At 41.5% G+C, this 144,179-nt stretch overlaps 1 protein-coding gene and 1 pseudogene across 7 annotated transcripts; both read right to left on the minus strand.

Annotated features, from left to right (window-relative positions):
• Positions 1 to 13,565: 13,565 nt before the first annotated feature.
• On the minus strand, positions 13,566 to 120,468 carry ENPP2 (ectonucleotide pyrophosphatase/phosphodiesterase 2). 7 transcript variants are annotated; one of them, XM_032316066.1, is made up of 27 exons: positions 120,197 to 120,468; positions 92,676 to 92,778; positions 82,582 to 82,737; positions 78,057 to 78,182; positions 75,782 to 75,842; positions 73,705 to 73,802; positions 73,406 to 73,485; positions 72,267 to 72,386; positions 64,058 to 64,113; positions 58,361 to 58,426; positions 57,601 to 57,673; positions 52,943 to 53,098; positions 50,848 to 50,956; positions 47,969 to 48,094; positions 44,356 to 44,387; positions 43,512 to 43,639; positions 41,301 to 41,388; positions 41,047 to 41,134; positions 39,748 to 39,920; positions 36,938 to 36,989; positions 27,661 to 27,735; positions 26,231 to 26,367; positions 25,038 to 25,173; positions 24,107 to 24,184; positions 20,910 to 21,042; positions 18,948 to 19,104; positions 13,566 to 14,176 (listed from the first exon to the last, which is right to left on the minus strand). In XM_032316066.1, exons 1-27 carry the CDS (start codon positions 120,443 to 120,445, stop codon positions 14,006 to 14,008), a joined length of 3,027 nt encoding a protein of 1,008 aa, XP_032171957.1. In that variant the 5' UTR covers positions 120,446 to 120,468; the 3' UTR covers positions 13,566 to 14,005. The 7 variants fall into 7 exon arrangements, with proteins under 7 accessions (XP_032171957.1, XP_032171956.1, XP_032171961.1 ...); XM_032316065.1 differs by having other exon boundaries at positions 39,736 to 39,920; positions 120,197 to 120,467; XM_032316070.1 differs by lacking the exon at positions 120,197 to 120,468 and adding an exon at positions 92,991 to 93,214 and having other exon boundaries at positions 39,736 to 39,920.
• On the minus strand, positions 64,127 to 66,216 carry LOC116575490 (annotated as a pseudogene).
• Positions 120,469 to 144,179: the final 23,711 nt, after the last annotated feature.

Consider the following 144,179-nt stretch of genomic DNA (forward strand, 5'->3'; position numbering starts at 1 on the left):
CTTTTCATCTTTGTACTACAAGACACCATGTAATATCTGGCACAAAACAGGTATTAAAAATATTTGTTGAATAAATCATTCCCCAATCCAATTACTCCCAAGTCACCAAACATTTATTTCTACCTCAAGGTGGTTCTGATTTCCAAGTCCTTTTTCTTTACTGCTGTTAGTGCCCAGCTTTGGCCCTCTATCACCTCTTACTGTGTCTGTTTCAAGTACATTTCTCATATACTCTTCTTACACACCTCAGATCCATGTCTGTCCTACAGAATTATTGAAAGTTGTGTTTCATCTTACTTCATTCAATAAATAGTCTCTTCTAATTAGATAATCTAAAAAAATGGTCTAATTTACAATCTCCAACCTATTTCTGCCCTCTCCTACCAAGTTCCTTGTGATCTAAATAATTTATGCATGTTTGATATCTCTCTGGCCCTGCTCATGTCCCTAAAGTTTAGTGGGCCCTCCTACCCATGTTGAAAACCCAACCTACCTTTAATAATTTAGCCAGAAGATCCCACAAAAATCACCAAGTTCAAGCTAGTAAGAACCTCATCTTTCAAACTTACTAAAGTAACTCACCACCATCAAATCTAAAAGCAGAGCTGGAACTACTACTGAAGGCTCCTAACTCTAACCCTCTTTACACTGGCCCTGTTGCCTTGCCTATAAACAGTATGTCCAAATCACGTGTGGTTCAATGTCAAAGAGAGTTAAAGAGGGCATGATGAACAATCACACTGTTAACAATTACACTCAGACAACAAGTGTAAATCAGGACCTATGGTCAACTTACATCTAAGCCTCCTTAAGCTATGACAAAATTTCATGGTCCCTGTTTAACAATAAACACACACACACACACAGGGCATTGTGAATAAGCTGCTTCACTGGTCACTGCACAAGTCATTGTATATCAGGCATTTCTTGGGTTCTAGAGTCTGATATACCCATGTTAGTGTACACAATGCTATCACTTATTCTGTAAGTCACACAATGAAGACAATGGAGCCTAACAGGACTTTTGGTTCACTCATTCTACGAATATTTGTTGTGTGCTTAACAAGTTTGAGGTAGTATTCTGAATACTGGGACAACAATGCTGAGCAAATCACTGCTCTCCATTATGGTCTAGTCAGACAGACAGATATGAAGCCCAGATGAATGCGCTATCCCATGTAAAGATGAATGCTGCAATACTATTCTACCACATAAGAAAAGACTCTGATCGATATTGTGAGGTCATGAAATGCTTGAGGACATGATGCTTATCTGGCAAGCTAAAGAGTAAATGTTACTGAACTAGACAGAAGAAGGAAGGAAGTTTATTCCAGGGAACAGCATGTGCAAAAGCCCTGTGTCCAGGTAGAACCCAACCTAAACAAGAAACAAAAGAAGGGCCCATGTGACAGAAGCGCACAAAGTGAAGAAGGAAGTGATGGCTGATGGAGCTGGAGAGGGTATCAGGGACCAGTACAAAAGAATGATTCTGTTGGTCATATTAAAGTTCTCTGTTTTTTGCCAAAGAGCAATGAAATATTAAAGACTTTTAAGTAGATAGTTGACATGGGGAAGAGGAAAGAGAAGACTGGTACCCACAATTGGTTTGTATGTGGAAAGATCATTCTGTTGCATGAATTGTGGATTGGAAAACGACCACAACGTATGCAGGAAGTCCAAATAGAAAGCAGTTACCGTAACTCTGGGAAGCAGTAAGGGTTAAACAAGCAAAGGATGAAGCAGACAAAGTGCCAAAAGGAAAAAGAAAAGGGGGTAAAATGGACAAGTTTAGTGATGGTGGAATAGATCAAAGATAATGGCAAAATTGACTCAACTTTTTGCCATTCTTTGAAATAGCAAATAATACCAAAAAAGTGAGTTTAGGGAAAGTTTATACATTGTCTTGGATATCGTGTGTCTAAGGTGGCCTTGAAACATGTGGGGGTGATACGCAATAGAAATCTGGACATGGGGATGCCTGGCTGTCTCAGTTGTTTAAGTGTCTGCTTTCACCTTAGGTCATGATCCCAAGGTCGTGGGATCAAGCCTTACATCAGACTTTGTGCTCAGTGGAGAGTCTGCTTCTCCTTCTCCCTCTTCCTCTGCCTGCCTCACCCCAGCTTCTATGCACTCTCACTCTCTCTCAAATAAATAAATAAAGTCTATTTTTAAAAAAGAAGTTTTGATACACAAGTGTAAGGATCTGAAGTAAGATCTGGATTAGAGACTAAGTGAGAGGTTGTCCCTGATTAAATGCTAATGGCAGTCACATAATCAGAGAGATTCCAGAGAGAAAAGATACACAGGAAAAAAAAAAAAGGAAGAGACGGGTACTTCAGATCAAGCCTTGAGAAACTTTAATACTTAAAGGCAGGTTAGAAAAGCAACATGCAGAGCACCTGGGTGGCTCAGTCGGTTAAGTGTCTGCCTTTGGCTCAGGTCATGATCCTAGGGTCTTGGGATTGAGCCCCACATTGGACTCCCTGCTCAGTGGGGACTCTACTTCTCCTTCTCCGTCTGCCTGCTCCTCTGCCCACCCCACTCATGCTCTCTCTCTCTCAAATAAATAAGTAAAATCTTTAAAAAAAAAAAAAAAAAAAAAAAGCAACATGCTACAAAGAGAAAGAAGACTCAGCCAAAGATGAAGGAGGCAGTTCAAAAAAGTGTGGCATTTCAGAATGATGGTGAAGGAGAGAGGCCGTGGTATCAAATACTGCTGAGAGGTCAAGAAAATGTGAACTAACAAGCTTCCATTGGAGTAAATAGCATGAAGAGCATTAGTAGACTTAGCGAGCTCTGTCGGAGCCGTGAGAGGACAGAAGCCAGGTGCAGAGTACAGAGGAAATGGAGGCCCCAAGTGTAGACAGGTTTTTTTTTTTTTGAGAAGTTTGGCTCTGAAAATTGGAAAGGATTAGACCATTGGAAGAAAAATAGTAAGAAGAAGCTGTAAGAGAAGAGATGTATAATAAAAAAGAAATTTTAATTTAATTTAATTTTTTTGCAGGCTGGAGAGAGTTAAGCATGTTTAACTATTTATGAAAAGATTTCATTGCGGGGACTCATTGATAGTGTAAGTTCTCTAGGAAGATGGAAGAATGCAGAACTTAAGCATAATGGGAGGGATTGACCTTAGGAGGAGAGATACCTCAATAATATAACTGGAAGTAAAGATGGGTTCTGCTATTGGGCAGGTACAGACAGGTACAGAGTTTAAAGAAATTTCTAATCTGATGGTTCCAATGGCCACTGAAAGAAAGAGAAGAAATCAAAAGCTCAGAGCAAAGAGGCTTGAAACATGGTCAACTGTTGGGGCAGAGTGATGGTGGGTATTCTAGAAAGTCATTAAGAGAGCTGATGGACCAGATGAAAAGCCCATTTGAGGGATGATCATGAATGCTGTGACTCCACTATGTCCCTCCCAGGTGGCTTTCTCCAGGATCGCCACACTGCTCGGGCACAGACCTGGAAAGCAGATGTAAGTTAGCATTTTGCCATAGCAATGTGAGACAACGGCGGTGATCAAGAAAGTAGGAAAGGGAGAAGAGCAAGTATGAGGACTGTCACTGAAGCTCTCTTTTTACATGTAGGTGTTACAGGCTGCTGAGTAGCCCTTTTCCCAGCATCCCAGAGTTGCAATGAAGGCCAAAAGCTATGGACCTAATTACCATTTGTAAGCCACATTCTAAAGGGAGTGTCCACCACAGGCTGCCAGCAACTGGGGCCAGGTTCTTGTCTCCCTCCCTTTCCCTACTTCTACCACCAGGACTTATTAAGAGGAGATGGAACAGGCCCAATGACTTCCCAATGGGACTTCCTTCCTAACTTTTATCACGACCACCAACCTACACAAGGATCTACACACACCTCATCATTTTAAAAAAGAAAAGACTGAACAGGAGAGGCATACACTTTCTGGAACATGTAGAAATGGTCAGGAAGTTACAGTCTTTGCTCAAGGCCATTAAAAAGAGAAGAAGAAGAAGTAGTGTCATAGAACATGACTGCTCTGCCCCCCCACATGAGTTATCTCCACTTCAGCACATCAGTCACATCAGCACTACATATGACCTGTAACACACGGGTAGCATGAGTTCACATGAAGCAAGAGTTATGTAAGGAACTGGGGGTTTTGCTGAATAGTCCCGTCCATTGTTGTTGTTTTTCCCTTTCTTGGGCTTGTGTCTCTCTCTCATGCTTCTGAGTCAATAGTTGTGCTTTCTCACTTACCAGACTCAGCAAGGGGAGCAGACATATGGGCCAAGGGTGGAAATGTCTAGCAAGATTCTCTCTTACAGCTGCGTTTCATCTGCAGCTCACATTTGCCTAGATGAACCAAGTGACAGATGCCCTCCCCATCTTCCTCTTGGCCAGTGTGGTGGGACAGAAGGTGAGGCTGGTCCCCTTTCTATCTTAAGAGAATTGAAGCTTCCCTTTGCAGACAGCAGCTTGGTCCTTGGAGGCACAGGAGGTGTTACCTTTGGAAGGCTTACGCTCAATATTTTCTGATGGCCAGTACGTCACCCCACTCCTGGATCTGGGGGACATGGCACCTCTCCCAGGCTCAGAAAAGAGCAAGGGATTACTGCCAATATTTCAGTCCCACTGGTGTGATGAGATCGCACCTTAGTGCAAATCCATCATTGAGCTCCAAAGCAGTGACTTCCTCTGCCTTTTCCAAAACCAACACTCGACTATTTGATGAGTCATCGGTTCCCTGACATTTGTAAAATACGCTTGAACTTCTCCCAGAGGGAGGAAAATTATACTGTGATCACACCACATTCTGGCTCTCCTTTGCCTCCCCTTCTTCTCCAGCCTCTACAAGCAAGGAGTCTGTGAGCTTCACAGTGGAAGCCTCTGGAGCTCCTCTGATCTAATTCAACTGAATGAGCTGAGCTGGTCCGTGCGTTTGCAAGAAAGAAAGGAACTAAGGCTCTCACCAGCCTCATGCAAGATCTGGACACTCAGGTTTATCCTTATAACTGAGAAATCTCAGGAGGAACGTGATGGGACCAGTTGCTAGGTTAGTATCAGTTATGTGTTTGTTCACTGTTGCCCTGGAAGGGTGTGGGAGGCCAGGTTAGAGTCAGTCAAAGACCAGTAGTTACTGATGGCACTGGGAGGGAGCTCATAGGAGGATATGACTGTGCCCAGGAAGGTCATAGACAAGATGAATTAATGGAGGTGGTAGTGTGGCAAAAAGAAGTTGAAGCAAGAGCTTTGAGATGAAGCAGTTAATGATGGTAGAGGTGAAAGGGGGCTGTGTCACTACGACTGCTTTCTCAGTCTAGGATTGATTCTTATACCTTAATCTGCAGAAGGACAAATGGAAAAAATGACCAGCTCCTGTGTGAGTCTGAACTCTTTCAATTATGTGTCAAATTCAAGCCCAAACCAGCTGAAGTAAAAAAGACATTTGTTGGCTCATGAAAGGGTTAGTGGTAATGCTTGGCTTAGGCAGGGAACCAGGTTGTTTCTCTTTACCTTGTTCTATGCCCACTATAATACACCATACCTGGAGTGGTCATTTCTCCAGGAAGAAGAATATCTCATTCCAGCTTTACATCCTCCTGGGTTCAAGTCTAGTGGGAAAGAGAATCTCTCTGGATGTTCGAGCCAAAGTCCCACTGTGTCTCTGGTCCTGATTAGGTCCCATGCCATTCAGAACCACTCACTGTGCCCAGGGAGAAACAAATCAAAATTGGTCAGGTCTGAGTAACATGCCCATAAAACTGGAGTGGATCCTTATCACTCAAATTGTGTGAATTCAGAGTGATAAGGGAAGGTGGTATCTTAGGAGGAGATTGGAGTTCTTCTACCCAAAGGGGTAAAGGTGGATCCCAGCAGCCAAAGACACTGTAAATTCCCCTCACAGTTTACTGAGTCTTTTTTATAATCTATATATTCTGATAGCTTCAATGAAGATAAACAAGAGTCAACTAAATAGTCTGGCTTATGTGACAGTTTAATTGTGTGTGTGTGTGTCTGTGTGTGTGTGTGTGTGTTGGCCAATCTTCATGCCAGCTTTATCGCAATTATCTAATAGAATTCTCATAATGCTCCCTTGAGGTAGGTGCTTTATTAACCCCATTTTACAGATAGGAAAGTGAGCTCTGGTGAAGTTAAGCTACTGTTGCAACTTTTCATTGCTAATAAGTGAATGAGTCAATATTCTCAACCAGCCCAACCTAAGCTAGAGATCGTGTTTGAAAATTAAGAATCATAAAATCTGGTCCAGAGTTTTCACAAGGATTTTCTCTTCATAACCCCTGGGGGACAAGATGTCTTGCCCATAGTCAGGTAGGGAATATGTGTAAAAGAACCTATATAATTTAAAATCACATAAAAGAGCTAGAGTGCCCAGATCACTGCTAAGAATTCCTTGAATTTATTTTGTCTCAAAGTTAAAGGAAGGCAAAAACTTGACTACAAAGACAAAATGTCACTGGGTTCTAGAATTCAGTCCATCTTGCTGGATGAGTCAAGTCTCTCCAAGCAGCTGACTAGGGAAGAAGAAATACAAAAGGAATAAAGATTAAGAGGGAAGTGTGAGAAGAGAGGGGTATTGAAATGCCCAGCCATTGTCAATGTCTCTAGGCAGCGAAAATCTAAAAGCAATTTATGTTATACATATTTTGTTAAGTAAGGTAATTTGATGTTCTTTTCTCCCTATGAAAATCACTTTAAACTCCTTGTTCTTAGGCATTCATCCATTCCTGGGACATTTATCAAGTTCTTATTGGATAGCAAGAATACACTGATGCATAATGGAGACTTTTTTTAAATTTAAATTCAAATAGCCAACCGATAGTACATCACTAGTAATGGAGATTATGATCCAAATAGCCCCAGCCAGGGAGGAAGCAGTGGCAAACACTTACCAAAAAGTGTCAAGATAAATATCATCTCTTTGATAGATTGTGATGGAAACACAAAGATGGTAGTAAATAATCTTGACTTTGGAACAAACTATTGGTGAAAGTTATATAAAGAATTCTACATGTAAACTGAGTAGACAAAAAAGTTTAAAAAAAAATAAATTGAGTAGATGAAGATCCAGAGATTGGGGTGGAGTGGGATGTAAAATTACACAATTCTAATCATTGACTTCAGCTAGAGAGATTCTCCAACTTGCTCTCCTTTTATGTTTGAGACAAGGCACATAATTCCAAAAATTAGTGGCAGCTTAAGATGAGAACCCTGGTTTTTAAATTCATGATTTAACCTGGGCCTTATCTTACTGCTAATTCATTGAATAGCTGATGAGTCATTGAATCAGACATAATACTAGGTGCTGAATATTCATTATCTCTACTTTTCACAATATCCAAAGATGTACCTATGACCATCCCTATGTTACAGGATGAGCTGGTCATAATGTGAGAAACATGTCTGAGAACCAGCACATGGTGGAATCCAGACTGGAACCCACATCTGATTTCAAAGCCATAGAGTCTTTCCTCATGTCCCTGATTCAGGCTGTTTATGTGAAAGGGGACAGTGGAGAGGCCAGACTCATTTGACCAAGTCTGAAACTGGGTTTCAGCAAAGGAGGGGAACAGGACAAAAAAACTTCAGGTTTCTGGCTGGGGTATTTTCAAGGCCCAGAGAGGATGTCACCAACACAAAGAAGAAACAGAGTTCTCATTTCAGGAAGATGGAAATTGTAAGTAAGATGGGGGCCTCTAGATTACCATTAGATCTTCATCTCAGCCCAGTTTTTCACCCATAATGACATTAACTGTCTCAGAAGGTGAAGAGAGAATGAGGTTCATCAGTCACCATCTATCACTTGATGATAAGAGACCCTTCGGAGGCACTATGCAAAGGGCTCTGAATAGATAATGAATGAGACAAGATCTGCCACTTTGGGGATGAGGGAGATAAAGAGATTAAAGTACAACACTGGCTAAAGTTACTAAGAGATGGCAAACAAAGCCCTATGCAAGGAAAGAGATGAAAGATGATTGAAGATTATTACATGAGCTATTTAGGGGACTCCTGGGTGGCTCAGTGGGTTAAAGCCTCTGCCTTCGGCACAGGTCATAATCCCAGGGGCCTGGGATTGAGCCCCGAATCGGGCTCTCTGCTTGGCAGGGAGCCTGCTTCCTCCTCTCCCTCCGCCTGCCTCTCTGCCTACGTGTAATCTCTGTCTGTCAAATAAATAAATAAAATATTTTAAAAAATGAGCTATTTAAGATGCAATGCCTTTCCAAAGGCAAAGTACTAACAGAAATGTAAAATAATGTAAACTAGCTCCTCATGGTTTGCCCAAAACTTTCCTGGTTTTAGTACTGACAGTCCTTCAATCCAAGGCATCTGGTAACCCTACATGGGGATCAAAGTCAAATGCCTAAAGACAAGCAAAGTAAATTGGGTAAGTAGTAGGGCAAGTTGGAGAAAAACAAATTGAAACAAAATTAAAATGCAAAACACAATTAAAAATGGAATTGTACACTATCTAGAGTAGAAAGAACAATGGGACAGGTGGTGATCCAAAGCAGCAGTTAGGAACTATCCAGCCAACCACCTGTTTCTATCTGGCTACAACACTTAGAACAGTGAAAAATTTGTCATGGTTGGGAAAAAAGCCAAAGAGCAATATTTCCTGATGCATGAAAATGAAATGAAATTGAAATTTCAGTGTCCACAATAAAGTTTAGTGGGACAAAGCAAAGATCCTTCTTCATTGACGTGGTGCCCATGGCTCCTTTTGCACCTACAATGGCAGAAATGAGTAATTAGAAACTAGATGGCAAAACCTTTTATGGAAAATATTTATGGCCAACCGCTGTTCTAGAGAATGATGGTCTTAAGAGCAGCCAAATGGGCTTCCACTGATTGACAGAAACAATAGCTTTCAGGGACTAACCAAAAAACTCTTAATGTTTTAAGAGAAGTCAAAAAGCTGGATTTTTATGTGAAATCTGTTGATTTTCAAATTTGGCATCTAACTCCTTTTTTTAAAATACCCCATGGGCACAACAGAGCAATCTGTGCTTTGTAGCCAGACTTCAGGCTATTATTTTGCAAAGTGTGATGTACACAATGTGTGCTATGCTAACACTTACCCCAAGAGGTAATTCTATGAGTTCCTTAATTTGAAGGCAGATCTATTACCACTGCCTTCATCAATTGCTTTCAATTTCAAATGTGTTTGCCATGCAACTGCCTTACCCAGTAGTGCTTTTGCAGGGTTGTCAAATCTCAACAGCCTGTACAAGCTTTTTCCCATCCTAGATAGAATCAAATCCTCCCTCAACTCTACCCTCAGCCTGCATTTTTGTCTATTTATCCTATTTCTTATGTCTTATTTCTTCAAAGAGTTGTGTCTACTTACTGCCTCCAGTGTACTCTCCCATTTTCTCCTCAACCCAGTGCAATTTGACCATTCTTCAGGCCACTTCACTGAATGTCCTTTCAGGATGGTCAAAGATGACCACCTTATTGCAAAATTCAACAGATGCTTTCAAATTCTCATCTAACTTCTCTCCGGCATTTGATGGCACTGACCACCACCTCCATGTCGAAAGTGTCTTTATCCTTGAATTCCATAATACCCACTGTTTCCTAACTCTCAGGCTGCTCTTTCCATGCCTTTTTCTTTTATTTTCTGAGCTTGATTTTGTCCCAGTAATATTTATTAAACACCTGGCATGTAGCAAGCATGGTGCTAAGCATTTTCCAAATGTAGCTGGTAGATATCTCACTCCACAGGAAGTAAAACTTTATTTACCTTAAATAAATTTCATTTCTAATCTATGTGTCCAGCTTACATGGCTTACATCATGTTTTCATTTAGTCTTTCTTCAGGTTCCCTTCATCCCCCCCAGGGTGATGCCAGAATCTAGTAAAGGAAAAATGATAGGAGAAGTTCAATTGATGTGCATATCTTCACTGTGCATGTGTCTAGGTCCCTTGAGGTTTGTTGATTTCCTGTTTTCAAGCTCTGGCCAGGACCCCCAGGGCCTAAGATTCCAGCTCCCCAAAAGGATCACAAAGCACATCCTGGAGTGTAACCATAAGCTCAGATCCACAGACTGCTCTCCAGTTCTGAATCCAAGGAAAGGACCCTCCTAAAAGCTATTTCTTTTCACCTATTCAGTGGATTTCTGTTTCACAAAAGACAAGAAATCTATTCATTTCAGACTACTTCAGCTCCTTGTCCCTATTCTGCAAAAAGACCCAAAGCCAAAAAAATACTTCAAGAGGGTATATCTTCCTTGGTGGGAAATAGAGATAAAAGTGAAGGAGCAAATTTACAAATCAGGTTTCAATGAGATATCCTACCATAATTCTTACACCAACTCTGAGAAATAGGTATTATTATCAGTGTTTTACAGATGAAAAAATTTGAATTGGAATTTATTTTGCCCAATATCATGTAATTGCAAATTTATTTGAGAGAAAGAGTGCAAGTAGGGGAAAGGACAGAGGGAGAAGGAGAAAAATCTCAAGCAGACTCCGCAATCAGAGCTGAGAGCCCACTCGGGGCTCAACCTCTCGACCCTCAGATCATGACCTAAACCGAAATCAAGAGTCAGACTCAACTGACTACACCACCCAGGGGCCCTGGCAAATCTTCAGCTTTTAACAGTGGCCTGATACGGCCTGTCCCCTTGCCTCTAGCCTGAAATGTTGGTGCTCTTCCTTTTCCAGAATGCTGCAGAAGGTCTTTAACATTCAATCGCTCAATGGCACACTGATCACCACTTGAGGTTTTCTGGGAGGAACTATCTAAATGCAGGGAAGGAATTAGAGGGAAGAGGGCCCAGTGTCACACAAGAACTGGAGTTTTGCCTGCTTCCAATAGCCAGAGTGCAAAATTTCAAAGGGCAGGGTCATCGTTTCCATTTTTATATTCCAGCCAAAATGAAACATCCCTGCCAAGAGGGGTCAAGGACATGTGCTTCCTAAAAATGCAGCCCAAACAGGAACTCCTGCCACTCTTGGTGGGACCTCCAGCAATGTTCTATTTATCCCCAACCTACAAACTCAAACATCTAACACTGGTTCCTCACTGTCCCATACTGTCCCTCTGCTCAAGTCATGGGAGAATTCCCATTGCTTTAACCACTTCCCACCCACAAGGCAGCCTGGTCCTGACTCAGCAGAGACACAGTGAGAGACAGTTGAAGTGAGAGAAATCCAAACAGAAGGAGTCATCGGGACCTACTGCACCCACCCTCTTCCCAACCACCACGAGGAATCATGGGCACTGGATTTGGGGGCAGTGGCTCTTGGGGCAGTTCTACAAACCCAACTGGCCCCAAACCTTACTTTTGTTCAGAGCTTTTTTTTTTTTTTTAAGTTAACTCTCCTAAAAACAATTCCGAATGTTTTTCCTCTTGGGAAACTATGTGGCTGCTTTCCTGGTTTACACTATTTACAATGAGCTCATTTTAGAGGCAGTTTCTGAATCCATCCCCATGCACAGGACCACCATGCTAGCGAGCCGCTGGCAACTTGCTCAATGAAAGCATGAATGGACTAAGGTCTCAATATAAAAAAATAACAAATACCCCAACTTAAAATAGTCTTTCAGGCCTCATTTTAATAGAGGCCCTGTCCATTCAGGGACTTTTGTAAATAGCCCCACAATTAATGACATGTGTTTATCGGCAAAGCCACTCACCTGAAATACAGAGTGGTTGATGTTCTCTCTGGGGATAAAGTTTATTTATGAGAAAGAAAGATTTGACCTCCGGATAAAAATAGAGCAGTGGTACTCAACTAAATTTGCCACCACTCACCCCAAAAGCCTCGCATATAACCTATTTTGAGAAGAGTTCAACTTGAGGTGATACAGAAAGCCAGCTAAGCAAGGAGGTTGCAATGGTTGCCGCTATTAACAAAAAACAGAATTGACCCCTCTCTTGTAATGTTACTGTTGGGAAACAGCATCATAGCACTTAATAGGTATCAGGTGTATTTTACATGGAATTACAGTTAGAACATACCATGTCATTGTTGCAGATGTATGTCAATAATACTGAAACACTAAATCAGATTCTGTCTCACCTTTGCTTGATATTTCTTCTTTTTCCATCCAAATGCCTCAGTGGACCTCTAAGGATCTAGTCGCCTGGTCACTATCCACCTCGCCGCTGTGCTCAGGTACATCTGTCTCCTTTTGGGTCCTAACACATTCCAAGATCTTTCCCACCCCCAGTCCTCAGCCACACTCTGCTTTCCAGTCCCTGCCCCTCTCACCCTCCAAGTCTTGGCTGTCATGTTATCTACAAGGCTCTTCTCTTCCTACCCCTTGTCCCCCTGCACCTGTCTAATTTCTTCACAGCATATACCACAAGCACAACATCAGGAACCACATCTATATTTTACAATGTTGTCCCCAACAGAAAGTACCAGCATGTAGCAAGTGATCAGTACATCGTTATTGCCTATCTGATGAAGACTGGGTCATATTCCAATTCATTTCTTTCATACTTTCACCCTCACACAAACTAAAAAGCCCAATGCAAGCATTCTTCCCCATTGCCATCCTCATTTTTCTCCTTTCTGTAAAATCTCCCCTGAACTCCTCATTTTTCAGTGTTTAGAAACAAGGCATATGAAGGGCTAGAGACATGCGTGGAACATAGTGGGTGCTCGGTAATTACAACAGTCTTTAGTATCTTCGTGTTCACTTATTCCCAGGGATTCCAACAGCTGGTTTCCAATTATGGCTTTTTTCCCTTACTACTGTTGTCATGGTTCCCATATCCCAGTCAAACCTCTCCTACTTCTGCTGTAATGGGTTTTTTATTTGACACAATGTTCTCCTTCTTAATTTTTAAAGGAAACAAACTTTATAAAAATTAAAACCCCATTTCACTGACCATAAAAGGGACAACTATAAAAATTCACATAATCAAAACAAAGCCATATGTTTTCCTCTTCTCTTTTTTAAAGGGTGATTAGCAACTATTAGAGATATGAGGACACTAATGTGATCCTTTCTCCAAGACACAATCAGAAGGACTGAAAATCTCTCAATGACTTTCTCACTCTGTGTTTCATTACTTAAAGCTCTGTCCATCTACAATCACCCCATCTACCATTACGACCCTTGTCCTATTCTATTATTACTAACACTTTTCACTTGGCATTTATTCTTTTCTACCTAAATGGGTTAGTTACACTTTTATAACTATCCTCCATCCCACTATCTTATTTCTCTTTATATCCTCCATAGCTCATAGGTTGACCTTAAGCAAAATATATCCTTAAGAGAGTCTCAGTTGAGTTTAATACTTAGAGCTTTGGAACCAACTTATCAAAAGAAACTACTCCTCCAAAAGTCAAAATATTTTTGAAAGAGATTGGTGAGAGAGGGTATTCAGAAGGTCTTCTGGTTCCCCTCCCCCTCTGCTCTCCTGATTTCTCAGAGATGCGTACCTAAACTATTTCATCCAGGCCCCTGTAACTGAATACCATGGATGTCTCTTTGACTATTTGCATTCTATTCAGCGAGGTAGAGGACTCAATACAAAAAAAAAAGATGTTTTTATGCATGAATATACCCAAAGCAAACCCTCTAAGTTATAAGTGAAACAAAGGCCAAATAAACCAGAAAAAAACTGAATGTGTGATTTATTATATTTAAGATTGGTCTATAAGGCTTAAATATGTCTGTCATAATTAACAGTAAATGAATGCAACTTTACAAAATCAGTATTTTGATACAGTACAGGACTACATGTGGCAATTGTGCATTGGAAAATTAATATTTCCTCAATGCAAATATCAAATTTGCAGCACCATTTAGAAGCTTCCACTAAAAATGCAAGCTGCAGTATTTATTACAAGCTCTACTCAGAACACAAGACTACCTAAATCAAGCGTTAGAGAAAAACAGTGGAGTCATTCAGGCGTAACATGTCAGATTTGGTACAGGATTAAAATACTAACATTTTTTTTAATGTCCTGGTTTCAAATTAATAAATACAAAACAATATAAAAATATACACCAGTTGATAAGACTGCACTGCAGGTGATCAGATAGTTAGATCTCACTCTCATATGTATGCAGGTATGTCTTTAGTGCCAGAATTTCTGGATAGCTGCGGCTTGTCTTTCGGAAGAAATCCAGACTGGTGAGCTGTTCTATGTCCCGCACCCGAGCGGTATGCATCTTCATGAGTTCTTCTACCCACTGTGACTCGTCCTCCGAGCTCTGCAGTGGAAACAGAGGACAATCAGAGCCAGACTTTTCCAGAGCAGGTTCTCCAAACAGTCAATTTCCTGCGAGTCCACAAATGAGCCCTCCATCCTCCTGAACCCAGAACCGGTGTGTCTTGTTCCTTCCTGGCCTTCGCAGCTACTCTACCACATTCCTGCTGGGAATGTACCACAAATACATGCCCTTGGCTATGAATGTTTTCAACAGCAATTAGCTGTACCAGATAAATGAGATATGTGGTGTGAAAGGGCATTTGACTCAATAGGTTTTCAGAACATAAAATTACAAAAACAAAAGGCCCTGGAGGATTCAGCAATGCGTTTCTTTCCCCGCTACTGATAAACCACACAGGTGAGCACAGAGCAAGGGTAATCTGGAATGCTCTTCTGGCTCCTGAGGAAATCAAAGAGCTGATGCACCATGCACAAAATCTCACACGTGCTTTCTTAGTCTTTCAGAAGAGCCCACAATCGAGTACATACATGGTCTATCAAATGACAAGGAATTGATATTTTAATAATGAGTTCAACTTAAAGGAGCTCAGTAGCTACATCTGGTGCATTAAAGTCCAAGAAACCAAGGTTGGAATTGTGGCTTTATGACTCCCTAAAGAGGAGACCTTGGCCAAACTACTTAACCTCTCTAGGCTTTCTTCATTGGTTCCCATGGTAAATAATGCTTACTTCATCAGCTTTTTTGGATAGTGGGAAGAAGAAGAAAAAGGAAGGTGGGGGGGGGGCAAAGATAAAGTAAGGAAACAGCGTCATAGAAAAAAGGAAGGAAATCTCTTTCTGTCTTAGCAGTTTGCCAATATGGCCTCCTTGGCACAAATTCCAATGATGGATGTTCAGATGTCCCACACCAAATAATTTATTCATATCTATGATGAAACTAAAAAGTAATTCAGGAGGAGTAGTACTTTGCACATTATAAATATCTTCTTTCACTTTTGTGAGAAGTCAAGAGAAAGAATGAGATCTGAGAGCCCTGAGAATTCTGGGGGATAAGCCTACCTTCATCAGTAGACCTGAGCAAATAATTTCATTCCCAAATGCCGCCCAGGATTGCAATAGCTCCCAAGAGCCATTCTACAAGTTGGAAGGGTGGCTGTGTGTCCCAAGGCTGAGCATGTTCAAAAATGCCCTCGCCCAACTCCTTCACCGCACGTGTTCTCAATGAATTCGCCACCAAAGCCCAAGAACCTGCAATGGGTTTTCTCGGAAAGCTCCAACCCACACAGACCTGGACACAGAGCTCTAGCAGCTTTTGCCAGTGCTAAAAATGTACCACGAGGGTGTTGGTTCAGGAAGCTGATGGCCTGGCCATCCCAGGCAAAATGAAGAAATAGGAAGAAATTGCTTTTCAGGCTGGGGAAGTAAGGATTTTAACCCTCCGTGCCCCACCCTCCTAACCCAAGCTAACCAAGTTCTCTACGATTCACAGGAAGAGACAAGCCTAAATATAACTCTGCCCACAACGGTACTGACCAATCCTCACTGTGACCATATAATTAACGAAGTAGGAGGTCTCCAAATGGATCAGGACCCCCTCAGAGTAAGCAGAGTAAGCATGAAGCTATATTTTGGGAGAATTTTCATATTCAACTCTTTATTTGATTTTTCAGTGGTCTAATTTCTCTTTTGTAAATGCAGTCACTCAAATGTACAAAGGGGTGGAAAGGTTTTTCCTAATTTAAATAGTGGCCTGCTGGGATTATAAGGATTCAAAGAAGAAAAAAAACTGTCTTTTTCTATTTCTTTCCTTGGGAAGTAATTTGCCAATTTCACTTGAAGGGCATTTTCTTCTGGTTCTCTCACATGCAGAAATCTCGCCTGCCACTAGTGGTTAGGAAATACTGGCCATACAACACAGGAAGAAAATATCTTCTGCCTGATGCAAGCCGGCAATCCACAGAAATATTTGCTAGGGGAGACTCAAATTAAAGTTCATGTGCACCAAGGGAAAGGAAGGAAATGCTTTCAAAATAAATAATTAAGAAGATAAATGCAAACAAAAAGCCCACCCATCAACTTGCTTATTGTCTTTCTTGCTACAGACATTTACGCTTCACCTACCTTTTCTCCCTGACTTTCTCCTAAATAAGTTTGTGATTTCAACCCCCAGCAGTTGTAAGATGACCTTCAAAGCAAGGACAGGCATCTGTGCAGGCAGAATAAGCATAAGACACAGGCTCATCACGAACTCTACAAGAAATATCTTTAAGTTCTACGCAGAGTCCAGAGCCAGAAAGGGTCGGAAGACCTGGGAGGATGTCTGTGGATTCCATTTGGCAGTTGTGCAATTTGGGGTGACTGAAGATGCCATTGAACTGAGTGTCCCATCACCAAATTCTCCTAATGACAGAGAGACCAGAACATATACTCCCCAGGAATCTGCGTGTACCTTAAGTGGCCCACTATCAGTCTGGAATGTCTTTGTAGTCTTCTGTCTTAAAAATGCATGGCAATTTAGAATTTCACCCCATAATATATGGGTTTTTGTGGGTTTTTTGCAGAAATTTTCACCTCCCCATAAGTTTGTAGTAAAACTCAAGTCCAAAGACAGTATATCACGTTTTGCCGAGGCATTACATCACGCTGGTACACTGCTGGCTACACTTGTGGTTATGAGTAATCAAAATGGAGGACATTGAGCTAATAAATTGACAACCGCCTTTCACTTTCAGTTCCCCCACTTCTCCACCTCCCATCAAATTACTGATAAGATCTTACCGATCCTTCAGTATTATACTGCTGCCTTCTACCCTCTTTTTGAAATTCCCAAGACCATAGCCTCACTTCCTGTTCTATGACCTTAATCCCATGAATCTTGCCAAAGCACTTTGAGCACCATGCTTGACCCATTCCAACTTCAATTTATCTCCCTAAAGCCTAAAATGTTTCTGTTATTTGTCAGCATTTTCTATAGCTATGTAATGCCTGTGCGACTAGAAGTTTCTAAGGCCCCAAGGTTCTGCTACGAAAATCTGATAAACTTGAAAGAGGATGGGCTTTTGAAGTCAGAAGACTTGAATCTGAAGTTCTGCTCTCCTACTGACTGGCCAGGTAACATTGGATCATACTTTTCCTTTATTACCTAGAGCTTTCAAAACAGTGAATAAAATGGGAGTGGAGGGAAGACCATATATGCCTGCCTGGTAGAGTAAAGAGATGATTAGAAATAATTTATGAGGAGGAACGGCACAGTTCTTGGCTGGCAACTCAGACTCAGAAAATGGCGGCAGTGATTACCTCTGCTACTATGGCTACTATGGCTACTATTTTTATTTCAAGTTTGATTCCAAACAACTTTTCAAACCTTATGTCCCACCATTACCCTCATTTTCAATATTCTGGTCAAGCTTCATTAGCTTTCTTGGCCATATTCAAATTTCCATTTTTTCCTGTATTGCTTACTTGGCTTTGGATATATCCACAGCCGCCATCTTTACCCACAGCTGAAGCCATAGTCCAATAGCTACCTTTCCCATGAAGCTGATAATCTGTGAAGCTATTTTTTTTAATTCAATTAGTCAATATATAGTACCTCATTAATTTTTGATGTGGTTTTCAATGATTCATTAGTTGTGTATAACACCCAGTGCTCATTCTTACAGCTCTTTGCCTTTTGTAGCCGTTTCTGCCCCTGTTTTATTTGCTCTGGCCCACAACAGACCCCTAGAGCAATAAGAATGTTTAGCAGACTGCTGCTTTTCCCACCACAACTTACACAATTTAGGAACTGAGTAGGATTTGTGACTAAAACCCTCTTCCCTAGATTACATTCCTGCTCCTTCTAGTCTATAAAGCAAAATCATAGGGACTATTCTAAAATCAATCTTGGACTGCAGCTGTTCTGTCACATTAAAGAGATCTGGGGAAGAGATGTGGTCCGTCCCCAGTGTAGGCAGAATGAGCCCAGAGCCAGGAGCCCACAGCACGACTCCATCCCCTGCCAAGGTGTTCCTCAAGATGCCTTCCTGCCTCTGTGGACAAGTCCTCTGTGCTATTTGAGAATGGGGTCAGGGTCACCTGTTACAACTGTTCTCATAACTAGCAGTAGGTAAAAAATCTGATTTGTAATGTCTTTATGCCTCTGTGTATGTATCTTTAAAAAAAGTTCTTATTAGGGTGCCTGGGTGGCTCAGTGGGTTAAGCCGCTGCCTTCGGCTCAGGTCATGATCTCAGGGTCCTGGGATCGAGTCCCGCATCGGGCTCTCTGCTCAGCAGGGAGCCTGCTTCCCTCTCTCTCTCTCTCTGCCTGCCTCTCCATCTACTTGTGATTTCTCTCTGTCAAATAAATAAATAAAATCTTTAAAAAAAAAAAAAGTTCTTATTAGAGACACTTTCAAACATCCACAAAAGTAGAGACTAATATAAAGAACCCCTGTGAATTCTTACCTAGTTTCCACAAGTATCACAATGTTGTTCCTGTCCTCCTACCTTTACAAAGTATGTCTCTTGCAAAAGCAAAGACATTTGGGTACTTTGATCAGTGGACAAAATCGAACACATAATTAGAGCCACAGGAAATAACACCCTCACACTCTTCCTCCCCACACCCTTACAGGGAAGGTGACAAAGCTATTCAAACACCAAGTTCCCAGGTGATAAGTCGGGTTTTGTTTGGATCCTTTCTTCGTTCTACTTGGTTACCCTGTATAGTCCAAAAGGCTCATAGTAAGTGTGTAAGTTTCCCTGGTGGGAATCTACATTAAGAAACAAAGGTGACTTGTTTTTTAAAGGACTTGGTCTTTTGAACTCACATTGCAGCTCTCGTCATTGTCAGGTCGGTGAGGGAGGATGAAGGAGGAGACGGAGAGGGGGCCGTCGCACTTGTCGGCCGGCTGAGTGAAATCCAGGCAGCTGCTGATGACGCTGTAGTAGTGAGTGGGCACGGGAATGGAACTGCCCTCCACGTACCTGGAGGGAGAAGGAAAAATAAAATGACCACTGATGTAGTTTGTCGTAGTAGCTTTCTTCTTTAAATGGTGACCAATGAATATTGCCTAAGTCGTTAAAATTAACTCCCATTCAACAGAATCATTTTTCACTTCGAAGAACTAGCCTTCTTCTGTGTTTTGAACCTAATGCTTTTGCTGCCTGAATCCCCTCTTTCTGTAGACTTGGCAGAGTGAAAGTGATGGTCCAGGCAAAGAGAACAACGCGAGCCAAGACTTAGAAGCTAGACAGGATGAACATATCAAGAGAGTAGAAATATGAGGCTGGAAGAGTCAATAAAAAGCCATAATTTGGGGTGCCTGGGAGCTCAATCTGTTAAACATCTGCCTTCAGCTCAAGGCATGATCCGAGGGTCCTGGGATCGAGCCCCACATTGGGCTCCACGCTCTGCCTCTCCTCCCAACTTGTGCGTTCTCTCACTACCTCTCTCTCTCTCTCAAATAAATAAATAAAATCTAAAAAAAAAAAAAAAAGAGCCATAATTTGGTGACTTCTGAGGGCTAAGTTGTGGGATTTGGGCATTATGTTTAGGGAGTAAGACCTCATTGAAGGTTTTTGTGCCAGGAAGAGTCATCACGAGATCCCATGTTTCAGGAAGATAGCTTGCACAAAATTGTGTAAAGTGGACCTGAGGGAGGAGATACTGGAGAAAGGGGAATAACAAGTCCTTTCAAACCACAATGAGATGCTGAACTTGGTACAGAGACCTCATTTACTCAAGGAAATACTAAGGACTGATGAGCTAGTGACGAGCCAAGAAATTAAAAAAAAAAAATCTTTTCCAGTAAACTGAAGTACAGAAACTCACAATTCCTTACCTGGCTTTTATTACCTTAATTTCAATCATTTTCAAAATATATGATTGAAATATGATAACTTAATTTTGGCTAAAAACTGTTACAATGATTAGCAAGAAAATAAATGTATAAGTAAGATGAAATTTCTCTTATGGATGATGAGAAAAAGAGTAGGATACTTGTTTTATTAATTATATATATTTATTTTATTAATTATATTAATTAATTAATTATAATTAATTATAATTTTTTTATTAATTATATATATGAAAAACAGCTTTTATTCCTAAGTATCTGTAAAGCACAATTAAACCCTCCCATATTTTGTGCCACTCTCTGTTTCATGCATGTATAAAGTTAAATGACTTCTAAAGAGGGGAGGCTGGGTGGCTCAGTTGGTTAAGCAGCGGACTCTTGATTTCCACTCAGGTCATATCTGAGGATCCTGGAACTGGGCCCGGTGGCGGGCTCCCTGCTCAGTGGAGAGTCTACAACCCCCCTCCTTCTGCCTCTCTCCCTCCACTCATTCTCCATCTCTCACTTTCTCTCTCTCAAATAAATAAATAAAATCTTAAAAAAGAAAAAAAAAAGACATACTGAACCAGAAAATCTAAGGGATTCCAAAAGTCTCCCCCCCCCCACAAAAAAATAGAGATAAGGGAAAATGATCATCTTTCCACTGAAGAGTTGTTAAAGAATAAATGACAAATTGAAAAAAAAAATCTTTTGGTGCATTTCTCTCATGGAATGGAAAAGTCTATGTTTTCACCACAAAACTCCATTCCATTCCAACCACCATTACCATGCTTCATCAAAGGTCCAAAAGCACCAAAGAAATCATAAGGAGATTCAAAGAGCAAAGAATTTCAGGGGTATCAGCTCTTCTTGAGTGTGTGAATATTTGAAAAAGAGCCCTAAGTGAGCTCTTAGAATTTAAAACCACACCCGGAACAGAAATGACAAACTTACTGTTTGATTTTATCCTGTGTGTCATGTAAGCCATCGTAGTCATAGTCAAAAATTGGTCCACTTATCACATTAACTCCATTTCTTTCTGAAGCATATTTCTTCACCAATACCCTTTGGAAATAATTCCAAATTCCTGTGGGGGGGAAAAGTTCTGTAATTTATGAACAAAAACTCCTTGCTGTGGTTGAATGCTCTTTAGGATGCATTCTACAAGCCAAAGGTCACAAGCCAAGAGACAGTAGAGCTGTTGCGATTCTTGAAAAGAATTCGCCCTGAAGTATCAGCTGTGTGTGTGTCATTTATGAGCCAGCAAAGGGAAAGGTATGGAGACATTGGTAGGGGAGTTTAGCTCACCTAGCCCAGTGAGTCAGGGAAGGGTTTCTCACTGAAATTGCTCCTGAGTTCTGAAGGATAAGTGGGTGTTTTCTAGGCAAAGGGGTGGAAACACACCAGGCAAGGGGAACCGTGTGTACAAAAGAGGAAGTACAGTGTTTGTGAGAAACTGAAAAAAAGGCCTTCCTCTACCTTTTCTTCCTTCCTTCCTTCTACAAGCTTATTTCCAAGTTTGTGTCTCTAGCCCTGACCTTTCAAAGGAGCTCCAGATGTGTTATTCAAGCACGCATTTCATGGTCCTCTTGAATACCTAATAATCATGGCTAGCAAAAATTTATCAGAACAGAATTCTTGGTCTTCATTCCCAATCCTGCTTGAACTTCTGGCATCTCCATCAGTTAATTTCACTCACTCACTCACGTGATCAGGTCCAAATCCAAGGAGTCATTGTCAAGTGGCTCCTTTCACATACATGTGAACAAGCCCTTCCAGGTTTACCTCTGTAATACTCTCCCATCATCCAAACCTGACCACCTCTCACCATCTTCACAGCATCCAACCCATCTCAGCTACTACCTTCTTAGCAAAGAACTACCGCAGAAGACAGCTTCCCAGTTAGAAACCCTTACTTTTGCACATCCCGTTACATAACAGCCATTGGGATTATTTTGCACTGTAATCAGATTGTTTCACGGTCTTCCCAACTTCCTGTTCTAACATTCCAGGTGGTATGTTACTGTAATTAGAATAAAGTCCCAACTTTCCACTGTGGCCCCGGCCTATCTGCATAACTTTACTTCCTACTTCTTTCCCCCTCGGGTACATGGCTTTCTTCCTGCCTTCCTATTTGCCGAACTTGCTTCAGACTAAGCTTTTGCATTTGCTCTTCCTTTTGCTGGGAAACCTCCCTGATCTGTGCACGTCTGCTTTGTCCTCCTTCTTCATTTCTCATTTTCAACATCACCCCTGGAAAGGACTTCCCTGCTCGCCTTAGCTCCAGTTTATAGTATGGCCAGTCAGAAAGATGGAAAGAAGCAGAGTGGGGGAAAAGGAAAAGTGAAAGAAGGGAATGACAAGAGAACAGGAAAGGCACGTAATGAGTTGGTTCTAAGATGTTAGGTATAACTTAACTGCACTCTGCTCTACATGCGGATGGGGATGGCGAGGTTCCAATGATTATCACTTCTTATCTCCCCTTATTAAAAAGCACTTGGCTATTTTTCTCATGGTGCTTCTACTGTTCTTTATACCTCCTGATACTCTACTCTGAATGAGAAAGACAGAGCAGCCCACCAGAGCCCAAATGCCCCAGATATTTGTAAGAGAGAAAGGAGGCCAGGGGGAGAGTATTTCAAACGTTAAGCAGAAAAACTGGAAAGGCAGAGAGGGAAAGAAATAACAATGAGAACAGTCAAAAGACCAAACCCACAGACATGTGGCATGTGAAAAAACCATTCCCCTAGGGAAGAACAGGGAGCCCTCTGTGAAAGGCCTCTTGCCATGCCAGCCTCAGGGTGGTACCGTGTGTTTCTTTTATTACACTTGGTCAAAAGAGCATCAGCAAAGAATAAAGAAATCCAGGAAACCCTGATTTGTGGAAATTAAATGAAGATGCATTCCATGTAATATGATGGCAAATGTATCTATGTGGATTTCTGAAACATTTCTCAGTGGGGCCTAAGAAAAAAACCCAGGAAATCTCCTTTTAAAAGCTTACTTTAATTTTCACTCATAAGCCATGGATTCTAAACCCTTGAATAAACCTTCACTTACTAGCTAGGACATCAAATAAACATTTTTTTTTTTTTCTCTAAATGATGTTGGCCATTTCACTGATGTCAGATTGGTGGAGATTGGTACTTTTGATGGCACTCTACAGTCACATGTTTGGATTCTGAAACTTTATTTCAGCCCCAAGGGTCCTGTAACACAGTCAGTGCTTCTTTGCCAAGTGGAAGCTGGTAGAGGTGCTTCCCTTTCCTATATTTTCTATAAGCATATAAGTCTCTTCACTGGAAAGGGAGGTAAATGTTATTCCAGAATGTTTTCTCTATCTCTGAATACATGGATGGATGGATGGATGGATGGATGGTTGGATGGACGGATGGATGGGCAATTGAGTGGATTCTTTATAATCAGAAATAGGAAATGGATTATTCTGGCCATTGGGCAATTAAGTCATAAACCCATATAAGCCATAGAGATCATGCAATCAAATCTCATAATTTTATAAATGAGAAGTTAAATGACATTTTTATGATTACATAGCTAAGTGGTCTACTCGGGGGACTAGAACTTGGCTTTGGGGGCAGGACTTGCTATGCCATTCATAGCATCACTATCATCCACCATCATGTCATATATAAAGAAATTACAAGTGTTCAATGAAACTAGAATAATTTGCAAAGCTCTTTCTGAATTTCACAGTCAACAGTCCAAATACATCATCATCATCAATCCTAAAAGAGAGAAGTGCTAGTAGCTTTTAACAGTCAGTAAATAAATGTAGGTGTTGTTAAATGTCAAGTGGCCTCCATAACAGTTGATTAAGCTTCTGTCTTTAGCTCAGGTTATGATCTCAGGGTCCTGTGATTGAGCCCTGCATCTGGCACCCCCCGCTCAGTGGGGAGTCTGCTTCTTCCTCTCCCTCTGCCCCTCCCCCCAACTCCTGCTCTCCCTCTCTTGCTCTCAGATAAATAAACAAAATCTTAAAAAAAAAGAAAGTTTTTTAAAAAATAGAAAATATAAACACATGAAAGATACTATTATTATCAAAATTAATATAGAGGTAGAAAATGTAAGCAGTAAATTTAGAAATATTTCTTTTCATAAGTAGTAGTTTACTAGGTAAATATCAGACTTACGTTTGAAAGCAGGGTACATCGGAACCATATTGGTTACAAGGAATGCATCATATTTAGCTTCTGGTGAAGAGCTCAGATCTAAACATTAGGCAAACAAACAGTGTCCATCATTTACCAAAATCTACATCAATAAAAAATCAATTTTCTAAAATGGTCCAAACAGCATGAAGTAAATGGCAAATGCATCTACTCCTTTATTTCTACTCATTCCCTAGTTGACACAGCATTCCCTGCTTCCCCTCCGACCCAATCTCTTTTCTTCACCAAGAGCTCTCTCCCCAAAATTTTTAAAATGTTTCTTCTTCCTACAGAGTTTTGGGTCAACTAAGTATTATGTAAAAGAATTGCTTGATTTCACTAGTCTAATTTGGACTTAAAAATGTCATCAAGCTATTGAGAAATAATAAAAACACTTCCCATATTCTTAAGCGACCACCTGTATAGAATTTAAAACATTAAAGTCTTAATGATATACTATTTCACTTTCAGGTTCCCACTTAATGATGTGAAGGCTCATTATTATTTCTTTCCCTCTCTGCCTTTCCAGTTTTTCTGCTTAACATTTGAACTACTCTCCCCCTGGCCTCCTTTCTCTCTTACAAATATCTGGGGTATTTGGGCTCTGGGGGGCTGCTCTGTCTTTCTCATTCAGAGTAGAGTATCAGGAGGTATAAATAACTCACATGTAAATAAATATATATATATACAATGTATATTCCCTTGTACTTCAAAATCCTCCTAGAGAACAGGATTTGTGAAAGGTGGTCTCTCTTCTGACTGATTTTTGGAAAGATCCCACAGAAGTTCACCTCTTCAATCTCTTCAGTGTTTCTCCAGAAGAAAACATGAAGACCACTGAAATCTTAACAGTCCAAATTCCAGAAAATAACATCCCTCAAGAATGGTCAGATCCTGATGTTCTATAACTTACAAGGAGGGAAGAGGAATCCATAGGACATTTGTTTATCATTTTTGTAGGCCAAACAGCTTTGGCTGAAACTTGGAGACACACGGACATCAGGCCGAACGCAGCTGGTCAGATACTCAGGGACGCCCGAGACCTCTGCCTGCATGGTGAGTCAGAGGTAGTTAGGAATGTCATCACAAAGACTTTGCTGAAGCAATGGGGAACTACAGATGTCATGTCACCACCAGCCAGAACCAAAACCCCTCTAGCTTTCCCTAGAGCTCATACTCTGATATCCTGACTCCAAAACAAAAGCCTCAGTTTCAAATACAATAAGCCAGGAATTTTCAAACTCCTGCATTATTTAGTGACAGAACTCTTTTATCAAAATCCCAAGTAAAACAACAATATAAAAATCAGAAATTGCACTGTTGAAAATAATGGGTAGGATTCCACTGAAGATAGCTTAAAAAATAAGAATAATAATATAGACATATCATCTATACAAAGAGATACTGCACATACAGCTGTACCAGGGGCACAAATGAACAGGAAGTTGGGTTTGCAGCACCGGAAGTATTCACTTTCTAATCAAAAATCAAAAACATGCCTCAACTGCCAAATACATTTTTTTTATTCCAGATATAAATTTACCTATCTCATCTTCACCAAAACTGAGACGCCCAACATCTTTATTAAATTAAATCTTTATTAAATATTTTAAATCTTTATTAATTAATCTTATTAATCTTTAATTAAATTAAATATTTATTAAAAAAGAAGATGTTGGCAGTCAAGGACGCCATGCAGGGGTAAGGCCAGGGGTATATGGGAACTCTGTGTCCTGATGCAATTTTGCCGTGAGCTTAAAACTGCTATAATAAATAAATAAATAAATAAATAAAGGCTATTAAAACAAACAGCCAAATCTGGGTGTCTTCAGTAACTACTGGGCAACAGCAAGCAGAGTTAAAGCGATGACAAGCATTAGAATCCTCCCTTCGATGTGTCGATAATTGAACATATTCCCGTGAAGTTGTTAGAACATTAAATAGAGCCTAATGCAAAATATCTTGCAATAGATTCGATGTCAGATTTCTTTCATCAAGAAAAATTAAAATCTTTTCCAAGACAGATTTCTGTTAAGCAAGCAATCATTACGTGAGTGCAAGGCACGTAATCGCAAGACGAATATAAAACCCAACTTTTTCAATGACCTGTTTGGAAATAGTGTATGATGTCCAGAGTGGCATTAGGAATATTTCACTATAACCACTTTCAAAGTCAGTGTGATATAAGATATCATATCTCGTCCGATAAAGCACTGCGGGCCGACCGTAGAGGAGGTGTCTCTCTAGGAAAAAGAAAGTAGACTGTGTTAAACACACATTAAACTTTACAACAAATGTGAAAGAAATATTGGAAGAGTCAAGTTGTCCAAAATTTGCTTGCTTACTTATTAATAGTGTGGTTCCTTCTTCTTAATTTAATCAAGTTAGTTTTCCTAACACTTTGTGGTTTATCTGACCACCTAAGCATGGGTCAAAGCTCACTGTTACTAAACGTATTATGTAAATGCCATATTTGTTTTGAATGCTTTTTTTTTTAGTTGTAAAGAATTTTAATCTGTAGAGGAAGGAAACATGATAGTAAATATTGAAATGATTCAGCTGAATGCAAAGTCGATAGGATTATTATAGAATTCATTCATTTGACCCCTGAAAAGGCTCATCAAATTAACCAATGATTTAATTAAGAGGAAGGCACTCTTTGATCATTATTTGCAAACTGCAACTCAAATGATGCATTATTTCAGCATAAACGGTGAGTAGTAATGAGCATTTAAAGTAAGCAGCTTTGTCACATGGAGGAGAACTCTTTAGGTAAGAACTTAAAGGAACATGTATAGATAAATTAAGTGGGCATTCAGGAGGGTCCTTTAAATACCGAAGAGGGAACATCTTTACGGACCAAAGAAATCAGTTAAGACCCAAGAATGGGGACCTCCAAGAGAAAGCTCTCCTCTTGGGGGGGAGGGGGCGTCTAAAACCTTACTCTCTTAAGAAGAAGAGAAGGGACTTTATTGTGCAAACCTTTATTCCACACCCACGATAAATGCCTGGAGTGTGAGCTGCCCGTTTTGGATAGGCTAAAGTCAGAACTTCCATAGATTCTTGGAAATTGAACGGACCAAAATGATTAGAGATTGAGGCTTAGGCAATTCACAATTCCCTAAGTGATCATCAAAAAAATTTTTATGATTATTTTTATTACAGGAAATCAGTTCCGGCAATCACTTATTAAATTATGTATACATGTTGCTTTAATTAAAGTATTACCATTCTATGCAAGTAACAGAGAAAACTCTTTGTAGAATGTTTTGCAAGACTTTCCCAAGTAGAACTGCTGATTTGAGGCAAAATGACCCACACTGCTATCGCAAAAGCCTGGCTTCTTCAGCATTGCAGTAAATGGAGAAGCCTTGTTCAAGCTGCCAAATTTGGGGACCCACCCTAAGAATTAGGATATAATAGGATAACCTTATATAAATGAAATATAATGAAGAAATAAGAAGCCAGCAAATCATAACAGTAGTACTTGGGGACAGTTAACCAAGTCAGACTTTCCTTCAAAACTCAAACCAAACCTTTTCTAGGTTCAAAATTTCCATTAACGTTTTCCTTGTTTTCATTTTTGCTGCCTCTGAACTTCCTGGTTTCAGCTGGAAGCAGAAGTATCAAAATTCTTTGAGAAGCTATTCTCTTTTTATCATTCAAGTTTTAATGCTTACCAAACACATTCCTCCAAATTCAAATGCAGGGCTAGCATTCAATCTATCCCATTAAGAGACAACAAAACAGCAGCCATGTTTTTCCTTGCAACACCCCTCCTAAGATCAGCCACCAACAATAGTCTTGGGCAGTCAAGGTTCCACCAAATCTGGCTTCCTCTCCAGTCCTCATTTACTTCTGCGAAGCCTGGTTTATTTATAATACTCTGGTCATTATCATCCTTAGCAATTCTATGCTGATTTGTTTTCTTTCTACCAGGAATGGCTTCTCCAGCAGTCCTGTCACCGATCTCCCTTCAAATTTTTCATTAATGTATTCTCTCTCATCAAACATTTACTGAGCACCTTTTTTGTGCCAGCCCTTGGGCTATAGTAGAGAGATACTGGGCCAAGATAATGATGAGAGAGTTCTTACTGATGTAGGAAAGATGTTAGGGTTCAGAGTTGAAGGCCAAGAAAAGATTCTTGAAACATCTTTGGTGCAAAAAGGTGGTTTTATTAAAGCACAGGGGCAGGACCCGTAGGCAGAAAGAGCTGCCCTGGGGTTGTGAAGAGTAGCCCCGATTATCTACTTTCAAGTTGGGAGAGCTGTTAGGGATAGCATAAGTCTCTAAGGAATTTGAAAGCAAGGTTTCCAGGACCTTGAGGGGGCTAGCTGTTGTTAGGAAAAAGCCATTTATCTAATAAAACCTTAGTCATGAAACCCTTCAGATGTGTATCAGTGGGTCATATGCTTGGGGGATGATTGCCAACATGTATCTTGGGGGGTAGAGATAAAGGAAATTTCCAAAGGAATTTTTACATGTTAAAGTAGACTTGCAGGATCCTGGGGGATCAGGCTAAGATTGCCTTTTGCCTTTAGCAAAGTATCAACTTCGAAGCAGCTGTGTTCCTAGAGGAATGTCACTCTGCCTGTTTCAAGGACTTGTCAATGGGCTTGTCAGGAAATTTAATTTTTCTTTTGCCTCTGTTTCCCACAACATTACCTTTGAAAAGCTCACAGTTCAATGGGAGAGACAAACATAGCACAAATAACTCAAGTGCAATAATGTATGAACTTCATCAGAGATATTTACAGAGTGCGATGGGAACCCAGAGCATCATGACTGCCATGGATGGGGGTGACATGGCATCAGTACAGTCCTTACAGAAGGTAGAAAGCTAAGCCTGCTTCCCTAGCATAATTGTTAACAATGCCCCTTTCCATACTCAAATGTGGATGACAAATAACACGCTCACATAGTCCAGCGCCCCATGGAAGAGAAAAAAGGAGCCAGGGAGAGAGGAAAGGAAAAGTGATACGTTAAGATTCACTTTCTTCTGAAAGATTTCCCCAGTTGAGCGTCTCCATCTCTATTCACTCTTCTGCTCTGAATTTAGAGAAATGTGCACTTCAGTTGTGCCTGGGTGGCTCAGTTGGTTAATGGTCTGCCTTTCGCTCAGGTCACGATCTCAGGGTCCTGGGATCCAGCCCTATGTCAGCTCACTGTTGAGTGCCTCTCCCTCTGCCACTGCCCCTCCCCCAACTTGTGTGCGCGCTCTCTCTCTCTCTCAGATAATTAAATAAAATCTTGAAAAAAATTTAAAAAAGAAATGTGCACTTCATCATAGCTCCCAAGCTAAGCACAACTGCTGTTTTGAGCACATAGCTGATCACAAACATATCATTATGTGACTAATTTCTTAACTATTAACTGGTATATACAGCATGAAGGAAAAACAATACAGTGGTTTTGACGGTTTCCTAAAATCTAACCAATTTCCCTGATTATCCCAAAGAATTTACCCGGGTCTTCCTAAAGCAGAATTGTTTCATCTAAGAAAGAGGTGAAATAATCTTTGCAGAAAGAAACAAAAGTTTTATGGTCCAGAGTCAAAATTTAGATTTTCCTTTTTCAGTTTGTCAGAGTAGAAAAGAACCACTGATTCTTGGTCACAGCCTGACTCTGCTACTCTTTGTAACATCTTGGACAAGCCATCCATTGCATTTCTGTTTAGCAAAGAGTTCCTGCTTGAGCCATAAAACTGTACTTGAGTCTCAGTCTCTGGACACATAAGCTCTTCATCTTGAGGCCGGTCATCCCAGAGAGGAAACTGCAAGTCTCCACTTGTGAAATACGTTCCTCTTCATTTCTTGATATGGGTCTAGACTCCATGTCTTCTCAGCCTGGGTTCCTGTTCCATGGGATTCCAGACAGTCTTCATTCCATACCCCAGTTCCCTGTTTACAGTAATCTCTGGCATTTTGGGTACATGCTAAGGTTCTCCTCCAGATACCACATTTGGCAAAATACTGTGAGGCAAATCTTTTTAAGTGGTGTGGACTCCTCAGGGCTCATTCTTTTGTCTTCCAAAATTTGGTCATCCAGACGTTGAGTTTGTATTTCTTTTCCCTCCTCAGCTTCCTGATTCATATTCCCACAGATTAGGAGGCTGACTTGAGAACCACATGAAAATCTCTCTTTTTTAGTCTTTTAAAAAAAAAAAAAAAACATTCACTCCTACGTAATATGCTGTTGGATTTTACCACATAATCTCTATCCAAGGTCTTTCCTTTTCCTTCATCCTTTCTCCTCCTTTCCCTTGAAGGGCCTGCTATCATTTATCACCATGTCAACCTCCTCTGAGATTTGATTCAATGCCTGTCAATGTCCTGTTCTTTCTTATCTTAACCCTTAATATACTATGCTGTAATTCATCAACTGGCTAAATCTCATGATAAAATAATAACTTAATGAGATAAAGATTTTCTCTGTTTTGTTCATCATTGTATCTCTACCTCTAACAATACCAAATGCATAATATCTACCTGGTAAATACTTGTTGAATACATGCATGATTGTATTATTCTTTTTTAAAACACGGTTCTTTATGACTCTCAAGAACTAACTTTTTATATATGACCTGCTTAATAAAACCCTGAAAGATACACTAGCCAGATCAATATCATCTTCATTTTACTAATGAAGGAACTGGAGGCTCATGATTTGTACAGGATAATTCAGCCACAAAGCAGTACCCAGAATGTAGGCCTCTATCCTGCTGGGCCATTATTCCTCTTTAGCATTTTGGGCGGCCTCCAAATCGATGCTAACTCCTGGGTTATCTAAGGAGGGCATACTGGAATGAAGATCTGGCCACTCCCAGTCATGAGTTCTGCCTGACTCATGCTTGGCAAGAAGCTAATAAGAACAGCAATGTGCCTTGAGAAAGAAAAACAAACATGGAGGCATCACAATTCTGGACTTCAAGTTATACTACAAAGCTGCAGTAATTAAAGCAGTATGGTACTGCCACAAAAACAGACCCACAGAACAAAGGACCAGAATAGAAAACCCAGAAATGAACCCACAACTATATTGTCAATTAATCTTCAACAAAGATGAGAAGAACGTCCAATGGAAAAAGACAGTCTCTTTAACAAATGGTGTTGGGAAAACTGGACAGCAACTCACAAAAGAATGAAACTGGACCACGTTTTGTCACCATACACAAAAATAAATTTGAAATGGATTAAAGACTAAATATGAGATAAGAAACCATTAAAATCCTAGAAGAGAACACAGGCAGTAACCTCTTTGACATCTGCTATTGCAACATTTTTCTAGATATGTCTCCTGAGGCAAGGGAAACAAAAGCAAAAATAAATTATTGGGACTTCATCAAAATAAAAAGCTCTGCACAACAAAGGAAATAATCAACAAAACTAAAAGGAATGGGAGAAGATATCTGCAAATGATATATCTGATAAAGGGCTAGTATGCAAAATATATAAAGAACTTAAACAACTCCATACCCAAAAAACAAATAATTCCATTTAAAAATGGGAACAAGACATGAATAGACATTTTTCCAAAGAAGACATACAGATAAGAGACACATGAAAAGATATTCAACGTCACTGATCATCAGGGAAATGCAAATCAAAACTACAACGATATATCACCTCATACCTATCAAAGTGGCTAAAATCAACAACACAAGAAACAGGTGTTGGTGAGAAGGTACAGAAAAAGGAACCCTCATGCATTTTTGGTAGGAATGCAAACTGGTACAGCAACTCTGGAAAACATTACTGAGTTTCCTCAACAAGTTAAAAATAGAACTACCTTAAGACCCAACAATTGCACTACTAGGTATTTACCCAAAGAATAGAAAAATACCAATTCAAAGGGATACATGCACCCAATGTTTATAGCAGCATATCTACAATAGCTAAATTATGGACAGAGTCCAAGATACATATATATTATATATATATATGTATCTATATATATAAAATGAAATATATATATAATAATACATATAAAATGAAACATCACTCAGTCATGAAAAATAATGAAATCTTGCCATTTGCAGCCACATGGATGGAGCTAAAGAGTATTATGCTAAACAAAATAAGTCACCAGAGAAAGATAAATGCCATATGATTTCATTCATATGTGGCATTTGAGGATCCAAACAATGGATCATAGGCAAAAAAAGAGAAAGGCAAACCAAGAAATAGACTCTTAACTATAGAGAACAGATTGATGGTTACCAGAGGGGAGGTGTGTGGGAGATGGGCTGAGTAGGTGATGGGAATTAAGGAGAGAATTTGTGATAAGCACCGGGTGTTGTATGGGCGTACTGAATCACTAAACTTTATACCTGAAACTAATATACTATCTGTTCATTAACTGGAATGTAAGTAAATCTATTAATTTTCAAAGAAAGATCAATTTGTATCAAAGCATCTAGTACTTCAGAAACCACTTCCAGACCCTGAGAAGCACTGAGATTCTCTTGATGTTTTTTCTCTTCATATCAGCCCTTAGAATGGGAAGCATTTACAGAGAAAAGCACAAGGGCTTTAGTGCCACGTAGAACTGAAGTCAAATCTCATCTCACCTCTTGAAAGCTCTGCGATTCCGTTAACTTAACCTCCCAAAGCTTCCTATCTCCCTGGGACATCGCACTGTTTAGAGACGAAGTAGGTAAAGCACCTAGCTCACTCTTGATCCAAAAGTGGTTGTAGTTGTAACTGCAGCGATTTTGTAAAAGGCATATCCTTAACTTCAACAGCACCATGAATACTGGTAGGCAGAGGCTATTAAATTTCAGTGTCTGTTCCATCTAATTCATCTTGAATCTTGCTATAAATCATAAAGAATTACACTATTTATTGATTTCTTCCAAATCTTCCACAACCCACACAGAAGGATAAACACACAGAGAACACAAGTGTATCTCCTTTCTCTAGATAGCTAACATCTCCAGAAATAACAAAAATTAAAAGATCTCAACATCAAAAAGAGTGACACAGAAGATTCCCTGCTAGTCTAGTCCCTTTCTGCTTTAAAATTCATAAGAGTTGTTAGTGTTTCAGTCATTTTTCTATCTAAACTACCTTCTTATTGTATGTGATAAAGGGTCCAATATATTTGGTGTTAAAATGATTTTTAATTCCTTTCTTCATGAAGATGATAGTGAATGTTAATCTAACAAATTATAAAACATTTTTAAACCAATGTAAATAGAGGAAAGACTAAGGTAATAATAAATAGAATAATTATTCTGAAAGTGAAAATTATACCTGGCTATGGTGCCCAAACTGCTTGCTGTAAGAAATTTAAAATTTTCCATTTTATTCATTCATTCATTCATCCATCTATTGACTCGATGGCTCAAACAAAGAAGTTTTCATTGCACAGAAAATTTGTTAAGACATGACATACATGTGATTTGGAAACAACAGTAGTCATGCAATTAAAATCCAGAAATCTCCACAAATCTAAAAATATTAAGGCTTTAGCAAGCAGTTTAGATCACTGCCTTTGAAGGTTATCTATGTTTTTTCCTCTACATTTTAGTGAAAGACTAGATCCTGTAACAGTTTAAATATTTACAACAAAATACTGCCTGAGATTAATTTAATAGACCTCAAGTATCCCCTGGGTTGTTTCACTGCTGTGATGTACAGCTTGTACACATGTATTATGTGTGAGGAAGTTTGTAGCATATGACATTAAAATGGCCACATATGAAGGTTACGAATGGAATGTGCAAAGTACATGATTTCTTATGGAAAAAAAAATTAGCTACCTATAGGTGTATTAAGGAAAAAAACTAGGAAAAAGATAATACAACTTTATATTTGTATGGGACTTTAGGTCTGCGAAATCCTTTAAAAGTCTCAACATATATTCAAAGATATCCAGAAGGGAGAGGTGATATTCTGAACATGACATTGGCATGTGCTCACACACACAGGGATTCAGCCTCATGAAGATCTCCTCTAGCGGAGGACACATCCAAGATTTCAAGTGGGAGACTTGATTTATGACCCCAGAAACACCATAAAGACTGGAGGGAATTCTGACAAAGAAAATGTCACCTTGTAGCTTCATAAATGACTGAGACAGGACCCGTCAGGAGACAGCCAATGACCAAGAGGCAGAGATACAGGAACACAAGGGAGAGACTACAGAGACTTACACATTATCCAGAGTCTAAAGAAGGAAATGCTTTGCACATAATAAGATAATGGTATATAATTATTTTTATTCCATGTCATAGTGCTAAAGTCTCTCTTGTACCATTAAAGACTATCCAGCTAGGTCAGAAGCAGACCAAAGAGAAAGGCTACCATGATTCTCCCTTAAAATTTTCTGTCACCAGTGTGATGTCCATATGCACGAAACTATCAGTGTCATAGCTGACAGAACCAAATTTTCTCAGAGAAATCAGTTTCCAGTTCCAGGCTGGCACTCAACTCACACCTGGGAAGGTCTAGATCCATGAAAGCATATCAGCTTTAAGCTTCAGGGATGTGAAATTATCTTGAAATAAGATACTTACATTGACTTCTGAGTGGAGCCATGAGGAGGAAAAGTCACTAACTATAGCTCCTTTCAGCCCTGAAAGTCTGTGCTTCACCTAGAAGGTATTTATTTTCATGTTCAGAAATTTGAGATTGCTGTTTATGCTGAGTCGTGAGACTGGTTCTGTCACATGAGCACACTGCCACCAAGATAAATGCAGGATTTTTTTTCCCCCTAAATTCAGGACTTAGTATCCTGAATAGCCAGAGCCTGAACCAGCAAAAACACAAGAGTCCATTAAGTTATCATATTTAACTATTTTATGAGTGCCTTCTAGAGGAGAAACATCTAGTATTATTTCTCTGCCTTAGTGACTGAATATTTGAAAAACTCTGATCATAAGACTCTGTACCCTTTGACCCTGGCAACGTTTCCATTTTTCTAAGTATAATGACAGTGTCGTTCACTAGCAGCTAGGTGTCAAACATTTCAAATCATTTTTAGAGTTTGTGAGAGATGTGCAGACCTTCTACCAACTGAATCCTATTTTCAAAGCTGTTTATCCAATTACATACCCAAGAGTCTGTGGGCTCCGTGAGGCAGAAAGGGAAGGAGGAAGAAGATGAAAATCTTCCTCAAAAGGGCAAATAAAGGCGGGGGGGGGGGGTTCCTGGGGGCTCAGTCTGCTAAGTGTCTGACTTCAGCTCAGGTCGTAATCTCAGGGTCCTGGGATGGAGCCTGAGGTGAGCCCCATCTTGGGCTCCCTGCCTTGCCAGAGAGTTTGCCCATCTCTCTCCCTCTGCCCCTCTCCTTGCTTGTGTTTTCTCTGTGCCTCTTTCTCTCAAATAAATAAAATCTTTTTTAAAAAAAAAAAGGGGAAAGTAAGGGGCACCTGGGTGGCTCAGTCGGATTAGTGTCCAACTCTTCATTTCCGCTCAGATCATGATCTCAGGGTTCTGAGGTCAAGCCCAGAGTGAGGCTCTGTGTTGGGCGTGGAGTCTGCATAAGATTCTCTCTCTCCCTCTGCCCTCTCCCCCAAGCTCCCTCACACTCTCTTTAAAAAAAGAAAAAAGAAAAGTGAGTCAAGTAAATAAAATCTACTGGTTTCCTTGTCCTTGAAAACAACACATATGATAAACAAGGCCCCACCTAAGCTAATAACCCACATAATGCTCTCAGGAGAATTCCACAATGTGTCTCTCTTCACTGCCTGACTTGGAGCCACTGTGTTTGAGTTCTGTCTGCTTTGTAATACACTTCTTGTCATTCCTTTGCTGTTATAAGAAGCTACGCCATCTCCTGTAGTAACCTACACTGAAGCCTTTCCCTCCCTTTCTATGTTCTTCTCATTTTCTGGAATTTCGAAACCAGAAGGAAGAGCCTGCGAGGCAGCCTGCATTATTGTTCCTTCTTATTGACTGCCTTTCTGGAAAGGACTACATATGACCACCCATTGGCACATGTCTTACTGGACAGCATCCCTGTGGAAAGAAGACTTCCCTGCTCCCTTGGTCTCAAGTGCCCTGGTTTTACCAGTCCACCAGGAACCGTCATCACAAATGCCTCATAAAAGCAGAAGTACTGAGGATCACTTCACGGGCCTGCTCTTCCTCTCTTCCCTCTTCCAGAAGAAGGGCGTGCCCCAGTGGGGGGGCTGTTCCCTCAGCCTGGATTCCAGAATAAAGCGTACCCACAGCCACACCAGGCCTATGGTCAGCCTTCCGAAGTGCGAGCAAGAAACGCAACTTTCTTGGTACAAACCACTGAGACTCTCTTCTTTAGTCATAAGCTTGCAAAAGTTGACTAATACACACATGTTATCATTGTATATTGCATTTTTGTACATAAAATAAGAGGAGAACGAGTTAGAGGGCTCAAGAGGATCCTTTTAGAGAGGGGGAGTTCTGATTTGGTTCGTTCTGCATGTCTCTCTCCATGACATATTATTGCCTCTCTGGTACCTCAGCTCCCTCATAGGTACCAGCTGCAATTAGGTATTACTGTGACTTCCAGTCCCTTCACAGACGTCCCCATCAGCACCTTCACTTACAGCCCACCAGATCACAGTCCTATGCCTGTTTGTTCAGAGAGCCTAAAAGCGACTGAGAAAAAAGCTAACGGCATTTTCCTGGCTATTAAAAACTGGCATCTTGCATACGCAGAATAAACCAATACCCTTTGCCAGATGGATATGAAAATCACGTCACAACCCAAACTTTAATTTTCAAACATACTGTGCTTACACTATGAAATAAATAAGAAGTCTCTTCAATCTCTGAAAACTAAAACGGAAAACTTATCTGATTGTTTCTCCCCCATCAACTCCTCACCTTCTGTAGACCCTTTTATATGAAGGCGTCTGTTGAGTTCATCCAATTTGTTCTTCATGTGTGAAAACCAGAAAAGGAAAGGAGAAAAAAAAAAAAAAGCAAATCAGAAATGTCCTATCTTTTCTGCAGGCTTCTTTCTACTTAGCATCTTGCTAAGTTCAAAAGAAGACCCTAAATTCCGTGGATTCTGTGGAGGAATTACTATGGGCATCTCAAACTGACATTTCAGGTTCTACCTCCGAGATCTATGGTCACGATCACCTTCTTTAATCTCTCCATGACTTTGTTTCCTTTCCCTAAAGCTGTGGATAATCATGGAAGCAAGTTCCAAACTACCTGATAAGAATGGTTATCTGGGCAGATATGTAAACTAATTAGAATATTACCTCAATATTTCAGATTAATCCTAGGTACACTAAGGTGATTCCTAAACTAATGAACCAAATCACTTTTTCTAAGATTGGAAAGTAATAGCTCAGCAACTCTATCCTTCGTTATACGTCCTAGAGACACTCTCGCATACGTGTATGAGAACATGGGCCATAATGTCTACTGTGGCCTTGTTTGGAGGATTACCAACTGGAAATTACCAAATGTTCTCAAATAGGAAAATGAATAAAATCATTATGGTATATTTACACAATTAAATATTAACAATTAGAAGTAAAAATCAATGAGCTAAAATTATGTATTAATGTGCATAAATCTCAAAACACGATGAACAAAATAATTGCAGGACACATTTAATATAGTAGTGTTTACATACAAATGCATAATATACAAAACTACACTATAAATTATTTTAGGGAACTATGTTAGAGATTAACTAATATATTATTTAATATATACTTAAATATATATTTAAGTATATATTTAATATATTAATATTAATATATTATTTAATATATACGTATGGAGTAGAAGTACAGAGACCTGCCTGGCAGTTATATATATTCAAGTTACTATATTCAAGATGCTAATTACCTTTAGGGCAGGAACAAAGTGGGATTGGCGGGAAGGATATACACATAGAGCTTCCCCAGAATCTGTGACATTTTCTTTCTCATGAATTGTGTATTGTGGAATTTATTTTATTAATCAGTATACCTTCTCAGGATGTCTGCATTTTTTTTTTAAAGAAAAGGAATGAAGTCTCTTGGGAAAACCCAGGGACCAAATAAAGACAATCCCGAATTCGTCTAAAATGGTTTCCGATAACAAAAGCAAAATATCTCTTGTTTTCCAGAAGAAAGGTAATTCAGAAAGCAAGATACAACTACGAGATTCCTCTGAAGTTATATTTGGAATCCAACTCAAAGGCTACTTCCTATTGCCTTTGGCAATGCAACACCTGCAGCTCAGGTCTAAGAAATTACCTGCCTTACAGTAATTAGCTTTGTTGGTTCTTGTCAGGAGCAAAAGTAGGAAGGAGAGATAAAAGGGGATGGGGGAAGAAGAGAAAACTGAATTCCTCCAGTGGTGAGCTTTTCCCATCCTGTGGCTCCCAGGTCCCTAGGAATCCTGGAAGGTAGGAAATAGTAGGAGGGAATAGGGCAGGCAGGAGAACTATGTTCCATTTTTCCAAGGTCTAATAGACGGTTCACACATTTATCCATAATAAAACCACACATGCAAAAATAACAGATCTTTTTCTTTTTTTTTTTTTCTTTTTTTTTGCTTTGCGTTGGAATCACATCAACTCAGTGTGGTAACACTGATTATTTCTTGCTGTCAAAGCACGGATTGGTAACTATAAAGGTCTTTGATCAATATAAAATTCAATAAGCAAATTGTTGCTTAACACTTGCAGTGTGGCGTTCAAAAACTATCCAAACACAATGTGCTGGGTGGTTTTCTATTTGCACCATCCTCCTCCCCAGCCATGCTACACCCACCTCTACCCTGCTCTGCACCCCGGGAGACTGACCTTGCACCAAAAAGCCAGCTTGCCCTCCAGCTCCCTGTCAGCCTCCACCCACGCAAGGCACCAGCGGGGCATTAGAGGAGGAACTACAGAGAAACAATTTCCTACCTAAACGGAAATCAGGTACCCTCCTCTTATCTCATGCTTGCACTGAGCAAAGCATTTGTCACAGGTCATGTTCTGTCTTCCTCTGTGCTTCGCTAGCTCCAAAACTGTAAGATTTTCCACTCTGGAGCCATATTTGTTCCTCACAGTAGGGATATAGGAGTGAATAATGCCAGGTACCCCCCACCGGGTTGCGGTGTACTAAAAGCACCCATCTATCCCGTAACTCCTCCCTATATAGTCCTCTCTCCATGTTCAAGGTCAGGATTGACACCCCGCTAGCCCCCAGGTGCTATACCATCCCTCACTACCTTGCCTCCACCCAGCCCAGCTTGTGTAAATAACCCTTTCAGTAAACATAATTCACATAATCCCTTTAAATGCTCTTTTTAAAAAACCTTTGTGAATAGGCCATCTGTTTCCTATTGGGACCATGACAGATAGACACACGATCCAGGTTGAAAAAAAGAAAGCATCTTTGGTTGGGAATTGTGACTACAGAACAGCATCATGAATTCTACTTCTCTGCCTTTGTTCTCTCTACACCTATGAGCCCAAAATCGTGGCCACAGGCCATATACGGCTCTTTCAATTTAAAGTAATTAAACAAAATGTAAATTTTTGTTCCAAGATCTTAAAAACCATATCTGCCCAGTGGCCAGCACAGATACAGACACAGACTATTTACATCATTACAGAAAGTTCTAGTGGACAACACTGCTCTACACCCAGCAAGTTCTTCCATGATAAACATAAAGATGATTTCTACCTTTGGCTCTACCTTATCGTCACAGTTACAGCCCAGGTCAAAATCAGATTGAAGGTACATAATCCCTGGGTAGTTAGGCCTGGTAACTTCCTCTGGCATGGTTGGCCTAAAGGTGTTAGTGCGCAGGAGATGATTCAAACTTCCGTGGGTCCCATTATTAGGAGCTGGCTTCAAGCCCAGGAGATCTGGTGAGAAGAAAGAAATAAAGCCAGGTGCTTTACAAAACATTTTTTGATGAGATTCAGTAAGTATAGAAAACACTTATATTCCAAGGGTCTGAAAACTCTGAACACAAATCCCAATTAGATAAAGCCAAAATTAGTTGTAGGCACTCTCTTCTTAGTTTCCAAACCATGCTAGCCTGACCATGTCTTGCCACAGCTTTCTGAAATAGCCACGGTCATTGCCCGACCATAGAGAGAGACATTCCCAAAAAGAAAAAGGGAAGGAACGGGGCCCTGCCTAGTTATGGCTATGTCTGTGACCTCTTCAGGGACTACCAGCATCAGGGTCAATGCCTTTCTACGGCACTGAGACTTTTTATCCCAGCTTTTGAAATGAGACCTATAATCAATAAGTAATCTCGAGCCTGCCCTCTAATGCACTCCACAGAAGTATGGGGAGAAGAGGAGGCTTTGGCCCGGTGCCTTGAAAGGCTGCTGTGAAATGAACAGGCTGATTTCATAGCAAGTGAACAGTTGCCAAGCGGGCACACAGTGACTTGCCTAAGCTGAGAGGCAGGACAGGGGAGTGCTAGCAGCCAAGATGGGAAAAGAACCCAGGAGACCCGACTTTCAGACTCCCCCTCTAACCACTAGACTGGCACTCCCTTACTAAATAGGAAAAGTTGTCCTCACTCAGTGACTAGAAGCTCAAGGAAGAAAAATAATTAGCATCACATAAATAGCTGGCCAGGATGCGAGCTGGCAACAGTTTAACTGGGCTGCAGCACGAGAGATGGAGGCGGGGAAGCTCTGTGAGGAACTCTTCTTGCTTCACCAGGTCTCTGACCAGTGGTGTCAAATTGTAATGTGATGTGAGATCAACCAGAGGCTGCCAACAGCAACACCATGAAAACTCCCCATTAGTCAACTGTTAAAGGAAGACAAAGGAGCCTTAGAAGGGGATGAGATTCTGTCCTTTGAACCAATGGGCATGTTACCACCATTTTTTTTTCTTTTTTTTTTTTTTTTCTGGCAGGGAGGTGAAGTGGTCCTAGAAAACAGACACCTCAGTTCTTTCTCTGACCTTGAAGAAGTTCATACGATAACTCAGATCGCTTCATTGGCCTTGATTAGATAAGTGACTTACCACACATAACATTGTAAAGTTCAATGTTTTCAAATGGAGGCACTTTAGTCTTGTACTTAAATGTTGGGCCATAGCCTACAAAAACAGTCTTCCAAAAGAAAAGAAAATGAACAAAAACAATTAGACATTGCTACTATCTAGTAGCCACCCCTCCCCTGTTCATGATCACTATATAACTTCATTCATGCCCCTCTTCTCCAGCCCGCCTGAGAATCACCAAAATACATTTTCAATGCATAGGTCTGTGGTCATACCTGCATGCTGTTAACCTTATTATCAAATCCATGGTCTCCCTGGAAAAAGCATTTTCCTGATGGTTTCTTATATACATCCAAAGGTTTCCTACATTGAAATAATTGTAGGATTAGCCAGGATTTCTCATGAAAGCCCTCATAAAAAGGCCATTTAGGCACACAAAATATCCCTCGGAAGCAGATTTTACAGGCATATATGTCTCTATTTTAATTGTATCATTCTTGCAGTGTTGAAAAGATGATGCTATTTATTTTCCCTAAGTGGCTTTATTTTGACAATTGGCCCCCAACAAATGGGAACCCTGAACAGAAATCAGGTACCCTCCTCTTACCTCATGCTTGCACCAAGCAAAGTTTTTGTCAAAGGTCATGTTCTGTCTGCCTATATGCTTCTCTAGCTCCAAAACTGTAAGATTCTCCACTCTGGAGCCATGTTTGTCCCTCATGATAGAGATATAGGAGTGAACAATGCCAAGGCCATAATAGGCTTGCTATTACAACATGGGATGTTTCATCAATGAATGGAGGTCAGTATTTTATAAAAATATTTGCACACAAATTTACCTATCAGTAGACTACAACTAGAGAGTATAGCTGAGTATAACTGAGTGGTAAACCTAACATATAATAGTAACATGTTTCACCAAAGCCCAGACTCACCTAGAAAACATCTCTATCTAGAAAGAGCAAATGAAAACATTGCTCTCTAGGCATCAAAACCACTTGACCTTCCTCCCTGACAGGAAGATGCCTTTTGCTTTGTGTCACAAAGCACTTTTCCAAGAACACTTTAATGTTTATTAATACCAATTTTCTCATGGGTCCCATTATGGATCCTTGTAAGCATTTACTGGGTCTATTGCATGGACTAAAGTGCTTGGTGGGAAACAAATTGAACATTTGGGACCCCACTCTTAGGAAAAGAACTTTCCACTTGGGATAATGAGATATGTGCATATGATAACACAACAATGCAAAAATTTGAAATGCAAGAATTAAAAAGATTTACTGATGATTAAAATATCTGGCTTCGGTCTCCTCTAATTTGGTCAATTGCTATCATCTCTTACTTCTGCTCAACTCCCAGTTTTCCATCATTATCAACCTACCAATTGCACGGAAGTTGCTCTTTTTTCCAAGCCCCCCATATGTAAAAGGCCCTGCAGAGGACACACTCAGCCAAGCCCATGTTTTCCACATCTTCCTAACTATTCCATGAAGATGCTCTATATCCATTATAAATGATTTCAATAATCTCTGGTCTTCGGATATCTCTCCTCATAACCCTACTATTTAATTCTGTGTAGCCCCCTGACAATTGCCGTAGGATATTTATGTATTTGTCACGTGTGTCCCACCAGGTGTTTCATACTGATGTCATTTTCTAGAGGACCACCATCTTCTCATCATCTTTGCTCCCTTATAAACTCATTGACGTTCCTAACGAGAGTGTATATAGTACTTCAATTATTACCACAGACCAGCTCACAAAGCTTTTCTTAAGGAGAAAGTCAGAGCAGGACTGAGCGGAAAAGGGCTTCTGCCCTTTTGAGAATGGATAAACTTTTAATGATTAATTCTGCGGAAGTGAGAATGGATAAACTTTTAATGATTAATTCTGCGGAAGTGCTTAGAATTTCCAGATACATCCTATACCAGATTCAAGGGCAAAAAATAGTCTCTTAAATATTGGAAAGTCTTTTATAGTTCAAAAGAAGGCGGATATCTGAAATATTTAAGGCAATATAAAACATGCCCGCAGTAACAGAAGTTTTAAGATGAACAACATTTTCTAAACTCTTCTACAAATGCTGCTATGGGGTAAGTCTTGTCAACCCAGACCAAATCAGTTGTGGTAAGTTAATGTCCCAGGCACACTTTTGACCTGATAGGTAATAAGAATAGAGACTAGGTTGTAAATTTAAAAAATAAAAGGAGAGAGAAAGAGAGAGAGAGACCACACAGAGATGCACTGAGAGACTTCAAAGAGACACCAAGAGGCTGGGATCCAGAAAACAGAGATGCGTTGGCTCAGCACTTAAGTGTTTATCTAGCATAAAAAGTCTTTGCAAATGGTGGGATTTCCAACAGAGATTTTTTTTTCTTTTTCTTTTATTTTTTCTTCTGAATGGCTAAGGACCTTATAGCACTCCAGTTACTAAAGAGGTGGTTACGAAGATCAAAAACAGTCCCTGCCAATCCCCAAGTTACCTTGCGACGTGCCATCTGCGGTCCACCAGTAAATGGATGTCCTCAATTCTTCTGTTGTTGGCATAGTGTAAGCGTTTGGGAAGGTGTTGTTTCATGTAAGGCTTAAAGTGCTGATCTGGTTTCTTACACTGAAACAGAAATGCAAATTGGACTTTATATGGAGTATTTTCTAGGAAAAGTCCTAGATAGTCTGGCTCTCTCTAGAAAGTCAAAGGAGGTTTTTTAAGTCAAACAAAAGGTTCGTTAGTGAATAAATGGAATTTGTTAAACCCCATCAAATAACACAAGCTGGAAACAATTAGGTTTAAAGGGGATTTGACAGCTTGGTAGATGACACGGAAGGTTATCAGAGGGAGTTAGGAATTTTTTAAGATACATTCTTGACTTGTGAGACTGTCACTAAAAGCAACTCAAACTCTAAAGCCTTTTCCAACTACTTTAAGTCAAGGGATGGGAGGTTGGGTGGAGGAGGACGCTGACCTGGGCCTGTGTGATGACATCCTGCATGGGGCACGGGGGGGGGGGGGGGGGGGGGGGGGGCGGGGATGGAAGGGGTGGTGGGCAGATCTGGTTCAGAGAGAGTAAGGATTTGTTTACTCGTGAATGAGTATTTTTCAGTTCTAATGGAAAGATCAAATATTCTGTTTGTATCACTGCCAAGACCATTAGGGAGCCTGCAGCTGTCCACAGTTTTGAAGTTTTGAAAACTCTTAGAGAAACAAATATATGAGATCGCCGGGCAGTAAGGGAAATGTTCCTCCTGCCCCACAGGGTAAGGGATCCTAGGAAGTGAGCGTGTGGAAGCTACTCTGAGGGCAGAGGCCGGGTGACCTTCAATACTTACCGTGAGGTTAGCAATAATGGCTTTGGGGTCATCTGTTCAAAGACAGAAGGAGAACAATTTCAAAAGAGATGACAATAATCACTAAGAGAAATAATTTTTACCGCAAGACTAAATTCTTTCTCTTTCTCCCTGCCCCAAAGAGTTATCAATTTAAGATTTGTTTAAAAAATATATATAATTGGGGCACCTGGGTGGCTGAGTCAGTTAAGAATCCGACTCTTGGTTTCAGTTCAGGTCGTGATCTCAGGGTCCTGGGACCCAGCCCTGCATCAGGCCCCCCCCCACTAAGCAGGGAATCTACTTGTCTCCCTCTCCCTCCCCCTGCTCTCTCTCTCTCTTAAGTAAAGAAATGAATCTCTAAAACACACACACACACATACGTAAAATTGCATGTTGGTATTTTAAAATTTTGGCCAGTGAAGTGGAGCGGAAATACTCCAGGGGTAAATTTCCCTGCTAGATCTGGTTCTCCTCTTCTGGAAGGGAATTCCTCCTCCCAGAGCACAAGGATAATGGAAGATAAACGTCATTAAGTTATCCCCAAATGGTCCCTCCAGATCTTGGCTTTAGTTTATTTGCAATTTGACATCAGGAACCCAACTGGGCATTTGGGGCTTTTAGCATAACTTCCTATTTATCTGCATATCTAGGAAACAAGTTATCAACTTTAAGATGAAACTTTAATCCATTGAGTTATTTTTCGCCACAGAGAGTTTGGTTTCCTCAGTAACACCATGGGTCTAATTCCACAGGTAGTTGTCCCTCTCCAGACACACACACACACATGAACCTCCTTTATTTTCACTACCAGTGGACAAAAGATATTTTAGTCAGTACCCTGGAAGAGCTAAAAGCAAAACTATGTAAATGATGGCTATGTATAAACTGTGGACAGGATTATATTATTTGAAGGCCCCTTTTCGGGGGGAGTGGTGTGGAGAGAAGCAGCAGATTGTAGGTTGGTTGGATTTCATTTTGTTTTCAAAAAATCTGCTTTAGTGTGTCATTATAGAATCAGCATAAAAGGAAAGCAGCATACAGAAGAGATAGCAACTCTCAAGAAGCAGTCCTCCCTGAAATTTACATGTCAGTAGAGTAGGTCATGTCTATACCCCAGGGCCTCATTCATACTAGGCGCTCAATAAACACGTTAATAAATACAAATAAATATTTGTATTTTTTTGAAAATGCATGTCTAAACTTGCCTTGCAGTGTAAGTACACACTTGTCAAAGACAGTTTTCAGAATCTTGGTTCTAAAGCTATGAAATCTGAAGCTAAAATGTGTATCCCATTCTTCTTAAATTTCTACTTAAATTGGGGTTCGATTTTAGGTGCACCTTTTTTAAAAAAGATTTTATTTATTTATTCGAGAGAGAACCCAAGTGGGTGCTGGGTGGGCAGAGGAAAGGGAGGAAGCAGACTTCTCACCGAGCAGGGACCCTGATGTGGGATGGGCTCCATCCCAGGACCCCGGATCAGGACCTGAGCTGAAGGCAGACGTTTAACTGACTGAGCCACCCAGGCATTTCTTAGTTGCGTCTTTTAATGGAAAGCAAGTAAGGAATCATGGTAGCAAAATGATTAGCCCAAATTGTGTCCCAATCATGTGCAAGCTTTGCAGACACCTTCTCTCTGGTCTCCCAGCTACTCTGGGAGGCAGTTGCTATTAGAATCTTCACAAAGCCAATGGGCATTTAGAAGAGAGGGGCTTGCCCACAGGGACTCTAGCAAACTGAGAATACTATGCTTCAAAGCTCTGCACTCTGTGAGCTCATAAACCACAGTCCTCAAAGGGACCACAGTGGGCAAGTTCACGTTCTTTGATAATGAAGAAAAATAAATAGCATGAGGCAATCTTGTGCTGAGATAAATCCCAGAGAATGACTGGAAAATAACAAATGCCCAAGCCCATGCTTAAGACACCAACCCTTCAGTCCTAAAGTTCTCAGGCCTCTCTTGCTGACAGCTCCCACTTTGCCTGCAGAGAAGAGGTCCCCCAGCACAGGTGCTTGAAGACCAGGAGTCTGGTTTCACATCCCAGCTCTGCCACTTCCTAGCTCTCATCCTCGTAGTCAGTGACATCACCTCTCTCTGGGCCTTGATTTCTACTCTGCAAAATGGGACAGTAACACTTGGCCCACAAGGTTGTTAGAAGGATTAAAGAAGACTGCATGTTTAGCTGAAATAGTGATATGACCAAGACGTCATCACTGTAGCGAACATTTATACAACTCTATGTGCTAAACACTAATTCATGTGACATGCAGATAATCTCTCATTAATCTTTCCAAAAATCCTTACTTTGTAGATGAGAAAACCAAGGCATGGAGATTATAAGTAGCTCATCCAAGGTCATGGAGGGACCACCTGGCAGAGTTAGGATTTGAACCCAGACATCCCAGCACCAATGTCTATACTGTTCACCACCCCCTCGACTGACCCTCACCAAAAGAAATCACATATCTGCAAGTGTTTGTATGGTATGAAATATTTAATTATTGGTGCTTATTATTTCATTGGCCCCAAGAAAATTTTCCTTTTCCCCTATAATGGCTTTCCCATTACATTTACTGATGTGTGAAGGACCTTTCAAAATAGACAAAGCCTTTCTTGCCTAAGCTCTAATATAGAAGTACTAAATCAAGAGGTACTCTAGTGACTTGTGTCCTGTCGCTGGCCGGGGCCGGCCTGTCTCAAGTAAGCAGAGAACTGGGGAGGACACGGAGGACAGAAAGGGCATGGAGAGAAGCAGCAGAAACACTGATCATTTGTTTATTTTACAACGTTGCCTGGAGCTGACCTTGGAATAGTTCCCTTTCGTGTTGACTCAGGAACGCAGTTCGGGAAAAACTTAATTTTCCAAAGCTTTGCACTTGTGCCAATGGTTTCTTATTCCCAAGGCTAAAACCTCTAAAAGATTTTCTTCCCCCCAAAATGCAGCATGTCTCCAACAAAACTGTGGACTTTTCAGAAGCTACATGGGCACCACCTAAAACACCTTAGTCTATAAATAAAAGTTCTCGTCAGTAGCATATGTAACCTGAACGTGTACAACATAAGGGACCAGATTGTTCCTGTTCATATCTTGTAGAACAGCCACGATTTCCCGAGGGCGTCATCATTCTCCTGTGTTCTGTCAATCACTTTCATAAAGGTGAAGAGTCCCCTTCAACTGGGCTCCTAGGGGCATCCAGGGTCTGAGTGTGGTTCTGCCAACCCTGTCCTAGACTCCCCAGCTTCAGCGAGAGAGCAAGCCTGCACCTCTTGTTGAAACAGTCCTCTCCTGTAAAAGCTTATGGTTGTATGCATGTCTCAAATTAAATGTATTTTCCACATAAAGAAAACAAGAGCATATATTTACATAATGCTACCATGTGCCAGGACGCACTCTAAGGGATGTGCACAGATTCACTTTCACAATAACTCAAAGCTTCCGATTTTTCAGATGAAAAAAATGAGGCTTAGACTTTACATGACTTATTCAAGGCCACCTAGCTAAGAAGTAGCAAAATTACGATTTTTACGCAAGTAGTCCAGCTTCAGAGAAAAAGCCCTTACATACTCTACTATATTACCATTCTGACAACTTAGTACTTTAAGACTCAACTTACATTTTGCATTATTGTTAAATTTGGGCCGAATTCTTCCTAGAGTTCCGGGCACTAACGTAATGTCATCCACATTAGTCAGATAATTGCTCAAGAACTCCGTTCTGTCGCATGTGACATCTTCCATTCCTAAGGGAGAAAAAGAAGTGTTTTCAGGCCACGGTAAACTTAAAATCCTAACACAGACACTAAAAATATCACCCAGGCATCTCCTTAGTTCGTTTGTCACAACTTAATGTGAGGACCCCTCTTGATTTTAAATTTTTTAATGCTTCTTTGTATCACTTTTCACCAGGTTTTGATTTAGTCACATCATCTCGCAGTGCTAGAAGACTGAAAATGCATCATCTCAACGATCATCTTAAGTCATTCAGCAAAAACAGCAAGACAAAGGAAGTAACTATGATCTTTCTTTTAAGCTACTTACATAGCCATTACGAAAAAGATCTACTCTAAAAAACAAAACAAAACGAAACAAAACACAAAGAATCCTAGATTTCCTCAAACTCTTCCCACTGGGGGTGGTGTAAACGACCAGAATATATAGTCCTGTGTCTCTTTTATAAAATGTAATTTTTCAATTCTCTTTCTCTCCAATATATCTCCTGACTTGAGTACATAATCACCAGTCCTCACTCTGTCTCCACTGGTGACCTTGGATGTTACTGACAAAACAATACTGACAAGAAGAGATGAGAAAAAAAAAAAAAAAATGTCAGCCCCAATGACCACCCAAACTGAAAAACAAAATATTGCTGAAAACAAGTTGTAAACAATATAATCAGTCAAAACTAAAGGCTAGCGACTAGAACACAAAAGGGTCTAGGGAATTTTTTTAACCAAAAAGTATTCCTCCTTCATACAAGATTTGTTTCCTGCCCCCTTACAAAAAAATGTCTTGATCAATGTTAAAAATAAATAAATAAATAACAACACAAACTCAAATCTCAGAATAACAGACTAGGGAGGCTGGTCATTTTGAAATTTCGGAGATGACATGGAACTGTGAAGATTTAATATCCTTCTTGGCACAATCCAATAGATAGATATTCTCTAAGAGCAGGGAAATAAGGGATTCTGTAAAGGACATCCTAAGGTTTAGAAATAAAGAAATATAACCCAGAGTGGCACAGACCTGATAAAATCCAAATTATTCCCTCTTGAGAGTCCCAGATCAAGACACCCCCACCTCTTTCTTCAATACAAATTGGAATGAAAAAAGACAAAACCATATTCCAACATAGCATAAAGGGTATAGAACTTGTCTTTTAACATTTAAACTCCCAGAAAGAAAAAGTAAAACAATGAACAGCTACTGTTTTAGTACACTGTTAATTCAGGAAAAGGATGTCTCCAAATCCATATTAGTGGAAGACTGGAAAGATCTTCCACTGGTTATATGTCTAGGAAGTCACTTCTGCTGCCCCGGGGTGAACCATCCCTCTTGCTCTCAAAGACCATATGCGAAGGGCTTCTCAAGCATCATCCCCTCCCATCCTTCTGACTAACTCTGTGTAGAAAGTGTTAAGTGTTCTCTTTCTGCATAGGAGAAGGCCACATCTCATGGCTCTTGAGTGGCACAGTGCAATTTGAACTCCATTGAAATCCACTCTTACTCCAAATCCCAGGCTCCAAAACACTAAACCACACTACCTTTCAAGAAAGGGATGCTATGGCTTTCCAAAGCCAACGCGATCTACTCAACTCAGAAGCCTGCTCCTGGTAAGACAAGTTTTAATCTAAGACCTTTAAATGCTCTAATATATGATGGGGACCCATCCACTTCTTAGACATCAAGCTTCAGCCTGTGAGCAAAGGCTCTTGACACGTCTGGACAACTTAAATTGAATCATCTGTGTTCCATGTTCCAGATTCTCTGTCTTATCTGTAGCTCTCCACCAAGTCAAATTCATGGAGCATGATTTCACAGAGGGTTGCATTTAGCCCCTGCCAAAGAGCAAGTTAGTCCCACAACTTTTTAAAAAATTTCTCCTAAATGTTCTAGAATATTCTGGGAAGAAAATTACATACCCAAAGCAGACCTTTGACTAGGGAGACTTGTCTGCCTTTCTTAATATCAAAGAGTCTGACAATTTTTTCCTCCAAATGCTCTCCTAGAAGGAAACATGAGACCACATTCCAGGGTCACTCTTTCAAACTGAGAATTCTAGAATGCAGAAGGTACTCTCTAGAACTCAAGATGCACAGCTAGGAGATACAAATGCTCTCTGAGGACTCCCTTCCAGCTCTCTAATATCTAATGTTTAGGATGTTCAAAAAAGTGGTCATGAATTTTTCTCCTTTATACAGTGCTTTAGAAAAAATCTGCTTCTTCCTCTCTAACAGTTTCTGTAACTGAAGTAGGGCCCTCTGGTTTGGGTTTCAAATTCCTTCAGTGAATACGGGGTTATCATTTGATTTAAACACCTCTTCTTTGCTAAGAACCCTATGTCTCTTCTTCCTTATATTTAGATTCTTTTTTTTTTTTTTTTTTTTTTTTTTGGCCACATAAACGGATAGGATCCTTTGGGGAGAGGTGACTAACAGAGATGACGTAGTAGGACTCGATATGTCACATTCATGGAGGAAGTGATTAACACTACAAGCAAATCTTTAGTAAGACACACACTTTAGTAAGAGACAGAATTTTGTAGAAAGGCTTCCTTTCCTGCAAAGAAAAGGAAGACACAGGTTTTGATCAAAACGGTTGGATCATCTCATACCTTGAGTCATGGCCTGATTTCTTTCCCTACCCTGAAGAAAGGGGGAAGGTGGTGAAGAAAGCAATCTGGGATTCTGAGGGCAAGTGTTCCTCCCCCAAACACCATCAGAAACATGATCTATGTGGGTGCCCTATTAGCAAAGAGAAAACAAAGCTTTACCATGGTCTCCAACAAAGATGACATTGACACAGCGATGCAGCTTCAGCTGTTTCAGTCCATCCATTAATTGCCCCACTGTTTTGTCAATTTCCCTCAGAGGATTTGTCATCTGGAAAAAGGAGCAAATTAGTCCCTGCAGGTATTTTTTTATCCTTCCAGTTTCTCATAGTTCTTCTATCCCTAGAACATTCTGGAAAGAAAACTTTGGGCCCAGAGGCAGAGCTTTGCCTGCCACTCTTAATGGAAGCCTGTTCTGAGCACTTTTATTTGTATTATTTCAGGAACATAAAACCTCTCCTCATCCAATCCCTTTCAAAATTCTGATACAAAAATATCAGAAATATGAAGGATAATTCTTTTCTTTATCAGAGATAAAATGACCTTTCTAAAATGTAAAAATGTTATTTAAATCCAAGAATTTTGAGAGTGAGAAGAAAGTCAGATGGATAGTTAAAGCCTCTTGTTCATTAGGTTAAATCACATCAGATTTTGAACCACCGCAGAAGATGGAGGCTAAGTGAATCAAAAGCAGTTCTGAGGTAAAATGGTACCCTTCCACTGGATGCTAAAACAGAACCTTATTACTACAACAGAATCCATCTAATATTTCAAAGAATTGAACTGTCAATGTCTGAGAGCAATTGATTCTTGATAGAAGAACCTCTTCCAAGAAATAAGTTGCTATTTCTCAATTTAGTCCCTTTCAAGCTGATTTTGAGTTAAAAAAAAAAAGAAGATTCTATAAAGGTCCTAACTTCACAAGAAGGGAACCACTGAGCTTGTTCTAGATTTCTCATTCAGCCTGAGGAAACACAAGAACTCAGTTCCCTGAGGAACATTTATTTCCAAAGCTGAAGAAACATAATCGGTCTCTCATATTCTTGCTTCCAGTGGAAGCATCTAAGAGAATGAATGCTCCCTTACAATAAAGGCTTCCCCTCTCATGGCATCTCTGTGCAATGGAAAGGTTTCCAGGAAACACCTCATCAGACAAACACTTGACAGTACTCTGGATGAATGTTACAACTTAGCTTCAGCCAAACACATACACACAGGAAGACTGGTCAGAACAGCGGAGACTGCATATCATTTTCTTAAATTTCAGACATACAATATTATCTTCCATTAGCATCTTCTCAGATGACCCAAGACCTTTCTTCATATCATGTCCTCAGTAAAAATTAGGTGTAAACTTGTTTTTCTTCATGACAGGGGTCAGTGTTTCAAACTCTGTCCCAAAGAGTAAGCCACAAGTGCAAGTCTCAGGATAATACGTGCAAGGAGCATCTGAAGCATTAATACATGTGGGACTAACTGGTATTTGCTTCTGAGAAAAGCAAGCTCTCCTCTAAGACCTTCACCTCGACAAAAAAAATGTGCCATATATATTAGTCCTTGGCGATGACTTGTTCTCACCAGACAACTCAGCTGAAATCCAGGACCTCCTTCCAGTGATTAGCTCAGATAGTCATAAGCAAGACAGTGCCTTGGAGATATCGGAAGGTTTCAAGAGAAGTGACAACCTATAGCCTGTTCTGAATGTACTGAAAAGAGCAAATATCACTCATGTATCCATGAGAAAATACACACAATGCCAACTTTCCATTGTTTTCTCTTTCCTTCTGTCTCAGCTGTTCTCTTATCTACAAACTAGGACCTTTTCTGAAAGGTACAGGCCATTAATCTAAGCCAATTTTCTGTTGAGTTCTAATTTACATTGTCTTTGAAGACTCCCCTCACTGCTTTTCTGGATTGTTCTCAAGAACCAAGGCTACAAAGCATCGTAACAGATTCCATGAATAAGTGCAAGCAAATCCAATAGCCTTCCTAACAGTCATTCAAGCCTAAATGTTAATACCAGTTTTAGGGCAACTAATTCTAGAAGGTTCTTTTTTCCTATCTTGCTGAAAGCTCAGGAGGTCATCACATTAATGTTAACCTCTGAAGTATCAGATTCTTCTGGACTCCAAGCCAAGGATGACACAACCTGAGTTTTTCTGAAACTTATTCAGCTGATTTTCAAACCAAAGCGCTGAAGGAAACCTTTGACTCAGACCTGCCCGCCACAAAGCTTTGGAACAATAGATAAACTTACTTTGTCCTGACGAGTTTCCGCAGCATAATGATCCATCCTATGTAATTTTCTTCTTCTTTTCTTTGGAGGAGCAACTGGTCTTTCCTGTCTCCTCTTAGGGATAACCTTCCTCTTAGGTCTCTTAGCCGGAGTAAGAGGTGAGCCATAACTACTCTCCTGTACTGGCGGATAGAGATGTCTGGACTCAGAAGTCGTCTGTCCCTCTGGGTCAGATAATAATGCTCACACTTTGCCATCTGGGGTCAGCAGAGCCTTAGTTAGAAAAACTAAGGCTCCTTAAGTGAGAAAAAGTGGGTATGAGGAGTGATTCTGGGAACTCTATAGAGAGAAGCCTCCTCAATCTACCTTGACACAGCCGTCAGTCTCTTCATGAGAGCAAGACAGTCTAAGAGAATCTATTTATGTGGGTGACATACTGTTCGGCATGCCATAACTCCTGCCTTGGGGAGAGACTGGTCCTTCATTATCCAAACTCTCCATTTTTAAAGTACTAGAAGAAAACCAAATAGAACACTAGACATTTGGTCATTTCAAGGTGACAGCGGGATACATATAGGTGACTCCCGTTCAGAATCCGATGGATATCTGTTCACACCACCGATATATATATCAAAACAAGGGTCACCTTCACTGGTGAGGATTAGGAAAAAATATTTTTAAACCAAGGGTGGAGTGACACATAAATAATAAGCAATCCTCCTTGGTCATGAATGTGTACTTACACAAATCGAGACTTTCAGCAGGAGAGAGAACTTCTCACTGATAATTTAGGTTTTCAGCACAGGGGAACTTTAACCCCAAGATTACCATAAATAAGACTGTCTTTTAAAAAATTATCTTATAAAATTAGGTAAAATATAAAAAGTCATCAAGATCTCTTCATCTTGGTCTTACATATGAAGAAAGAATCAACGGGCTGATACTCTTCCTATCAGAAATCCCCTTGTTGCGGGAAGTGAGGACAGTACTTGGTGTCCTATTTTGAAAATCTAGACAGCAGTGAAGGTGACACAGAAGCTGAATAAGGAAGATAACTTTTTGGGATTTCCAAACGCTGGAGAAAAACAGGCCCCTGATTTGTTGATGGTGCAAAGGTGAATTAAAGCAGCAAGCCCTAGGGTCTCCCTAATTGAGCCTCTCTCTTGCTGGGACTGCTCCAAGAACCATTCAGTTGCAGGAAGGGGCAGGAGGAACAATGTTAGTGTATCCAAGGAGGAGGCCATCCGCCATGCCAGGTCACTGATTCTACAGCAAGCGACTGCAAAGGCTTTTCTACCTCATCCTCTCTCTCCCGCAGAGCGATGGAAAGACCCAGCCCCACAGACTCCGGTTTGGTTTGTTGTTTTTTTTTAAATGCATCTAGTATTCAGGCAGTTCTCCATGAGAAGAGAAGCAAAAGAAAAAGAGGGTTTCCCAGTTCATGGTCACCGAACCCATTTCAGCTAGCACTCGTCGGCCCATCAGACACTCGGCCATTCGCAAGACAAGAGACCTCAACATTCCGAAGACTCCGCAAGCGGCCCGTGTGGTTGCAGCAGGTTAGAGGAGCAGTGGGAGAAACGGAATTTAGTCAAAATGAGTTTTCATCCAAGGATTACATCTCAGGTAGTTTCTTCTTCGAATGTTAGAGGTAGACGAAAGCTAAGTCTTCACTGACCAGCCATACTTTAGTCTGACTTAGAAGATTTAGCCTGAGGTTATTAGGAGAATGGAAGGTAGAGGGGCAAATTTCCCTGCTTTTCAGAAGGATACTTTGCCATCTGAAGGTAGAAACTAGCCAGCCAAAGCTCTGCCTCTAGGCCTGGAACAGCAGCCGAACAAGGAGTCATAGAGAAAGCAGAGAAGGTCAAGGAGAAAAAGATTGAGCCAATAATCAAAAGCAAGCATGTTTCTGAACATTCACCATTACACTACGAAACCAGGAGCAATACACCATTTCTTGCGGCTATTAGCCCACTGTTTGGTCATCTCATTTAATAGCCTTTGAGAATCATCCTGAAAAAAGTATACTCAGATAGTAAGCAAATAAAGCACAGATTTTTAACTGCATCATAGCATGTAATATTCTGCCAGACTGAATTTCTTCAGTTCAACTTCAGATATAAGGTATTTTCTCCTTAGATGTAAATGATGACATGTCACTGATTTTATAAATAATATTTTGGCTCGTAAAGTCTTTACTCATATACCACATGTATATAATTGACAGAAACCAATTAGTCGACTACAGAAAAGAGGTTTTGCTGGCTTTTTTTGGTTTCATGTTTTTAAAGTGTAAACAGTTTTGCTTTTCACTCATTAAAAATAAGATTCCTAGAACCAAACGAAAAAGAGTTGAAATCTGAAAACATTCCTTGCCTTACCAGTAGAAAGTGGCCAGGTTTCCAGGTTAACCAGAACTGAAGATACATTCCAAAATATCTAATTAAGAGTGTTTTACCCAGTGGATATATGAGAATATTCCAGCTTACAAGAAGTATTAATATTAGAAAGAAAATAGCATGAATATTTCCAAGTCTTAATTCGAAACTTCTAGAGGGGGGGGAAAAATCTCTGTATATTTCTGAGCAACCCTAAGCACAGTGCCATCATTAACAACAAATTCAAGCATCCTCTACTGTGTTCTATTATGACTGCTCAGCACTTAAAAAAAATAAGCTTTTCGCTTTATTTCTTGATTAAAACACACACACGCACATACACTTTCAAGTATGTTAATTACAACGGAACTACATGTATGAGAAATCCAGGGATGTTTGCGGGTTACGAATGCTTATTGCTGAGCTGTATAACTTTCAAAGAACTGAGGACTGTGAGAGTTCCACCTGTTCATAATGTAAAAAGCTAACTTTTGACCTAAAGAATATCTTCTGTCTGAATAGAACAGAAGAATATCTTCTGTCTGAATATCTTCTGTTTACCTGACCGCTCTGCTCATCTCCTGGAGGTTTAAAGGGTTCCATGGGAAGAACCCAGGAGCTCTAAGATTCTGCCCCTAAGTCCACTTAAAGGCCAGGTGACCTGAGCCACCCCATATCTCTTTAGGTACCAACATCCTGCTTTTAAGAGAGTGGTTATACCAACCTCTGGCTTGCCTAAGCCATAGCATCTTCTAAGGGACATTATTATCCAAGCAAAGTTCAACTTTTAAATAAGGCACATGGAACTGCTTAGGATTTTTTTTTAACATTTTAATAAAATGTGGTTCCTTTGGTTCACTTTAGATTAATCTCAAAGAAAGTTATCCTAAAGATAAAACAGCCATGCTTGCACTGGCAAGAGTAGGATTTGCGTTTCATACAGATGTTTATCTCATTTTATCATTTGTGTTTCATAATCATGTGACACTCGTTAAACATCAAAGGGAGAGGAAAAAGAGCATCAGACTTATAGAGCTGCAATGATTTAAGGCAAACCAAGAATGCTTTCACATAGCCATTACTCTGCAGTGTTTGAAAAAAATCACCACAGCATTGATGCTCAAACATTCAAAAATACTTGGGTATTTCTGGTATATACAGTATTTACTGCCTTTAGCTACATATGCTGCATTTTGCTCAAAAATATTTAAACCAAGACATACTTCTCTATGTTTCTTACTCAATCTTATGCTGAACACAATGAACTTAATTATCATCAATGGTGCTATTATAGGCTATTAGAGAATGGGAGGCAGTTTCCGTCAGCAGAGTTTTTGAAATGATTTCTCCTCCCCAATCAAGCTCAAGCATTGATGTAGACCTCACCACTCTAGTTAGAATGAGAGATGGAAACCATTTTAGATGTGCAAATCCCATCCTGTCTTAAAATGATCTATACTGCAACACCAGGAAGATTTCCATCTCCAGATGACTGAGGGACATCATACATTACAGCCCTCCTCTTCTTCCCATCTCTGAATTTGAAATTCGACTGGTTAGCGTCTAACAAACAGATGGTTTTCAACTGAGATTCCTGACTGTTGGAGAAAAGGGCATTACATTGCTCTGCTAAATAGATTCGTTCAGTAGCACATTTCCCTTAATTAATGATCACTTTCATTTGGGGGAGTGATGGATATGTTCACAGTTTTGATTGTGGTGATGGCTTCACAGGTGTCTATGTCCCTGTGTCAAAATTTATCAAACAAAAAAGTGTCCAGTGCTAGAACAGATGCCAGGTTGATTGTACCTGCTAAGGCTATTAGGGCTACTTAGCTGACCTACCTTCTCTGAAATGCATAATCCTTTCAAGGGAACTGAAATTCAGCTTGAGTGTTTTGTACTGCAAGTTTCAACCTCAGATGCCTTTCCATTCCTAAGCCAGGGATGGCAAATGCCAACCTTTCCTGATCCCCTGCCTTCTGATGCCTTCAGGGATTGCACATACCCCTCGTATGAACACCAACTTTAGGCTAGGTTTGAATAGCAAATCAATCGGAACAGAAATTCCTGCTTAAGAAGTAGGTGTGTTTAAGATTTTTTTAAATGTTTTTTAATCTTGTAGTTTGAGAAGTAGGTGTGTTTAAGATTTTTTTTTTTAATGTTTTTAATCTTGTAGTTCTTTGACTATATATAAACCTGCAGATGCAAATACCCAAGAGACTTTATACAAATCCAGAAATCCAGTCAATAGCCCGGGGGCCCAGGTTCTCCTCAGGAAGATGATAAGCTACTAACCTCAGGGCCAAAAGGGCCATATTTGTGTCCGGAGAAATCAGGTTGTTCGGAATAGAAGGCATAGACCGAAGGCCTGCGGGGAAATTGGAAGGTTCAGAATCTCCCCCAAACCACAGATAGCAAAGAATATCAAGTATCCCTCCACACTGAGAAAAACTCCTCTCAAATCTAGTTAAGTAATCTCCCAACCACTATTAATCTTAACACGGAAAAGATCTCTTTTGTTTCTTGGGGTGTGGGGACAGGAGGGGATTCTATTCTTTCCACATCTACCACCCCCTCCACTACCCCCACTGTGCTAACTGCCTGGTACCACCTTCAGGGAGCAAATGTCACAAAGGATTATCTGAACGCATACTCAGGTCTTTGATCCTCAAGATAATAGAGCCCAGTGGAAAGTCACATGGACCACAGGGCCAGCGGCCTGAACGAACATCTCCATTAGAGGGAGAACTCAGTCTTACTGCTTCCCTAGTCCTTGGGAGGCTGCTGCTGGCTCATTTATCAAAGCCAGGAACCCCCCAGAGCTCTGCTGTAGTGGCCAGGATGAACAGTTGTACTAACCCCTATAATTAAGGGGTCCCCTATGGTCTATGTCACCATATCTTTCTTAGGGAACTAAGGCTCAAGGCTGAGAACCACAAAACTTAGGAATCCCACACCTCGACCGTGCCCATCTAGTCCTCATCCTGTTCTGACCAAGGAGGGAAATGTGCTAGAAAGAAGAAAGAGGGCAAGTCAGGGGGACAGCAATAAATACCTTTCGTCGTCTGGCAGGGTGAGCCACTGCAGAATGGTTAATATTCTCCGCTCATGAGGGATGACCCTGGTGTGGGGTGGGGGAGATCATAACAAGCAAACATGAGGTGAGGTCACAGTTCTACACCCTCCAGCCTGCTTAGTCCTTGCTCTGGTAGCCAGGCCAAGGGCTCTCTATCTACTACCACCTGTTTTCACTTCCTTGTTGCAAAAGGCCCTCTTTCGAATTCGTGTTTAAACTTCCAATCCATCTGCAACATACTGTATGGCTCAACCTCTGTCGCATTAGAGAGACCAGAAACTCTGGTTCACAGTCAAATGCGGAACCTGCCCCATTGATCAGAGACTCTGCTATAAGTGGAAAGGACCCCAGGCTCAGAAACCTCACCATTGAGTGAGTAAAGCCATCAGCTGTGCCCACAGAGGGACCAGAACATTTATCCCCAGTCAGCATCTTGCTGGGGCGGTGACCACACTTGACCTCTATGCCACTTTGACCTCTCCGGGCCTTAGTTTACTTATTGATAAAAGAAAGATGACTGTGAAGATATAATAAGACAAGACAGAGGCACCTGGGTGGCTCAGTCAGTTAAGTGCCCGCCTTCAGCTCAGGTCATGATCTCAGGGTCCTGGGATGGAGCCCGCATGGGGCTTTCTGCTCAGCAGGGAGCCTGCTTCTCCCTCTTCCTCTGCTCCTCCACACCTCATGCACACACGCACACCCTCTCTCTCAAATAAGTAAATAAAGTCTTTTAAAAAATGAGACAACCCAGGGAAAAGGGCAAGTCCAGTGCCTACCACATAGTATGTTCCAAAAAATTTTTAATTTTTATTAATGATCATGAGTTATCATTCTAACTCTAAAGACCTATATGACTTTCGAAATGTTAATCTGAAACGCCACTCTTCCTCTATAAAATAAGGGGTTAGGAAAGGTAGTCTTGAGATTCTCTTCTAGCTCTATAAAAATCTATCAAGAACAGGCCCATATAATTATGAGACTGACAAAAAGGGTATAATCTTCATCCACAATGACTTTTGTGTTTAAGTCTCATTCCTCTGTTGAAATATAATTACCCGAGATCTGGCACCAGCTTTAAGGGCTCTCTGCTAACATGACAGCACCGGAGCCGGGGCTGAGTTTCGTTAAGACGTTCATGCGCAGAGCAATGTTTTTATTTATGGGGGAGACTGGTTTTCTGTTTCCTAACAAGGAGCACCACGGGCTTTTCTGCTCCCCCATCTGAGACCGGGAGTTAGAACTTGTTTATGGCAAACTCAAACTAAAGCCCAAGTTTAACCATGGTTACTAAAAATGGCTGCGGCCAAGAGTGAGCCCTAGCATAAATTACGTTCCCCAGGGGGTAATGATGTGTCAGTGTGGGTTCATGGGTTGTAACACACACACACGCACACGACTCTGGTAGGGGACACTATAATGGTGAGCATGTGTCGTGGGGACCGGCGGTCTATGAGGATTCTCTGTACCATCTGCTCAATTTGCTACGAACCCGAAACTACTCTAAAAAATAAACTCTACTGAAAACTTCCTGTGGGATGCTGGTGAGCGATCTACACTTCTACTCTTGGTGGATGTGAACAAGGCCAAGCCACGGGAAAGACGCATCTTTCTCCAAGGCAGAAACCTCCAGCCGGCAGGAGCGCTAACCCTGGAGCTCTTCCCCTATGTCCACCCTCTACCAGCCACACTCGCCAACTCCTAGATGGGACATTTGTCATTCCTCTGGCCCCCTCTCAGACGAGGACCATCCCACCAGCCCAGAAAAAGAGTCCTAATTTAAACAAAATCCAATGCCCTTGAATAAACAGGCCCCTGTTTATTATATGCTATAATGGAATTAGGACTAGGCACAGCAAAGCCGCATTAATCACTTCAGGTATTTAATTCAGCAGCCTCAGAAATCCCCTGTATCTGGACAAAATAATTACATATTTAGAATTCTTTCCTAACTTAGAAAAAAGCAAATGCTGTTGCGCTTCCATTTTACCTCGCTTGCCTACCTACCTACAAGTTGCTTCATATTGTGTAATCGGTGTTAAGTCACAAACGTGGACTCTGACGGACTTGCTTGATGCCAGTGGAAAAACACAAGCTAATGGAATTTGTGTGGCGCTCACAACACACACCTGCTCACACCTCTGCTAGATATGGGGTTTGTCCAGTGGTGAGCAAGGAATAAAAGTGTCCACCCCAAGGCCAGAAGGTTTGGGGTTAAATCCTGACTCCAATGTATGTTGGTGATGAGACTTCACCAAGTTATTTAACCTTTCAGGGCCTCTATAAAATGAGGACAATAATAATTCCTATCTCATAAGTTTGTTGTAAGGATTTACAGAGAGAACATATGTGAATCACTTCGGATAGTGCCCAGGACATTGAGTTTAGAGAACGTTAGCTTTTGTCTTCATGTACTGGCTTCACTGGTCCACAGAGACGACACACTCATTCGTGACATACTTGTTCAACATATGTGATGTTCAAGGCTTTTGTGTGAATGTGAATAAAGATACAAAATACTCCTACTAAAAAGACCCTTACAGAAGAGTCACAGTCCTCTGTTTAGGAAGACAAGGACGGGATTGTCACTTCTGGGCAGGGGCTGAGTGTGTGTGCGCCTGGTAAGACCCGGAGAGGGGCACTGTAGAAGACTGAGTATCCTTCCTAAGTATGATCCTGGGCACAACACTTTACTTCTCTCAGCCCCAGTGTCCTAATCTCTCCAATGAGGACGTGGACAGAGTGGTCTTGAACTTTCCTAGGAGTTCTAGATTATCTCTATGAGATTATCCCAGGAACCAAAAAGACATGGGCCCTAGCCATGTTTTTTTTTAGCCTAGTGTTTTTTTTTTAAAATATTTTATTCATTTATTTGACACAGAGAGAGATCACAAGTAGGCAGAGCAGCAGGCAGAGAGAGGGGGGGAAGCAGGCTCCCCGCAGAGAGCAGAGAGCCTGATCCCAAGACCCTGAGATCATGACCTGAGCTGAAGGCAGAGGCTTAACCCACTGAGCCAACAAGGTGCCCCGCCATTAGTGTTTAAAATCCAACACAGAGACAGCGCAAACCGACGTGGCAAAGGAAGCCTGTGAGCCCAAACAGAAAGGAAAATGGAGCTCATGCTGTTGTCTTCACCATCACTGTTTGATAGAGAAGTTGTCAGGAGACCAAGTACGTCAGACATGGTTGGAAAAGATAATACTGACTGGATGGCTCAGTCAGTTAAGCATCTGCCTCAGGCTCAGGTCGTGATCCTGGGGTCCTGGGACTGAGTCCCGCATGGGTCTCCCTGCTCGGCAGAAAGCCTGCTTCTCCCTCTTCCCGCCGCTCCCCTTGCCTGCTCGTTCTCTCTCACGTGCATGCTCTCTGTCACTCTCAAATAAATAAATTAAATTTTTTTTAAGTTTTTTTTTTTTTTTTTTAAAGGAGGAATGGAAAATGAAGGGCTAGATGAGGTATTTAGTGTTCAGGGGGGACAAATTACCTCAGGACACATATCCTCATTGCCCAGTCAATGTCCAAAGAGATGATGTGAATTAGAAAACAAATACCATTTATCGGTTACTTTCTATGTACTAAGGACCCTCTTACTCTCTTTCGATAAGTTAGCCCATGCCATCTTCACAACACCCTATGATGAAGATGTTCTCATTGCCATTTAAAGATGAGGACATTAATATACTGAGAGATTTAACTACTTGTCCCACAGTCAGCAGACTATGAACTGGCAAGGTGGGGATTAGAACCAATGTAAATACGCGTACATTCAGGGAATTACTGCCTTTGAACATGAATTTACACACACACACACACACACACACACACACGCAATGTAATGGGGCATCAGCTGAGGATGACTTTAGAATAAAATGTTATCATGTAGGGACACCTGGATGGCTCAGTGGGTTAAAGCCTCTGCCTTCCGCTCAGGTCATATCTCAGGGTCCTGGGATCAAGCCCCGCATTGGTCTCTCTGCTCAGCAGGGAGCCTGCTTCCCCCCCCCTCTCTGCCTGCCTCTCTGCCTACTTGTGATCTCTGTCTGTCAAATAAAGAAATAAAATCTTTAAAAAATTTTTAAAAATAAAATGTTATCATGTAAAAAGCAAGAATAATTCTAGGTTGCAGTCCTGAGCCACGTTAAAAAGATGGCCTTCAGAGTCTAAGTCTGCGGTCTAAATCTGGTTCTAAATTTAGGAATTTTCAGAATGTACCATGCGTGGATTCCCCGGATGTATATTTCATTAAATAACTGAAAGTAAAACCCTGGCTTGTTTTTTTTTGTTGTTGTTGTTTAGTTATAAAAAGATTAAAAAAAAAAAAAAAGAAAGAAAGAAAGAAAGGGAAAAACTGACTCCAAGTCCCTCCCAGAATACAGAGACAAAAGAACAATAGCCTGGAAAGCAAAGCAAAACTAAAGACATGTTTAGAGCACACAAAAGCTACCTTCTTAGAAGTAGCTTGAAATGGGTGGAGGAAATTACCATTCAAAATCAGAACACTGGGCCTTTTCAATGAAGCTCCGCAACAGTTTCGGGGGGCCAGGGTGGGGACTAGGTATTAATTATGTTATTGGCCTCTTTCCATTCTGCCAAACAAGTACGTTGTGGGGCAGAAGAAATCATTTCTGTAAGCATCTATGACGGTCCAGGGTTAAATTGGTAGATCAACATGTCATTTACGTGTCATTTCTAACATACCCACACTTAATTCTCAACTCAAAAAACCTCTTTAAAAAAAAAAAAAAAGGCAGGAAAAGGAGACTTTTACAAGGTCACTGTCTTACCTTCAAATCACCACACCCAATTTCAATTTAGTCCTTCAAATCTGAAAAAGCTACTTTTATTCCCAAATTTGGAGAAATAGACGGTCCCATTCTGGATTAATGTGAACCTGTGATTGCTTTCAGCACACTACTATTATAGAATAGTCAGATTTTTGTTAAGGCATAAGAGGCAAATATGGAAAGAGCTTTAGGTGGTTAAAAAAAAAAAAAATGGAAAGAACATCTCAGTGGGAACAAAATCCCCATGAAAGTTGAAACAGATTCCTTTTCTTACTAAGGAGCCTTAAAAATAATCAACATGTTGACACTTTTATTAGGTAAGTTTCATCATAAGACTATTTTATGAACGTTAACTACTAATACCCCATTGCCTCTGTGGGGAAAAGAAGTAGTTCCATTTTTCTTATTAGGGAAATCCTAGTGTTTGGTGGAAAATGGATTGGAAATCCATTTGTCTCCTATCTGGAATTTCCAATCTCTAGTCCTCTACATCAGCTGTCTGAGACCACACTAGACTTTTAATGTTGTCAGCCAAAATAAATATAGCAAGTCATAATATATTGAAAGAAAATGATAATGCAAACCCCAGCAATAAACAGTCTAAGAGAAACATACATTCCCCAGGTGGTAAGTTACCAAAATCAACAGGGACAGAAAAATCTTTAGGATGACAAGAAGAGAAAATATTCTTTACATTCTGTTAAGAAACGATGGGGGGGAAAAGAGAGAGAGAAGACCTCTAAAAAAAATACTTGGGAGATCATTCTAATCAGAAAATATTTAACAGCTCGAGTTCTTTTAGATTTAACTGAAGTAAAACCAAACTGAGTTCCTGTGTCATCAGCTAAATCATGACTGCGATTTTACAAACATTAACAAAAAAAGATAACTTACACCGACCAGAAGAATGTCCCAGCTTTCACCCCTTGCTTGATGGCTGTAATCCATAGCTAATGAGGAAAATATAAGAGGCTTATAAAATGTTCTGAGTTTTTGTCAAAGAAGAAGTTTTTAAAATATATTAGGTCAGATATCTTATACTTTACCCACATCCCACCATAAATTTCACATTATTTGTAATCATTCACTTTTCACATCTGGAAGTCAGAATCATTATTTTCATAAATGCCATTTAATACATTCTCTGCAAAAGCTTTCAAAAACTGTTCTGTGATCCTAGTGGCATTTTTAACTCTTATTTCATCTCAAAAGTCTCTCTTTACCTGTCTTTTCTGATCATTGTTTTGAACATTTCACTTCTATGACGGAATTCTGCTCATCAAAGGACCCAGGAGTGGACCATATGTTTCCTGTACTATTGAAAGCCAACAGAGGAGAACCCCAATGGTACACAGATGCCAGAATCTTGGAACTTAGTTTCGTCTTGTTTTAAACAAGGTGAATGAAAATGATGAAAAGAAAAAAAAAAAAGCTATTTTTTATCCTGGATTTTCTCATGTATCTTTTATTTAGCCTTTCAATAAATAGAATTTAAGGAATAAGCTCCTGGGATAAGTTAGGGGAACCAAGCATTTCATTGAGGCTTTTAAAATATTCTTTCCAGCACATGTTGTAGGGCACAGAAGATTCAGTGGTTAAGAACCTGAGCTCTGCAACCAGATCACTGGGTTTTAAGCCTTGCCTCTGTCACTTACCAATGGTGCAGTCCTCCAGTGAGTTCCTTAAGCTCTCTGGGCTTTGGTTTCCTTTAAAATGTAGATAGTATTACCAAGCACGTGGGATTATTCTAAGCTTTAATGAGTTAATACTTTTAAAGTCCTTAAAGCAGTGTCTTAGCATTTGGTGACCGCTGGATCAATTTTAATCTTAATTATGATGCAATGGAAAGAAATATAATCCACTTATTCTAGGAACATTAAGAACAGCTTAGGATGGCCAGTGTCCCAATGAACATAAGTGTGTACAAAGAACCTTCCCCCCACTCCTCAGGAGGCAAGCAGGAAATGTGGCTGCTTTGTTATAAGACCCAAGCAGAAATGGTCTAGGAATTGCAGCAAGTCCCTTTTCAGGTTTCCTTGTATCCAAACTTCCAGGGGGTCTTACAGACTCCAGGGGAAACCTCTGGGGTTTGAGGAAAGGGGAAAAATGGGAGTTGTGGTGTTTCCATGAGGGTGGCTATGTCTTCGGAAGGGTCTGAGACATCCGGCCTTGGGGAATTCTGCAGATTCCCAAACCCCAGAGGAAGGACTGAAGATCTCCAGCCTGGCAGAATCATAGCTCTTGCAGTTGGCAAGTAAGGGATGGGCAGGAGAGCTTGGAGAACTCTCTCAGACTGGAGGAGGTGTGAGCTGCCTTGGGAACACCAGCATGGGGGAGGTGGTGCCCTCATCCCATAGGGATGGGTCATAGCAATAAGGATCTCTGATGGCTCTGACTGCCCTTCCAGACTTTAGTTCAGAGCATCCGTCTGCTTTACAGACAAACTCTGACATGCTGTTCCGCAGGCCAACCAGGATTCAAAATTCATTTCGTTTCAACCAGAATTCATTCTTTTTTTTTTTTTTTTCCCTTGGTGATCACATTTTTGAAAGGGTTAGGGGAAAAAAGATCCCTTTAGTTTATGAATTTTTGAGTTATCTTCAAGCCAACTCATTTTGGGAGTGGAAGAATCCTTGGTCATTATTTCTTAATCTCAAAATCTGGGCAGGGTTCTCTTTTGAATGTCTTCTACACTTGAAGATGCAATCATGCAAATCTCCCATTTTCCATACACGGTAAATTCTTTGTTTCAGCTAACTCTTCAGAGAGGGCAATTAGTACAACACCATCTCCCCAAACAAAGAGCATCGGGAATATTCCAGTTTATTGATCTATATATCTCCATGTGTTTTCTCATCAATTTCTACAGTAGTCACAGTTTCTTCCACAGTTTCCAGTATCATATTTAAATGTTGACCATAAGCATGTAATCTGCCTCAAATTTCTCTGTCCTTTCTCATTTCCATATGAATTTGTTCATCTAGACCGAGCCTAATGATACCCAGGGACTCTTCTAGAGTGTAGGTGGTTTGCTGCTGGTCCACGTGGTCTACCAAGTTTCAAACCTTGTGCTCTATCCCACCTCTGGCAAGAGAACATGAGCCCGTCCCCTACTGACCCCAACTGCCTCTGGAAACTGAGAAAATGCAATGTCAGGGAAGTAGAAAGAAATTTGCCATGCACCCTTTTGCTTTGTAGAGTTTGCATTGGTCATCTGAGACTGGGGCAGATCTTCTGGGGGAGGCATAAGCTGGGCCCATAAGGAAAGGTCATGGCCAGGCCTGGGCACATCCATTCTTTCTCATTGGCAGCAACCCTACTGTCAAGATTCAGTCAAAACTAAGTGCTGGGCATCCACCAAGTGACTCAAAACCACATCAGATCCCAGAGAGACCATTTCTCACACACACACACACACACACACACAGAGAGAGAGAGAGAGAGGAGGATAAGGAGGGGTTCCGAAGGACAGAGAGAATTTCAGGCAGACTCCCGTCTCAGCTTGAAGCCCTCACCTGCCTTCTGGATCCCATGACCCTGAGATCATGACCTGAGCTAAATCAAAAGTCAGATGCTTAACGAATTGAGTCACCCAGGTGCCCCAACCAGTTTCTTACATTAAATGATCTATTTCCAAACTTACTTTAATTTCAGAGACTCACGCTAGTGTTTTCCTATCCAAACAACTGCATACAAAATCCAGTGCCTTCATATTTACAAAGAAGTTGTACTAGGCATTATCCTGCAGTTGCGAAATATAAGATTAATCTGGGGTTTTCTAACAGAAATTTTTTAATGCAATTTTGCCAAATCATGAGCTCGCACTTTCAAAAGTTATGTTGTAGAATTATGCTGATGTTTGTGTTATCTGGGCAACAGGAAGCCCTATGGGTAACCTTTAGCTCAGCAATGCACAAGGAAAAGAGCACCAGAAGGATCTTTGCAATGGTATAAGGAAAGAGCACGGGGAGAGAGAGTGGCAGAAGGGAGTATGCTAGAATGTTCCCAAGGGTAAAGTTAGGGTCATATGCCCTTTATACTTTTGTGCACTTCCCCAGATTTTTACAGTGACAATTAACATCTTTGTAATTAGAAAAAAAAAAAAAAAAGGTCAACTGTAAGAAGCAAGCAAACCAGGAAGACAATTAAATGGTAATTGTTTATTTATATATATATTTATTTATATACAATTGTTTACATATCTAATTTTATATGTGTATGTGTATATATGTGTGTGTGTGTGTATTTTCTTTTATTTAATTTAATTTTTTTTTCTGGAGCACCTGGATGGCTCAATTGTTTGAGCGTCTGACTCTTGATTTTGGCTCAGGTCATGATCTCAGAGTCCTGGGATTGAATCCATGGCAGGCTCAGTGATCAGCAGGGAGTCTGCTTGAGGATTCTTTCTCCCTCTCCCTCTGCTCATCTCCCCAGCCCCCCAACACTCTGTCTCTCTCAAATAAATAAATAAATCATTTTTTAAAAATTTATTTCTTCTCAAAAAAAAGGAAGCAAAAACATTCTTTCTGCTTTTTGGTACAAATCATATTGGCCATATTTTCCAAAAGAAAAGTGGGAGCATGGTCAGAAAAGCGCAAAAAGTGAACAAATGGAAGAATATTTAAAATTTTAAAACATTTAAAAACCTCAAACAAAGGGATCCTCGTGGTAATGCAGCCATTCTGTCAGGGTTTAGCAAATGGTGGGAGATTGAAACATGACATTCTTAAGTTAAATCAGATCATAAGTAGCTCTAAAAGCTACTTGGTAGGTCATATGTATATATTATATTTCTGAACACAGAAATTAATTCTAGTAATTACAGAGGAAAAAAGTCACTAAAATGTTGTTTAAAAAAAAAAAAAGTTGAAACTAAGCTTCGGGGGCTATTAGAGAAAGAGAGAGAGAGAAGTTTCAAGTTCCTTATTAATTCAGAGAAAAGGGAATCAGTATTTCTCTGAATTTGAATGAATATAAATTTCCCCCAAGACTGGTAAAACAGCACAACAAAAATAACCTGACAGGACACTGGTTTGGTTTCCCCACCTTTAATGCCAATAATTCTCCATTGCTCTGCTTTATCTAGAGGCAGCTTTCAACACTTATGTCTTAGTTATGACATTTTGAAGAGGGAACAAGTGGGAAAATTTTTGTACCTACTTGATAGGTTATTAGGAATTTTTTTAAAAAATGCTCTCTCATTGGAATCAGAGGATTTACGTGTGAAATCCAACACACGATCACATTAAATTAAATGTGAATAGGAGAAGGGGAGAAGTTTTGAAAAACAAAATAAGCAAAGAAGTTTTTGAAAGACATGAGCTACTATTGTAGTGTTTCTAGCAGTTCTTCGCAGGGAAATGATTCCTTTGCATTCAAAAGCACAGAGCCAGGATGAATGGAATTCCGGGAGACCAGAGAGATGGCTGGGGCTGTAGCATCTGCTGTAGGAAATCACTTACTGAGATTCAGATCAGAACAAGCTACCATATGAGGACTGGGGTTGCAGCAGAGCAGACTGTGAGCCTGTGTGGCTCTTTGGAAGTGCTTAGGGCCTGAAGACAGTGACTGATAAACTACAAGGAAAAAGTACAGGCAAACATGCCTCAGATATGGTCCAGTTCAAGTTCAATCCAGGACACAGTAGTGGGGTCCCTGAATGCATCAGGCTGTGGATTACAGCCTGAGAATAAAGAGATTGTACCCCCTTGGGGTCCAAAGTCTAAATTTCAAAAACATATGGTCACATTTATGACAGAAATAATGTGAAAACCCAAAAGAGGGTCCCTGAGCTTAGCCAGGGCTGGAGGAGCTTAGTGACCGCCTGGGGACAGATATTTCAACTGAAATTTGAAAGATAACTAGGAGTCTAGGAGCAAAGCGGCTAAGTGAGCTTAGAGACCCCTCAGTGCAGAGCAGAGTCCAACCTAAGTACCTTAGGATACAGTAAAAAGAGGGGGAGAGAAGCCCAGATTTATAGCAATCTATAGGAAAGAAACAACAGAATAAGTAAAAAGTAAAATTTTCCTGAAAAGACAGCAAAACCTCCCACTAGCAGGATAATGAACTAGGCAGGAAGAGAGGTAAACAATGACTGGCCCTTTCCATCAAGCCAACCCTTTAGGACCGGAATTTCATGCCTGCTCTAATGTCACCCTGCTTCTCTTTGCCATCGTTCTTGCATTTTCCCACTACAGTAGTTCACGAGGGTGGTCTCCGGACCAACTCACTGCGTGACCGCTGCTGGCAGACGCAACAGCAGACCAAGCCTCTCGAGGAGTGGTAAGAAAGCACCTGCTCTTCCTGGAAACGCCTTGCTCTAGAAACTGTGGCTTCGGAGGACTTGCATTGTTGAAGGTGGGGGGTGTTGGGCTTCTCAAATCCCCATCTTTTGTGGAGTTGGAGTCTCGTAGGGAGTCTCATTCATTGTCCACTTTGCTGAGTCCAGATTTAAACCAAACAGAGAATTTCCCACTGAGATATCTTCGGTAATTGCAGGATTAGAGCGGAGAGATTTTTCAAAGAAATGAACACGCTTAAGGAATTTCAGTAAAAGTATGTAGCGTACTGTCATAATAAGAACCGAGTATAATTTTAAAGCAATGACAACAACAAAAAGAATCCCATTAAAATATGTATGAGAACTGTAGCATCATAAAGTGAATGACAACTTTTAATAGCCCATTGGGAGGACTAACAGATTAAAAGCAGACCTGAATTGGCTAAAATGGCTATATCTGTGCTACAAAAAAAAAAGGGGGGGAGGGACGAAATTAAATTAAATAAATTATTTTTGGAAGCCTAATGTAAGATTCAAATTTTCAGATGCATGATATACAAATGCCTCACTCCATCTATTAAATTTTAAAGTAGGATTAGAGTGGTTCTTATTTACCATTTACTCTGACTCCTTTCTTATTTAGCCAAATGTCTTTCATGGTTTCATCATTCAGTAAAAATAAACTGAGTTTAATTTCATTACCTAAGATTTTTATAAATATTTTCTCAACCCCAGTTATTTTTTTCCACTGGTGATTTTGGGAAATGCAGAAGCCTCTGAGAGGATGGGATAAATGCCTGAGAAACATTTATTAAGGCTCATCTCTTCTTCTAATATTTCTAGTTTCTTATTCTGTAGTTCCTTACAGTTTCTGTCACTATATTTTTTGTATATGCTTAATTTCAATAATAAATACATGTTTAAATTATAGCTACTATAATTATATATATGATCATATATATATAATTATATATAATTATTATAATTTCTATGTTCCTTGAAATTTTTATGGTGTCCCCTTTGTTCAAGAAGATAGAAATACAAATCAAGAAGAAGACCGAAGTACAGATTCCACTGTAAGTCGTTGTCAACACTAGGAAAACACTAAACTTGGTCAAATCTGTCAACATTGAGAATCAGGAAAGAGGCAAACAGAATTGAAAACGACTTCATCCCATTGGGCAGCTTAGCGGCATTCCCTCTGCTCTGTTTCTGCAGAAGTTAGTGAAGGTGTGGACGGATCTTCTGAGCCACGCCAACCCAGACGGAAACTAATGTCAACACTTGGGGTAAGGTGATCCAATTTGATAAAATTACTATTGCTCTCTATCTCCTGTGTGGTTCCTCAGGCAACTTTGTTTCCATGACAAAATGAATATAAAAAACCAATGAGCAATACTTGACAGAACTCTCATGTTAATAATTTTATTTACACATAAAATGTTCCTCTATCGTAAACTTTGTGAAATCCAACCTGTAAACCAATTTCACTAAGCTCACAGCTCAGGTCATCACAGACTTCTGGGAGTCCAGCCTGAACAAAGACAGCAGAATCAGAACCTCTACTATAAAGAAACACTTTACAGACATACAAGGAGTCTTCCAATACTTATTTTTTTTTTTTTAAATGAGAAGCCTATGTTTAGCTTTGCATACGGTTTTGTTAGGCATGCATCTATTTTTGTAATCATGAATGACCTTTAATCAAAGCAATACCATTTTTTTCTGACTTTTTGTTCTCTAGCTTGCCCGCAGATTGGAGCAAAGATTTCTGGGTATGGAACTGCTCGGGGATGGTAGATTCACGGACGTGTGCAGACAATGGCCATCTGCATGTCATGGCCGATATACAAGGGTCTCAGTCCTCTGTCCTAACCAGAGCTCCGGGAGGTCGTGGCCTCCAGTCAGAGTTGACATAAGGTGGGACCATTTGCTGTCTTTCTTCTTCTTTTCTTTCTTCTACATGTTTTTCATTGGCTGTGTATACTGGGCTGTGTTCCTGTGGGGATCTTGGCCCTTTTACCCTGGGGCATGTGCCCTTGGTTCAATTCTACACATTCAACAACCTTGTCTCACGTTACCCATTTGCTCATGTCTGACCAAATCAAGTTGCCTAACCTCGCATTCAGTCATAGGAAAAATATGATGTAAAAAGCCACCTACATCCTTTTTTTACTTTTTGACCGTCCATTAGATCTGAAGTAAACAGGATGAGTTCTTTCAAAGTATTAATTTGCTGGTCCAAAATGAAGATAGGGTTCCACTTACACGTAACTTCCAAGAATTTCAAAAAAAAATTTTTTTTCAAAAAAAAATTAAACAAAAGAATTCATGAATTTCCATTGGGTTCATTGAGCTCCTTCTTATCAGCAAGTTTCTCTGTCTCTGTTCGTATGGTACCTGGGCCAAAATTTGGGGGTAGCCCTAATCATTCACTTCTCTTTTTCATCATACCCCTAAATCTAGTAAATCAGTAAGATCTGACTATATATTCCTTCCTCAAAATGTCTCTGAAATTCATCTTCCTATCACCATTTCCATCACCAGCATCTAATAAAGACATTTATCCTCTGGCACATTTATAATCATAACCTCACCTACACATATGCACACTTATATAGAGACACACGTGGACATAGAAATATACACATTATTTACACACATATATATAGGTATTATGTGCACAGATATATATATACAACACTAAAGGGCAGAAACATTGCCAAGTCTGAGGAAATTATATGCATCTTTTATGCAGGTAAAAATTTGGGGATGAAATGGTTCAGTGCACAGACACACATACACACAAAATGCAGGACTTACTGGTTGACCTCCCCACCATCTGTGATTGAACTTCTCTCGTCCTCGAAGATGGAAAGTGGCATCAAATACAGGATCATACATTGAATTGCCAACAATTCCATGTGATTCTGGATACAGTCCCTTTGTGTAAAAGAAAATTTACTGTTAAACTACCAGTATGATAATCTGTACATATGAGTTCTATCATATATTTTCTTATCATAGGAAGTTTTAGAGCAGTATTTAATTTCCAAATTTATATAAGATACTGTGTGTGTCTGAGCAAACATGAATGTTGTCTTATTAATCATAAGCAATCTGAGAGACTTAACAGGATGATAAGAAAGTTAATATTTGGGGTTTTTTAACTGTTGCGATTTAGTAAGATGATAATAACTTTTATTGCAATAAGTTAACCTGCAGATTGATATTTACTTATGTGCCTCCAAAGAAGCTTCTATTTATAAATACACTTTTTCTTTTCCCTAAGTTCTACTTCTACCTCAGAACCCCTCAAATTCATCATAATAACAAAATAAATTGTGTTTTTAAAGAAGAAAACAAGGTAGGACTGGGAGTATCTGAAAACAAAAACAAAATGCCCTGAAGTCAATATTTTTATTTGAAAACCCAGAAAATAAACAAAACAAATCCTGTGGTATCTGATAGAAGCTTAATGTATGTGTTCAAACAGAATGGTACCTGAAAAAAAGTTTTCAGTTTTGAAGTGACCATGAGGTTCAGTCCCTGACAAAGTTGTAAAAGGCACTTACCGTGAACAGCTCAGGCAGACAAGATAGCAAACAGACAGATTTTCCTGGACCACTGAGAAATATGTTTTTTTTTAAATCACCCTTTAAGTCATTTCAGGATGAAATCTACACCCACTCCCTTTGAATCTACATCCTTTGAAAAAATACTTAGGAGGCACCCTGGTGGCTCAGGCAGTTAAGCATCTGCCCTTGGCTCAGGTAATGATCTTGGGGTCCTGGGATGGAGCCCCATATGGGGACCTCCCTCCCTGCTCAGCAGGGAGTCTGTTTCCTCTCTCTTCCTCTTCCCTTCCCCACCCCGCTCGTGTGCTCTCTCTCTCTCAAATAAATTAATTGCTTAATTAATTAAATTTTTTTAAAAAAAGAAAGGACAGAAAAAATACTTACAGTGGCCAAAGTGTATAAGTTAGGGAAAGTTTTCGTTGGGTACACGGGCCTCATGTAGGGAGAGTGTGTGCCGCAAGACCCTAGGGACAGAATTTCAGACATTAGGACAAGAGACCCAACAGGAGTCACTTCACGTATGGGACTCCATTTCAGAAACCACCAAAGACTTCAGTTACAATCACTTCTGTATTTCAAATAATAGACTACATCTACTTGTCCAGAGCTCTCAAAGCTCATAGCTGAGCATGCACTGGGCAGATTATGGATACTGACGAGAATACAGTATGAAAAGGACTTACGTAGCTTTTCAATGTTAGGCATGACCTTGCTGCCTTTCTTCATATATGATGCACGGAAACCATCGACGGAAAAGATGATTAACGGAGGGCGAACAAACCTTCAAGAATAACATATTAAGCTTTACAAAACATCCTGCTACAAAGTTTCCATTGTGTCTTCTCATTCTGCACAACTGAGACCAGGAGTTTCCAAGATGAAACTTCAAGTGAGGCTATTGGTTAAGGCCTGGGCTGCCAGCCACAGGGCATTTGTGATGACCAAAGTCCAGAGTTAAGTGACCAAGGTCATAAAATGGCCAGGGAAGGGACTGGATTCCAGATTTCCCTTGCCGCCTCTCATACTGCAAACAAGGTTTTTCACACCGTATAAAGTTTTTTTATTTGCCTGGAATAGGTGCTTTCCAATTTGCTACCCATAAAACTCCTATTCATTCCTTAAAACCCACCTCAAGTTTTCCTTTTCTATAACATTGGCTGCTCACACTTCTGAATTCCTTTAAGATATTAATTCATACCTCTTTTTTCATTCACATACATACTACATTATTTTGATGCATATTTTATGTCTTATCCATCTTTCTATTTCATAGACCTTTAAGTAGGGCTTCAATAAATGCTTATCAAATACATGAATGAATGAGTAAATGAGCATAAAATTTATAGCAGTGGCACTCTTGTCCCTAAAACTTATAGAATAATTCTTTTAGGTTTAATCATAAAATAACTTTAAAAATAATCAAAATTGATGAAGACCTTTAAAAAGTTCATCAATAAAGGACCAGACGATTCATTTAACTAGAGCAGGATCTGATCAAATAGGTCCTCTGTTATCGTCTGAGGACAGAATTGGCCGGTCAGACTTGAGAATACTAAACTGCAGGAAAACATTTTTTCCTGATATTTGACTTGAGTTTATTGAAGCCACATAACAAATAAGGCGTATTTCAGATGCGTCACAGATAAGGCACATAGAATGATACTATCGAAGAGTTCATTATAGTTGTGACTATTCTCCATTAACAGGGCTTCTACTGCTAGACTGCTTTGCCCCCCAAAATAACTGAACACATGTTAAACAGTCAGAAACGATGGCCATTCCATTCAGAAAGTCCAAAGAGGTACAAGTGGCTCATTAAAGCCAAAGGAGGAGATGAAAATCAAGACAATATCTTAATTTTGCGTCACAGGCTATGCTGCTGAGAAACAAAAATCCACTTGAAAAAATACATTCATGATAACACACTTGTTGATAATTTATTTTCTGCCAGGCATTTTAAGGGTCCATGAATTTTCAGCAGTTTCCTGGAAGGCGTAGTAAGTGCCTCATGCTGGTCGCCCTTGAGCTGTGGGGGTCACTCAAGCCTGGCTACACCATAGCGATCAGTAGTTGTCAAGTTCCTGCAGCATCCAGTAGGAGTTACCAGCTTGGATGATATTTTTGAGAAGTTCTGTAGTCCTCCCCACCCCCCTTCCCAAAAAGGCAGAAGCAGCCTTCCCAGGAAAAAACAAACAAACAAACAAACAAACAAAAACTCCAAAAAAAAGAACACCAAAAAATAAATAACAAATAACAAATCAATGCCAGAAATGTATCTTTCCTTCTCTGGCGGTATTTACATACACTTCGTAAAATCTTCAGTTACGGTGAAGTATAGAGATATTCAATCTTTAATATGTGCAGAGGCAATAGAAGAAAAGGTTTTAAAAAGTCCCTACTTTGGGGCTCAGTGGTTAAGCCTCTGCCTTCAGCTCAGGTCATGATCCCAGCATCCTGGGATTCAGCCCTGCGTCAGGCTCTCTACTCAGCAAGGATACTGCTTCTCCCTTTTCCTCTGCTCCTCCCCCTCTCTCAAATAAATAAATGAAATCTTAAAAAAAATAAAAGTAAAAAGGCACTACTTCAAGATGTGCATTCTAGCTTTCGATGAATTAATCACTTCCAAGTACTTGAGTATAAGTTTACCTGTATAAGATGATCTCAGCTTTTACATTGTTTGTCACCATTTACCTATCTGCCTCCTGGGATGTTTTATCAACTAATATGTAAAACTTCATCATGTTTATAAAAGGCACTTACCCTGCAGGGCATTCTGGGGTCTTTATCTCCTCACAGTTGTCATCTACCCAGTGTGTCTCTCCTATAAGGGAAAGTGGGTAAATTCACTTGTGAATCTCATGGTCAATGCCAGCCACAGCCCTAAAGACCGCAACCCCAGGCCCCGTCCCTGTCTTGCTGGATACTCCTTGCTTATGGAAGACCATCTAAACAGAAACTCTGAAATAAAGTCCAGTGTTGGTTTGGCTTACTAAAGTACACCCATACATAATGGAAAAGCTAATATTTAATAGCCCCAAGTGGTGTTTATGAGAGCCTTCTGAGTCTAAATGGTTTGTAGATAAAAACACCAGTGGCGTCAGTGAACAAAATTTCATGTTTGTTTCCCTCCAGAAATAAACTGTTTGGTCATTAAATGGAACATTCTTTTCTCCACCACTGAACATCTCAGAGCCATAGAAACTATGGCACAACTTCCCTTCAGTTGCGGGGAAAGGCTTAGAATACTCAGGAATGATAGATTGGAAGATTGCAAGAGAAAGATGATTTGCCACTGGATCAGCGTTCAGCCCGTGAATTTAGGGAAAAAAATCAATGCCCTTTCAATTTTCTCTTCCTCCAAGGTCTAAGAGCTTTCCTGAGTTACCCCATCAAGAATGGAGAACAGAAAAATGTTCAGGTTTAAAACTAAAGAAACATTAACAACGAGGCTTCCTTAGGAAAAAATGAAAATTATCAAAAAGCATTTACTTTAAATGGCCCTAAGGCAAATAAACATCACGTATTTTGACCATCGGAAATCGGAAATCACCCTGGTAATAAGAACCTGACTCCTGACAGCTGGGTAGGTTAGTAACATGCTCCTTAAACTGGGGGGAGTTTTACCACGTATCTAGTAACCCAGGGCTCTTACAAAAGTACTACAACTAGAAGTTTTAACCAGGAAAATCCAATGTTGAATGGTTCAGTGACCAGACACCTAGGACTTTTTCTGGTCTTTTCTCTTCTAATAGCCTCTGTGGTTTATTGTTACATTTACTACATGGGGGGGGGGGGGCGGGGAATAAGAGTCTCAGTTGATTGTATGCTTTATCAAAAGTTACAATAGGGGCGCCTGGGTGGCTCAGTGGGTTAAGCCGCTGCCTTCGGCTCAGGTCATGATCTCAGGGTCCTGGGATCGAGCCCCGCATCAGGCTCTCTGCTCAGCGGGGAGCCTGCTTCCCCCTCTCTGTCTGCCTCTCTGCCTACTTGTGATCTCTCTGTCTGTCAAATAAATAAATAAAATTTAAAAAAAAAAAAAAGTTACAATAACTGTTTGGGCAGGGGAAAGTTTCCAAATTCAGGATTTATGGAATACCTTCCCGCCACAAACTGAACACGAAACACGTTCAGAACGGATTTGCTTTTTTCCTGAAATCTTTTCACAGAAACTCTTCTTAAATGTTCCATGGCACAGCAAGGAAGAAGGACTTAATTTTGACAATAAAGTGACTTGCAACGTTTACATAAAGATTCTTGGATCTTTCCATTAACCTCTGTAATTGGGTGCTATGGTAACTTGAAATCCTTAGAGACAGAAACATCATCTTTTATACTTTTGTTAGTTCACCGACTGGTATTTACTATTAGAATAAAACCATCATATCCCACAATCGACCATACCAAGAGAACAGATATGCGTGCAGAGCTTTGGGGTACAGCAGGAACTGTGCGTGCCCCGACCCTCTTTACCAGCTGGTATGCACATCTTCAGGCTGCTGCTAGTGCCTCAGTTTATAGCTTACATCCAATGGGTACAAAAGCCATGTCCCCCCCGCCCCCGCCTCAAAGGGTAAGAACACTATTATTTACCTTCCAGACCTTGCAGTAAATCACGCCAAGGTGAGGCTTCCCCTAAAACCACATCCTTGCTGGCTGCCCCCTGCCCTGACCTCCTTCTTGCTCCCTGACGTGGTTTTCCCACAGAGCACTCCCTCAATACATTCCACGCAAGGAATTCCATCTCAGGCTCTGCTTTCAGACAACCTGATCTAAGACCAAGACAGGAACTTTAGTAAACTCTTCGTTATTAGGATTCTACCACGTTCTGGAATTTGGGGCAATTTCCTTGTTATTTCAGATCCGTGAAATGCAGGGAAGCAAAACCAAGAAAAAAGCATGAGAAATTTAAAAACACAACCCCTTCCCTCCTTCCAAACCCATATCCAAGGTGTTATAGCCCCAACATCCAAGACTCCTTGGAGCATCTCCAGTTTTTAATCTTTTAAAGCTCTAGCCAACCCATGGAAACATGTACCTTTGCAAACCACTTGGTAATTAGTACAGCAGTCTCCTCTGGCCAGGCAGTCCTCTGAGCAGTGACAAGCATTGTCTTCGTTTCTTACTTCTCCGCATCTGTCCTTAGTACACTCCCAGCCGCCCGCTGAAATCGGCACAATAAAACACTGTCACTGCTTCTCACAGACCAAATGAAAGAGGCCACAATTGCTCACAAGTGTTGCCAACAAAAAGAGCTAAAAATCCCACATCATTTAATCTGCTTGTGAAATTAGAGTTGGCCTGAGGCCTAGATGATATTTGGAGGACTTACAAATAGGTTGAATTCCTAATTTTTCAAATCAGAGTACGAAGCCAAACATAATTGGGCTCCTTTGGAAAAATGGAACCTTTACCATTTGTACACTGTACTAAAAAAAAAAAAAAAAAAAAAAAAAAAAAAACAGGAAAATGTATGGTGTGTAAGGTTTGTGATAGGTGTTTCCACCATCTTAGGCAGAGTAACTACAGCTGGGCTCTTTTATTTCCCAAAGTAGCTTTGCTTGACATTAAGGAACTTGATTTAATTACAAACAATAGTGCAACCAAATCCTCTCCTGCTCTAAGTTGCAGCTGGAGGGTCCAGTCCTAAACAGAGAGATGTAGAGTTTAAAGGGATATGAAAAACACTCGCAGTGCCAACCATCAACCAAAATATGGCCTCATCTACAATGAGGGGTCATAGCCCCTCCTCTCCGGAGGCCAGTAGATGGGTTACAGATTTCTGTCTGAACATACTTGATTCAGAGCTCATGGTTTAACTCAAACAGTAAATATTTAAGAAAATTAACATTTTCATTTAAAAGAGAGTGCTAGGCGCGTCCCGGCGCAGAGGTTTAAAGACCCTTTGGGGGTCGCCCGTCCACCTCAGGTCGGGGTAGTCGGCCGGTGCGGAGGAGGGTTCCCTTCTCCTAGACTCCGCCACACGCACGACCCCCCCGGGGCCGGGGTTGCTGCGCCACGCCACAGTCTTTGCGCGGCCATCGGGAGGGGGCTACCCGGTGGCCCCGTCGGGTCGTGCGTGTGCGTGTGCCCCGCGTCCCTCGGTGGGCGGGGGGGGGGGGGTAGGTGGGAACCCACTGGGAAAAATAAATAAATAAATAAAAGAGAGTGCTAGGGGCACCTGGGTGTCTCAGTGGGTTAAAGCCTCTGCCTTTGGCTCGGGTCATGGTCCCACGGTCTTGGGATCGAGCCCCGCATCAGGCTCTCTGCTCAGCAGGGAGCCTGTTTCCCTCCTCTCTCTTTGCCTGTCTCTCTGCCTACTTGTGATCTCTGTTTGTCAAATAAATCAATAAAATCTTTAAAAAAAATAAAAGAGAGTGCTATATTTTTTTGCTTGCATTTTCATCTACTAAACTGGAAGCTCCATAGCAGGGGGGGGAAAGAAAAACACATATCTCTTCACCGTTATGTCTCCAGTATCTGAGACTGTGCTCCACACATGCTAGGTGTTCCCTGAACATGCATTCCATCTACTTGCAAATTATCATGAAAATAAAACACAACTCTTTAAATTCGGGGTTGATGTACTAAGAAACTCCATAATAAAGTCATTTATTCAATACATATTTCTATTATGTTTTCCATGTTCCAGGTGCTGGGGGTGTGGGTCATGAAGAACAAGAAAGACAAGACAAGACATCTTCGTGGAGCTTCTATTCCAATTGGGAAAGACAGACCATAGGCAAGCAGACCAGGAGAAACAAGATAATTTCAGCTCATGTCAAGTGCTATGAAGGAAATAATACGATGGTACTGATAGAGAGTTACAGGGTGGAAAGGGGATGCTACTTGACATAGATTGGTCAAGAAAACCCTCTCTGAGCTAAGGACACTTGAGGTCTTCACCCCTTATTTTATGTTGTAAGTGCAAGGCAATGGTTTTAGGAAGCTGTGTTGCTACTTAGTAATATTCTACCAATAGACACTTTGCTAAATGAATAAATGAATAAAGAAGTACTAGTTGCCATGCTAGAAAACCATATAACTATTGTTTAATTTCCCTTCTTTTAGAATTACATTTATATCCAAATTTTCTCTGATTTTTTGATATCCCCTCTTCCTCTGCCTTCGCTTCCCAAGCAGATGAAATGCTTAAAATTCCTTTATCCAGGACCTGCTATTCTCAATGGTTAGCAAATTTCCAAGGTTACTTAGACTGATTTTTTTTCCCCAATTCAAGGATAATTCATATAACACATATACTTTTATTGCTGTTCTAGTTTCATAAGAAAATCCCTTTGTTTATAAAAAAAGAATCACTATTAACAAGCTGAACTTATTGATGAACTACTGGCTTTGTGTAAAAATGGAATTTTTAAAAGCCAGGGTTCAGAGTGAACCACAAGCAAGATAGGAGTCAGTCAGCTGTATAATTTTGAAAACAAACATGGAAATAAACAGGAAAAAAAAATTAACCTTATGGAATAATAAGAAAGTTACCTATTAGATCAGAAAAAGCAATTTTTTAGTGAAAATATGTATTTTAAAAGTGAGAATGTGTTGAAAAAGGAGTGCTGAAAGGTTCTTGTGCCTTTTGAGAGGAATATAAACTTTGAGAAGTGTTAATTATGTATCATATATTTATATTTTTAAAATGTACACTTTGCTTCAAAATCCCACTCCTAGGAATTTGTCTTAAGGAAAACAAACAAAATTCAAATAATCATGAACCACATTCATTGATACATTCTTCATAATACCAACAATTGGGGAAATCTAAATAATGATCAGTTACTCAAAAAGCAGGTTGCATCTGTTCAATGGAATACTATTTAGACATTCAAAAAGACAGTGTGTAAAGAGATATATGAGTATAGACACATCCCCTTCCAAACATATACATATATACACTCATATAAATACACGTACACACACACTCATAGTAGTCAAGGTCTACACTGAAACATCGTGCTTTTCTCTGGAAAGTGGCCTGTAGGCCATCTATGAGGCCTGTAGGATCTCAGGGACTTTTATTTTTTCCTTCAACCTTCTGTTATTGTTTGATATTTGATTCTTCCACATTTGGCATATGTTATCTTGGTACACAGGAAAATAAACTACTTCAAAAATGTTGTTATCATCTGTATTTATTACATCTGGAAAGAGAGGCATGAATGACATTCGGAAAGAGCGAAGGTAGAGTGGGGACATCCCCTAAACTTTGCAAGGAGCTCTAAGATCAGGAATCTGGACCTCAGAGGACATGTCAGAGGCCAGATGCTCGTGGCGCAAAGGAAACGAACATCGGTTAGGTCCCCAGTGCCACGCAATCATAGGCTGCTGGTTTGAAATAATGTTTCGGAGCCAAAGGGCTCTACTAGAACATCTGTTCCATCCATATGTTCAGTTTACAAGGTTCTCAGCATTTAAGTTTGCAGACCCACGGCTAAGGAACCTGGGAGAAGTTCCAAAGAAAAGTAACAAGAAAAAAATGGCTACATGTTTGGAAAATGTATTATACAGAAAACAGCCTAATAAAACTCTTCTTGTTTGGTGGGGGAAAAGCAAACAAACCAGAACTGGTAAGGGAGTTGGCATCGGTTTTTATATAAATCAAGGGCTATTTCTTCAGTAAAGGAGAATAACGTGTCTGTTTCTAATGATATCATTAGAAATATGAGGCTAATATCAATGATAATATGAGTCAGATTTTTGAAAGAATCATTTAAATCATAGAAGTCCAAAACCAAGTCATAACTTATCAAGGAAGCTGTGTCTAGAGATCTTAGCACTGTTGACAGTCATCTTTTCAGAGTTTACATACAGTGCTGCCCAGAGGCGTGCTGGATAGCCTGCAAGGTTTCTCCCGGGTCCTACTTAAAGTGTTGGGCTTTGGAAACAGAGCAGGTGGGGTGGCAAATGTCTCCAAACCGCTTCTTCTCAACTCAAGTGTATTCATTCTGAAGTCCATATATTCTACTGATGGTTCCAGTAGAGCAGACATGGCAAGAAAGGCCAGGATGACTGAGAGGAATATTTCGGAGCTACCCTGAGCATGAGACCCCAAGTAGAACTCCATAACAACTTTCCACCTGCACAGAGAATGGGGAATTACATCAGAGCAGGCCAATAGTTACTACATGATAAGACGAAATAACGCAAATGTTGTACACTGAGCAGGGAAGCAAAAATTGAAAAAATTAAAATTAAAACAGAAAATTAAAAATAAGAATGCTGTTAGTTTCAGTCCATGTACCCTAGCAGCGAATGTGGGAATTGATAGCAAGAGACAGATGATGAAGATTGGGGGGGAAAAAAGCCTGGCCATAAATATTTCCAAAATCAGTAAATAATGACTGTAGTTGCAAAGAACGTTCTTTGAGTGGGCTTGGTATGCAAACAACAGTCACAATCAATAATCATCCAAGAAACAAATCATCAAGAAACAAAACTAACGCACACAGTGTGGTTTGACTAAAGCAAGGTGCAAATGCCAGGGAAAATAACAGTGAGGGCGTTTAAGCTCTCCAACCAAGTCTCCAGAGGACCCAAAATTTACCCACCTGTCTTCAGACAAAGCTCATCGAAGTCATGGCAGCAACTGCTGTAGCTCTTACATAGGTTATCACAACGACAGTCAGGGGGCCCAACTTCTTGAAGTTCAAAGCATCTACCCTTGCATGATCCAGAAGTGTTGGTCCAGGGGGAGTCGGATAACACTGCAAGATATAAGAGGCAACGGCGATGGGATTAGGAAATGGGTCCTGTCATCATGGAGAAGGGGCCGTGGGAAGGAGCACAGCATGGTGACACAGTCAGGCTCTAGCTGAGCAGACTGGCACCATCACCTTCTAGCTGTGAACCCTGGGCAGGTCGCTGTGGACCCTTGGCAGGTCGCCAAACCTCCTGCCAGTTTCCTCATCTGCAAAGTGGGGGGATTAACAAAAGTAACTGGAGATTATAATGAGAATTCAAGGAAACAATCCAAGCAGAACACTTAGCAGTCTGTCAAACACAGTAAGTGCAATGAATGTTGGCCGATGGTTTTATTTTACTGTTTACAATTATTATTACTACAAATCTGGGAGGGTTAGTGTCTCTGCGGATGTTAACGATGCCAACAGAGAAGAGAACATTGATGTACACACTTAGAAACAAGAGTTCATGTCCCTCTTTGAAAAGCTGTAACTTTTTGTAAGGAGATTTGAGCCTAAATGATCCGAGAACAGTCTGAACATACGGAACTGAAATAGAAGACTTGTAAGACCTCTTCCAGCCATTAAATAAATCTATACTCATAACTGGAGTTACACGAACATGAACACCATAATCTCAGCTTGTCAAAAATAAATCCTTTTTATTTTCTATGATATGACTATATATCTAGAAATCTCAGGATCAACTAAAATTTTAGGGAAAAAAATAGGTGAGACAAAAATTCTACATGTTTGTATTATATAAGTTCAAAAATTCAATGGAAGTTCCATTCCTCATAGTTCTTAAAAGATATGATATTAGGTATAAATTTCATCAGACGTGTAGGACGTACCTGAAGAACACATTAAAACTCTACAAGAAGGTATTTCAAAAGATTTCATTAAATGGAAAGATATACCATCTTGGAGATAAAAATAATATTATAAAAATATCAGTTTTTCCTAAATGAACCTAAAGGTTCAATGCAACCACAATAAAAATATAAAGAGGAGTTTTTTAAACTGGAGAGGATATTAAAAATTTATAAAAAATGAATAAATGAAATGAAAAGTACTTGAAAGTAAGAGTAATTTGGTGAAGACTAGATAGTAAAGTATATTCTGGAATTAAATAATTAAAACAGTTTATACCAGGAAATAAGTAGATCAATGCTGAAGGTGGGAATGGGAAATAGAGTCAAATATATGAGAATTTATTTATGATTAAAGCAATTGGAGAAAGAAAGAGGCATTAATCAGGAGGTAAAAGAAGGATTAATTAGTAAGTAGTGCTGGAATAACTGGCCGACTGGAAAAAATTCAACTCTGTTGTCATCATAGCTTACAAAATAATTAATCTCTGATGAATGGAAAGCATAAGCAGTGTCCTACCTGTTGCTAGGAATGAATTTTTTTGTAAAATAGAACACATTTTGGTAATGCATATGAATCTTTCACCCAGAAATTCCATTACTAGGAATTCACCTCTCATGTATATTTGTACAAGTTTACCAAGATACATATAAAAGAATCACTGTATCCATTAATGGAATATTGCCCAGCCCTTAAAAAGAATGAGTTAGAGCTGTGTAGGGTACTATGGAAAGATCTATAAAATTATATTAATGTGTTTTTTTTAAGAGCAAAGCAACAGAACAGTATGATAGTATTAAACATCATATTTTGTGTCATAAATAGAGGTAAAGAGAGCGATAAGGATATGAATAAATATAAAAATAAAAACAGAGCCAGAGAAGGGGGGGGCAGAGGCATTGAGGAAAGGTACAGGTGTCAATAACCTTCCTCCCTACCCACCCCCTCCTCATAAGAAACTCTTTACAGGAATTATATTTGAGCAAAATGACTGAGAAAAAGAGAAGCAGAGGGATTTTTCTTTTCCTTTCTGTAGTTTGAAACTTCTAGGATTTTATCAATTCTTTTGTTTGTTTGCTTATTTCTATCCCTCTTATACATATAACATATATATTTATAACCCTGTGTACATATTTATGTATAAAGTATATATTATATAATATATACTATATAGAAATAGCTTAACAATTGTTATTGATGACATGCTATGTATACTCTTACTTCCTTATTTCTGTGTATGAATTTTTCATTTTTTTACAATTGGCATGTATTACTTTTGAAAACAAGCAAACAGAAGAAGCAGGCGGAGAACAGAAGTTAAATAACATTTCCAGGTTCGCTGAAGCCATTCATCTGAACATCCCGTCCATCCCTCAGTCCTTTGTCCTTTTAAAAGTCAGAGTCACCCCATCCTAGCCTTTATGGCATCAGATCAGTTCAAGTAAAGCAAACAGATTCACTAGACCATGAGATGTGAAACACTTGTGCATGGTTGATTCTGGGATGTTGAAACACATACAAACCGCACCAGCTCAGTTTAGGAAATAATGTCGGGTTTCCAATGCAGTGCCGTACCTCTGGTTCAAAAACCACATTTTTCTATTGACTTTGGCCAACCTAGCAACAGTGCATGCTGGGCCATAAGAAACTGCAGGGGGAGGAGAGGTTGAGATGTGCTAAAAGTAAAAATAGAGAAAGTCCTATAATAAAAACAAAGATAGGAAAAGCGCTTATAATTGAATTATTCTTTTATTTAGGGGACCGCTTAGACTGACCCTGTGGCCATTTAATAAATTCTAAGCAGAATTCACTCCTGTGAGCTGCATACACAAATACACTCAGCTAGGCTTATTGCTGAGATGATGCTACGAGGTCCAAAGGCACATGGTTCGTAGTTGCTGACTCGTCCTGTCTTCTCTTCTTTATGGCGTCCACCCCGCATTTGAAATATTCCTCTGGGCATGTCCTTTGCTTTTCCTGCATCATGACCTCTTCCCTATTTCTCTCTTTACTTTTAAAACATCTGTGTGGAATTTTAGCCATTCTAAGCCTTTCTCCATCCATGTCAGTCACGTTATTTTTACTGCATCCCTACCGCATTGATTATCCTGACTGTATCCCCCACTTTGTTCTTGAAAATCATTGACTCTCTCTCAGTTGCTTGCCCCTAATGATCATCTTTGCCAAGCCTTAAACGGAAGACAGCTTTGTGAAGGAAGTGTTGCTCATGTGTTCATCATGCAAACACACAGATGGTAAAAAGTGTTGGACTCAAGGTTTACCAACAGCTTGCAAGTAAGGCTAAGTTCGGGGGCCAGGACGGACTGGGGACACACAGACCAAATTCGTTCTTGGCTGGCTTGGACTCTGCTGACAATGGCAGCCAGAGATATGGGAAGATGAATTGATCCATGTAGTCCTGCCAGTCCAATAATCTGAAAAATTTGAACTTCCGCACCTCTGTGAGTCAAGTCAGGTGATAGAGTAGAGCCACATTCACTTTGCCTTTCCAGGGCCTACACCATCCCCACCATCTTCCTAATAAGCTCTGACCCCCATACTCTCGTTTCTGGCTTTTTCATTCCATACCCATGTCTCATGTCTTTCCCTCCGCCCCACACCAGCCTAAGGACAGATATTAGGTCTTGGCTTTTTATTGGAAAATGTTAAACCTGGTTCCATACAGAAAGATTCTCTGACTTATTATATGTCTAAATTCTAAAATCTGTAAAGCTTTCCTTTACGTGACCTAAACCAGGAGTACATCGATCTGAGCGCTCAGGTTCTATAACTTATTGAATGGGGTGATAAAAACTGCAGGATCAGTTTGATGAGGACTTGTGGTGTCTCATAATTACGGAGACGCCCATAAAAGTTCAGAACCAACAAGGAAGACAAATGACAAAAACACCTAGAAAGGATCAAGTCGAAAATGTGGGAAAAGTATGGAGGTTTGGCATTTCATACGAGACATCTGCCAGTGCTTTTGTGAGATTCAAATTCTATCGCTGCCTTCCTCATTACATATTTAAATAATGCTATTTTGCTTAAAGTTGCAACTCAGTTCCAGAATCTTAAAAAATAACTCTTACAGTCTCTACAGACCCTTTTCTTAAAATAGGGACTTCAAATTTTAAAACAGGTATATATGTACATATATAAAGTGTTACATGCTCCTTAAAAGTGTTACATGCTCCTTATTTTCCACAGAAGCATTTTGTGATTTAAATACCACCAATGTAAAAATGTGATTTATTACGCTCGAATTCATAATTCTGATAGACCCAAGTGAAATTGTTTTCATTTAGGTAAGTAAAATCTTATTTCTAAAACATTCCATTGGGACTCCTGGGTGACTCAGTCAGTTGAACATCTAACTCTTGTTTTCAACTCAGGTCATGACCTCGGGGTCATTGGGTTCCACATTGGGCTCCACAGTCAGCAAGAGTCTGTTTGAGATTCTCGGTCTCCCTCTTCCCTCTACGCCTCCCCTCCACCCACTCTCTAAATAAATAAATAAATGAAGTCTTTCTAAACGGGTAAAACAAAAAACACAATGGGGGCGCCTGGGTGGCTCAGTGGGTTAAAGCCTCCGCCTTTGACTCATGATCCCAGGGTCCTGGGATCGAGCCCTGCATTGGGCTCTCTGCTCCATTGGGAGCCTGCTTCCTCCTCTCTCTCTCTCTGCCTGCCTCTCTGCCTGCCTGTGATCTCTGTCTGTCAAATAAATAAATAAAATCTTAAAAAAAAAATACGATGTTCCATCTTATCATACATAGGCATCTTACCACACAGAGGCAGTGTCATAGAATTCTGGTGCCATTTATATGGGGAAAAACTACCAATAATTTAATAGGCCATTGGGAAAGGAGTAATCCATGACAAGAGTGGTGACCTACCCATGAGTTCATCCCAGACGCCCAATCCTATCATCCTCTAATCCCCATCAATCCTCTAAATCCCTCTGCAAAATGGAAATTTTCAGATTTTGATGTTGATCAGTGAGGGAAGCAGTACTGAAGTTTGAAAACCTTTCATTTCCTAAAGCTGGAAGACTCTTTCTTCAAGCTTTGTGTGGTGGCCCTGTGTCCAGTGTCTGAGAGATGGCGCCCTGTCTCTTCCTCCCGTTCTCTGAGGTCTTCAGCCCAAGTGCTTCCTGAAAGTGAGAGGGAAGCCTTACAAGGGGCTGTGGGCTGTGGTTATGCAGCCTCCTGTTTAAGGGCACTGACACAGAACTGGTTCTCCTCTGTCTGCCTGCCATGTCTGAAGTAGAAACCACAGGGAAAGGAGGCTGTCAACATGGACGACATTCAAGATGCTGACCAACTCTAGCATTTCATGTTCTCTTATGCCTCCTCTGGAGTATATGATTCATCCTTTCTGGTCATACTCTCTCATACCACCGTGGCCATGTGTTCCTGATATGACTGACCTTATCCCACAGGGAGTAGCCCTTACAGACAAGTCTCCATGTCAGTATCTCTGCTTCCTAAAGACATCGGTTCCTATAGATGCCCACTCTGGAGACACCACTCTTCTCTCCTCCTTGTCAGATTCTGGACCAGCTATCATGGACAACTTTTTCAGTAAATGGGCCTACCTGGGAAGTTTTCAGACACCTGCACTTTTAAAGAGTTTATTAACACAACATTCTCATGTAGAAAGTTCTCATATACTAGAAGAAAACTGATTTATGTGACGTAAATAAAATAGATTAAAAACTTTAGCTCAACTTTTGAATCTCTCGGGTAGCATTTAGGATGGTAGTCAGTAGAGCATGTCTGAATGGTTTGCAAATCTGCCCCCAAACAAGGAAATATCGTTGTCAAAATCACAGCTACTAGCGACTTGAAAAGGTAAAAGTTTAGACACTGGCCTTCAAACATAAGTGAAGATAAATTAAATGTATCATCATATACTTAACACCTTATATTCTCATCACCCCTAATATGGCATTTTGTTTTCAAAAACCTTTTCCGATAAAAAGGTAACCTTATCCCTGTTTTCCTCATCGGAAAATCTGAACCCTCAGGCTAATCTGAGCTAAAAAGGGCCTGGTTAAAATTTTAGATCATCGGAATACAACTATCGCACTGTTTTTGTTCACAAAGGATTTTTCCAAATTCTGTACACAGTCTATGACTCTGATGAAGACATGATTTGGAAAGGTTTTTGGTTTGAGAATCTGTGTGGTAACCATGGGGGACTAAGATTTCTGGGTATACCGACAAGATAGAGAATTCTGTGTAGTTTTAAGATAAATGAAAAACCCCTATTCCAGAGCTTCATGTAACAAAGCCCTGAATGACCTGTGCCCTCTTTAGACTCTACTCTGCAAAGTTTTATTCCATTTACTTTAATCACCCCATGACTCGAGGTGCCTGGGTGGCTCAGTCGGTTAAGCGACTGACTCTTGATCTCGGCTTATGTCATGATCTCACTGTTGTGAGATCAAGCCCTGCGTCAGGCTCCATCCTGGGTACAGAGTTTGCTTAAGATTCTCTCTCTCCCTCTTCCACTGTCCCTCCCCTCCTTGCCTTTCTCTGTCTGTCTCTCTCTCAATAAACAAACACCCCTGACTCCACATTTTATTTAACATCAAGTCCCATCAAGTCCCAAGACATGATCTTAAGTCATGACAGGGTCTTCCTTCCAGAATCATGGCTGTTGTATCTGTCTGCTTTGCAGCTTCCTACATGCTGCTCTGCCACCATCGAGACAGACGATCACGAACCTTCTCGTCCCTCTTACCCTGGTTGTCTTCTCTGCGATTCACAAAGACTCACTTTCCTCATAAAGCTGTGAGAGACACTCCTCCTTGTCTATCTGCCCACGAATTTCATTCACACACTTTTAAGCTCTGGAGTCACTAAAAATGATGACGACTTGGGTGGGGCTTTCGAGTCTCTCTTTGCCAGTTACTCACAAGCTCACAAACTTCCCTGGGCCTTGAAAGTATTAAGTGGCTTGAGTTTCAGAGGATAGCCCATTTCCATCCGGAGACTGAAAGGGAATCCATCATAGATTTCAGCGAAATCGCCTCCACTCCGCACCACAAACATATGCATACACATATGTCTGTGAGTACACACACACACACACACACACACACACACCTGTATGCATACCAATTCCCTCACAACCTTAAAGGTAAATCAAGCTGGCTACCCCCCAGACATATGCAACAAAGATGTCAAACGGATGTGCACATCCTATTTACATTTTCTTTGAAAACATATTCTATCCATCCCGTGCCCCTGATTGCCCATTATATTTACTCAAGAGAATTATACTTAGCTCTGCTCGTTTCATATCTCCTAAGAAATCCGTGGATCTCTTACCATCTGGTAGAAGAAATCCCATTCTAGCATTACTTCCGGTGGGTCACTAGGCCCTAACAATAAACCAGCCAACAAGTGTGCTAGTTAGTTAATTATAACAGTCTGTTTGCACAGCCACAGCCTTGAAACTAACATCCCAGTCCAGAGTACAGCACTGATGGTCTGCCCCATGCGTAGAACTTTCTCACCTAATCCCGAGGACTCTGAGAAACTACGTTTACCAAACAAGAAGGTGTGTGCTTTTGAATGGGAGCTCTTACTCTGCACAGTCTGAAGCCAGCCATAAATTAATACCCTTGGAGTTCCATTTGGTCACACGGTCTTGGCGCACTGAGCTTCTCCGGATTTCTCTGGAATGTGAAAGTATTGCTGAAAATTGGCAGGGCTGTCTTTCCTTTTTAGTATCTTGTCCTAATACATATATAAAAGTTTTCCCAGTGTTTTCTGATGGGAAGGCCTTGCTTACAGAGAAACCTGCCTCCTACATTCTCTGAGGGAGGCCCTTTCAGGGCATATAGAACATTTAAAAAGATGAACATGATTAAACTTTCTGCACGACGCACTCATCCTGGTTTCCAAAGTACATTTCTGGGCTTTATTCAGGAGAAATCAACCATTAGTGCCCCAAACCCTGGTGAACTACGGAAACAGATAAATTAAAAATAAGAAGCGTGCAGGCAAATCCTAAAACTCAGACGTAAACGTCATCGTATCCCCACTAAGATTCAAAGAAGTAGGATTTCCACTAAGATTATTATAGAAGATACCATAAATTAAATAATCCACAATTTAATTAAATAATTCAAGGAGAAAATATGCTGTGCTACATTTAAATTCACTTAGATGTACACATTACAATATAAATTACATTATTTTTACAGACGTAACATAGACTCAGTAGTTCTTAGAGCTGCTTCTTATAATGTATGGAGATAATTATGCATAAAACATATTTCAGGATTAATAAATCTGTTCTATACTTTCCAAGTTCTCCAGTAGAGCGCATCCAAATTCAAGGATCAATGAAACAGAATGGATAGAATCATGAGCTTTTTTTTTTTTTTTTTTTAATCCAGAAGGAAAATTAGAAATCATCTAGGCCTGCTTCTCATTATACAGCTAAGGACACAGACATCCCAAGTGACTTGCCCAAGGCCACACAGCAGATTCTAAGGATCCGAGTGGTCAGTCCAGGACCTCATGACTGTTTGCCCCAAAAAATCAACTATGAAAATAATGAGTTACTTCATTTTACACATTCATTAAGAAAACAGCTTGTCCCCTCTTGGTTTTGGCTGAAGTAATATAGGACTCTGAGGCAGAAAAGAAGTTCCTTCTAGGATGCACTAGAAAAAACCAGCAGTGGGCTCTCAAGGGGCTCGTTTGCCCACAGGATAACACTAAGGCTCCAATCCTCCTGTCAGTCTGCGCAGTTACAGTCAGTGCTAATGCGAGTTATACTTGTCTAGAACAAGAAAAAGAGGTCTTTGAAGACAGCATTTGTTACCAATAAAAACAGGATTCTCCAGCCCAGTGATCTCTCCTCTTTCTCCCCAACAGAAGACAACTCATTTTGCCCATTTGGCTCCCTGGGGTGCAGTTTTTATGATCTATTTTCTCACTTTGCACCCCAACCACACCCCACTTGGACTCACTAAACTACTCCCCATATTATTCTTTCAATCTTCTGGCATGACTCAAAAAGCAACTTACTTGAGGTGAGGACGACCTAGTATTCCATATATATATATTTCATATATGATATATATATATATCATGACTTGGTTAATAAAAGTTCATGCTGGCTCAGTAGAGACAGGTGATCGTCTTTGAGATCAGTCAGGTCGAAAAATACGGAGAAATCCAAAATCCGCAGAAAGGTAGACAAACATGCTGAGATGTCAGAGAAAGTCAAGAAAATATTGCCCCCTAGAGTACCCATTACTTAATATGTAATTTTTATTTATAAAACCATCAGCAGCTCCAATTTCCAGGAAATTAACCAACTCATTACTTAAGACCTGGTCAGTTAAGCCCCCTCAGTCTGCACAAGGAGCTCCTTTATAAGAATTCCCACACTGCTTATGGCACAGTGTATTGTAAAAGGAAACTCTTTCACTTTGGTTCTATTAGTTAAGTCAAGGTACACTATTAAAACTTACCTGCTGTTATGCCAAAAGAGAAAGCTGGGTGCAAGTCAATCCTGGGAGCTCTTCAAAGCATCTCCTCTCTCTTATATTTTTCCTATTCTAGGTAAATCATAATCTCATAGTCCTAAATTCTGAAGTCTCAGAAAGACAGTTCACTGCTTTTTGCTCACTGACACCCCCTTTATAAATTTTTTTTTGGTAGATCAAAGTTTCTGGAGACAAATTCTACATTCTATGTCACGTGACAATAAATCAAAGTCATGTCTCTCCAATATTAAACCAGCACCTGTTCCCACCACTTCTCTCTCAGCCTTGTCTGCTAACGAGAGTTTTAATTTTATCTTAAAATGTGTGAGTTTCAGAGTACGAAGATTGAAATAGCCAGTTATCACGGAGCGAGCCCACATGTTCTTGTCATCAAAACCACATTCTCTCACCTGAATCAAACACAGAGCTATTTTTACTCCGAAGAAATCTGGGACTCAATTAGTTACACTGCAAGGTTAGCTTAAAGATGCATTTCATTAGGAGCTGACATGGACTACCCAGTGCCTAGTATTTTAAAAGGACTGACAGCACGAGCAGTGGCCACACTTACCTGTAGGAGGGCCTTCATCCCAACCTTCTGCCCTCTTTATTCGATGAGCTGTGAATCCTAAGCAGATATTGACTCCGACAGCAAAAGTGAACAGGGATATGACCTAAAGGAATAAGGAGATTGAGGTGTCAAATCAAGGAGTCAGATGTCAGGAAGGCAACCGGAAGGACTTCAACATCACCACCCTACCCTATGACTTCCGAAATGCACCACAAAGCGCCGTCTTCAGTTTTAAAACAAAAGAAAAAAAAATCCCAAATCAGGAACCAGTTCTCCCCTCCAGTCCTTCCCCAGCGATGCCGTAATCTCTCCTACCTGATAGGGCCGGCCCGGGCTTCTCCTGGCCATGGCCGAGGGTTCTTGGAAAGCCTTCTGCAGTGCGCGTTCTCTTTTGCCTACACTGAATGCACTGCTTTTTGGGGCTCTGAGTCCAGTCTATTAACTACAAGTAATCCCACCTGGGAGGTTGACAGCCGCCTCTGATTTGTCCGGAGCTTGATTTCATCACGATTGGTTCACAAATGGCAGCTCTGAGCCCAGAGGCTGGAAACATCCCTCTCCTTCTCCCCACCCCCTTATCGGTCCCGCCCCTAACACACACACACACACTTTCATGTGGTTTCCTCTGGTAACATGAGGGTTTCTTATGTTGCTGTGGTTAATAACAGTGCATGTTCATTTTCCTTCCCTCACAAAAACATGGTTTTTAAAAAAGAAACCAAATGTATTTGATCCCATCAAAATGAAACAGAGTTGCAAAAGGGTTTCCACCAGCTTTAAGCTTTTAAGGTTTACAATGTCATTATTCAATGTAGTCAACCTCACGGCTTTATTTAAACACACACACACACACACACACGGAAAGTTTTATAATTTATGAACCTAACAACTTTCCCTGTCTTTCCCATTTATTTATTTTTCTCTGGCAGTTTAAATGACCCTGTCCCTACTGCCACATGCTCAGCTACTCCCGACTACTCAAATATTTCTCACGATAAAATCTCCCAAGATTGTAACTAAACACCAGAGATAGCATTATTTTTCCTCGTGGTATTGTTAGCGTTTAAAGAAGTAACTTTTATCAAAATGCTGGGAATGCCAGCTAAGCAGCAGAGAGTCCTTCTGCCCTGTGAGGAAGGACAAAATAACTTCAGCCTGTCTCTTCTTCCTGAAAAAATACTGTCAGCTTGGTTTATACTTGGAGGGGGAGGGGAGAGAAGGGGAGGACGAAGGGGAAGGGGTACTGGATGGGGAAGCTTTATTAGTGATTGAATTTAGGAAGGAAATCCCAATGGCAGCAAGAAGTTAGCTTTAAAAATTGTTTCCCTGATTATTCCCCAGTTGTGCAGTCCTCTAGCCCCCCCCCGCCGAACGCTTTCCTCTAAGGCCGTGGTAAATGTTAAAATGTTAAGTTTCTTTAGGAAGCATTTGGCAACCAGGAGGCTTCTGAAAGAAATCAAGGTCTCTAAATCTGAAAGTTATTTAAATATTGTCTGCTTTTAGGATTCAGAGGAGGGAAGAAGGCTTGCCTTCGGTTTCCCTTGCGCCCGGGGGGCGGGGCGGGGGGACCATCAATCTCGGCTGAGGGCATGTGTGTACATTAACAAATACAGCACTTAGCATGCAACAGACTGCAAACCGGGCAGTAGCTCTGCTCAAATCAAACACGAGAGCACAAAAGCAAGACCTTGTTTACAGCGGGTTGCACAGTCGGCCTGGGTTTCATTATATATTCTAGAATTCAGTAACAGCTAATTGAGAAAAGGAAAACACACTGCCAAACTTCAAGTTGCCTTTTTAGAATCCGTTCAGCTTTGTGCTCTCACAGAGAGGGCAGGCTTGTGGATTTTTCTCCAGAAGTCCCTTGCTTTATTTTCGGTGCCATACTGAAATGATTTGGAGTCGGGTATTGAGCAAGGCTTAGGAACGATGTTCGCCCCGAGTAAGAGTCCTCTACTCCTCAGGTTCGAGTTCAAGGTGCAGCCTTGCTTTTTACAGCAGAAAATGATACACCGAAAAGGAAAAGCTCAAGGCAAACCTGGGATTGCCTCGTATTGTATGCCAATGGTGTTCTGAATGTTCCCCCAAAACCCTGCTTCCCCTTCTCTCTAACCTCTCTGGCCCTTGCCAACAACTTCAGATTCTGTCTGACATTTGATTATAGAAACCCAGCTTGAGGATAATGAAGCCTCCTCTTGAGGGGGGAAAAAAAGACTCAGAAGCTGAGCATCGTCCATTAATTTTTTTTTTACATACAGTGAAGCTGTGCAGAGAAAAAAGCCTTAAGTGTAATAGTCGATCCATAATTGGCTTCTGTACAGCACTTGTTACCAATTATCTAAGAGGACTGAGCTCAGGCATTATTTCCATCAACCGTTCTGTCAAGGAGTTTTGTCTTCAGGTCATTGTGCACACGGAACCCATTAAAACACACATATTCACATGTGCATGTGTGCATGCGTGCGCACGCACACACACACACACACACCCCATCTAACCATACAGAGTTAAACAGAATTTTACTACAAGACATCATGATGAATTACCTCTCAGGGGATGACCGAAGTCCCCACCTCAGGCATCAAATCGACTACAAAATATAATTACCTTTCATTATCAAAAACAGAAAACCAAAAAAATCTGGAAAAGCGTACCATAGGTCTAGAAACTCAACCAAGTGACTGCAATGTGGTCCCAAACCTTCTGTTAACACAACCCAATCAAGAAAGTCTACCTAATCTGGTAGTTTTAAGATTCTGGAATAACGCCCCCCGTGGCTGGGTCAGTAAACAAGGAAGTGTAAAAGAAAGACTCAAATTAACTTCCAGAATGGTTTATCAATCCAGCCATATGTCAGAGAACACTGCCCCCTGGCAGAAAAAAAAAACAAACCCAGAACTATAACAAATCTTGCTACAGACTCAGGCCTTAGTAATCACTCTGTGGTTCTCAAGCTTTATTGGGCATTAGAATCAGGCCAGGATTTGTGGGCTGCTCCCCAAGATTTGGATTCACCCCTATGGGTGTAGGGGGCAAGGCAAAGAAATGAGGATTCTAGAGGTCAGACAAGAACTTTGCAGTAGGTTTTTCTGACACAAGGGATGTCAGAAACACATTGAGAGAACAGAGCATTGTAATAAATTATTCTGAGTTAATAGGTTTATGTCCTGTGTGTTGAATTGCTTGGTCTCCTTCCTAATGTAATTTTCATACATGATGAAAAGCATTCATTCCCTATTAAGTGGACATAAAAGTCGAGAGTTCTTCATGACACACCATGGCTGTTCCTCCATGGGAATCATCTCCAAACTGTAAGCAGCAGAACAGAATTTTATTTACTTTGCTGGTGGCACAAAGCCGCAGTGTGTGTGTTGCCTGATCGCGATACAGTAGTTGCATTTATACTAACTAACGCACAGTCTATCTTTCATGAAATGGTTCTGTGAATCCTTGTTCCAGAGCCCTGATGAAGGTAAGAGGGCTTGAGGTTCGTAGTGAGATTCGAAAGATACATAATTGAAGGTTGTCATTCTAACCTCCTGCGGTAATTACGGAATGTTCATGAACTGATTCAGCCTTTATCGACATCCACTTTCTCGTGATGCAGAATTAACTGCATCATGGCATCTTGACTGCAGCTTGACCCTATTCCTGGAATTCCCTTAGAGGTCGGTGTTGGCCAGTTACTGACCACCTGATTTTTCAGCGGTATCTCTTGGCATAAATACAGCACATATGCTCAGAAAGTACGAAAAGAGCAGCCACATGTCTTCTCCCTACTTTAATTTAAAACTCTCTGAGCTGAGTCTTGCTTTTAAATTCTGCTGTGGTTGCCGGCTGTTAGAAAATTCAGGAGAAAAACAGGATAGCAGTCTTTGCGAAAGGGGTTTACCAATCTAAATTGAGCAAAAAATTATGGTGGCTAATGGAGGAGCGAGCGCGCACAATTGCTCCCACAAGTCGGGACAGCAGATGTGTACAAAGCAGACACCACTTAAGATTCTAAACCACCGATGCAAGGGTTTATGGGTAATCTATGGCCCCAGGGGGTTCTCCAGTGGAGAAATAACATACATCTATTCAAATGCGAACAGGACTTATGTTATTAGTTATTACACCATTGAAAGCTGAAATCAACACTGGCACATCTTTCAATGACCACAATTTATATAGTAAATCTCTCTGCATGACACTTATTTCCAATGGAATCTAAGCATATGCCCCCCCGTCCACTGCACACACACCAGAACAATCTCTTTCCTCTAAGAATCTTCATTCATTGCACAAATATTCATTAGTTTCCATGGCATGCCAAGCACTGTTCTGAGCACTAGGGGTATATGGGGAGCTGAACCAAGCATCGCCCCCTGAGCCCCCTAAAATCAATCAAACAGACACAGAAATAAAAGCAAAGTTGCACCTGGCTACGTGTAGAAATGCAGAGGTAAATTTGGCTATGAGAGCATACAATTTTGCATTGATCTAGTTAGGAGGCTCATGGAAGACTTTGTGGGGTATCAGTGGGGTGGAGATGTGCAGGGTAAGTGGGACCAATGAGGTAAGAGAGGAGCAGATACTAGACAGAGCATACAGCACGAACAAAGCTTCTGTATAGGGTGGAGGGCCAGCGCACACATGATACGGAAAGACAGCTGGTCGACTAGAGCTGCAAAACACAAGTGAGCGTGGCGCGCAAGGAGCGAGGGGTTAGCAGGGGCCAGCTCGGTGGGGCTTCATCTGTCATGTGGGGTGTTATTGCCTGGCCCTATGAGCAATGGAAAACCATAGAAGGGCTTATGAAGGTGATTTACCCAGATTTGAAGGACAAATCTCTTTACACTGTAGACGGGAAGTGGAGGGAGTCAAGGGCAGATCCCGTCAATCAGGTGGGAGTGACGGAGCTAGTGACAACTGGCACCAAGCCAGGTCATAGCGATGGGGACGGAGAACACTGGGAGAGTTGGGGAAAGACCCGTCAAGGAACTGGGTACAAGGCACGAGGCGCAGGGGTGTGAAGAGTGACTCCTGAGCAAATGAAGCTGGAATTGGATGGTGATGACCAAGTACACAGAGCGCTCAGGAAAGTCACTCCTTCGGTGCTAACTGGATTAGAAAACAGACGGGGAGATACGCACCCGCTTGCTAACACTCCAGAATTAGTTCAAATGAAGGGATGTGGCTAATAGCTTTAACACCTTTGTCCGTAATTGTAAAAAATCACCTAAGGCAGTTGCCTTCAAGTTACCTTGGACTTGAAATACTGAAGATACACGCATTCATGGCTGAGATTCAAAAGGAACTGCTGCCAGGAAAACTCCAGTCCGTTGCTAGCTCTAGCTCATAATACAAACACTTTAAAACGTAGAAGTCAGCTTGTCTGCTTGTTCTCAGCTACTCTCAAAGCCGCATGCTCAGTTTCCAGGTACGTGGAGGAAGGACGTAACAGGTGGGCGAAATGGCTCCCCTGCGTGTGCAGGAGCTCGAGCGAGGTTCTGTGGGCGTGTCGGCTCCGTACGGAGCGCTGTGGAACACGCTGCACGTATGGCCGCGTGAGCGACTGCAGAAACGACAACCACCCCCGAGCTAAAGGCTCATCCTTTGCCTTCCCATCTCTCACCCCAGCAGGCTGCAAAGCTGCTGCCCGTTCCACTTGCAGATGAAGAAATGGAAGATCCAAAATCAAGACAGGTCTAGAACCCAGGTCACCTAAGCCAGCTTCATTCCCTCTCCCACCCTCGCATGACTTCTTCCCTCTGTTACACCACATGAGGGCCTCGACTCTACACATGCAGAATGCAGCTGCCCAGGCAACGGGCTCACCTCCCAAGTTCACTCCTTCTCATGAAAATCTCCTGCAATCCCTCCGTCTCTTGTTCCTTATCATCAGACACCAAGTCTATGGGTTCTAGATATTGATTCCAGCTATTACCATCCTTTCTCAGAGCTGGCTGAGCGTTACTAATATCTAAATGGTCTTCCCATGTGAATATTTTAGATGCTCCCCTCATCTTCATTCTTTGGGACACGCATGGGCAGTTTGTCTCATGCAAATGGTTCTACCTGTTTGCATCTTCTGTCCCCTCCAAACACCCTTTCTTTGAGACCTCTCTTTTTTTATATATAAGATTTATTTATTTGTTTGAAAAAGAGAGCATAAGCAGGAGGAGCAGAGGGAGAAGGAGAGAATCTCAAGCGGACTCCATACTGAGTGCAAAGCCGCAGGGAGCTTTTGACCCTGAGATCACCACGTGAGCTGAAGCCTAGAGTCTGCCGCTTAACCCACTGTACCAACCAGGTGACCCAAGTTGTGGTCATTAATTAAGCCTCTTTTAATTCATTCCCATTTAGTGCCCAGAGAAGCTGGCATAAAATGCAGATCTGCTGATTTTCCTCCCAATCTCAAAATCTGCAGCAGTTCTCCAAGTGCGATCCCTGGGCCAGCAGAGCCGGGGTCACCTGGAAAGGTGTTACAAATGCAAATCCTTAGGTCCTACCTCACTTCTACCTAATCAGAAACTCAGGGGGTTGCAGTGGGTAGAGCCACCACTCTGTGTTAACAGCCCCCCCCCATGTGTTTCTGCTGCAAGTTTGAGAACCACTGACCTAAAGCATAAAATCCAAAGTCCTTGGCAAGGCAAATAGGATTCTAAATCCAAAATTAAGTTCCCCGGATTCAGATCCCAGCTCTACTACTGTTTAACTGTGAGACCTTACATTACCTTTGGTGAACTGCTTCTCCACCCTAAGACTTTGTTTTCTCATCTGTATCCAGCTCATAGGATTCCTAAGAGAATTACCTGGAATAATCTGGGCAAATTGCCTAGCTCAATGCCCGGCCCAGAAGAATGTTTAGTAAATGTTAAGTTTGTTTAACTAGAGAAAGATTTGCTGTTCCTCGATTAAGGTATACCCTCTCGCACATCCATTCTTTAATATAGATTGTTGCTTTGGCCTAGAATGCCCTTTTCCACCAAATCTCCCGGCAAACTCCAACATATGCATGAAAATTCAGGTCAGGGGTCACTCCTCTGCAAAACCCTCCGTGATTTTGCCTCTCCTATACAGACCAATGGACTCTTCAGCTCTTCTCCCTTATTGCTGATAAATCCCTTTTGAGGCCTCTCTGTCCCTTGGGATCTCTTTGAACTCAGGGACCAGTCATCCTTGTACTCCACAGCGCTTTGCATCTTTCCTGGGATATAACAGGCAGACAATAAACGTTTGTTGAAGGAAGTACTTGGTGTCAAGAACTTTGAATTGGAACTTCAAATGAACTTCAACCAAACTTCAACCCTTGCTCTCATACTAACTGATGAAGTTCTAGAACCTAGGTGAGGTTCGGTGGGCTGAGGTCCAGAGCCGATGACCAAGAAAGATTCTTGAGACATCTTTGGTGCAAAATGGTGGTTTATTAAAACATGGGGACAGGACCCGTGGGCAGGAAGAGCTGCTGCCCTGGGTTGTGAGGGATGGCAGGTTATGTACCCTGCAGTTGGGGGAAGGTGAGGGGAAGGGAGGTTTCAACGGAGTTTTCATATGCTAAAAAGGGCCTACAAGGTGCCAGGATGTCCCAGGCCTGCCGGAGGCCTTGCCCTTGCGGCTGGATCAATGTTGTCTTTAGACCAGCCATTAACATTAAGATAGTTGGGAGACTTTTTGGTGGGGTGTCACAATCCTGCTATCAATGGTCTTTGTTAGTGAGATTTAGGACATTTCTAAGCCAAGGGAGACTCCTGTCTAGCAGGATTGTGAGCTCTGCAAGTTAACTATTTGCTTATTGTTCATGGCAGTCAGGGCTGCCTGAGGGATGCTACACATATGACAGAGGGGAAGCGGATGGGGGGTGGGGGTACAAGGCGCCAGCTTTTGCTTTGTCTTCAGCCAGCCTCGTGCTCCCTCATCACTAACTACTACCTGGGTCACTTCAAGCCCATGTTTCTGCATCTATAAAGCAGAACTCTTGGGTGAATGTAGTGGTTTGTAACATTTTTAAGCATTAAAACCTTATTTTCAAATAAAATCTCAAAATGAATAGTAACATCTAAATTGGGAGCTGCTCCGCGTTAAGTTGGGGGGAGCCAGGATCCTGTCCCACCAGCCGCCTCCCCGTCTCCAAGTTCAAGCTAATTTCCACACAACTCCTCATGCCCTTTTTCAGCTCTGAAGTCCTCCTCTTTCCATAGTGCTCACCCAAATCTCAGTCAACTCATAGACTTTCCCAAGGCTATGGGTTATTAACAAAAATAACGTGAGTTCTTACAACACGGAGCTGATGTGAAGATGAACTGATAAGAATGCATATTAAGCAAGTATGTTTGAAACACTACTTGAAACATAGAAAATGTACAAATATTAGCTATTATTACATACAGGAGGCTAATGAGTACATCTGTTATCATATTCTCAGCAGTCAGCAAAGATCCGAGCACGTAATAGGTGCTTAGTTGTGACACAGGTTCTAGGAAAATTCCTTTACTTTTCGAGAGATGATATGTAGCTTAAAGTTGGAAATGTTACAAACCAGCCTTGTCACATTCTCTCTGACCTCAAGAGAAAATGAGCGGCTTTTATTTGGCAGAGGGTGGGGTGACCCTGGGGACAGCCTTGAAGGCATGAGTTTGAATTACAATAACAAAGAGCCTCCACTCAGATTGGAAAGCCCCAAGAATTTGAGCTTCAACTCAAGAAATTTGTTTGAACACAAACCTCAAAGGAAGTTTATGCTTGCTACTGGAATGGTATCATCACATGCTTAGCAGCACAATGGTACCCTCTTGGAGAGGAAGCAAAACTGCTCTTTCTGTGATTTCCCCTGCAAGCAAACAAGAGCTAGTAACATCCAACCAACTCGGACCAGAAGGGAATTTCCTCCGCCTGAGAAAAGATTTCTGTGAAAACCTACAGCCAACATCATACTTAATGCTGAAAGACTGAATGCTTTCCCTCCAAGACCCAGAACAAGACAAGGATGTCTTTTCTCACCACTTCTAGTCAACACTGCACTTCTAGCCAGAGCAATTAGGCAAGAAAACAAACAAAGGGCATTCCACTTGGAAAGGAACAAATACAGCTATCTCTATTCACAAGACAACATGAACTTGTATGTAGAAATCTTAATGAATCTATTTTAAAAACTCTTCAAATAGCTAAATTCTGAAAAGTTGCATGATACAAGCTAAATACTTTGAAAAATCACTTGTGTTTCTGTACACTAGCAATGGACAATCTAAAATAAAGTTAAGAAGACAATTGCACTCATAGCAGGATCAGAAGGTATAAACTACTATGAATCAATTTAACAGAAGAAGTATTAGATTTGTAAACTGAAAACTAGAGAATTTCACTGTAATACATTGTGGAAGACCTAAATAAATGGGAAGACATCCATGTTCATAGATTGGATGACATTATTGTCAAGATAGCAAGAACATGGAAAAGGTGGTCCACAGCATGGGAGAAAATATTTGCAAATCATACATCTACTAAGGTGCTAATACCCAGAATATACAAAGAACTCTTGCAACTCAGCAGTTAAAAAAAACACATAACCCACATTTTTTAATGGACTGGAATAGACATTTCTAGAAAGAAGACATATAAATGGACAATGAGTACAAGAAAAGATGTTCAACAACATTAGTCATTAGGGAAACACAAGTTAAAACAACAATAAAATACTACTTCACACCAAGTAGGGTGGCTAAAATTAAAAACATACAATAACAAGTGTTAGAAAGGATGTGACAATAATTGGAACCCTAATATATTATTGATAGGATTGTAAAATAGTGTAGCCACTTTGGAAAACAGTTTGGTAGTTCCTCAAACTGTTAAACATGGAGTGCCGATATGACCCAGCAATTCCACTCCTAGGTATACCCTAGAGAAATGAAAACATATGCTCATATAAAACCTTGTAGACAAATGTTCATAGCAGAATTATCAATTCATGAATGGATAACTAAACTTAAGTATATCAATACAATTAAATATTATTCAGCAATAGAAGGGAATGAAGTCCCAAAACACATTATAATATGAATGAACTTTGAAAGAAAATCAGGCACAAAAAAACTAAACACAAAGGCCACATATTGTATTGTTTCATTTATATAAAACATCCAGAATAGACAAGCCCATAAAGAAAGAAAGTAGATTAGTGGTTGTCCGGTGATGTCGGAGTGACTGCTTTGGGTACGAAGTTTTGTTTGGGGATGATGAAAACATTCTAAAATTACACAGTGATGATGTTTGCATATCTCCATGAAAGTAATAAAAACCACTGAAATGTATAGTTCAAAAGGATTGGTTTGGATGGTTTATGAATTATATCTCAAAAAATGCTGCTTTAAAAAAGAGAGAGAGAGACAGAGAAAGCTAGTGAGATTATCCCTGCAGTGAAGCAAATTCCAAAGCATCTGGACCCACAGGAAAGGAACATTAACCCTGACCTTCAGCTCTCAGGTCAGTGCCTTCCAAGCTGTGTACAGAGTCACCTCAGTTACCCTCCAAACCTTTCAATTAACAGGGACAAGCATTTGAGTCGTGGTGTGGACCTATTTAAACCAGCCCCTGTGTGTGATGAAAACCTTCACATTCCTAAAAATAGGAGGATCTCTTTCGGACTACTTCAGTCTCGGTCATAATACTTTAATCAAGTTCCCTGTTTCCTTTTTACTTTAAAATAAAATGAAAACCCAGTTCTCGCCTACAGATCTCAAGGGGCTTGGATCTTAATGGCAACACACTGTAATCAGAGTTTGTGGGACAGTTGTGGGAATTCAAGAACAATGTCTTGGAACAACATGGACGGCCCTTGAGGACGTTATGCTCACTGAAATAAGTCAGACAGAAAAGACAAACACGGAATGAACTCACTTAATGGCTGGAATCTAAAAAAAGCTCATACACCCAGAGGCGGGGGATGAGGAGTAGGCAAAATGGGTGAAGGGGGTCAAAAAGTACAAACTTCTAGATACAAAACGCATAAGTCATAAGGATATAATACACAGCATAGTGACAATAATAATACTGTATTGCATATCTGAAAGTCAACAAAAAGGTAGACCTTAAAATTTCTCGTCTCAACAAAAAGAATTCTCTAGCTATGTTTGCTGACAGATATTAACTAAACTTATTGGGGTGATCATTTTGCAATGCATACCAATAGAAAATCATTCTTTTGGACACCTGAAACTATATAATGTTATATGTCAAGGCATTTTTTAAATTTAAAAATTAATTAAATTTTTAACTTTAACAATTTAAAAAAAAAAAAAAGCCCTATGAGAAGAACCAAGGCCCGCTCACTCTTTCTACTTTGTGATCAGGAAAACCAGAAGTCTACTCATAGGCAAGATCACAGAGTTAATATACCTTTGACTGGGAGAGATCACGGCAGCTCAGACAAGGTGGAGGGAAAGGGGAAAGTAAGTATGTATGCATGATACCACACCTGGCATGGACCAGACGCTCCTTAAGTGATAGCTAGTAATTTCCTAGGTCTGCTCTTTGCCAGACAACATACTAGAGACATTTATATACATATGTATTGCCTTCTTTAACCTTCTTTAAAACTTTCACGGTATTGGTATTGTTAGTATATGAGAAAACAAGCTCAAGTATATCAGGAGACCTGTCCGAGTTCAAGTATCAGTTAAATGGGGGACTCCTCTGTTCTCCATGATTTCCTAATGAGGATTACAAAACTGGGAAAATCTAGAAGGGATGGAAACGTTAACTATTTGCTGGGAGAAACATGAGTCTATTCAAAGTAGAGAATCTGATGAATGTTTGATAAGTCTTAATACTTGATAATGTCTCCGGATTCAGAACATATCAGAAGCCACAGATTAAATTCTATTCTAGGCTGACTTAGTTCTCACCCCCCAAAAAAAAAAATTGGTTGGAAGTGAGGAAGTGACTGACCATAATTGTGGGCATCAAAACCATGTCATTTCAAGGTTCCCAGGAGATTAGAGAGAAGGCCCATCATTGTCAGACAATTGCCCTCAACTTTGAGAATCCAGAGTTTTACAAATTCATATAACATTGATTCAAGGCAGATTTCACAAGCACTCACTACAACATAAGCTAACGGTTATCACGAGTGTACGCTATGCCAGGGCTATGGGGATATTCACATAAAAAACATGTTTTGACTGGGAGATGTGGAAGTCAACAGGTTGTTAAGCACACTCTGGTGAGTTCTGTCACAGAGGTATGCAACGGGTATGTTAGGGGGACACTGAGAACTGGCTCATTCCATCTCTGTTCCACTCCACTCCCAGGGAGCCCTCTCGTCTTGCAGATTTTTTGTTGGAGGCATTATAGATGCAATTTACATATTCTGCCAATTATACTCCTGAGATTGTCTTTCTGCACAGGATATCTGAACGGCAGAATGGGACACGATCCATCTTCCTGTCCTTTTAGCTTTTCCTCGGATAACAATTTTTGTAAAAGAGAGCTGGGAGTTTTTGTTACCTGCAGGTTCTGTGGAAGGCGATGCTTGACCACAGCTCTCAATGACCTCATTATACCTCGGGTTCCTTTCAAAGGCAATTACTCCCCAATCCAGGAGAGAGAAGTTCAGCTGAGCCTGGCACAGCCTGGACTCCCATCTGGATTGGGTTTACTTTGGAGGTCGTTTCAGTACTTGAGAAAGGCTTTAGTAGGATGATGAGGAGTCCATGTTACCCAATCCCCTCATTAATTCACTCACTCATTAGCTTATTTAAACTTTTATTGAGCCCTTAGTATGCATCAGGCATTAAGGACACAAAAGGAACAGGACAAAGCCTCTTCCCCAAGATCCCACCCTCCAGCGGGAGAAGAAATGTATCATAATGCCAGATAGTTGGTAAGTGATAAGGAAAACAAAGCTGAGTAGAGAACAAAAAGGAAAGAAGGCAGCTATTTTCAATTGGATGGTAATGAGGCCTCTCTGCAGAGAGGATATCTGAACAAAAATCTAGATAAAGTGAGGGAAGAACCATTTGATGGACTTAAGTAAGAGATAAAGCAATCCACTCTGGGTAGATCTAAAATATAGGCATAAAATGAGCTGACCTTATACCTCTTCTCCTAGCCTTACAGGTCTCCTATAATACTCTGTAAACAGAGGGCCACTGCAAAGTTGAAATACAATGACCTCAGCTTTCCAATAGAGCATTACACAAGAGAATGCAGACTTTCTGAACTTTACAGCATCCCACTAAACTTCAGGGGCTCTAATGAGAGATGTTATACAACTTGGTAATTTCTAAAATTCTGGGCTGTCAGGCTTGGTTAAGGTCATAACTCAGATGTTCACTAGCTGTGTGGCCTGAGTTAGGATACCTCACTAGACCTCTGCTTCCAAATATGTAAAATGGGAGTGATACCAACTCCTCCCTCACAGAGTTGTTGTGGGGATTAAGTAAAAAGGTCCTTGTGACATTAATTGTTAATTATAATAGCTACCATCTATTGAGCACTTAGAATATGCCAGACATGGCTCAGAGATTCAACAGTCTTGCAAAGTACATATTGATTTCTCTTTTTGACGGAGGCTCATAGAAGTTGAAGGGATTTGCTCAAGTTCATGCAAATTCACTCAAACTCAGGTCTGTCTAACCAGAGTCTAGCTTCTAAGAACTTCTATTAACCTTCTAGTTAATATAGAACATAGTCCACTGTGCTTTGATATATTGAGTTTATTACTTTAAAAAAAAAAAAAGTCATCCAATCTCACATGTAGAGGGCAGTTGAGGGGGTTTTCTCTTGGTATCTTTAAGAGTTCAGATACAGGGGCGCCTGGGTGGCTCAGTCAGTTAAGCATTGGACTCTTGATTTCAGCTCAGGTCATATCTCAGGGTGGTGGGATTGAGCTCTGCATCTGGCTCTGTGCTCTGTGGGGAGTCTGCTTGAGATTTCCTCTCTTCTTCAGCCCCTTCCCTGCCACTCTTTCTCTCTATCTCTCTCTAAAATAAATAAGTCTTTTTTTTTTTTTTTTTTAAAGTTCAGATACAGAACAGACTCTGTAAAGAACAGTTTCTCATTTGGCACCAACTGCTGGTTGGAACGATTCTACCGATGCTCTCGGTCCCCTGACCGAGGCAGCTGGTTTTGCATGCCTTCAAGGTTTGGAGTTGGCAGAGCTCAGTCACAGCTATGTAGCTGAAGGCCTCAGGTCACAGAGCACTTTGCAAAAGATGCCGTTTTCTCCTTTTTCCAGTGTGCTCTCCCTTTCGGCTGCTGCTTCCCCTTCTTCCTGAGAATTGACCAAAATGCTCTAACTCTTATTTTTGCAGTTAATCTCCTGTGACCTTACTATTGACAATGACCCAGTTGTTTTACCCAATGACAACACCGTTGATGAGATGCCAGCGCTAAGGCCAAAGATCGCAGCCTGATGGAGCTGGGAGCAAACTCTGTGTATTGGTTCCTCTCACTGCACACAACACATTCTAATCATAATAATGGCCCCGAGCGCAGTCACCCCTACTGGGAGCAAACCACGGGCCAAACATTTAACATAGGGGTCAGCACGCTCTCGCTCGTTCATCCATTTAGGCAGCAAATACTCTTTTAGGCAGAAAAGGCACCAGCAATTAAGAAAAGAACCCGAAAGCCTGCTTGAGGAGCTTATATTTTGTTGGATGGAAAAGACATAAAATATACAAATATGTCAATTAGTGTTAAGAGCTCTGAGTAAAGGATAAAACAGGATGGTGGGAATGATGCGAGACCACAGCCAGCCCTGGAACCGCACAAATAAAGCCATTCAGATTATCTGATTTTACAGATGAAGAGTTTGAGTAATTTGCCAAAAGTCATCCAAAAGTCATCCTTGTTAAAACAAGAATCTGCCAAAAATAAAAAATTAAAAAAAAAAAACAAGAATCTGCCATATTCTGATAATGACAATAATAGATATAACAATGATTATAGTAATTAACCACCTGCGAAGGTACTATATAATGACCTTATATGATCGCATAACCTTCTATCATCGAATCCTATTTTACGAGCGAAGAACCAAGAACAGCTACACAGGAAGTGGTGGGGAAAAGATTTACACCTCCTCTGAATGGCTCAAAGTCCCTGATCTCTCCACCGCACCTTGCCCTCTCTGTTGTGTTCGTTCTGTCCAAAATTCTCCCTGAACCAAAAGTGGGGACAGGGACTGCATCTCCACCACCTCCTGAAAGTTTGCCAGGATTGAGCTGAAGCTCCTGTCTCTGGACCAGCCGCATTCCCCAGACAGATAGAGAGATGGCTGCCCACGCAACCTCGCTTGGCAGCAGGTCCCCGTGTGTAATTAGCATGGTGGGCAATGCTACCCTTGAATCCCAGAGTGCCGGGGGACATTCAGAGCTCACGGTGCAGCGGCAGCTGGCTAGACGCAGCCTAACGTCTTGGAAACACCTGCATTCCCAGGCGGACTTGTGTCCTGCACTGCCTCACTTGCCTCTTTATTAGACTGGTGTTTGTTTAGGAATGAAAGGAATACACAAGTGGGAGGCACATGGCCTGCATTTTAATGAGGGCCGATCCTATGGACTCAAGGACGCATTGTGAAGAACTTGAAGGGCATGCCGACTGGCAGCATCACGTCAGCTCCAGCCTGACAAGGCTTTCCTCAGCACCCGAGGTCGTGGTGATCACAGCTGCGATTTGCACTTCCACGCGCCCTGTGGCCCACCCCTCGTCGATGACCACACGGGGTGAATGAATGATTTCCTTCATGCAGTTCAAGCTGCTTCATGGCAGTCCAACACAGCCAAATGGAAACATTCTGAGAGCAAGTATGATTCTTCTTTTGGTTATAATTTAGGGAAAAGTAGAGAGTTCTTAGAGTCAGGCGTGAACCTAGGTTCAATGTCCAGCCCTGTCCCTTTCTGTGAAATGGCAGCAGGGTTGGCTGGGGCCTTCTCCTTCTGTTCTTCCCCAGCCTGGTCCCCGAGCCTGGAGTTCTCAAGAATTCTCTAGATCCCAGGGGAGCGCTAAGGCTCAACCTTAGAAAATATGGCCACTTTCTTTTCCCTGTCCCCACACACCCAAGACAGGCTGGGGAAACTCCAGACCCATGTTGCTGATGTCCGCACACACGTACGCCTCTTCACTGGAACAAGGCCTCCAGGAGCCTCAGCCGTGTCTTCAGTTACTTCAAATTGACTAGCCAAAGTGTTTGTACACAGCATCAAAAACTTTTCCAGGCTTTTCAAGCCTGCCGGAGACTCCCATCCCTCTCAGGGAACAACTTCATCTGCTCATCTCCTCAACAGATCAAGGCTATTCTAAGATGCTCAATACATCCTACTTACAAATTTTATTCCTAGGGATTCCACACAGAAAATTTGCTTTGGAGGGTGAGAATACTGGTAAAAACTGTTTTTTGTTTTTTTTATTTTCCTTGTTTTTGCCTAAGGATCAAATTATAGATTGAGGTGTTTCTTAGGAAAATTGCTTGTCTTGTGTTATTTAGGAAGGTCATTCCCTGGCAGGCTGACTACATTTTTAGTCAGTTTAGAGCCACTGGGAGTGGATGGTAAGACTATAAATAATCGGGGGTAATAGTAATAAGGGGTTTAGGATCCAGCGAACTCGGGATGAACATCCTGTAACATCTCACAACACGCCTTCCCAAGGCAAACATGGCCAGCCAAGAACATGCTCAGACCAAAGACGTCTGTGCCAGTGAAGTTGGAAGAGCATCCTTCCTAACTGTTATCCAGCCCGCAGGGGTAGCTATGCTAGGCAGGCTTCCTGGTTGAGGTGTTCTGTCCACCAACCATGGCAAATGTTCCCAACTTTCCCAAACTCTTCTTTAACCCTGAGTTTGAAATAATAGTCATTGGAACTAAAAATAACAGATGTTGTGTGGACTACATGCACTCTGCTAATTTCTTCTTAGACATCATCTCATTGAATCTGGGTAACAATCACACCTATAGGTACTATTATCATCTGTAAATTATGAGGGCAGAAGCAGAGGTACAGAGAATGAAGGGGCATAAACAGCCTGAGTGCTTGAACCACTACCCATCCCGTCTTCCTGGTCTCAGAGATGGATGGCCTTTAATTGTTATCAAATCATAACTCATATTCTGCATGGTTACGCCCACTTAAGACAGGTACAATCTAAAATCAGCCTTCAGATCAGCTGTAGAAAGAGCAGAAGTTTTGGAATTCAGCAGACCTTTGTTTGAATTCGAAGAGCTGTGAGAAGCCTCCATCGCTTCACGTCGAAGGCACTCCTAAGAGCTGAGAGACATTGCTGAATTATTGAACCCCTAGAGGCCTTCATTTTTTCTCATTCTAAAAATGAGAATATCAGTAAGTCCTTCAAAGGGTGCTTTTGAGCAGGTGCGGGCAATCTTTGTCTATAAAGGGCCAGATCATAATATCTCCTTCTCATAACTACCCAACTTGCTCTTACAGCGTGAAAGCACACACAGACTCTCCAGAAACAAAGGGGTTTGGCTGTGTCCCAAGAAAATTTTATTTACCAAAGAGGCAGCAGCCAGATTTGGCCTATGGGCTATAATTTGCCAGCCTCTGGTTTTGAAGATTACACGAGATAATGTATGTGCTCTGCGTGATCCCTAGCATACAACAACTCATCAAAAAAGATAGTATAGGGACGCCTGGGTGGCTCAGTTGGTTAAGCAGCTGCCTTCAGCTCAGGTCATGATCCCCGCGTCCTGGGATCGAGTCCCACATCGGGCTCCTTGCTCAGCAGGGAGCCTGCTTCTCCCTCTGCCTCTGCCTGCCATTCTGTCTGCCTGTGCTCGCTCTCTCCCATCTCTCTCTCTCTGATAAATAAATAAAATCTTTAAAAAAAAAAAAAAAAAAAAAGATAGTATAATTATGGTTTCAGCATGAGATGACCAGTGCTTTCAACTTGGGTCAAAAAAAATTCCAACCTCAAAATCAAGTAAATTTAACATTGTTAGGAACTTCTGAAGCCTTACTTGGGTAAATGGATAACTTTCATAGACTTTTTTGAAATGTTGAAAAATTACCAACACTCTATCCCTAACATCACTTTATAAGTAGGGCTGCTGGAGACCATCATCTTTTAGTATTTGCAATATTGAGGACACGTTCACAGTAAAAAGGCATTCATTGATTATTTAAAATTGAAGTTTAACCAGAGAATCTTGGGGTTTTCTGTTGTTATTGTGGCCTGTTTTGGTTTGCTTGTTTTTCCTAAAACTGACAAACTTACCTATGGACCTCTATGATTCCACAATTTGGAAGACACTGGTCTTGTCCCATAACAAGAATAACCCAACACAAGCAACATTTTGTTCCTTCAGGGAGAAAAAGAATTACATTCTTATGGAATTATCCCCAAGGTTCAAAACTAATAAGTCCCCTGGGTAGAAGCCACTGAAACACTATGAGACAACCAGTGCTCTGCGCTCACGGGTGCCAAGAACAAGCTTAGGTCACCCAAGGAAAAAGTGCAATAATCTTGCATTTGTTCCTGCTGATTAAAGTCAAGCAGCTTCTGGAAACTGTGAGGCACCCCTCACGACACTCTGTTGAATTAATATCTGAGCGGTATTAATGATGGAAAAACCCAATTATATCCAACATGTCCAAATTTTGCAACTGGATTTGTCAGCAATCAAACTGTGCACTGAGAAAGCCCGGTTTGTCAGTAAACAAAGCTTCTGAGTGGAGAAGAAATATTCTGCACGCATAAACACAGGCGCCTCAAGTCCTGATAAATATTTGATAATGAAGACGTGGGAGAAGTAGGTGCCTTTAGGCATCAGATATCTTCCAACAAGTAGGATTATAAAATCTTTCTCAGGGGATTTAGAAATAAAAAAGAGGGAGGGAGAGAGAAAAATGTGACTCAGCATGCCACAACCCATGTCTTTTCAAACTTTAAGACAAAAGATGGTATTTGACATGCCCATGAAGGTGAAAGTAACAAAGTATTTAGTATTAAGTATCAAAAGTTCTATGTTTGAATTTCAGCTCTACCACATCTAACCTGCGTAACCTTGAATCTCTCTGAACCTCCAATTCCTATTCCTAAAACAGAGATATAAGAATTATCATCTCTCATGCTTTGGTCGGGGTCAAAGAAGATTGTGAATATGGAAATGCTTTGCTAACTAAGAAAAGCAAAACATTGTCATCTACCATTCCTGCAAATAACAGCAGAATCTCATAAATAAATAAATAAATAACAGTGACTGAAGAGCAAAATAATAATAATGAGTGTTACTAGTTGAAACCATGCCAAGGAATTAAGCGCTCATGAAATCTGTACTAATTTAAGTTTGTATTAAGCCATAACAAAAGTATCACATACCAAATGGCTTGAGTACCGGAAACTTATTAACTCCCAGTGCTGGAGGCTGGAAGTCCAAAATCAAGGTGTGGGCGGGGTGGGTTCCTTCTAAGGGCTGTGAGGGAGGGATCTGTTCCAGGACTCTCTTCTTGGCTTTATAGATGGCCATATTCTCCCTGTGTTTCTTCCCTTCCTCTTGTCTCTATGTGTATCTCTGTGTCAAATTTCCCCTTTATGTAAGGACACCAGTCCTGTTGGATTAGGATTCAACCTGTTGATCTCACTTTACTTTGATTACCTCTGTGAAGACCCTGTGATGGTTAGTCTTATGTGATAATTAGATTGGGCTAAGGGATGACCCAATACTTGGTAAAATATTTCTGGGTATGTCTATGAGAATGTTTTTGGAAGAGATTAGCATTTGGGTCGAATCGAATAAAGATCACCCTCACCAATGCATCACCCAATCCACTGAGGTCCTGAATAGGATAAAAAGGTGGAGGAAGGGCACATTTGCCCTTTTTGCTTAAGCGGGGACATCCATCTTCTTCTTCTGCCCTCATACATCTATGCCCCTGATGGACTTAGACTGGGACTTACACCATCAGCCTCCCATTGGCCATATTAAACTAAATTACACCACCAGTTTTCCTGATTCTCCAGCTTGCAAACAACAGATCTTGGGACTTTTGGCCTCCATAATCATGTGAGCCATTTCTCACCTCCAAATAAGGTCAAATTCTTAGGTACTCAAGGGTTAAGATTTCACATGGGAGGTAAAGGAAAGGCACAATTCAACCCATGAAAACATCTTTCATTTATTTTGTTAAGAAGTAGCAAACCGATTCACAGTGTTTCCTAATCAAGGCCTGCTTCTCAGATGAACACATTTCACTCTACAGTGGAGACCTACCTGTTTGCTGAGTGTCTAAGACGATAAATTATTTACTTCAGAATAAGGACCTAAAGCCATGGCCATATACCTTCCCTAGACAACAAAATATTAGGTAGTGTCCTTCGTTTTAGAGAATTATCTTTATCCTGTAACATACTTGTTATCATTTTTCCTTATATTTAGCATAGAAATAAAAATTTGTCACACTGATACTCACAGAGATGTTGAAGTTTTTAGATTTCAAACTCAGTTCTTTAAAAAAATGTATTTATTGGTTATCTCTCACTTCTGCATCAAGCTTACTAACCGTTACCACATCTCCAAATCAGAAGCTCTCATTAAATCTTTCTAAAACGTTAGTAAATATATACTCACATAAAAATTTTAAAATCTTGGGATGCCAGGGTGGCTCAGTTGGTTAAGCCGCTGCCTTCAGTTCAGGTCATGATCCCAGGGTCCTGGGGATCGAGTCCCACATCAGGCTTGTTGCTTAGCGGGGAACCTGCTTCTCTCTCTGCCTCTACCTGCCATTCTGCCTGCCTGTGCTCTCTCTCTCTGACAAATAAATAAATAAATAAATAAAATCTTTAAAACAAATAAATAAGTAAATTTACATGTCTTATAGATTATATATCTATATAGCATGGAATAGGAATGAAGCTTTTTAAAGTAAAATCAGGGGAGCCTGGGTAGTTACATCGGTTGAGTGCTTGACTCTTGATATGGGCACAGCTCATGATCTCAAGGTCAGGATCTCAGTTTTATGAGATCAAGTCCCATGTCAGTGGGCCACTGTGGGGAGTCTGCTGGAGATTCTCTCTCTCCTTCTCCCTCTGCCCCTCCCCCTGTACTTGTGCTTTCTCTGTCTCTATCTCTAAAATAAGTATGTAAATCTTTATAAAAAATTTTTAAAATTAAAGTAAACTTTTTTAAAAAAATTCTTACTTTCTTAGCAACTCAGTATCCTTATTTTAGTCATAAACCATCTTGTCATTAGAGAAATTATAAACATCCCATATAGAATAGATATGTGGGTGCATGGGGACCTGTCTTGGGGATAATTATAACATCATTTGTGCTATCAAAAAAATAGAAATAGCCTGATGTCCACCAAGAGGAGTTTGTCAAACAAGTTATGAGACAGCAGAATGGAACACAATGCACCCATTAAAAATCATGTTTTTGAAAAATATATACTGTCTTGGGATAATACTCTTGGTATATTATTAAGTGAAAAACAGGCTACAGAAGGATTCGCAGGATTTTAAGACTAAATGTGCATAAAATCATAGGTGGGTGTTTACCCATGTGTTCATATGCTTATCTCCAGGTACTGAGACTGTAGACAATTTTTTTTTCTTCTGGATAATTTCCTTATTTAGCTTTTTCCTACAAAATGCATGTTTCCCTTATAAAATGAAAATAGGACTTTTTTAACAAGTGGAAAATTTCCTTCTGAAAGGTTCTTGCCTTAGACCTAACACCATTCATACCCCAGGGTTACTGAATGTTTCATAGATGTCAGTACTGGACTTTTAGAGGATAACAGAAGGAGCCCAGGTACGTATAAAAATAATTAGGTACTCAACACTATAATTCAGCCTAGGATGCTAAAGGAAGCGTTGATGAAGGACTCAACATTTGATTTAGGTCAAGCCTTGATGAAAAAAGTATCTTCTCAATGAGGTAAAGAGGTTGGGCAGAGGAGGGGTGTTCCTGACATAGGAAAGGGCAAAAGTAAACAAACACACAGCAAAATGCCGAGTCTCCTCGGAGAGTAACAAATAGTTCAGTATGCTTCGTTTCTAGGGTTTCTAACACGATGCCAGGGGACTAGGCAGGAATATTAAAGCAGGAGGATGAATGGTCAGAAAATTCATTGTTCCAGCTAAGACCCTTGGACAGTGAATGTGGGAATTCTCAAGAGCTACCGGGAGACAGCAGGCCAGCACTAGGACTGCTCAGGGAAACCAGGACCTACGGGTGCCGCACAAAGGCCCGGATCACCCCGGCCCTTAAATGCCGGGCTGAGATAGTGGAACTTCACACACAGAACCCTGGAATCTCGGAGTTGGAAAGAAATGTCAGTGCCCACCCAGCCCGGCCTCCTCTTGACAATACAGTTGACAAGAATAGTTACCTACTGTTTTTGTTCAAATACCTGTGACAAAAATGCTCGTTGCCTTGGAAGAGGTCTGTTAGAAAATTCCTCCTTGTATGGAGCTGAAATGTATCTCCCTGTATCTCCCACCCATTTGGCCCAGCTCTGCCATCTCAGAGACACCAGCACAACGCTAATCGCCCTTCCACATGAGAGTGAAAGATGGAAAGACATCAGACCCCTCTAAGTCTTCCCTTGGGCAGGCAGAGGTCCTGGGCCACCTTCTTACAGCACTCCCGCAGGTGGTCACTCTGCTTAATGTCTCCTTGAGAGCTTCTGAATCGGTCCACTCTTGTCCTCTTCTCTCTGCCATGAGGTTGGGGCCATCATCCTCTCTAGTTTATGGTATCACAACACCCCCCCCTCAACCATCCCTCCAGCCCATTGTCCATTCTGCAGCCTGAATGATCTTTCCGAAACTTAAAACTGATCGAGACTGCGCCTTGCTCACAGTGTTAATGATTCGCTTAAGGAATCCCTCCCAGGGATCAAGTACAGCTGCGCTACGTGATGGCCCAGCCCCTCCCACCCCGCTATCTCTCTCTCTCACCCCCTCATCTCTCTGTCCCCCTGTCTCAGTTCAGCCTACTGAAGGCACCGTCTCCTATGTTTGGAATCTCTTCTCTCCATCACTTGCACCTTGAGAACGCCGACTCACCCTAAACATCACTTCCTCTAAAAAGTCTACCCTGGTCCCACAAAGTCTGAACTAAATATTCCTTGTTAGGTGGTTCCACAGGGACCTAAGTTTCCCCTATTATCACACTGGATTTGAATCAGCTGCTTATTCTTCTAGTACCTTTGCTGTATTCTGAACTCCATGAAAGCAAGTCTATATTTTTTTAGCACCATTATCATCAGCATCTGGCACAATGATTGGTGCATAATAAATGCTTTAAAAATGCTAATGGATTAATATGTATCAACCAGAACTAGAAACAATAGTTCTGATATGGTCTGCACAATACAAAGGAGAATGACTGTCACCCTCCTTGTTCTATATTCCATACTTTTTTAAATAAAACCTAACATTTTAGAGGCTACATCTCACTATTGATTCTGTTGTCAAATTCCTAAACCTTAATTGCACGAAGCCATGACTTTTATCTTAAACTTTCCCTCTCTGTCACTTCCTGCCCCCTGCCTCTCTGCCCCTCCTTTCTTCCCCTCTCATTCTCACCTCTTCCTCTTCCTCTCCCTACTTCTCACTCCCCCAACCCCTCTTCCTCTCACACAGATACACCCAATCCTTTGCAACTGACTTTTAGGACTCATGCACAATACATTTTATATCTATTTCTGCGTACATCTCCACAATGTAAAAAGCCAAAATAGACTATAACTGATTATTAGTTTTTGGACTCCTAATCCTTATGCCTTTTTCTAAGCAAATGTGATCAATGTATTATGCCTTTACGGATGTCAGTGATATTGAATAAAAGAGGGGTAAGGACAGAGCCCAGAGCATACCAGCAAAGACATCCACCTGTTAATCCAGTAGCCTTTAACAAACACACTCAACCAGGTCGTCATTTAGCTCACATGCCTCCTTCTAATCCAGAAGAAGAGGTAAGATCTGGGCCCTTCCTGAAATCAAGGTTTTGAACTGACTGGTGATCATTAGGTATAGCCATATTCCAGGTGCTTTATTTTAGTAAAAATTTCCAAAATCTATTATCCCTCCTTAATACAAAATACGACCATGATCCAGAGAGAAAGTCACACAACTGGTGAGTGCCAGCACAGGAATGTGAGCCCAGGTCCTGTGACTCAGGTTCAACACCACACATTACACTGGGATCCTCTCAAAAGAGAAAATATGTTTAATTGGATGTATTCTAATCACCACCTGCCCTCCCAAATATATGTCCAATGAATTAAGTAGAGATGCTTTTTTTTTTCAACCCTTGACTAGAGATTCTTAACCTGAGGTTCATGTCAACTCAAAGGAATCCAAGAGTGTGGACTTGCACGAACTTTCTTAGAGTTACAGAAAAGTGGCCTGTGCTGCATCTTGTCATTTTTGCTAAGAAGAGTTGGGTCCATCCAGATCTCGAAAGTACCACAGCTCTAACAAAAACAACTTGCAGTTTCAGTAATTCTTTATAGAACCCATTCATCATTCACCTCTGTCTAGAGGGTCAGCCGCACATATTTCTCTCTTTGGAAAACCAAAGCTGCATTTTCTGCTCTCTAGTCTCTCCAAACTTCTACCACACTCGAGCCACACTTAACTCATCTGCTGGTCCCTCCCAAGGCGTTGCAGACTGGTATCAGAAGATACCAGCTTGCGTCTTTGGAAGCAGCTTAACAGAAGGCTCTCCTAGAAGCCCGCCCATCTTGGCCTTCAGGACCCTCTTGCCATGCCAGGTTCCAGCTGAAAAGGATTCCTTCGCCTTCACAAAGCCAAAGCAAACCTGCAAAAGGGTTTTCCTGCAGCTCTTCCCGGCCTTGAAAAAGGTTAGGATAGACGCAGGGAGTTATCAGAGAAACTCAGAAGTTGAGATGTGGATTGGAGAGTGAGCCAGGAGACTTGAGGAATTATCTCAAATACCTAGAAAGTCTAAACCCTTCCTTTGTTAAAAAGGTGAAGACCATGCCTTTTCCTGATAATCACAGTTGACCTTCACTCTTCATCCTCTACCATACTGTATTTGTAGATTGTATCTCTCTCATCCTATTCAAGGCCTGAACATAATAGTCATGAAAAGAACTGCGCCAGAATTGAAACAAATTCACTCAGCATCCCAGTCGAGTCCAGGTTATCGGCTCCAAGGACACTAAGGCAAAAAGTGCTGATCCCCGCCCTTGAGGAGTTCCCAGGCAGGTAGGAAACAGACAGATAAAGAGATATGTGAAAGAGGACCGGTAAATGCACTGACAGAAGGACTAGAGTAAGATCTGGAAGAATATGGGAGGGCCATCTCACCCATTCTGGAGGATGGGGAGCAGATGGTCTGGGTAGTTTCCAAGAGAAAGTTGCTCTCAGCTGATTCTTCAAGGAAAAATATAGACACAGACCCAAGAGAAGGGCAAGGAGGAAAGTCATGTTTCCTAAGTAGTTTAGTATGTCTCAATTTGCAAGCAACGTGCATAAAATGTGGACAGGAAGTAAAGGATAAGAGATGAGATTGTGGGGCAGGGTAAAAGGCAAGGCCTGGAAACACCTGTGCACACGGACTCAACAGGAAAAAAAGAGGAACCTACTGAAGACTGCAAAAAAGGATGATGATATTTACATTTTAGCAAGATCATTGGACGTAGTGTGGTGGGTAAGATAGGATACGCAGGACGGGCTCCAGAGCGGGAAACTGTGACCCAGATGGAATCGGGGAGGTACTGACTTCAACTAAGACAAGGCCCAGTAAGATGGAGACACAGGGACGGATGTGAATTGTATGATGTGGGTAGAAGAGAGCCTTGATACAGTAGGGACTCGGAGACTGATCGGGTTGAATGAAACAGAGGCGGTCCCTCAGGATGAGATTGGGAGCCCCCACTTGGACCCTGGGCAGGCCCTGAGTAGGGGCGAATGGAAGAGGAGGAACAGGCCCAGAAGGAGGAGGGAGAAGACAAACTCAGTTTAGAACACCTTGATCTGAAACCCCACACACCGAGTACACCCCCCCGCCCCAAAGTGAAGATGTTCCTTATAAAAGATTGCTACTTAGGAGAAAGATCAGACTAAGCCATAGGTTTGTACCTAATGGTTGCAGCCTTGGGAACCAATGAGATTTCCCAAGGGAGGAAAAGGGAAGAGAATGAAGAATTCTAGGGGTGCACCAGCACTGCTGAAGGGGAGACTTTCTGAGGTCTTCAGTTTTCACTGGGAAAGTCAGAGGGGATCCAGGACAGAGTCACGAGATGGAGAGGGGGTGGGGGAGAGGACGACCAACGGTTCAAAACCACGCAGAGGAGCCCAGAGAAAGCTGAACTTGCTCTAGGGCTCACAGAGGTCTTGGGTGGCCCTGCCCAAGCTTTGCCCCTTCAAAGCCATCACAGAGGCCAGCCAGCTGACAGGGTGCAAAGCCGTCACTGGGCGGGGAGGGAGTGGAGACAGCCGGTGTCACCCACTCTCAAGAAGTTTGGTGTGGAAGGTGGAGGACAAAATGGAGATGGCGAGGAGCAGAAGTTCCAGTAACATCTAAGGGACTGAAGAGTGGAGAACCTCCTCCCCTCTGTGGCACTGGCGATAAAGACACCAACAAACACCACCGCCGCTTCCCTCTCCGTCCTGCTGAGCTCCTGCTGAGCGCGAGAAAGGCTTTTGTTTTCATTCCCTTTATCAGGGAGAAATGGTTCTGGGCTTAACCTGTTAAAATGAAACCAGAGCGTGGCAGGGCAGCAAAGGCAACCCTTTGACCCAGCGCTCGCGCCCGCACACCGGCTGTGCCCACCTGCTCTGTCTGCCCTGGGAGATGGCCAAGCCCGGATCAAAAGCACGCCTGCTCCGTGGAGACCCCAGGCTCCCTCACCTCCTATCCCAAATTAGCCGGATCCATTTGAAAGACCTGTTCAAATAGTTAAGTTCAAAGGGCCCAGAGACTGGCTTGCCCGGCTGCGCGCACGCCAATCAAATCTTTCCTTTGTGGAGCCCGGGAGGGGCCCCGGCCCTGCGGAAGGGGCTCCCTCGAGCTGCGAGATGATTCCCTTTCCTCTGGACACAAGTGTGGGATCCCAGAGAACATTACCGAAACAGATGGCTTTAAAAATCCCCATCCTTCCTGCAAAGCCCTTGTGCAACAGGTAATAAACAAAACGCGGAGCGTCCCACGGCCCCGGGAGCGCACGGCTCAAAGCACCCTGAGCCGGGCCGCGGCCCGGGGAGCTCCCCTCCGACACGGGTTCGAGCACTTGGGTGAACGGAGGCTCGTCCACGACCCCTCTCCGCAAGTTCCACCGGCTCGTTTTCCAGAAACGAAATACACAGTGTTTACAAACCCAAACATTCCCTGGCCACGAAAACTCGATACGAGTTAAGCTCTGCCTCTTGCGCGCCTGGAAATTGCTCCAGCTGAGTGCACGGGAACGCAGCCCAACAGGGACCGTTTTCCGGCAAATCTGGAGGCCCTTTGCAAGGTTTCCCCGGGCGGACGGAACAGCGGCTTGGACTCGGGAGCCCCAGCAATGGAGGACGGGGAGAGAGAGTGGGGCGCCTACCGTACCCGATCGGCGCGGCGGGTCATGCTGCGGGCGTCTGGGCGCCTGGTCCCGGCCCCCGCGCTGCGGACGCGGCCTCTGCTGCGGGGCCGGCGGACCTGTGAGCTCTGCCCCGGGACGGCTGCCCCGGGCTGCTCTTGTTTGCACTGGGCCGTTTGCTTTTGGGATTTCTCCAATGCAGATGTAGTCAGGGGGCCGCTGTCCCGGGGGACAATGATTCCATTGGAAGCTGGCCTTTGACAAGACTCACACATGACCTTTGACTAAAATGGCTTTGGGGAAGGAAAAGTGTCCGGAGGCTGAAGACGGGGGCATCCAGGGCAGCCGTCCACATTCCCGCCCCCAACAGTGCCAAGTTAATTTTTCATCCCGTAATCTTTCAAGGAGAGTCTCCACGAGGTTTGATTTGCGGTTCGGTGGGATTCTTCCCCTGCTTCCAAAAGGATTTTGCTGCACGAGTTTCCTGCCGTGCTGCTGCTGAGTTCCCCGAATTAGCCTCTCCAGGTGAAACCTGGGGGGGGGGGGGCAGTTTGCTGGAGAAGCGCCTCTAACGGTCTCCGGAATAATACCATTTTCCCCATCTCCTTTAGAGCATGCTACGGCTTACAAAGCGCTTTTCACAATCGTGCTGTCATCTGGCCTCAAACAATGCCGGGGAGGCTCTCCCATGCCTGCCATTTTACACACAGAGAGAAACAGGAGCTCCAGAGAAATAAGGTCTTTACCCCAGTCACCCAACCAGAAAGTGAAATCTCCGTCCTCTGAATTGGCGGCCTGGCCACTTCCACAAAGCACCCACCTCCCTGCGGGTGGCCCAGAGCCGGAAGTCAGTTAGGGCACAAACACACACACTGGAACACATAATTGTAGCATGTACTATATAGTCGTGGCCTCAACTATTTTCATTTTTGAATTACGAAAGGGTTGGAAATTGCTTTAGTATAATAGCTGTGATATCATATCCATATCATGATACCCACAGATGTCTCAAATTTATTGAGTACATTTTTTTTAATTGTCTGGTTCCCCCGTGACCCCCTTTAGCAGCTGCTAAAAGGAGGCTAAGGGACCAGCCTGGCCACTTTGAGGTCTGGGTACAAACCAGGGGTTCCTGAGGCTGCTACCAGAGGCCATCACTGGTGATGATCAGAGCCTGTTCCCCCTCTCTTTTCTGGTTCCTTCTAGATGACGAAAGGGAATGAGGGTGTGGGATTGTGAGCAGAGCCCTGAACAAGGAGTCAGCATCCCACAATTTTATTGTGCAGAGAAGAGCTGTGATGCTGGCATGGTCTATAGCGATGGCCTGGAGACAGGTGGTATTGCTCTCATTTTTTTTTTTTTTTTCAGCTTAGGGAAGGGGAAAGCAGGTGATACTCACATTCATTTTGGAAGGATTCTAAGAAGTCAGCCAGGAGGAGAAGAAGCGGAAGGACATCACTTGAGCCAGACACCAACACCTACAAAAGCTGTCCCGGTGCCTTGGGAGACTGAAAATAATTCCTGCAGGCAGACACACGGGATGTGGGAGGCCGAGCCTCGAGAAGAGGGTGTGGGTTTGGACTCTGGCCAGGCACCTGTATCACTCCAGGGAATCTGGACATCATCCCGCCGTGGTGAATGGATAAATACAGCCAGCCTGGGTGACCAGCTCGCATCAGGATGCAGGAGCCATAGAGGTGTTCCTACAATAAGAAAAAAATCTCTACCAACCCAGCTTGGAAGTTAGGGGCATTAGCGTCATCAGACACATGTGGTTTCTTCTTCCCAGCTACAAGAACAGGAGCAAGCTATTCAACCTCACCGTGCCTCAGTTTTCTTATCAATAAAATGGGGGTTATGGTATCTGCTATGAGAATGAGATGAAACTGGGTAGGGAAAACCCTTCCGTTTTCTTCTGATACACACACTCAATAGAAAGTAGCTCTTGTTGTATTTTCTAGTACTTGGATGTGTGCAGTGCCTCCCGTGGAGAAACGAGGAGAAAGCAAGGCTCTCGGTCCCGTCCAGTTCTCTCATTCCCTTCTCTCCACCACACTTTGGCCTTCGACTCAGGAAGGTCTGCCCTTTGCTTCCTCCTCTTGTTACCGCTCAGCTCTTCGACACGACTTCCTTAATAACAGTTTCAGTCTTTCTCTCACTCCAAACTCGGAGTGTGTTCATTTCCGTGTCCTACACCACGGGCACACCCATCCGTCAGCAGCCCCCAAAACGCAGTTATCTGCTAACGCGGCACGTCGTCATGCGGTCATGTCCACGGCTACCACCATCTACATGTGGTTGGTCCGCAGCCTCGGCTGGGCGCACACACCCACGCTTGTGATCTTTCCAAATGTCCCTGACCATCCCACCTCCCCAGTTACACAAAGTCACTCTTCCCACCTCCTCAGAACTCTGAGCTCACGTCCACCTGGCTCGGTTCGAGCAAACACCCTCCTCTCCCCCAGCGGAACACTGTAGATCTCAGGAGGGAACGCCACTTCCTGTCTCTGCACTAGGAATCGTGTTTCCTGCCCAGGCTCCTTCACTCCCACCTCAGGGACACCCCTCCTGCTGTGTGCTTTGGAGTCCCCCTCTTCTCATTTCCTCTGGAACATTCTTTGATCAACCATCACCCTATCTTTCAGTTTCTTCTCTACTGACTTCATTAGTTCATTTATTCGGTAAATATTTACAAAACAACCATAACATGCAGTCAGCACCTTTGATTCTGGGCATAAAAGGATAAAGAAAACACCATAACCTATAAACACATTCAGGTCTCTTCTATAAAATGAACTCCTTTTTCTCCTAATGGGATTTGAATATGTGCCTGTTCCTTATAATGAAAACAACAATGAACATAACACACACACACACACACACACACACACGTGCCCACTGCCTGGAACATACTTCTCATGAATCTTCTAAGGCCAGTTTTTTCTTTTAGAACCCAGCTGAAAGTCACCGCAAAGAGACCACCCTTGACTGGCCGATCTAATGACTGGCCGATCTAATGACTGGGCGAGCTAATGAACCATCCTCTCCCTCACGGTTGGCTGTTAATCTTTATTTACTTTCTATCATTTATTTCACATTGTAATGAGACTCCTCTGTTTGCTGGCTTGCCAATTTTCTGTTCCTTCCACGAGTCTGACCTCTATGGGGTCTGGGGCTCTTATTCACTGCTGTATTCCCAGTGTCCAGAATGTACCTGGTGGGTTCTCAGAAAACGTCTGTTTAGTGTGAATTCGCAAGTGCCAGGACCATTGTTGCTCTGATCTTTAGTTTTTGTTTTTGTTTCATCTCCACTGTACAGTCATTTGGTTTCCAGGGCTGACTGCAAACAGAATTCCCTGAGCAGCTTTAAAAATTCTGATTGAAGCACCTAACACCAGTTACTCCTAGGGTGAGACCCAGCTATCAGTTTTTGTAAGTTTCCAGGCAATTCCGAGAGCCAACTTTAACACCACTATAACCTAACCTCTGCCTTAGACACAGGTGTTGATCAATAAAGAAATGAATGGACGAATGAATATTGAAGGAATGGAGTCACTTAGCTCCTGCTTGTCTTCCAATCTCCTTCTTCCCGGTCTTCCCACACAATGGGCTGTTATCCAGGCACATAAACCACCAGATACTCACCTGCGCTCTCATTTCTCCAAGCTTTCGCATGCAGCAATTTCTACCTAGAACACCCAGATGCCATCTTGGCTACCTGCTGCTGGTCTCCCTGGTAAGGTCTAGGTTTGGGTTCAATACTTCCCCTCTCCCAGGTCATCCCAGTGCACCAACAGAGCTCTGAGCCTCCCCTCTCCTTGCATATATGTCTGTGAGACAAGGCTTGCTTCTGCCTGCTATTGTGTCAGGACTCTTCTTGAAGGGGGGTGGGGGTGACGGGCCTCCGTGTCTACTCCTGTGTAGCAGACTCCCCAGCCAGAGATGGCTCTCCACGGACACCGTGGAATAAATTCACAGCTTAACAGATCACACATGGATGAATTTTTAGAGAGATAAGCCCTAGGCTTACTTTTTATTTTTTGTTTTTGATTTTTGTTTTTTAAGAGCTATATTGAGTTATAAATCATATAACATCACAATTCCTCAATTTAGATCATACAACTCAGTGGTTTTCCAGATATTTACAGAATTCTAGAATATTCTAGAACAATCTCTAGATTCTAGAATTCTAGAGTCTAGATTCTAGAATCTATAGATCTCTATCTATACAGTCTAGGTTCTAGAGCTCTAGAATAATCCATTCTAGAATTGATACTTCTAGAATATTTTTATTACTTCAGGATGAAACCTCATATCCATTAACAGTTACCACCTCCAACCCTATTGTCTCCCCAGCTTTGCAATCCCAGGTAACCACTAACCTCTACTTTCTGTCTCTGTAGATTTGCCTACTCTAGACACTGCATATAAATGGAATCATGTAATAACTGCGGTGTGTGTGCGTGTGTATGTGTGTGTGATTGGCATCTACTTTCACTTCTGAAGACTTTTTTAACCTCAAGCATTCCTTTCACATTGAGTTGCTATGACAGAATACAGACTCTGGAAGAGATCTTAGAGGACAAATCAAGGCAGTATTTCTTAGACCTTACTACACAGCAGTCTGGTCAATTATCCCAGTTCCTGAGCTGGGAGAAAGGAGATATAGAAGCTTAGCTACACCTGCTACCACAGAAGAAAGTGAAAGGGGACAGATCCTGGGATGGCTCACCTGTGCCTCACCAGCCCTGTCTGAGCTCCCCTATTGGGGCAGGACCTTCTGTGCAATAGAGAGTCCACACTAAGGGCCAATGGCCTAGGTCAGACTTGAGTTTTATGATGCATTAGCTATAACTCTTCTTTCCCTGCCTCCTCATCTCTAAAAAAGATGATAAAAATAATTCCTGTCTTAAAGCCACACATCATGGTATTGTTATAAGAGTAAATGAGGGGATGAAGATCAAGTGCATAGCACTGCGCCTGAGACATTATCAGTGCCTCATAAACATTTATGCTGCTGTAGCTCTTGAAATTTGGCCCTAGCTGTTTATATACTGTTCTTCTAAGTAAAATTTAATGTAGAAAGATGGTTCTAGTGCTTTAAAAAATAATGCAAGTCACTCTTCGAGGAAAGTTTCATACACCATGCATATATCCAATCCCAGATGGTCATCTGCATTCTGCTTGGTGAGAGTGGGGGACAGTGGCAAGATGTAGCTGAAGCTGAAGAGGAATTACAAATAGCGAGGGGGGTTGGGTGGCAGGTTAGGTCCATTCCTGGCATAAGAAGCTGACAGAAATAACCTCATTCTTCCCACCAAATGTATATCAGTTCCTCTAGCAAGCAGGGGTTATAGGTTCCATGGACCTGAGGGACTACACTCTGTAGTGAGTTCTTTCTTTTCCTTCTACTGTTCTTACATATGGACCTGCCTGTGGCATCCTCTGCTAAGCCCTCCTGGGGTGTCTCTTCAATACACCTCAAATCAGCACTTGGTGGCTGACCCTCGGTGGCCAAGCTCATGACCAGACAGACACAATCATCGGTAGCAAGTAGACACAGGCTGTACCGAATTAACTACCAGCTGATCTGACACTTATCCTTCTGGCTCTAAGGGCAGCTGTCCTTTCACGGAGGCATTAAGGGTCTTAGTAGATCCTTCCCTGATTCCACTGCTTTGCATGGTCTTTCCTTTACATCTGGCCAGCCTCCATTCAGATTCTACTCAACTGTCTCTTTCTTGACTTCCCCCCTCTGTGACCTCAGAGTCCTCTGTACGTGCCTGTGGACAGCTCTCTAATTCCAGTTATCACCTGGACAAGTGACTATGAACAACTACAACCCAAGGACATTTTTTTCACTTATCTTTGTGTGCCCCAAGCATAGCCCTGGGCCAAGCACACAACGGACATTCCTTTCATTTTAAAGATATTACTTTGCGAGCCTACTCGGTGCTGATACTTCAAAATGCCAACATTCACAGGCGCATGGAATTTTCACTCTGAAAGGAATTTTGAGACAAGGCCATGAGGCCTGGGAAAGGCCGTGTCTTATCAAGCATCCTGATGCCTGAGGAGGGACGATGCTGGAGATAGAATTCAGCTCTCCCGACACCTTGTTCTTGTATGATAGTTTTTCCCCCTTTGGTTAAAATAACGGATTTTTTATGTGTTTAGGAAACCAGAGAAAATATGAATGATTATTTTGTTCATTAATGGTTCTTTGAACTCAAGAATTAGCCTTCAAAGCACCCCTGAGTTGGTGACTAAGGATATTAACACAGACCAACCCAAATTGCCATATAGCTAATGCCACTAGGGTCTGACTCTCCGTGCTTCTCACACCCCCGCCCTGCAGGCTCACATCTCACCCACGCCAGGCCAACAGAGGGCCTGTAAAAATTTAACTTGATGTGATTGCACAACCGTGAAAGCCCAAGTTGCTTTTTGAGGTAATGAATGAGATTCTCTAATTGCCTCGTGAAAATGTTTCCAGTGGGAGGAAATATAGAACACGTTGTCACAAACATAAATGTCCCTGTCAGGCTCTGGTGAGGTTATTCTCCTATTAAAAGATGTAGGGGACACTGATTTCGGGCCAGCTTGGGAGACAAACAATCTCGTTCTGCTTTTCTTCCTACTGCTTCGTTGAATTTTTATTGTTAAGAGTTGTTTTGGGGTGATGGATAGATTTATTACTTCAACTGGTGTATGCATATGTCCAAACTCCCCAAATCCCATTCATTAGATACAGGCAGGCTTTTTATATCAGTTATAAACTGAAATAAATTCAACAATTTTGTTGTTGTTGTTGTTTAAAACAAAAACAAAAACAAAAACAAACAAACAAAAAAAAACCTTTTCAGGGCACCTGGGTGGCTCAGTGGGTTAAAGCCTCTGCTTTTGGCTCAGGTCATGATCCCAAGGTCCTGGGATCGAGACCCACATCGGGCTCTCTGCTCAGCAGAGTCTGCTTCCCCCTCTCTCTCTGCCTGCCTCTCTGCCTACTTGTGGTCTCTGTCAAATAAATAAAATAAAAATATTAAAAAAATAAAATAAAAAATAAAAAAACCTTTTCTTCACTGAGTTGAAATCATGGTCCAACAAGCCCAGCATTCTGTGCCTTTCAGCAAGGCAGACTTTCGGTGAGAAAGAGCAAGACTGTAATTCCCACCAACTCCTTGACCTCTGCTGCTGAATTTCTCTTAATGACTCATGATGGCCCTAATTCCAGTGAATGCCTCTACCTGAAATTAGGCCACCATCATCTCTCAGCTGGACCACCGAGAAAGTCTCCTGGAAGACTTTGAAGTCTTCTAACTTACTTTCCAAGATACAGCCAGAGAGATGGTTTGAAAATTCTAACCTAACCACCTAAGACCTCTGCTGCATACCCTGCAGGGTGTTCCATTGTCCTGAAGATAAAAGATCAACTCCTTAAAACAATTTAGCAACAATCTGGTCAAAGTGCTTCCTACAGATAAACGTGTTGTCCATAGCTAAGGAGCTCATTGAGTTGGAGCCCAGTCCGTGTTCCATAGGCTTCGCCAGGAGCCCTGGCACTGTCCCAATGGAGGGCCTATTACTTCCTGCTGTAGATTCGTATCTAATCTCCACATTTGCTTCTATCCTAACCTCAGGCACTGTAATTCCACCATATTAGCATCTCGAAATTTCCCTCTGTCTTGCTTCTGAGACTTTGCCCATGTTTTCCCCACTTGAACTTCTCTTCATTCTTCTTTTCATCGAGGTAAGTCATATTTTCTTTCTGCTCTCCACTTCAACATACCTTCCCCGACCTTCCTTGCACTGCGTTAGGTGCTCCTAATATGTGTTCTCAAAACACCCTGTGTTTTTTCACAACAGAGCGCTCATTCTTTGGTCTTATAATTGCCTATTTATCTGCCTTTTCTTGAGAGCAGAGACTGTATCACAGTATTCTGTAACTCCCTTGTCTAGGTGTTCAATACTTATCTGTTGATCAAAGAAGTGAATGAATAAATGGATGGATGCATAAGTATGTTATGAAAAAAACCCTTGAATTCATGCTTCCAATAAACATCACATTTTGACTAAAAGAGTTCCAAAACTCATTACTTTGTCTTAAATCTATTTTTTTCTGCCTTCACAGAATGCAATTATGGCTAGAAGAGAGACAAAGGAAAGAAATGCTGGGAGATGAGATTGGGCAAGGTCATCTAGGTTAGGTTGTTAAGTGTTTACCATGGCGGATGGATCTCTAGAAACTGGGAACTCATCTTAGTTCATCCAAAACCACAACTTCCCCATTTTACAGAGCTTTGGATATTTCCAAATGAAAACATGGTCTTTATATGGTGTCTTCACTTACGAGTCTGCCCATCCTCCCCTCACTTGGCAGCCAAGGCAGTATAGTGGAAGGCTTTGGAAAGTCTTGAATATCCGGGCATTCATCCTGTGTGTGATAGTGAGTTCATGAAGTGTTTTAAGCAGGGAAGTGACATATCCTACTTCTGCTTTGAGTAACTGCTCAAGCAGGGATAAGGAAGATGAGAGCTTGGGGGCAGGGAGCTGAGAGAGAAAGCTACTAGAACCTTCAAGGCAAGAGACGAAGTCCTGAACCAGAGAAAAGACCATGGCAATGGAGATGAGGATGCAAAATCAAGAAATCTTTAGGAGAAAATGTATTGCTTGGATTTGATCTATTATTATACTTATAAATGAGGGAGAAGAATAACAGATGATTCCCATGGTTTGAGCTTCAGCAATTGGATTCCTGCTGGTGTCATCATCAAAACTCAGGTCAGTGAAGATAGTGAGCTCACTGTCAGATGTGTCTGGGTTAAGTGATGGACTATTATACAAAATCAAGGTAGTAACCATCTCTGTATCCCCATTTTCCCACATACCTCATATATGGTAGGTTCTCAGAACGTTTCTTGAAGTTACAATACATCCTACATACAGAATTCTCAATATCTAACTTCAACTGTGTGTTTTGTCAAATTCCAAGCAAAGACCTATCTAACCGTACTGCTCTATAGTAACATAATATAACATTTATCCATATGACAAGCGAAGAAATTTCAACCCCCTGGAAAGTATGACTAAGAGATTTTACTGCAATAATAATTTTCACTAAGTGGTGGAAGGAGTCAGGAAAGGGGATATTATAGCAACCGCAAATAGGTCCCGGGCTACACTTGGCTTGCAATTTCACTACAAATTTCAGAGAAGCCATAAAAGATTCAAGTAAAATCTGGTTGGTTGATTAGAAACATGTGAAGGAACCCCGAACAGGCACGTGTTTCACATTTCCTACTCTGAAGTTGGCCAAGTATTAATCATCATCTTCCCTGTGTTATTCCAGAAAACAGAATCGCTCCAGCTGGCCTTTTCGAAGGACAGGACCTGGGTCAGGAGAACATCCACAAATCTGGGACTTCCAGAGGGAAGGAATTAGCAAATAAATGCCATATTGAACTTTCTCCATCTGCCGTAATGTTACTCCTTATGTTATCCTCCACACCTCTGCCCTCAGCCCAGTCTATGCTCACCTCCATATGACAAACCAAGAGAGACTTTGGGATATAGCCTCTCAGTGAGAACACTGTTACTTCATCCTGAATCCCCCTCCCTCCACAGAACACAGATTCCAGAAAGGAACAGGCACAGACTTTGCAGCCAGAAAGTCCCAAATTTGAAACCAAACTCTACCATTTACATTGGGAGATTCACCCAACCTCTTTGAGCCTCAGCCTTCTTCATTTACAAAACAAGGCTAATAAGACGGACTTTGAAGGGTCAAGACCAAACAAGGTAATTTATGTAAAACACATACATGTGTATCTGCAAACATGTTTTTGGAGCCTTCCTGCCCCGTCCTTCTGTATGACGACCTGCCCAAGCAAATGTGAAGTCCAAACTGTCCTTCAACACAGACCTCACTCACGGGAGTCTCAGAGGAATGGTTCCAATGCACACAGCAACTGGAGACCAGATCACGCTGTTCTGTAGAGAATCAGATTCATCTAGTCCTCCTGGGACTCACAGAGCAGGTGAGATGACAACAAATCTAGTCTCCCTCAGAGGAAAGTGCCGTGAGGGCAAGGAGCTCCTATGGGGTCTGAACAGTCAGGTCAGACCTCAGAGATGAGGCCTCATTTGAACTTGGCTTTAAAGGATGAGTACCATTTCCTGGGATAGAATCCGAGATTTCATACAAAAGTGGAAAATAAAGACACTGAGGTCATGATGTGCTCAAGAAGTGATAACTGGTTAGTTATGGCTAGAAGAGAGACAAAGGAAAGAAACACCAGCAGACGAGATGGGCAAGATTCCCTGGGTTAGGTGGTTAAGTGTTTACCATGGCAGGCGGGGCTTCTGAACTTAATCCTATAAATAATGCAGGTGCATTAAAGGGATCTGAAATTTTCTCTCTTGCATCTCATTGTATTTTGTTTTTATCATTTTTCTATTCTCACTATGAAAACCAAGCATATATTAGAAAGCATTCAAACAGTACAGAGGGATATAATAAAAAGTGAATCTCTGTCCTTATCCCACATTACTGTGTCTACTCCTTATTCTATCTCCTTTCATATAAATACATATAAATACTCTTAAAATTTGCCTGTGAGCAAATACTTAACACACTGCATTGTATGCGCTTATTTCCTGCTCTGTGATGTATTGTGGAGATCTTTATAATTCAGCATATATAATTCCATCTCACTATTTTTAAAAAGATTTTATGTATGTATGTATGTATGTATGTATGTATGTATGTATGTATGTATTTAGAGAGTGAGCACAAGCAGGGAAGGGGGAGGGACAGAAGGAAAGGGAGAAAATCTTAAGCAGACTCTGGGCTGAGTGTGGAAGGTAATGCTGGGGTTGACCTTGAGATCATGACCTGGGCCAAAATCAAGAGTCAGATACTCAACCTGGGTGACTGAGCCCGCCAGACTCCCCTCACCTAGTTTTTTGAATAGCAGTATGGTATTCCATACTTTAGTTGTTGCATATCTTTTGTTTAACTGATTCTCAGCTGGTAGATATTTAAGTTGTTCCCAATGGTTTCTTATTACCAACAAGGCTGAAATCCATCCTCATATGTCTGGAAGTATGTGAAAATATTCCTGTGTGTGTGGGGGAGACACTAAAAGCAAAATTGCTGGATCAAAAGGTATGTGGCTTTTAAAATCTGAGAGCTACTTTCAGCTTGCCCAGTAGAAAAAGTACCTATTTATACTCCCATCACCGGAGTATGACTGTATCTGTTTCCACATATCCTTGACATTACTCTGTTATCAAACTTTTAAATCTTGGCCACTCTAGTAAGTTAACCTTTCTTAACTTCCTGTTTTGACTTATAATGCTTTCACTGAGTGAAGATGAGCAACGGCTTGTATGTTCATAAACCATTTTTGCTTTTTTTTCTCTGGGAATGGGTTTTTATTTTCCTTGCCAATTTTTCTATTAGTTTGTGGTCTTTTCCTTGCTGATTTATAAGAGCTCTTTATATATTGGGAAAATAAGCAAATTGACCATGATTTTATTTATGGCTTCTGGGCCCCATCCAGGTCTTAGAAATGTCTCTTCCACTCCAATATTATTTTAAAATCCACCCATGTTTTCTTTCATACTTCTAGGACTTCCATTTTATGTTTCCAATTTTGATCAACAAAGAGTTCATTTTGCTACAAGGTATCAGATATGGATTTTGTTTTGTTATTCATTCTCTGTGTCTTTCTTTTAACAGATGATTTTAGCCCCATTTAAATTTATTAACAATAGATGTGCTCATTCTTTGTTGCCTTCTCTTAGTTATGTTTTCTATTTTTAATGCTTCCTTTGTTTTCTAATTTTTACTACATGGTCTGTTTTTATCTTCTTTGATATAGCTGCTTTTTTTTTCTTTTTCTTTCTGGAGAACTATGGGATGGAAGAACAAGATCTGACTGGCACACATATGAAGCCTCACATATGTGAGAAGTGCTTTGCATGTGTCTGCTTATATATAACAAATGGCTCAGACGGGATTGCCACCTACCATCTCTACTGTACTCTCTCCTCTGAGAATTCTTGTAAAGATGGCACGTCTGCAGGATTCTCTCCTGGCTCTGCTTCTTAGGACATTTCCCAGGGCAGAACAGGGATTTGGACACTTACCTAGGCTGCCCACAACCCCACATAATGCTGTTCCAGGCACAACTGTCTCTTCAACAATGTGCTGTCTCTTTCTGGAGACCACTATGGAAAAGTGGATTTACTCTATGTGTCTTCCCCCAATTAAATCCAACTGTTAACTGAGTTCAGCAATTATTTTTCAGAGCTTAGGGTTGTGGGTATTTTCTAAGTTATTTGAAAATGAAAACTTTCTTTCCCTTTTTTTCAGTTGCTTTTAGAAGTCAGAGTTGGGGTAGAAAGAGCTTTACTGCCCTGTTTTAGCCAGAACTTCTCCAGTGAAGATCATTAGGCAAGAGAGAATATATCGATCTAAATTTAATTATGATTTTAACAGGCACACTAGAGTGGGGAAGAGAAGGGAGGCAGGGGAACCAGTTAGAAAGCTAGCATGGTCATTGAAAATGGAAGAGGTAAAGCTAACCTGGGCTAAAGTAGTATGGGGAAGAAGTCAAGTCTGGGAGAAATCCTGTGGGTCAATCAACAGGACTTTGTAACTGATTAAAAAGAACGGTTAAAGAAAGGTAAGTTGACAGATGGCCATGCACTCGTTGAGAGAGGAAATCTAGCAGAGGGAAGAAGAGTTCGTGCTTTCGTATGCCGAAGTTGCTGGGACATTCAGAGGAAGATACAAAGCAGGCTGCTACAACCCAAGGTTTGGGAAAGAAGGCAGTGGGTATGGATTTATGTCTCCAGCGGACTGAAAGCTCCAGTGGCTGGAGCCATGAAATAGATTAACTTGCCAAGAAAGACAGGATGAAGTAAGAGGGTGACGATAGACACTGGAGAATACCAGTCTTTCAGGGGCTGTGCAGAAAGCTGCTTCAGCCACGGATAGAATGGTAGGTAAGAAGAAAATAAGAGATGGTGGCCTTGTGCAAAACAATGGGAGGGGGTGCCCAGAAAGGATGTATGGTCAGCCGTGTCTAATGTTGAGAAGGCTTAGGAGGCAAGCACTAAAAGTCGCCCACAGAATTTGGTCATTGGTGAGAGCAATCTGGGGGACAAGGAAGGCAAGTGGAGGAGAAGATGTAAACTAGTATTAAGTACCTAATACCTCCCAGACAATCCACTGATTTGCACATGTCATTCCAGTTAATTTCCACAAAAATCCCCCAGAAGAGGAAACAGAAGCTAACAAACAGTAAGTAAGTCTTGCACCATCCCAAGGAAGCCAAGGAGGCAGCTGGATTTACACCCAAATCCTGCAGTCAAAGCACAATCCTGTCTCCACTATGTTATCTTTCAAGTCAGATTATGGTAAATCAATGAATGCCTGCAGCCTAAAAACATGTAATATGTTTCAGAGCATCGTTTCCTAGTGACTTCTATTAGAAAATTATTGCTGGACTCCGGCTGTCATGCAAAACACAATCACGGCGCTCAGCACTGTGTCGGTACGAGGCTAGCACACCAGGCTCCCTGCAGAACAGGCAGACTGCCTTGGCTTCCATCCTGGCAATGGTGAGAGCCCAGAAAATGCTAACAGACTACTAGAGGTCACAAAATTAGTGTCCAAAGAAAGGCAACAAGGCAAATATCTCTATGTTTTCCCTGCCCATTCTTTAGTAGAAATTTCTCCATCCTGATTTCTGTATAATTTCCAGCTATGTCATAGAATGATGAGTATGTAACCTTTCTTGACCTGTGAGCTTATGTTGTAATTTCTCTTTCTCAGGGTATCATCTGTCTTGGATTCTGTCTCTCCTACAAGACATCAGTGCTCTTTGGGGCTTAATATAGTGCCTGACACATAGCAGGGTTCAATGAATATTTGTTCTCCTGAGGGTTGTGTGTTTGTTTTTTTGTTTTTTGTTTTTTTTTTTTTGGTCCAGGCTGAGGTCACTGCAGGTGGTTCTCTAACCCATTTGCCTGTCTTTTTAAAAAGTATAAAAACATCAAGGCACATCATTGGTGCTCAAGTTTATTGCTCCACTAATCCACAATCAACCAACCAACAAAACTGGCTTGGAAGGGGTACCAGCAACTTTATAGTTTTTCTCCTTATGGGAAAAAGATGTTTAATGGACATACTTAATAAGGGGAACATATTTAAGTGTTCTGGAATTCCTCTATGCCATTTCTATCCAGAGCACCTAGCTCCCAAATACACAGAATCCCACATGTAATGACATTTCCCATGGGGCCACAGGTCAGGACCCATATATACAGAATATTCGCAGAAACAATTCCCCATGCCAGCTCATCAGAAGGAAAGAATGATTCCTTGCTTTTGGCACTTTGGTGAGTGAGTTTATAATTCTCCCTCTATCTGATGGGAGAATGACGAAATCCTCACATCTTTTATAGATGTGTTTTGGGGTATACATGTTCTCAAAGGGGAAATTAATAAGAAAAAATGACAATAAACACCATCATTTATTGCCTATGGCAAATGTGCCAGGAGTGTGGTTTCATTCATCCAATAATCCTACAAGTTAAGGTCCTTAACCAAAGTCACACACATGTAGTAATCGGCAGAGCCAGGGTTCAATCTGTTTCTTACTAAACCTACAATCTTTATCACAAGACCAAAGACTACTGGCCCCCATGAAAAACAAACCAAAACTAAAAACCAACCAAAGAAACAAAAACCTGAAATACCACTGTGAAACTTTCCTTTCAAGAGCTTGGAGTTGTGACAGATCCTGTCAGTTTTCTTCCAGACCCTCCCCCTCCTTCCCTAATGGAATCCCTCTAAAGGTTGGCCTGTGACTCCCTCAGGAGAAAAAGACTACATTTCCTACCCTCCTTTGCAGCTAGCTATGGCCACGACTGAATTTTGGCTATTGTGCTATAAGTAGAAGTTGTGTATGTAGTTTCTTAGAAGTATTCTTAAATGGAGAGGGCACATCATTCTTCATCACTTCCCCCCTTCCTATTTGCTAGAATTTACATGGAATCACTAGAGTTCTCACAGCCATTTTGGAGCGGAAGCCATACTCCACAGTTTATAAGAAAGAACTGTCTCTTGATCACTTGCACCATGAAGTGTTGGCTACCGCCTATGAACATCTTGAATGTGGGGTAGGAAACATTTCTACTTGTTTAAGTACTGCCTTTATTTCCTGTTCCTCCCCCATTGGGTCTAATTCTAACCAATGTAGGAGTCTTATGATATCTTGTTCCAGGACATCTTTTATTGTTGTTGAATGTGAGTTCATTAAGTTAAACTGGTATTGGTCATGCGAAGTATTATAGATAAAAGTGATTGAGATACAGTCTTGCTTCCAGAAGGTTTCAATTTGTGGATGGAGAGAGGAGACAGGTCCACGACACTACAATAAAAGAAATACCTGGTATGTGAGTTCGTTTTATGCACCGTGTATTTTTAGGTATGCTTTGAAATGTTTTTAATCTAGTTTCCCCACACTGAGAAGGAAGAGAGCACAAAATCATTTTTCTGTTTTGTTTTGTTTTTGATCCTTGTTCCTAGCAGGTAGTCTATACTTGAGAAACACATTCTTCAAAGGATCCACCACACTTAAATAAAGTTGGAACTCTGTCTGTGTCCTTGTTGGAATCTCTAACCCTGTCCTATCTTCCTTCTTCTGTACAAAAGGAAGATAAATAGTACAAGAAGAGGAGTCCCAAACCCTGTGCTTCCTATCCTTACTGTAAGATAAGGACTCGGGGCCCTTGTCAGTACCTTTGTGCATAGGAGACACACAGGAGGTGCTGGGAGAAATCCTGGAAGGGTGTTCTCAGAACTTGGAGAATAAAAATGTAGGTTCCACTTCCTACCTTCAATTCCCTGTGACCGCAACAGATTGTCTCGCCTTTCTGGGCCACCGGGCCCTTAATTAATAATAATCAATGAATTAATAGTAACAAGAGGGGTTGACTCCATGGTCTCCAAGGTGCCATTTGGCACATGCTCTGTGACTCTAGGGCTAGAACAAGCCCTAAGTAGGGAGATGGGGAACCTTGGATTCAGTTGGGTTGAATCGTGATTCTTTCACTGAGAAAGAGAGAGAGGCAACATCTGCTAACCTCAGGTTCTTCCCTTTAAGATAAGGAAGACGAACAAGAGAGGCATTTTATAGGGACACCTGGGTGGCTCAGTTGGTTAAGCAGCTGCCTTCGGCTCAGGTCATGATCCCAGGGTCCTGGGATCGAGTCCCACATCGGGCTCCTTGCTCGGCAGGGAGCCTGCTTCTCCCTCTGCCTCTGCCTGCCTCTTTGTCTGTCTGTGCTCGCTCACTCTCTCTCCCTCTGTCTCTGACAAATAAATAAATAAGATCTTAAAAAAAAAAAAAAAAGAGAGGCATTTTATAATATCTCCTAGAATTCAACTACTCTAGGAATACTTTATACAAAGTTGTTTTCTTCATGGAAAAAAAAAAAACCAAATTGGTAATATTATTAGATTTAAAATCAGTAGGTGGCACTATTTAAAATAACCCCAAACTCTACTCCATGCACAGAATAAGGATTTTTTTTTTTTTAAGTTGCCACACTATGATAATAACAAAATTGGCTCAGGGATGGAATTTTGCAGTATCTTTCATCATTTCACACAGGCACTTAAAGGTCATGACTAAGGTCAGAAATGAAAATGTCCTCTATGGGAACAGAAGTGACTTTAACAAGCATAGAGGTTCCTGTTGATAAGCATAACGAACAATCTTCATGTCATGTTGTTCCCCTTGATCCCAAGTCAAAATGTTTCCTCTTATCCAAGTCCAAAAAAATGCGTCTCCATCCACTGGAAGAAAATCATGCAGCATCATTTATCCCTTCTCTTAACACCCTTGAAATCCTCCTTTATAGTAAATTTCAGCCTAAGGCCAGCAAAGTATGTTTTTTCCTCTTTCAGAGCTTGTACATTGTGTACACATTGCCAGAGCAAGACATTCTACGTCAGCTCTAGGCTGTAACTAAGGACTTAGTAAACAAAACAGGGCTGGTTAACATAGCTTAGTGCCAAAAAAACTGAAAAATTACTATCTTCATCAAACAATAAAATCCTGAGTAAATGGAAAACTTTAACGCTTTGGCTTTTTCAAGCTGGTTTTCATTTTGTTGAGGAACATGGATTTACTTACCTATTAAAGGTAAACTTTCATAAAATAAACACCCCCACGCTTCTCCCCTTCCTGTACTGAGGCTGTGAGTTTGAAGTTCATGTAATGGGCTGAACTGTGTCTTCTCAAAATTCACAGGTTCAAGTCTTAACCCTTAGTGCCTTAGAAGGTAACTGTGGAAACAGGACTTTTAAGGCCATAATTAAGCAAAATGAGGTCATGAGGGGGAGCCCTAGTCCAGTCTGACTGGTGTTCTTATAAGAAGAGATCAGGACACAGGCAACACACAGGGAGCTGTGAAGCCACGAGAAGGGGGCCATTTGCAAGCCAAAGAGAGAGGTTTCAGGGAAAACAAACAAACAACAAAACAAAAACAACAATAAATAAAAACAAACAATAAAACATGGCTGACACCTTGATCTTGGACTACTAGCCTTTAGAAGTGTGAGAAAATAAATTTCTGTGGTTTAAGCCACCCGCTCTGTGGTACTTTGTAATGGCGGCCCCAACAAACTAATACACTTTGCATTCTCTATCTCAGATTTAATTACACAAACACGGAGATGCTAGGGTCTCTCAGAGCTCGGAACACTGCCTGAGTCATCACAGACGCTCCACTTGCTTGTCGAACGAAGTAACTAGCTCGTTTCAAAGCAGAACCCCCCCCTCACCTAGACCTTCCATGCTTCCTTCTCTGTGAGGAGACACACGGCAAGGAAAAGACCCGCTCTTTCTGCTTTCATCCTCCTCCCCCTTCCCTCAATCTCTGGCAGCTCTTGCCCTTGAGTTCTTGCTCTGTCTGTGATGGGAACCAACACTTTCTCTATTGTTTTTATTCATGTTTGGGGTTCTGCTGGCTAGACACATGGCTACCCAAAAGTCAGGATGTGATCTGAGCCTCTTGAATGGATAAGATGCCAGAGGGGTGAAGGAAATCCAAGAACCAGCATCCAAGGCCTAAGGAAACTGATCCACTTTGAGAGTGGAGGGGCTGATAGGGGGAAAAACAAAAAATCGTCTGGCTCTCTGGGGCCATATTTGCCCATTCTACGTCTTCTCTTTCGGTTTTATCGAGTTGAGAATTTACTTGCACTCTTCCTTCCGGTCTACCCAAATTGGGAGAGCCTCAGTTACATTTCTCTTGAGGCATTCTTCCCTTCCCACTTTGCATTTCGCAATTTATGATTACACCTCTACGGGATGTTGGAGTTGTGTGAAAGCAGCATCAGGATCATCTTCATCTTTGCGAGGAGTGCCTGGCCCCCAAAGGGACTGATAGAGTTGTTGTGGTGGTGGTTGTTTAAATGAATGAACATCTCCAAAATATGTCAACCATTCATTCAACCCATCATCTATTAAGTGCATCATCAGTGCTGGCACTGTGCCAGATATGGAGATCTACAAGTGTCATCGAGGAACTCCAGACCCTATGAAAGTGCCATTAAGTGAAAGGCCCTGATGTGTCACGAAGAGACCTGTAATGTGTGTGCAGTGCTAAAGGGAACGCAGCAAAACGAAAAACCAGACGATAAAAGGGCAAGGGCTCGCCTCTTGCTCCCTACCTCTCCTAGCTGTCCTTCAGCTTGAATACTCCCCTGGTATTTGCCTCATGACAGAGAGCATGGATTCATCTTATAAATGTTTATAAGTCCAGTTGTCTGAACTTTTAAAAAGCCCAGCTTTTTTTATCCCCTTGGGGAACTCCTAGATGGCACCAGGATTATGTTATCTCTCTGCCTTCCTTACAGTCTTTCTCATTGATTTAGCACTGACTCCCAGACCACCTAGAGAGATACTTCACTTATTCACTTGAAATTCTACTTTGCACAATGCATTGCTTGTGTTTTTCACACCTGCTGGAAGATCGCGAGCTTCCTGAAGCAGGCACCATGTATACTTGTAGAATGTTAGAACTAAACTCAATGAACTAACTTCATGGTCATTTGATCCAACTCCATCTTTCCCGGGGGAGAGAACCCAGAGTTAAGGACACTGACACATGCCCGTATGAACATACAGAGTTAGTGAGAGAACAAAACTAAAATGCAAAGCCAAAATGATTTGAAACAGTTATTAGGAGGCTGAATGAGAGTCCTGACCTACTTTCTCCAAGGGCCAACATACTGAGGGGCGGTAGCGGGGGGGGGGGTGCTGTTTCTTTCCTCTACCATCCTCTCTCTCTTGAACCTGAACCCTATAAAATGAAATAAAGCAATATTTTGTCCCTGATAATCATCCATCTGTTTGGGCACATAGCAAAATGCTATGTCTACAAGCCTAGGGTTGTGTTAACTCTACAGACTTTGAAATCAGATGGTCTTGGTTCCTATCACATATTTTCAGCTGCTTTTTGTCGTTCTTGTTAACTTCGGACATCTCCAAGTCTCAGTTTTCTCTCTATAAAATAAAAATGACAGTACCTACCCCTTTTGATCTCTTAACAAGATCAGACTTCCAAAGCACTGGCACTGCTCAGGACAGAGTAAACGCTCCTTACATTTACAAATGTTACGAAATCACCTTTGATACAATCTTCACTTAATGAACATGACAGGTAGAGATAAAAATGATAAGAAAGCTCACAATGATCATGTAAACCTTTCTTGTGCAGTTATACAATTCAAACCTCAGCATTCATATAGGACTACTGTTCTAAAAACAAATTCTTTTAAAGATACAAAAATCCTGCCTTTCCAACCAGAAACCACACCACTAGAGAAGTCCTGTCACTTAGTTAAACTAGTGCTCTCAGAAAATTCCTCAGGGAGGGCGTTTGTGTTTGTAGGATTGGAGCGCAGGCATTTAAGGTGAAAGCCATTATTCGTCGTATCTAATGCCCTTTCCACTCGATACAAAAACAGGAATCAATTAATTTCCTTCAGACATCAACCAGGCAAGTCGGCCTGGCAGCACTAGAGGTTTCTAAGGACTTTCTTTTGTAAATGATGTCATTAAGAGCCTTGTGAGTTTCCTTCCTCCCTGGCATGTGTCCTTCTTAAAGAGTAGAACATTCAATTTACTGCTCTTTTTCTTTCCTGATGGGTAAATAAAAATTTATGGTAAAAGTATGGAAAATAACCCCCATTACAGTTTCCCTTCGGCTCTGCCAAAACAAAACAAAACAAAACAAAGCAAAGCAAAGGTTTGCCGCAGAACTTGAGGAGTACACATACCAGGAAAGGGATTGAGCGAGTTTCTGAGTTAGAGCAGATTGTATTAAAGCTCACTGGATACCTTTTTGCCATGTACCGAGGATCTTGTAAGAAGCTGCTAAATGCTTTTTCTCTCCTCCTTGAAAGTCCAAATAAAACAATCCAGATATGCTCACAGTGGTATCCTAGGAACACAATGGAGATCAAAGGACATGCGTCTTCCTACCTGGGAGGTGATGTAGAATAAGGAGTCGGAGTAGAGGGAATAAGAAAGGGCATCCTCCCCTCTCTTCCCACCTCTCCATCTCCGCCAGTCAGTGCACTCAACCCCCAAGCACGAGAGACCTACAGCAGGGTGTACTCCGGCAACATGGTTGGGGCACAGTAGATGAATTTCGTCTTCAGGTGCAATCACATAAGCAGACCTATCATATATTTGGCAGCTTAAAACGACACGTGGTTCACCTCATGGACTCTCCAACCAGGGCTGGGACTGAAACAAAACTGTGATAAAATTACCCTAAGGGTTTGTTAAACACAAAGATATCCAGATCTTGCCCCTGGAGACTGATTTGGTGGAGCAAAGAAATCTGAATTCTTGGGGCACCTGGGTGGCTCAGTTGGTTAAGCATCTGCCTTTGGCTCAGGTCATGATTCCCGGGTCCTGGGATTGAGCTCCATATCAGGCTCCCTGCTCAGCGGGGATCCTGCTTCTCCCTCTCCCTCTGCCTCTTCCCTCCACCCAATCCCCCCCGCCAACTCATGCTCTCTCTCAGATAAATAAATAAAATCTGTAGAAAAAAAATCTGAATTCTCTGTAAGTGGCCGAGGTAGAATGATGATATAGGTGCTTAGAGCGTACTTACTGAAAGACTTCCCAGGAGAGTGTGTCGGGCACCACGTCCTCCTCTTTCAAAATTCATGAGCCCCATGTCCTTCCTCCCACTCTCAACCTGTTGTCTCATTGGAAATCAGTAGTCTGACACAGCTAAGGACGTAATAGCTGGAAAAGTCCTCTCCCAGAAATGTTATCTATTTTAAGAGAGAGAGAGAGAGAGGTTGATTGGTTGGTTGGTTGGTTTAAAAACAACAACCACCAAAAAGACCACCTTTACATAAAGGAAAGGTGGACACCCAAGGTAATGAAGGAGCATTTCTTTGCAGGTGAAAGAAGGGGACAGTTTAGGCTTGAGCTGATTAATTAGAGGGACACCTGCTCATAAGTCACCGCAGGTGCAGCCCTGTCTAGCAGAACAGATGAACCCAGAAAGCCCATGTCTGGCTCTGTTGTGTGAGCCCAGGGCTGGTGATCCTATCTGGCGGTCTCATCCACCGTAATCCCGAGGGAGACACTGTGCCTGGCATTTCTACCTATGTGTCCTGAAATCTGAAATCTCTCTTTCCTCATTCTCAGAGTTTCTCAGGAGACCTAAGCTCACAGTACAACAGACTCCTATCCCACTTTCTACCCGCCAGAGTTGTGAGTCACCCCTGCTTTGTTGGAGATCACCGGTAACCAATTTCTTTCACCATTGTGTTTTATCTGGCATTCTACCAATGCAGAATGTCACTGATTCTGGAAAGCCCCGGAAAGTGCAGAAGATGATAACCTCAGTTCTCTGTGGCATTTGCCTCCCAGCACCTGCCACGTGGTAATAAAATGAAGATTGCTCTTCCCGAACCCAAGACACGTAATGCATGCGTCGTTGATACAGGAGGTTCAAATCTGATTAATTATTTTTGCTGACCAAGGCCATTAAGAGAGTAAGGCATGGCAATTCTGGTGCCAGCGCATCCACTAATGAATCCCCAGACACTGGGCTAAGTATGCAACATCCATGATGCAGTCTGAATTTCCTGGCTGCCCTGTTCTGAGTGGGAGATATTATGCCCATTTAACAGATGAAGAAAGAGGAGTTCAGAGAGATTCAAGTGGCCTTGATGAGGCCTGGAAAGCAGACAGCTGGAACTTGTTCTTCAGACTTCGCATCCTTAAGCACACTGAGAATTCTTTTTTTTTTTTTTTTTTTTAAGATTTTATTTATTTGACAGAGAGAGAGAGAGATCACAAGTAGGCAGAGAGAGAGGGGGAAGCAGGCTCCCCGCTGAGCAGAGAGCCCGGCTCGGGACTTGATCCCAGGACACTGAGATCATGACCTGAGCTGAAGGTAGAGGCTTAACCCACTGAGCCACCCAGGTGACCCTGAGAATTCTTGAGTAAAAGTGATTCCTTTGCAAGTAACCAATGTCCTGAATCAGGGGAGTGGGCGCTCTGTAAAAGCATGTCCCTTTAAGTCCCCCAAACCCACACTCTGCGGGTGTATTAGGCACAACGGTTCCCCAGAATTGTGAATATAATTTAATCAAAACCATAATGTGCCCAAACACCCAACAGACATTCGTAAAGTGTTTAACGCTCCAGAGAAGGGTATGTGACAACATAAAACCCATCCAAGCAACAAGCTTAAAATTGCATTTGCAAACTTCAGTCTCTCGTCAGCCGGAGACGGGCTGGCTCTTTAATCCCAGGGCATCAATTCAAATACTGTTCGCGATCTGACCTGACCAAAAGTGGTTCCTCCTGGCAGCCACTCGGCAGTCCCGCCAGACTCTCGGGAAACTGGGGCTCAAGGGGGCGGGGGCAGAGTGGCCTGCACACAAGCTGACTGCTACTGGCCTTTGCCAAAGCCCAGGGCAGAGCTGGGGAAACCTGAGGGAAAGATCATCTTCCATTAACAACGTCCCCCAAGGGGACCCCATGCTTAAGGCAAAACAGCTGCTCCTGAGAATCACTGTCTGGCTCGTGGGGAGCTCGTGTCCTGCCATAAGCTCTGCCTCAATTCCTCATCTTGTCCAAGGCTCCCTCTTTCTCCAGTCCTCTTCTTTTTGAGGGCTTGGAGGCAGTGTCTGCAGGTGCACCAAAGGGACGAGAATTGCTGGTGTCAGATTTCTTCAACAGCAAATCTCCAGATGATGCAGAACCTTCTAGTTTTGTACCCAGTTTGCTGCATGGGGCCCTATCCGAGAACATGAACAGCTATGGTTTTTGAGCACTTACTGCCAGGCCGCCTGGGCCAAGAGCTTCCTGGAGGGGTGTAGTTGAGGGAAGGAAGACTTACAGAAGTGATTTCCAAGATCACGCATCTCACCAGTGGTGGTCCCGTGGTACAAGCTCAGTGAATCTGACTCAAAACCCAAGCTCTCCATCCCCAACCTCTACAACCTCCCAAGTCACAGCCCCTCCACAAGAGAGCCTCGTGTGAAAAATGGGCAAATCAAACCAATTCGAGATTTTAAAGGGCCAAACCGGAATAGGTAAGGCATTGTAGGAGGCAATTTGTTTCTTTACTTTGCCTGTGCTTTGTCGTTGTTTGCCAGAAGTGTTTCTAAATTTTGAATCGGAATGCTGTAGTCAGAACATCCACATTCTATCTTCCCACTTTTGGCCATGCCCTTAGCCTCCTACATGCCTGTCTTCTGAAAGCATTGGAGTTTTGAGTCCCTGAAGAATCTCTAAAAATTTCCTTGGCTTGACCATTGCATAATCTCTACATGGCTGACCATCTGCAGCTATGGAGGCAGGGTAGGTGCGATGTGGAAACCAGTGAAGTTGGAGAGGCTCTGAAAGTAACTGATGGCTATGTGATGAGCTGCGGAGCTGG

This window comes from Mustela erminea, chromosome 16, assembly GCF_009829155.1.
Source record: "Mustela erminea isolate mMusErm1 chromosome 16, mMusErm1.Pri, whole genome shotgun sequence".
Classification (NCBI taxonomy): Eukaryota; Metazoa; Chordata; class Mammalia; order Carnivora; family Mustelidae; genus Mustela; species Mustela erminea.

What these genes read in the sequence shown, in the direction of transcription:
- ENPP2 (XM_032316065.1), bottom strand. Translation starts at nt 120,445, where the DNA reads ATGTGTGAGTCTTGTCAAAGGCCAGCTTCCAATGGAATCATTGTCCCC. An exon ending in CCATTATTGCTAACCTCACG is followed by an intron (nt 43,640 to 44,355) that starts GTAAGTATTGAA and finishes TTTCTGTTTCAG; the next exon opens with TGTAAGAAACCAGATCAGCA. An exon ending in CATACACTATTTCCAAACAG is followed by an intron (nt 25,174 to 26,230) that starts GTCATTGAAAAA and finishes CTCACCATGCAG; the next exon opens with GCAGAGGTCTCGGGCGTCCC.